The sequence below is a fragment of the Telopea speciosissima genome, chromosome 1, assembly GCF_018873765.1.
Source record: "Telopea speciosissima isolate NSW1024214 ecotype Mountain lineage chromosome 1, Tspe_v1, whole genome shotgun sequence".
NCBI classification, from domain to species: Eukaryota; Viridiplantae; Streptophyta; class Magnoliopsida; order Proteales; family Proteaceae; genus Telopea; species Telopea speciosissima.
The window spans coordinates 82,444,304-82,577,211 of NC_057916.1; the positions used below are offsets into that span (position 1 = coordinate 82,444,304).

Here is a 132,908-nt window from a genome sequence, read left to right on the forward strand (position 1 = left end):
CCCCAAGTGCAAGCGGATTAACCTCACTCATCTGGCCTTTGTAGATGACCTGATGATCTTCTCTAAGGCCACCCCTTCCTTTATCTCTGCCATCATGGACTCTCTCCACCTCTATGAATCCCTCTCGGTCTCCGTATCAATCTCCTTAAATCCAAAATTTTCCTCACTAGCATCCCCGACTCCCTAAAGACTCTCTTTATGCGTCGACAGGGTTCTCCTTGCTCCCCTCCTGTTATCTACCTAGGTCTTCCCCTCATCCTCGCCAGGCTGTCCATCATCATTGTGCTCCCATGCTTGACAATATTCGTAAGAGGCTCCGACTTTGGAAAGGCAAACTCCTTTCCTATGCGGGCAGATTGGAATGTGTCAAGTCTGTTCTCCAAGAATCTTACATCTATTGGACTAGCATTTTCGGTATCCCCAAAGCCATAATCAAGGCTATGGAGCACCTCTTCTGCGCTTTTCTTTGGAAAGGGTCTGATTCCTCCAAATTCTATTTTACCCCCCATCCCCCTTCAACCTTGCAAATCCCCGTTTTACCCCCGTTACTGCCCAATCCTACCAACTATCCTTCTCAACCTCCACTAGTTAGAACCAGGCCCAACCTCTCGGGCCAGCCCTCTTCTCTCAGCCCACACCAGCCTTCCTCTATGACCTGGCCCACCACCCAGGCCCGTTCCTTTGGCCCTTCTCAATCTCTAAACCCCCCCTCCCTTTAACACATCTCTTGGCCCATCCCATACCCAACTCCTTAACCAGGTCCAATCTTTCTTTACTTACAACCTTCCCATCATCACCCCCCCGGCCCACCTTTATCATAAGCATTTTCCCAACCCTCCTTCCCCCTCCCTGACCCGATCCATTTCTTCCTCCTCTCTTATGGCCTCTCCACTTGTTACCCCCAGATCCCCTTCCCCTCCTCCTTGCAGCCTTCCTTTAGCCCCTCTCCCCACTTTAATCCTCCCCCCTCGACGCCCGTTTGCTCGCAGCCCGGCTATTTTCTATTACCACCGTCGGTATAGAAGCACCCCACCCCCCAGGTCCCTGCCTCTCTCCCTCTAGTTGCCATGTCCTCGGGCTTCTTTTGGAATGTTAAGGGTCTCAACTCTCTGGCCAAACACCAGGATATCAGATCCCTCATTAAATCCACCCATTCTTCCTTTTGTGCTCTTCTTGAAACCCGTGTTCTCCAGGAGAACGCCTCCCACATTACTGCCTCCATTGCTCCATCTTGGTCCCTGCTCTCCAATTACAACCACTCCCCAAATGGTCGTATCTAATTCCTTTGGGACCCTTCCAAACTCCATATCAATCTTGCCCATCCCTTTTCCCAACTCCTCCATCTCCATTTCTCCATTCCCAACTCCCCCACCTCCTTCTTCCTTTCGGTGGTCTACGCTTGTAACCAGGCTATCGATCGCTTGCAGCTGTGGTCTGATCTTTCTCTCCTTAAGGCCGGCTTGGACTCCACCCCTTGGGGAATTGGGGGCGATTTCTATGTGGTCTGATCCCAATCTAAGAAATTGGGTGGTAGACCTATTGACCCTATTTCGGTCAATGCTTTTAATGATTGTATAGAGGACCTTGGTATTAACGACCTCAGATGGTCCGGCACCCCCCTTACTTGGCACAACCGTTGTGTGGGGCCTGAGCGTATTGCTTGTAAACTAGACCGATTCCTCTCTAATGAGGTCTGGCTTACTTCCTTCCCCCACTCCACTGCCAATTTTCTTCTCTCTGGCATCTCGTACCATAGCCCTTGTCACATTCTTATCCAGCCCTATACCTCCTTCAGTCCCAAGCCTTTCAAATTCTTTGATATGTGGACCTCTCATCCTCTTTATCAAGCCACCGTCTTGAAAGCTTAGCGCATCCCTGTCTCCTCCCCCTCCCTTCCCCTCATTGCCCTAGCTAGGAAACTCCGCCACACCAAGTCTGCCCTCAAAAGCTGGAACACCTCCACCTTTGAAAACATCACTTCCTAACTCTCCTCCTGCCAGTCCAACCTCTCCCTTGCTCAAACTAGACTCCAGTAGGACCCCCTCAACCCCTCGCTCACTCCTGAGGAGAAGAAGCTCTCTGAAGAACTCGTTTCTCTCTCTTCTCGAGAGGAAAGCTTTCTTTGCCAAAAGTCCCGCATTAAGTGGCTGGACCTTGGAGATTCCAATTCTACCTACTTCCATAGATCCTTGAAAGCCAGGTTGAATTCTAATTCCATCACTCTTCCGCTCTCTATCCCCCTTTAATCCTTCCCCCTCCCCCCGGCCTTATTGATAAGTTTATCCCCCCATCTCTCTCGACTCCTTCTTGCCATCCCCTCTAATGATGAGATCTCCAAAGCCATCCTCTCCCACAAATCCAATAAAGCCCTGCCTGATGGCTTCACATGGGCTTCTTCCTCACTGGGATGCGATCAAGGGTGATCTTTTCAAAGCTATCCGTAGCTTCTTCTTCAAGCCCGATCACTTGCACTCAATCGGACTTTTATCGCCTCATCCCTAAAAAAGATGGAGCCACCTCTTTATCGATTTTAGACCTATCTCCCTCTGCAGCCTCATCTACAAGTTCGTTGCAAAGATCCTTGCTAACAGGATTAAGGCTGTCATTCCCTCCCTTATTAGAGGTTTTGAAAGCAAATCTCACAGCCCGGTCGCCCTCATGAAAATTGACCTTCACAAGGCGTTTGACTCCATTCGCTGGGACTTCATCTGTGATGTGCTTGCCCAAATGGGCTTCCCCCCTGCCTTTATCCGTTGGATCTATGCCTGCATCTCCTCCCCTTCCTTTTCTGTCCTTGTCAACGGCTCCCCAACTGGCTTCTTCCACTCCAAAGTGGGTATTCGGCAAGGTTGCCCCTTATCCCCCTTCCTTTTCTCCCATGCCTTAGAAGTCCTCTCTAGAAGCCTTCAGTCCAAAACCAATCTCCATCTCATCTCCCCTATCCCCAAGTGCAAGCGGATTAACCTCACTCATCTGGCCTTTGTAGATGACCTGATGATCTTCTCTAAGGCCACCCCTTCCTTTATCTCTGCCATCATGGACTCTCTCCACCTCTATGAATCCCTCTCAGGTCTCCGTATCAATCTCCTTAAATCCAAAATTTTCCTCACTAGCATCCCTGACTCAGCTAAAGACTCTCTTTTGCGTCTGACAGGGTTCTCCTTTGGCTCCCTCCCTGTTATCTACCTAGGTCTTCCCCTCATCCCTGCCAGGCTGTCCAGTCATCACTGTGCTCCCATGCTTGACAATATTCGTAAGAGGCTCCAGCTTTGGAAAGGCAAACTCCTTTCCTATGCGGGCAGATTGGAATGTGTCAAGTCTGTTCTCCAAGAATCTTACATCTATTGGACTAGCATTTTCGGTATCCCCAAAGCCATAATCAAGGCTATGGAGCACCTCTTCTGCGCTTTTCTTTGGAAAGGGTCTGATTCCTCCAAATTCCTTCATCCCTCTAGCTGGAAGTCTATTTGCCTCCCCAAGTCGGAAGGAGGTCTGGGTATCCGCCGCATCTGTGATTCCAACACAGCAGGTATCCTCAAGCTGATTTGGAAAATCTCTTCCCGCCAGGAATCCATATGGGTCAATTGGGTCTACTCCCATCTTCTCAAAACTGACTCTATTTGGACTGTCAAGATCCCTTCGGATTGCTCTTGGATCTGGCGCAAAATCTTCCTGCTCAGGCCTCTTGCCCTCTGTGGCACCTCTGCCTCCATTGCTGATGGCTCCTCCATTTCTCTCTGGCTTGATCCTTGGCATCCGCTTGGAGTTCTTTATAACCATCTTGGCCCCAGGGCGATCTATTCTTCAGGTCTCCCTAAAGATTCTCCCCTCTCCAGCCTCATCGTCTTTGGGTCCTGGGTTCCCCCTCCTTCCCTTAACCCCGCTACCATCTCTTTGTTCTGGCAGTCCCTCCCCCCCCCCTTCCCCCACCCGAGTTGATAAGATCATTTGGCTCCCCTCCCCCATTGGCTCCTTCTCTGCCTCCTCAGCCTGGAACTCTGTTCGTGATCCCAGCCCCACCGTCCCCTGGCACAATCTAACCTGGTTCAAGGGCCACATCCCTCGCCATAGCTTTATTGCCTAGAGATCCCTTAGACTTTGCCTTCCTACCCAAGCTTTCCTTTTGCACCGCAACATCCCTGTTTCCCCTTCTTGCGCCCTTTGTTGGAATGGTCATGAGGATATAGCCCATCTTTTCTTTGCCTGCCCCTTCTCCTCCACCATCTGGAAAAAGGCCCTTTCCTCCATTTGGCACCAAAGTAGAGGATCTATGGACTTTGATCGAGAATGGCGCTGGCTGAACAAAACTTTCTCAGGTACCTCAGTCTGTGACACTTTAGGTAAGCTGGTCTTCTGTGCTGCTATCTTTCACATCTGGATGGAGCGGAACCTTAGGAGATGGACTTCCAACTCCCGATCCTTTGATCAGATTTGGAAGGCCATCTCCTTTGATGTCTCTTCTAAAATCACCTGCGGCCACATCCGTCGTATTTTGGATTCCCCAAGGAACAGGCATATTGTGGTCTCCTGGGGTCTTGATTTGTCTATTTTGAGGCCTCCCTCCTCTGTGTAGGCTGGCTGCACCCCCCCCCTTTCTTTTCCCTTTGTATATCCCCCCCTCTCTTTCTTTCCTGCCCCCTCCTGGGGTATGGTAATATATTTATTCATCCAAAAAAAAAAAAGCACCACTTATCCCACTAGGAGTGGATCTAGCAGTACAGAAAAAGGATAGCATGTATACCCCTCTAAAGACTAAAGAGAAAAAAGGCAACAAATAAAATGACAGATGAAACAATGACCGCGCCAGAAGACAATTGAGATCTGTACACTCACCCCATCCTTTACGGGCGGAGGAAAAGCAACTGCCGTAGTTTGCAAATCTTCCAATTCTAGCAGAGTATTCAATATTTCATAATACAAGATATCTGACATCTGTTGAAAAATAATTTCAGTTGAGGATTGAGCCATTCAGAGGTTACCAAAAATGGAAGGAAATGAAAACCCCAAAACAGAATCAGGTTCCAGGTTGAGGACCTATTTCACCGCTGCAGCCCAGCATGTCTGCTAAACTATTCCCATCCCAGTACACAACTGGTCGGGAATATGGCTGTTGAGTCGAACAATCATGGGATGTGAGCTTAATTCTGGATGGATATACCGAACCAAGTTTGGCAGCAACTCTTTCGACAATATAACCATGTGTGTCAAATTTTGACCTAACAATTTCACAAGGAGAAAAAGGAATGAATGAGAGAGTTTTATACTGAAACAAGTTCTCGAACAGTTCAAAACAATAGTAAAATCAAAAGAAATATTCACTGATACTTACAGCACGAGAGTAAACTCATCATTCTCTGGTTTCTCTATACATCGGAAATGAACCTCCTTTAAATCATCAAAGTATGCAAAGTCACAACTTTAGATATTCAGAATGAAATAATAAAAGAAAACAAGAAATACGTAATAAGATAGAAAAAACAAAGTCGTTAAAGAGTGAACATTTGACTATTCTACCACTTGAAAGCAACAAGCTTCATGACATCAGTGCCATAAATTGTTCCTGACATTAAGCTAACAAGAAAGCCTAAACCAGAATAACCTATCAAGCACAATTGATAAAATAACTTGAAGTGGGCCAGGATTGCCACCTATAATATTCCTGGGGATCTCAAAGTCCTTTACACTTCAACAAATAGTTAAAGATTTTGATATTTTCTAAAGACCGGCGTACTTTCAGGCCACTTTTTTTTTTCTTCCAATGAATAACAGATTTTACAGATATGCAAGAGGAAAGCTGCACAACCATAAAGTAAAACAATAAGATAAAGGACAACAGGCGACAGACACCCATCCTCAAGAAGAGATTACAGTAATGGGAACTCTCCAAAACACCATACAGTTTTCCTGGGTTGTACACATCTGCTGGAAGACATTCAAATGAGATGCATGGATCTCCAAGGACCACCTCACATGCAGTTCAGCCATTTATGAGTAGGGGGAACCACCATCAGGCATCAAGAATAGTATCCACACAGAAGTCTCTGAACCATCATTGCCACCTCCAGCTCTGCAGTAATAGTAAAATATTCTCATTTTGGTTCCTAAAGACCACATCTTATTCCTGTTGGCTCAGTGTAGCCAAAGACCTGACATCAAAGTTTATGTGAAAAGCATTGGGAGGGGGAGAAACCCAACATCTGGATAAGAGCATGAGCCCCGATAGAGGTTAAGCCATATACTTATTAACAAAAGAAGCAATTGATGGGAATCCCATGAAAGTCCTCCAGGAAACACAAAATCTAGCTGTTCTCATGACAGTAATAAGTTGCATCCCAACAGGATCTGTTCCATCCTCTAAACATCCTTTCTAAATAATCCAAATGCCAACAAGAGACAAAGAGCCAAAGCAGCTTTCCTCTCATCCTAGAGGGAACCAATAGCCAAAATCCCACATTTTACCGCAAAGAATTCTGTCACACCCTAGATTCTTTAGTTGATCCCAAATTCACACAGAGATGACACAAAAGCGTAAGAGGTGCTGCAGACATCAGAAACTCAAATTCCACTAGTTATTTTTCAACACAATGATGTAATCTTGGCTACACTACGATGCTTTTGAAGAACCACACAATAGTTCAAATTTGGCAACTACAGGATGTGATAATCAAATAAAACCTTCTTCCACATAACACTGAACAACTTTTACTGTTTAACCTCAAGAAATGTAGAATGTTATTTTATGATATAATATACCACTGAATTAGCAATTACTTTTTAAACTAACCTCACCGAAGAATGCCATCTATGATATAAATGTTATCTTGGCTACATTACGATGCTTTCAAAGAACCACCCAGTAGTTCAAATTTGGCAACTACAGCCAACAGGATGTCATAATCATATAAAGCATGCTTGCGCATGACACTGAAGAACTTTTACTCTTCAACCTCACAAACTGTAGAATGTTGATTTATGATATAAATACCACTGAATTAGCTAGTACTGTTTAACCTAACCTCACTGTAGAAAGCCATTTATAATACAATTTACAATCAGAGTTCACCAATGCCTTCTTCCTCTAACAACAATAACTGCTAATGCCACTATTAACTCAACTAATATTACCAGTAGTACATAATTTTCTGCCAAATGTTGTTTTTAACAAATATGACAAGTGAATGCTTCTAAATAGTTAATATAGACTCAACACTTATTCAGATGGCAGAAAAGGCATACCTGGCAACTATGTACATATCTCAAAAATGATTCAATGTCAGGGTATAGGTGTTGTCCATAACCCATAAAAGCAGAAAACTTCTGAAAACAAATAATGTCCCCATCTTTAATCTGTAAACAAAGGAAACAAATTACCTTAATCAGCAAAGAAAATGCAAGCAACAAAAAATAATACAATAGTAAATACCTGGCTATATCGAAAAGTGCCTTCCTTGCCAATCTGTTTACACTGGACAATAGGCTCAAACTTAATTTCCTGGTCAGCACAAAAGCATGGGCATGAAACTTATATAAATAACGAATTCCTGATGTATGGTATAACCAAAGAGGAGTTCTCCAAAAAAGTCACCAAAAAAAAAAAAAAACCATAATTTCGATGGGATATGGAAAAAAGAAAATTACAATAGAAGACAAGAGATGAACCTCAAAAAGTACAATTTCTTCCTCAGGGTTAAAGCCAACCATATTATTTAGTTTTTGGTAGGAAATCCACAGGTTTATCAGTATCCTTAACTAAAAGCCATCCAACATACCTGACAAAATTAAATAAATTAAAATCAATCAGCTATGATCTACCCAAAAAGATGTCTTGAGAAGAAACAGTGGGAGGGCAAGAAACAGTAGGCACCGGATCTGTTTTTTCTCTGGCTCATATAACTTAAAGAAAACGAGAATATCATCTTTTGTCTTGGGACGCAGAACCTATATGACATTAGAGAAAAGCATTGAGATTGCAAAAATACACGACTCAAGCAAGTTTGACAATGTATTAAAAGAGGTTACTGGCCCATGCTCCTCTTCCAAGAATAATTTAAGTTCTTCATTATGCTCTTTATTCGAAATCTCCCTCAACTGTCCAACCTACAAGGAAGGTTGCAAAAATTATACCATACATGTCTTCCATGTTCTACGCAGCAATAACTTTAGAGAACCAACCACCCTGTTTATATAAACGCCTAAACAAGAACCCAGATCTTAAATTATAAAACAACTAATGGGGTTCCAAAAATACTTTTGACGGGAAAATTGTGGTTCTGACAATAATTTCAACCCTCCAATAAAATTTATGGGAACGTGCTCTGTTCGGGAGCACGCCCTTGCGTCCAGACACAGAGGGGAGTGAAAATGACTACGGCGCCCTTCATTGTCAATGCTCACATTTTTTGAATGATATGAGACATAATTGGCAAGAAAAACAAGTAAATTATGCACATAGAATTGAATAATTATTTAAGAAATAGTCAAAGACAAAAAGTTTCTACTACAAACCACAAGATACAATAAAGTGTTCACAATGCATATTACATAGACACCCAACCTAAGTACAATGAATAATACACAAGTCATAGACACCTTACTAGTTACCACCCTAGTCTTCCACGTCTTAACTCCCAAGTCCTAACAATACAATACTATGACTCTATGAATACTTGAGATTCTCGAAATATTCGAAATTTCACCGAGATTTCCCTTTGATTCTCAAAATATTCGAAATCTCGGCCCCATCAACAAAAACCAAGATGACAATTACTGTGTAATATCACTTTGAATCTAAAGTGGAGCAAGAGGTCACCCACCACCTTTTTCTTCAATAGAGAGCACCAAAAAGTAAAGCAATGCATCTATGGCTGGTTCATGATAATTTATTATAGGAGGGAAAAGCAGCAAGAAATAAAACAATACACTTACTGCTAGATTCATGATAACTTCAGGATATAGATGCTGAAAACTAAGAAAACAACAGTTGAAGTACATACAGATAGTTCTTTTTCCTGACAAGTCAATGGCCTGCTTGGACGATACGTATTGTTTTCACGCTTAGCCCACAGCCAAAAGCGCTGTTTCTCCACCGGAATGCCAAACATTATAGCAACTTCTTCCTGTAAACCACTGCAATAGTTAGACAAACAGAACTCAAGGAAAAATAAGAACTTGATAATGGCAAGTTCTCTGCATGTATGAAACAGACCCCGGTACCACACATCACAAAGGCTGTCTATGATTGGATTTCTATTTCAATTCAGATTGGTTTATTAAAATAAGTCAACAAATAGATTTTGGTCAAGAAATTTAAATTGTGAGGTTGCATCAATTGAAAATAATTAAAGAATAAGAATTCAACCAAAGAGAGCCTTGTTAAAATGAACATTTTTTCATGCACCGATTAAGTTAACAAAAAATAAGGGCAAACAGAAAAAAGCAAAGAGGATCAACATAAGAAGATAAATAAATAAATGAAACCAATAACTCCCCAACAGCACCAAAATAATGATTCATATGAAAAGTGGGCCCCTTTGCTAAAGTGTACAAGTAATACCAATTGCAAAGATTGACAGCGAAATTGCACCGCATGAAAACCAGTTCCCCACCCACATAAGCTAGGAACTCTAAAAGATAAACCTTGGGGAAAATTTTCTATCCTTAGGGATTTTGAGGAAAAAATTCCACCTCGGGAATTCTCTCTTTATCACTTTAAAAATGTAAACCTTGAGATTTTAAGGAATACGTTAATCCTTCAATCTAAAAGTAGATAGCCATTACGGAAGCATTCAACACTAATAGCTCAATCGATAAAAAATTATATATCATCATCTATATAGGAAGAGGGAAAGTTCCTAACTACACCTTTGGAGGGAGGACGTTATTTTCAATAAAAGATAGCGAGGATGATAATCAAAGATGCCAAATGGCATCCTAGACAGCACCCGAAAAGGGTAAAGTTAGTGCCACCACCCTTGAAATGAACTATATTCCAGTAAGTAGATTCCCATCAGATAATACCACTTCATTCTTTCCAGACCCAGAAAATCAAAATGCGGCCAATAAAGAAAATTTAAAAAAAAAAGGGCTTACCCAATGCACGAGGCACCCGCCACTGCGGGGTCTGGGGAGGGTCATAATGTACGCAGCCTTACCCCTCCTTTCACAGAGAGGCTGTTTCCAGACTCGAATCTGTGACCACTTGGTCACGATGAAGCAACCTTACAGTAAAGAAGATTACCATATAACAGTATTTTATAAACAATTTACTCTGTGAAATTTGAAAGCGAAAGTCCCTCTACATCAGCCCCGTTTTGGAAGTGCCTCCTAAATGTTCCACCATTTTTCAAAGCTCTATTTTGACACTTTGCAAGATCCAATTGGGCCGAAACATGACATATGAAATGAGCCCCAGGGGTCTACCTCCCTCCACAATATTTGAGCCCCTTCTAATCTGCCACATGGCAGATTTCAAGGGCCATTTTGCTGAGGCTTCCTAAGTGAACCATCCGGGACACCTTTACCCTATTAATATTTACAAGTCCTAAGATCACCAAAGCTGGAGTTTTTTGTAATAAATACCACTTTTGATGGAAATACGTTACCCTCTATGGAGTTTTTTGGAATAAATACCACTTTTAAAGGCTTTTCAGTTTCCAAACGAGAAACTGTTTGCGAATGAATTTTTATTGTATCAAATATACAGCACTTCAGGTGTAACGACAAGAGAAAATGCCGCTAGCCTGAATCCTAAGGTGAACAGCTACCCCAAACACTATTTGAGACAGGAAGGCAGCGGCACAAGGGCAAAGCCACCTGAGATCAGGTGGTGGAAACAGAAGGGCAATGATTACCAAATTGGAAAGTGTACCTATCCAAAGCAAGTAGACTAACCTCGGATAAGAATACAACAACAACAACAAACTCAGCCTTATCCCAACTTAATGGGGTCGGCTACATGGATCCAAACGCAATAAAAGAAAACTAAGTTCTAGCAGGGGATGCAATATGAAAGAAGAAATAGAAACTGAGGAAAGATACAATATGACACTAGCTACAAAATGGAAAGTGAAAAATGACAAGTGAAAGATGAAAGATAGTAAGAGGAAAGAAGCCCAACCCAGCATTACAAGAGAATTTCAGCTAAATGGGGTCTGCTATCTAGATTCTTGCCCTCCAATAGGTCCTATCCAAAGTCATACTAGGTACAAGACTTAGGCTATGCATGTCCTTCCTCACTACTTCTCCTATGGTCTTTTTAGACTTGCCCCTAGCTCTTTTAGCTCCTTCAATCGGGATCATATCACTCCTCCTTACTGGGGCATCCCTAGGCCTCCGTTGAATATGGCCAAACCACCTTAAGTGACTCTCTCGGAGCTTGACATTGATCGGGGCAACTCCCACATCCGCTCTAATACGATCGTTATGTACTTTATCCTTCCTTGTTTTACCACACATCCATCTTAACATCCTCATCTCTACTACACAAAGCTTATCAATATCGCACTTCTTAACTGCCCAGCATTCTGCCCCATACATCATAGCCAGTCGTACCACAATTCTATAGAACTTCCCTTTAAGCTTTTAAAGGAATAAGTCGGTCACACAGCACTCCAGACGTACCTCTCCACTTCATCCATCCCACTTTAATTCTCTGGGAAACATCATCCTCTAATCTCTATGCCACCTTCTTTACTTATGATTGATCCCAGATATCTAAAATAGTCACTTTGTGGTATATCTCTATCCTCAATTTGAACCATATCAGTATCCATCACAGTGTTACTAAAATTACACATCATATGCTCCGTCTTTGTTCTACTAATCTTAAAGCCTCTTGTTTCCAATGTTGACCTCCAAAGCTCTAATTTAGAGTTAATCCCTTCATTTTGTCTCATCCACCAAAACGATATCATTAGCGAAGAGCATACACCACAGGATCTCATCTTGAATGTCCTTCATTAAATCGTCCATGATGAACGCAAAAATATAAGGGCTTAAGGCTGATCCCTAGTGTAACCCAATCGTAATTGGGAATTCCTTTCCCTGACCTCCCACAGATCTCTCACTAGTCACCACGCCCGCATACATATCTTTTATAACATCCACATATTTGATAGAAACTCCTCTCTCACTAGGACACGCTGGATTAAATCTCTAGGAACTCGGTCATAAGCTTTCTCCATGTCCATAAAGACCATATGGAGATCCTTCTTGCTTTCTCTATATCTTTCCATGAGCCTCCTTAATAAGTAGATGGCTTCTGTCGTGGATCTACCTGACATAAAGCCGAACTGGTTTACCGAGATATGAGTCTCTCTTCTTAAACGGGCTTCAATAATCTTCTCCCATAGTTTCATAGTGTGACTCATAAGCTTAATGCTTCTATAGTTGTTGCAACTTTGGATATCACCTTTGTTTTTGCAGATTGGGACAACAGTGCTTCTCCGCCATTCATCTGGCATCTTCCTTGTATTCAAAATTCTGTTAAATAGTTTAGTTAACCAAGAAACCCCACAATCTCCAAGGGTTTTCCACACTTCTATTGGAATCTCATCTGGGCCTGGGGTCTTGCCTGCTTTCATCTTTCTTAAGGCTTCTTTAATTTCCGCCACACTAAACTTTCTTATGTGTCTATGACTTGTGGCGTCTTGCTAAAAACTCTAATCATCTAGATCATTTCTACTCGACCTATCTCCATTTAGTAGGTCACAGATATACTCATCCCATCTCTTCACAATGTCCTCATCTCTCACCAACACTCTTCCATCAGCACTCTTGATGCACCTCACCTAATCAAAATCTCTACTCTTCCTTTCTCTCATCTTAGCTATGTTATAAATAGCTTTTTCTCCTTCTTTAGTGCTTAGGTTAGTATAAAGATCCTCATAATTCTTCGCCTTAGCCAACCTCACAATCTTCCTAGCTTCGTTTCTTGCATCATTATATTTCTTTTTATCGTCTGTTTCTTTAGTCCTTTACCAAGTCTTAAAACACTCTTTCTTGGTCTTAATGGCTGCTTGGACCTCATCATTCCACCACCAAGTCTCCCTAAGGGCCTGACGACAACCCTTCGCTTCCCCTAGCACATCTTTGGCCGCCCTCTTAATACATATCATCTCATTCCACATCACATTGGTGTCTCCCTCAAAGTTCCAGTTTCCTTGTTTGACTACTATATCAATAAAAGTCCTTAGAGACTCCCCCTTTAATCTCCACCACCTTATCTTAGGGTACTTAGGTTCCTTCCTCCTACTCTTCTGTGCACCGAGGTACATATCCAAGACCACCAGTCTATGTTGGGTGGTTAAGCTCTCCCCAGGGATGACCTTACAGTCCTTATACAACGTTCTATCTATCCTTCTTGTAAGGAAGAAGTCTATTTGACTGGCATGGTTCCCACTTTTATAGGTAACTAAGTATTCCTCTCTTTTTTCAAAGAAGGTGTTCAAAATGGAAAGATCATAAGCTACCGCAAAGTCTAGGATTAAGGTCCCTTCCTCGTTCCTCTCCCCAACACCAAAACCTCCATGGACTCCTTCATAACCTCTACGATCACTCCCAACATGTCCGTTCAAGTCCCCTCCAATGATAATTGATTCATCCTGGCCAAAACTAAGGGTGTCAATTTGGGACCGGAACCGGGAACCGTCCCAATACCGTCCCGCTAAAACCCGGTACCGTACCGTCCCATTAGTAAATGGGACGGTACTGGTATCTGATTTTGGTACCGAATGATAAATGGGACGGGACGGTTCTGGGACGGGATTCCCAACGGTACCAGTACCGAAATACATAGTACTATATCTCGCGATATATCGGTATCTCGGGCCTACCGAGATATCCGAAATATCCGAGATATCGCGAAATATGCCCGAAATATAGCATTTTTTCTGCAATATTTCAGGGGTCCATCTCGGGGGGTATTTGGCCATATCTAGGCCTGAAACTTCATGGACAGCCTTATTCAAGCTTAATAAACACATTTAAACCATAAAATTGTAAAAATGTGAATTCAAATTGGTGTTTTGGGCTTACACCCTTGATTGACATACGGTCGCCGACCCTAATGGATAAATAGTTAAATATACATAGATTAATGAAATCACAACTTAAGTTACAAATTACAAGTGCTAAACTGCTAATAGTAGTTGCTGTGCCTCCCTGGATCAATCCCACTCATGCCTCGCTGGAGTTGACGTCCATTGCTCTCTGTTTGAAGGACATATGTGGACCACGGTATAGAATCAGAGAAGAAACGAGTGTAGTCATCTACAAGTGTCACGTAAATGGAATCATCAACATACTGTAGGTAACCTATCCTAAGATAGAAACTAGGGTTACCAATCGATCCAGTCCGTGAAGAAGATGATCCACTGTGATATGATGTTGGCGCCGGCGCAAGAGGCGGGCATTGGCTGCATGTATGGCTGGTGAGGTTGGTAGCTAGGTCCGCTAGGGTATGCAAAGATGTTATCTACAAAAGATGGTCCAGTATGTCCCTGGGACTGGGACTGGTAGTCATAGTCCCCTACCCCACTAAACTGCCCATATGATGATGATCCATATCCATATCCACCGTCAGGTTGTGATGCACCATAATCCGATGCCAATGGAGTGGCATGTGCGTCAAAAGATGGGGCACGCCAATGTCCAGTCGGTCCTCCCCCTCTATCACCCATACTCAAACCACCAACAGAGCTAGATAGGTTATCAATGTCCATGTGATCAGGTTGCAATTGTGTTTGTCGACCCCTACGCTTCCTGTTGTATGTATGTAGGGGGCCTCTCGAGGGTGGGGGTGCGGGTACGTGCTCCGTGGTCCGATATCTTGTGTGGCATGATCAAACCGTGTCTCTCCAGGTGAATCGGAGTGGCTCTACAGTGTCGTATCCTGGGCCTCCTGGCCTACCACATAACGCTCTCGCATGCCGTCAAATTCTTCACCAAGATCACCACCACCAACATCACCAGATACCACCACCAAGATACCATACCACCACCAGATCACCATCATCACCATCATCATCATTCGAGGACTTGACCAGTCTTCATCATCAAGCAACATTGCCACCGTGGGCGGAATGGTATGGGTGAGGCTTCCTCGCATGTATCCGACCTCGTCGCCCATATACTCGCCCACATCGCACCAATCTCGGTTATCATGGGGTCGGGCCTACCTCCCTCCTCATCCAACACTCGGCTCACTCTATCCTCACCCATCCACAATGGGGTCCTCATCGTCTGAGTCAACTTGAAAGATGTCAGCTAGATCAATGGTGCCCCTCTGTCCCTCATGTCCCATGAGTATGTGTTGCAGTTTCAGCCTCAAGTTGTAGTGCACATACACCATGTCAGATAAACGTTGAGACCCCAATCTGTTGCGCCTCTTGGAGTGGATGAGTGCAAAGGTACTCCAGTTCCTCTCATAACCAGATGTAGAACATGTTTGGGCAAGGACTTTAATTGCTATTCTTCTTAAGTTTTCAGCCGATTCCCCATATAATACCCACCATTCAGCTGCATTACAAGTTTACAACAAAAAAGACGTGTCAAATGTTGTTTCAACTTTCAACTTTCAAATTTCAATACATATGTAATTTAAAACTTAAAAGAATTACCAGATCACCACGTGCTCGCCTCAGTATCGCACCTCGGTTCCAAAACTTCCTAATGCATCCCTAAATACCTTGATCTACACCCACTGTGGAAAATTAGTAAGTACTTCTTCACTACTTATTTGAAAGCATCAATAAGTTGAGTTTCCAAATGAACTCACTTCATTGTTGCAAATTGCTTGTAGTGCACCATCTGGCTCCAACTTCTTCACTACTTGTTTCACAGCATCAATAAGTTGAGTTTCCAACCCAAGCCTATTGTTATATTGATACTTAGGGTTCAAGTAGTATGCTGAAATATGACATATAGAATAGAGGTATTGTCAAATGCATAGGTAATTAGAAAATAATAATACTATGAATTAGTAAACATAAAACAAATTTACTCACCTGACCTTATGCGGTGGATGCATAAGTTGATTCTCCCAATGAGCATTTATGATATCTAAGAAGTGTTTGCTACTGCGAGGAACCACACTATAGACACTATCTTTCATCAAGTCTATTGCAGCATATAGGACTGGCATGGTTGGGCCCTTCAGAGCGGAGTCAGCAACATGTAGAACTTTAACTACTGGCTCTAAAACTTTCACCACTTTGCTTAGTTTGGTCCAGAAGTCCTCAGATGACATCGTTGTTTGTGTTTCCCTCCCATTTGCAGTCTTGGAACCCTTCCATTCAAACCACTCCTCGAAGCAAACATGCTTCTCACCGCCTTCTTTGTCTCAATGCTTTTGAGAGCAATGTAGTTGGTGGCAAATCTTGTGATGCCAGCCCTAACCAAGTCACCCCCACATTTTTCCCTCAATAGATTGAGTGCATAGGAGTGGTTGTATACAAAGTTGGTGACTTGTCTTGCACTTTCAACCACAGTCTTCACCAACTTTAACTTTCCCATATCTTTTAGCATTAAGTCAATGCAATGGGCTGCACAAGGAGTCCGGAAGAGCCGGTACTTACTATTGTTCATCATCTTCTCACCGCCACTTGAAGTTACTTCCATCGTCTTACAATCCGGACAACATTCTCAATACCCACATCTTTTTCCACTACTTCCTTTAACAATCAGAATATATTTTGCATCCATTATCTCTTTGGATGCATCCACGATTGAGGAACACTGTCCTCCCATCACAATAAACCATGAAATTGATGATGGACTTTCTTGTAGGCCCAATCCATCCATCTGCCATTATACTCACCCCATATATCTCCCACATATTCCTCATCTCACTAATGTACTCATCAATCTCACTCTTTTGTTGAGGTAGATAAACATTCATTACCTCATATGGGGTGGGGCCCTTGAATCCTGGGCCAGCCTCTGCAATGGTATCTATCATGGTATCATAATGGGGGCCTTGTGCAGTGTTTGTTGGGATGGTATGGTATAGCATCCACTTAGCTATTGATTCTTTAACCAATCCCTTCATCCCCTTCCATGCTCCTTTGATTCTGGGTTGACTGCTTCCTTTCTTCTTATGCAATTTAGGATCAGATGTTGATGGTGGTACTGGTACTGATAGAGGTGTTGGGGTTACCCTCACACTTTGTGATCTTTTAAAAGGATTCAAGTTCTAGGACCTCCGGCGCCAGCTCCTCCACTACCCCCTACTCTTTGTCTCTGCGATCATCTTGAAAACTTCCTCTACTCCTTGAAACAGTCCGCCTAAAATCCCTAGCCTCCTCTGCTGTTTGTATGTCATCAGGTACTGCAATGTCATCATCAGAGGAGGAGGAGGAGGAGTCATCATCATTGTATCGTCTTCCTCCTCCCATCGAACTCCTCACTGTATCCTCAAGTTGTTCTCTTATCCTTTGCTTGTCAGCCTTCCTCTTCTTTCTTCCCCTCAAACTATCACCAATCTCCCTGGCTACTTCAGTAGGGACCATATGACAACCTACAACATCTTTAGATCCTCCAGTCAGATGTTGTTTAAGTCTACTGGACCCACCTCCCATAAATTGCATGTGACAATAGTTACATATAGATTTTCTCTTATCCCCATCAATGGGAGTACCATGTAACCATACAATGTCACCCCTATGGTGGCTGGCTGGTCTCTCTTGTTCCCTCTGTTCTCTTTGTTCCCTTCGCCCCCTTTGTTGACTACTTTTCCCCACCTTTTGCTTACCCTTCGCACGTTGTCTATCACGATCCGCCATAATGATACTTGTTTACTGCAATGTAAGTAACACAAATAATTAAAAAACTTAATGTAGATGCACTTCAATTGACACTTTTAGATTACTAATACACTTGTATAGTTATTTAATATTTTTCCCCTAACCCTTATATTTTTCACATAATTAAAACAAATTTTTTATATATAATGTTAATATAAGTATTGACCTAACACAACAAAACCAAAAATTAGTAAACATTATATACATGTAATGCATCTCAAAACATATAGAAATAACTTTCATATTTTTTCATTATTTTTTAAACTTAAAACTCATATTTTTCCTTATTTATTTCTGTTTTTTTAATTTTTTATATATTTTTCTTAATTTTCAAAAATTAAAAGAATTATTTAAGAGCAGAAAAATAAATCCGACACTGTGAAGCCGTAGATCGGCCATTGGTGTCTAACATATATTTAATTCATTACCATCTAAGTCATATTACCCCTAATTATTTCCTATTTTAGTTGTAGGAAAATGAATTTTTAAAACTAGAACAAAAATAAAAAAAATACACATGGGAAAAAAATTTCGACACCGTGAGGCTGTAGATCGGCCTCCGGTGTCTAACATATATTAATATCATCAACATCCAACAACATTTGTACAAAGTTTTTTTTAAAAAAATAGTTTTAGAGAAATATAATTTACCTTAAATAATGAAAATAGGTTTGGATGATGAGCTTAGATGACCCTCCGACGTCTTCCGCGACGAGGAGCTTCAACAATGCTTGGATGAGGCTTGGAAGGGAGGAAGAAAAGCAAAAATGAGGAAGAAGAGAGAAAATTTGATTTTACAGCTCTCGGTCGAAATATCGACCAAGAGTGCGAAATATGGAATTATAATGCCCTTAGTGTGACACTATTTGTCACTTTTACAATATCTCGCGATATATCGTGAGATCTCGCGATATATCGTGAGATCCACGATATATCGTGAGATCCACGATATATCGTCGAAATATCACGATATATCGACGAGATATGGTATTTTTATGTTTCGGAAGTGTTTCGTATCTCGGACATATCGAGATTCACGAAATATGGCGATATATCACCGATATTTCGCGAGATTTTATACCATGCCGAAATACCAATAAGGTACCAGAATGGTACCAGACATACTAGTACCGTTTAAAAAAGAAAAAATATATAAGATCTTTTTTTTTTGGGGAGAAAAAATAGGGTATAAGAATTATATTTATGATGCATTAGGGACGGGACAGCCACAGCTCTTGAAGTCTCGCCTCTCAAAATCCTGGTTCGGTGCTACTCTCTCTTCCTGCAAGCAACTTCATGTACCAAGTTTTTCTTTTTTCCACTCAGTAGTACCATGTGACAGTAACATGTGTGATAATAAGGTTTTGTTTGGGAAATCAAAGAGGAAAACACAATCGGATTTTCCCATTAGGAACAATTAAACTTCTTCCTTTTTCTACAGTCCCTAGAACCGTTTAGGAACCGGTACCGTCCCGTCCCGCTAGTAATCGGGACTGGGATCTAGGTTTGGTCCCGTTAAGTAAATGGGACGGTATTGGGATTGACACTTTTGGTACTGGTACCGGTACCGTCCCGTCCCAAGTACCGGGAACCGTCCCAATTGACACCCTTAGCCAAAACCCTGCATTAGATCATCCATGAGTTCCCAAAAAAGGCGCTTACAACTTTCATCCAGTCCTACTTGGGGTGCATAAGCGCAAAAAATATTGACAATCTCTTTCTCCAATACTAGTTTGATGGCCATAATCCTGTCTCCCAGTCTTTTGACCTCTAATACATCGTTCTTTAGATCTTTGTCTACTATTATGCCCACACCACTTCTATTACTGTGGTTTCCTGAATACCAAAGTTTGAAGTCATCCAACATCTTAGCTTTGTTTCCCTTCCATCTAGTCTCTTGGATGCAAGCGATATTAATCCTTCGTCTCTTCATGACATCCACCAATTCCAGACTCTTACCTGTTAAGGATCCAATGTTCCAAGACGCTAGTCTAATCCTACATTTTGGGCTGCAGAACTTTCTCACTTGCCCTTGACTACTTATCACCGCACTCGGGCGTCGATATGGCACGTCGCTTACGGGGGACGCCCTAGTAAAAAGAGGATGTAGAGACATGAGATAAAGAGAAAAAGAAATCAAAAAGTAAAAGGATCCATGCAAAAGGTGATTGGCGGAATATATTAAAGTGTCGGCTGCCGACCTGACGCACCACAATAAAAAATATACAATATATATAAAAATTAGAAAATTAGATACGAAGTGAAGCGAGGGAAGGACACACTCAATGCATTAAAAGGAAACACAATAAGAATGCTTTACCAAAAGGCCATAGAAGTAATCAAGTTCAATATGACAAATACAACAGATAACACCATTGACCTGTTGCCGGGGGGGGGGGGGGAGGGGAAGATGGCATTAGAAAGAATCATTTGAGAGAGAAAGAGAGAGAGATGTGAATGATAATGACATTGAGGTTGAGGAGGTAAAATATATGACTGTAAGAGGTGACGAAGACTTTAAACAAAATTTGGAGGGAGGAGGAATGGGAGAAGAGGTCAACAATGAAGAAGTCATCTCATTAAGTCCTGGAGTTGTCTTCTTGTTATTAGGTGTTTTCACTTTTCCCTCTACATATTTTTGTCCCTTTGCTAATGCCAAGGGTAATTCAAAGAGCTTGAAAAAAAAAGTTCAGCTTCACCCTTAAATAGGAACATGGGACCACTTTATAGTATAGATCCAACAGTAAGCAAAAAATAAAAAATAAAAATAAAGCAAGATTTCTTGTGGAATGGGGAGGAGGATGTTTGAAGAATACAAGTTGATAGACTGAGCTGGTTATTTATTGGGGGGGGCAATGTAAGGTTTGGGCCTTTTGGCATCATACATGATGCAAGGGGAAGCCCCTCTTAAATCACGATATCCCGAGTTATTCTCACCAAATTAGTAGGGACATGGACCGGTAGTTTAGTTGTATTACCCTAGGTTAATCTAAGTTTCCCATTACAAGGAGACATGGATGGGAATTTTATGTATGGAAGAAAGAGGTGTGCTTACTTTCTATTTTCATAATTAGTAGGTGACTAGAATTAGTAGTCACATACGTTTAGAAGCTGATTGTGTTTTGTAATCCAATTCAAGGATCAAAATTGGAAGTCTCTAATTTTGTTCCCTTGCTTTTTCTCTCTTTATGACAGTCAATAAATACAACCCAAGAGGCCATACAGGCCACGATTTCTCTTCTCCAAATACTACTGCTTGCATTTGCTCCAATGAAGCTATTTCCATGGTGTTCAATCCTTGGTGATGGAGTTGGTGTGTGATCCAAGCTGACTCCTTGCAGTGAGAAGCCCAGGAGATTACTCTTCAATCCATGTCCTCATTCTTTCAAGCAATCCAACCATTAGAAGACATCCCCACTCCAGTCGAGAACCCCTACTGCTGTGAATTGTTTTAACCTATATTTCAACACTTTCTAATTCCATTCCCCCTCTTTCCTGCCCTATCCAGCCATTAGTTTTCTTCAAGTTTTTCAGCAAACCTTCCCTCATCTAAGATCTCCACTCGATCCTTGTTTCATCCCATTCTACCCAGCAGATCCTGCTCTACAAGAAATCTCCCTAAAAGCCCTAAAAACCCAACTTCTCAACCTGCTACTCAACTCGGCAGAGAAGAAACTTTGCTGTTGATTTGTTTTGCTTAATTCTTGTGACCTCTCTACTGTCCCAAACCTATTCCTTCACACTAAACCTAATCCTTGACCTAAACCTAACCTATCAAACCATCCCAGCCTTAACCCATCGAACTAAACCAATTTCCCCTGAATCCAGAACCTGTTTGGGACTAGTTGAACCTTCAACCCTGTCCTACATTAAGTGGTATCAGAGACCATGTCAGGGAACAATACTTATGTTCCTTCTGGGCCTGATCCCATGACAGCTATGATGGAGATGTTTACCAAACTGAGTAACCAGATCACTGAGAGCCAGAAGCTTATGGATGAGAGACTCTCAACAATGGAGGCTAGAGTTGCTGCCCCTAATCATACCATACACCTCTCACTTGATGATGAAGTTCAGCCGGCCCATTCTGCATCCAATTTTCCTAATAGGAGGGGTGTAGGAAGAGGCCCACAAAGGGGTCCAACAGTACAGCTGACCTTTGAAGAGCATCTACAGAGTTATTTTACTGGTGATCAGGCCACACTTTATAGGCACACTGGTGATTCTAAAAAAGTTAAGCTTGAACTCAAGGAATACTCGGGAAAACATAATCCCCAATTGTTCTATGACTGGTTGGAAGTGTTGGACGACTACTTTGATTGGTATGAGCTGTCGGAGGCGCGAAAGATGAAGCTAGCACGTACAAAGTTAGCTAGAGCTGCACATGAGTGGTGGAGAACTCATGAGAGTGAGTTAGAGGATCATGGTAGAGCACTTGTTATGTGGGAGGAGATGAAAGAAGAGTTGAGAGACAAGTACTTGCCACCCACTTTTAGGCGACTCCAAGATAAATTAAATCCTCTTCGTCAAGGGAATTTATCGGTTTCGGAATATATGGAGCAGTTTGATTCTCTTTCATCTCGTACAGGGATTAGGCAAAAAGATATTCAAGTCTTGTCACTATTCAGATTGGGTCTACGGCCTGAAATTAATAGGGCCATTGACATTGCGAACGTGGTGAATGTTAGAGACTACTTTGAGAAGGCCCTACGTGCTGAAGAGTTATTGGCTTCCAATAACAAGAGGTTTGGTTATCAAGCTGGGGAGAATAGGAAGAATTTCTAGTACCTAAACCTGCTACAACAACCCCTAATCGACCTACAACCTTTACCCTACAAGACAAAGGCAAGGCTCCTTTGACTAGCACCAACAAGGCACAATGTTTCTATTGTCAAGAGATTGGACATTTTGCGAAGTATTGTCCACTCCGTCAAAATTAATGCTGTTGCTGAAGTTGAAAATGCACCGGAAGAGGAAGATTCTGATCTACTCCTGTACCCATTCGATGATGCTGATTATGGTGGGGCTGAATTTGACGAGGAAGATGCTACGGATGAAGGTACTTATGGCATTCATGTAGTCAGCTGTATATTGGTGGCTGAAACCAAAGGAGAGGATTGGCGGCGCACTTGTATCTTTTACAGCCGCATGAAGTCAGGCGACAAAAATGCATTGGTGATGGTTGACAGAGGCAACCGACGTAATCTCTCGGTCACACACACACTCTCTCTCTCTCTCTCTACCTCGCCCGCCTTGCCTCAAGCCATTCTTCCCAACCAAAACCGTAGCGAAGGCATCGAGGGGGTAGAACGAAGCTCTATCATCGCTACACCTTGCTTCTGTGAGATCCTTCGGCGCACTCAGGTAAACCCTTGTCTTTTTCTTCTTCCTCCTTTGCTCAGTTTCTTCTACTTCGACCATTATCTTCTTCTTCTTCTTTTTCTTCCTCTGGCTCAGCTTCTTCTTCTTCGTCTTATCTTCTTCTTCTTCCTCTGTTTATTATTTTGCTTGTAGTGATTTAAACATTATACTCTGATATTTGCAGAAATCATTGAAAAGCAACGATCCTTAAGTGGGTATTTTGCAATGGGACTTCGCTTTCAGGGCTTCAATTGGTACCCTTATGCTTTGATTTGTGATTGGTAAAAGGGTTTAAAGCTGAAGTATTCCTTTTTTTTTCATCTCTCTGAAATCTTAGGTGACGTTTATTTTCTGTATAATTAGATATTGGGTTATCGAAACTGAAATGGAGGATTTAGGGGATTTTTTTGGGTGGGATTTTAGTTGATTTTGTTTCTGACGAAGTTGGCCCAAAGTCCATTTTTCGATTTCGTGGAAGCCTCAGGAGTTGTTGGTAGTTTAACATACTGTTCGGAGAAATTGATGACACAATTTAAGGATTTAGGTTGTTCTTGTGATGGTTTTTTGTCTCAGGTTTGATAGAGAAGGAACGACGGGAAGATTCAAATTTGATCATTGAAAAACGTCGATTTGCAGAGCTACTTCTGTGAGGAACTGGTGGTGAAAATAGAGAATCGTGATGTACCAAGTGATGATTTGTCCGCTGCTTTTATTGGGATAGTGAAAATAAATGAGGAGGAAGAATTCAAGAGCTGTTGTGCGGAGGAGGAATTTAGGGACATGGAGGAAACTAAAAATGAAGGGCAATAGGATGATTTTGACGAATTCACTTTGAAGATGTTCTTCGAAGGCATATCCATTTCTGGTGCTAGAGAATCGAGTTCAGGTTTTTCTGTAATTGGGGTGGTTATCGAAAAATCACCTGGGGAAAACAAAACAGGTTTATCAAACACCATTTTGCAACTCAGAAACGTTATTCTGCAAACAAAAACACCAAAATATGTTTTTGGTGAGAAACGGAACAGAAACACACGTATCGTTATCGGCACCTTACTTTCTGATTTTTCTGATGTGGTTCCTGATGAGCTACCGCCTATGAGGCATATCAAACATGCCATTGATTTGGTACTCGGCTCAGTGCTACCAAATTTACCAGCTTATCGCCTCAGTCCTACGGAGCATAATGAGCTCAAACAGTAGATTAATGAGCTTCTTCAAAAGGGTTTTATTGTCAAGAGCTTAAGCCCATGTGATGTACCAGCTTTGCTTACTTCCAAGAAGGATGGTTCAGGGCGGATGTGTGTGGACAGCAGGGCGATAAATAAAATATTTGTCAAGTACCCATTCCACGGCTTGATGACATGTTAGACATGCTTTCCAAAGCGAAGGTCTTCTCTAAATTGGACCTTAGGAGCGGTTACCATCAGATTCGTATCCACCCAGGAGACGAATGGAAGACTGCCTTCAAAACCAAGGATGGACTATATGAGTGGAGAGTCATGCCGTTTGGTTTGATGAATGCATCTAGCACTTTTATTCGAATCATGAATCAGGTATTTCGTCCTTTTAATGGTCAATTTTTAGTTGTTTATTTTGACGATATTTTGCCATACAATAAGGACCAAAATGACCATATTGACCATCTTAAACAAGTCTAGCTGTACTTGAACCTCAAGAAGTGTTCTTTCATGCTGCCCAAGGTTGTCTTTCTTAGCTTTATTGTCTCCGCCAAGGGGGTGGAAGCTGATCTGGAGAAGGTTAGAAGCATCAAGGACTGGTGGGTACCAACGACACTCGCTGAAGTTCGAAGTTTCCATGGGTTGGCTTCATTCTACAAGAGATTTATTCATAATTTCAGTGTTGTTATGGCCCCGATTACAGAATGTATGAAGTCTAGTAAGGGAAAATATGAATGGACAGCAGCGGCAACAAAGGCCTTCCACCTTATCAAGAAGAAGATGACCGAAGCACCAGTCTTACGCCTACCATACTTTGACCGAGTATTTGAGGTTGCTACGGATCCTCACATGTCGGCTCAGGCGGTGTATTAATGCAAGGAGGGCACCCAATCGCTTTTTGTAGCGAAAAATTAAATAATGCCAAGAATCGCTACTCGACTTATGATTTGGAGTTGTATGCAGTTGTTCAAGTGTTATGTCATTGGCGCCACTATCTTATTGGTAAAGAATTTATACTTTACACTGACCACGAAGCGCTCAAACATCTAAACTCTCAAAAGTCGATTAGCAACAGAAATGCCAAGTGGGTAGCCTATCACAAGAAGGGCCTACACTTCTCTTTCCTAGTCGATTAGGCACACTGAGCCTTCGATGATGATCCCTTAGGACAGAGGCTCATAGAGTAGGTGTAGTAGGATTCAGGGTAGGGTGTACAGAATTACAAAGAGGAGTTCCGAGAGAGCTAGGCTGCCACTTCATATTTTTTTGGTGAATAAAAAATTCGATACCAATACCCCGAAGGGAGGGGTAAAGGGGGGGGAATTGATGCAGGACAATCCCAGTGGATGTGGATACAGGAGCAATTCTTTGGGCCGGTTTCAAACCCGTTGGAGGATCCATATGGCAATGAATCGGGTCCAACTGGGTTTCTAGATTTATTAGGATATTTTAGAATATATTTCATTTGGGAAAAAGATAATGTAATCTTTTATTTTGTTGAGTCAAAGGCTGTTAGAGTTCTAAGTACTTTGTGCTCCAATGTTTCTAGACAACAGCCCAGTTATTGTGCTGTTTTCCTTATGTGTTGTTTGGTCCTCCCAAGGGGAGATCAACAGTATTTGTTTTGGTCTTCCCAAGGGGAGGTCAACAGTTTTATGGTCTTTATTTTGACATTATAAGAGCTGTACAGGCCATTCGGCCAAGGGATGACGTTGAAGATGAAAGAAAGAAACGAGTTTTAAGCCTGCGTGGCTGCCTCTCCCCCCCCCCCCCTCCTTCTTCTTGGTTTCTCTTCTCATTTCTGTTCTCTCTCTTCCTCCCCCTGCAACTCTGATTTCTGCCTGGCTGCCTCTCTTCTCCTTTCCCCTCCTCCTCTGATTTCTTCTCAGATTTCCCTTCTCCTAATCTGTCCCCCATTATCTGGTATCAGAGCCAAACCTGGCCGAAGTATTCCTCTCTTTCTTTTCCCGGCGGTCTGTCTTCCTTGCATCCCTCCGATTCCCGTACCACCCAACCCATCAGCTGAACATAACAACTTCCCTTTCCCTTGCGAGGATTCAGCCACAACGACCAGAATCCAAAAAAAAAAAGAGAGAGAGAGCGAGACAAGGCAATCATACCTGATTTCTGCAACTGTGGCTCAAACTCCAGCCTGTTCACAACTCGCAGCGCTTCTCCCACCTTCTTCCTCGCTGATCCTCTGGTTTGGCTATAAAGCAGAATCCAGTTCAAAGTGGGCATCCTTCTTCTGTTGTCATAACCCACGGTTTCACTTTTTGTCCATTTTCTTTCTTTATTTCTTTTATTCCAACTGCCCCCTCTAGTTTATCCTTATTTTGTTATTAACCCCTTCATTTAAACCCACTATTCCATAATACACCCACTTTCTACTTCTCATCTGTTTAGGTCCTTTTTTTTCCTTTTTCCATAATTACCCTTAACTTTATTTTTTTATACTTTGTGCTTTTTTTAGATCCCATTCTTTGAAGTTTGCCCCTCCCCATACGTAGTCCTAAATACTCTTTCTATTTCTATTAGAATTCCAATATTACAACTCTGCCATTGTCTCATGAGCTTCAACCTAATTATAGAATTACCATCCTTTTTGTCTTCATTGGTTTATTTTCTGTTTTGCCACTTGATTTTTGGACTTGAGTGTTTCCTTATTTGAGTGGGCCATGACAAAATTTGCCCACATCGAATTGCCCGATAGTAGGACTCAACGACAATGCAACCGAATTCTCTTAGTTACAATCCGACACATGTTGTATCCTATAACAGTGGAAGAGCTGCATCAAATATTTTCTCTTCATGGGTTTGTGGAAAAGATCATGATACTTCAGAAATCTGCTGGTTCTCAAGCCCTTATCCAGTATCAATCACCTCTGAGTGCCGTTTTAGCAAGAATTGCTCTCCAAGGTCATAACATTTATGATGTGTTAGATACTTAAACGATACGCCAAAAGCTCCGAAGCTGATGGAACGCGCTAAATCAAGCCCTTTAACCTATCCCATACTAGGCTGGCCCAATCTAGCGCCCATACACTACAATGGGCCCCATTAGGCACATAACAGACCACCACGCTTCCGCAGCCGTCGTCCTCGGCGGTTCTCACTCTAGGTAGCTTCCACTCTGGTGGTAGGTAGCCCTTTTCAAGCGACTCCACTATGCTCCAGGGTTTTTTCATGGCGTCAGGTAGCCCTTTCTTAATGGCTTTCACTCTACTCTAGGTAGCCCTCTCCTAGGCAGCCCTTTCTGTGACTCAAACCCGTGACGTAGTGCCCAGCTCTGATACCAAATGTTAGGTACTTGACCGATACACCAAAAGCTCTGAAGCTGATGGAACACGTTAAATCAAGCCCTTTAACATATCTCATACTAGGCTGGCCCAATCTAGCGCCCATACACTACAATGGGCCCCATTAGGCACATAACATGATGATTGTTGTTCAATGGGTATTCAATTTTCAAACCTAAGTGGGTTACAAGTGCACTACAATACTGAATGGTCAAGGGACTTCACAAACAAGTCAACACAGGATGAAGAACTCTCGAGACTTGCACGGTTAGATCGTTTGATTCAACGGAATGGAAAGGTCTTGAAAATCCTTCAAGCTATCCATGAAATGCAAATGGCTGCCCCAACTGCAAATAGGACAGTCCCTGAAGTGCTTGACGTTGAAGCACCGCCGATTGAGAATGAAGAAGATTCTGTCTTCAAGGAAGATCCAGCCCGCGAAGTTCCTGCTACTGAGACTCATGTGGAAGACGTTGAAAGCAATATGGTCGCAATAGTGGACAATGAGGTTGAGACCAAGGAACTTGACCCTTTAACAATTGTGATGATCGTGACCAGCCAAGAGGATCCTACGGAGCTTGAGATTGAAACTATGGAGGTCAAGAACACAATGGAAGGCAATACATATGGCCATATGAATACATCCGACGGCATTAAGGTTGGGCACGTAGAATTCGTCATCCCCTTGAAGTACTTTGAGGAGTGCCGTCCTTGTCTTTACAACTACATCCGTACGTTCACCCCATCCAAGTTGTTGCCCATGGATGCTGATCGAGTGGTGTTGATCCTCCCATTTTTTAAAACTCGTGGTTGAGTTTTTCTCAACATCGGGAGAGTTGATGCAGGACAATCCTAGTGGATGCGGATACAAGAACAATTCTTTGGGCCGGTTTTAAACCCGTTGGAGGATCCCTATGGCAATGAACCGGGTCCAACTGGATTTCTAGATTTATTAGGATATTTTAGAATTTATTTCATTTGGGAAAAAAGATAATGTAATCTTTTATTTTGTTGAGTCAAAGGCTGTTGGAGTTCTTAGTACTTTGTGCTCCAACGTTTCTAGACAACAGCCCAGTTATTGTGGTGTTTTTCCTATGTGTTGTTTGGTCTTCCCAAGGGGAGATCAACAGTTTTACGGTCTTTATTTTCTCTTTATAGGAGCTGTACAGGCCATTCGGCCAAAGGATGATGTTGAAGATGAAAGAAAGAATTGAGTTTTAAGCCTGCGTGGCTGCCTCCCCCCCCCCCCCCTCCTTCTTGGTTTCTCTTCTCGTTTCTGTTCTCTCTCTTCCTCCCCCTGCAACTCTAATTTCTGACCGGCTACCTCTCTTTTCCTTCCCCCTCCCCCTCTGATTTCTTCTCAGATTTCCCTTCTCCTAATCTGTCCCCCATTAGGGATACACAGGGAGGAAGAGAGGGGGGAACTATACAAGCCACAAGGCCTAGGGGGCCTGGCAAGGAGAACGAAAAAGAGAAGAATCTAAGCCCCATGTAACAACAATGTCCATGTTCCTTGGGGAGTCTAAAAGAGAGCAGGTGGCACTAAGGGCTTAGAGACAAAGCAGAAGGATTTTACGCCAGACCAAGGAGCTGTCCGCAGGCTGGGGGACAGTCCAGATGGAATCATCTTTGAGGAGGTAGGAGTATACTCAATTAACCCAAATTGAGTCCTGTTTAGTGGAGATTTTATAGATTAGCTTGAGAAGGCCTGCAATATTGTAATTGCGGATTTAGTAGATGCCAAGACCTCCTTCAGATTGCTGCCCAGCTAATCGGGTGGAGGAATTTGGAGGACTCTTGGCCTTTCCAAAGGAAAGCACATAAGAGAGATTCCATAGCTTTGATTGTGGAATTTGGAAGCCCATAGATATCGCACCAGTAGATGTAAGAGGATTAGAGGAAGGATTTGATCAGAACAATCCTACCCACATAGGAAAGGAATTTGCCCTTCCAAAGTTTAAGCCTCTTATGGATAAGATCTAACATAGGGGTGCATTGATGACCAGTCAGCCTGGCAGGAATAAGGGGGAGGCCAAGGTAGTTCACGGGAAGGGAACCAAGCGAAAACCCAGTCAAGCGGAGAAGGGTGGCTTTGTCATGCTCAGAGACCCCCGAAAGAAAGATTTACGATTTCAAGAGGTTGATACGAAGACCTGAGAGAGATTGAAAGAGCTGAAGGGAGGACATGATGGATGAGATAGAGGAGGAGGAAGCTTGGAGAAGATCATGAGATCATCTGCAAGGGCAAGGTGGGTGAGATTAGGCTTTTGCACTTGGGGATGGGGGAGATGAGATGTTGGTCAGTTTTACCTAGAAAAGCTAATTTTGGGGTCCGACTGATCTAACACTGGGATACAAACACAACCCAAACCATTCATCATTGGCATTAAATCATAAAAAATATAATAGCAAATACTGTATATGGCTTAAGCATGCATGAAAAAATGGATTTTTAAAACAGCACCCATTGCTGGAAGGGTGCCATGGTCGCCTAGGCTATGCCTTGTCGACTGATGGTGACGCCTTCATTTTTTTTCCCTTCCAAAATTATTTCAACAAGAATCAGTGTATCAACTCGACTCGACTCAACAAAGCCTTGTCCCTAGAGGCCAAACTTCATGAGAAGCTATGCAAACACTTACTATATACCTTGAAATGGATAAAAGGATTTCCTTTTGAAATATTGAAGCTCGGGACTTTATCATGATCCACAAGATCAAAATAAAAATCCTTCCCAATCTGCGCAATGAGATCCTCATTTCGCGCAACCTAATGGGACGAAACAACTACTTTAGTAAGAAAAGCAAGTGGTTCACCAATTCTACCTCTGGGTAGACAATCAATGATTCAAAAAACCATGCTGCATATAATTACCTTTATTGTACAAGACTGACTGACTGCCTTTTGCCTTTTCTCTTGCTCCTTTATTTCCTGTTCTTGCTTCCACAATGAGTATACCCTAAGGTGTTCAGGTATGGCCTTCTCATCCACGTCACACATTATTCTCTCCTTGTCACTTTCACGTATATAGACAAGCATGAAGGCATTGGCGCATTTCATTTTCATTGAATCAAATGGAGTGTAGTTGAAGTCAGGATTCGTCTACGGCAATTATTTAGAGAAAAGGTGAAAAGAATGAACACATGTTAAAATGAAATTCCAACTGAAGGATCCTTGGGGAAAGTACATTTATAAGCATATAAGTTGCAAGAATATCACCTTTTTCACACCACCATACTGCTCTTCCAAGGCCCTCTCCATGTCTTCTTTTGTTACCCGCTCATCATAAAACTTGAACCTGAATATAACTACTCAACTGTTACAATTGAGAATTAATGAATGATATACTCACAACACTGTTGGACCATACAAAAATAGCTTGACACAGTCGAGCATTAAGATGTCACAAAAACATGAATCAGAGTACACAAGCCAAAGCTTCAACCCACAAAGAAACCCCATGTGAAAATCCAATACCAAGAAAAACCACCAATAAGACAGTGTAACCAACATAAAGTTCATGAACTAGTGAACCAGCTTATGAGTTTACGAGAGCTGAATGGGTGATGAAAAGCTTTTCACACCTTGTACACTATATATATCATAGTCATGGTTTTGACGTTCATTACCGGCTTGTCCAGTCCGAACTGGTATATGGCCAGACTGATCCTATATATTTAAACCATGAATCCCTTAAACCACTATGTATATCAGGCCTTTGCTCCTCGGATTGGTCGACACCTTTGATTAGATTGATCCAAACTGATCTGGATCAATACCACCCATAACAATATAGTTTTTTCATTCAAGTGCCCTAAACATGGCAGAATAAGATATGTTCAGTACCACCCATGATCATCGAAGAAGAACTCGGTCGAAACCACTGGTTTGGGACCGAGATATCTTGGTTTCCCAACTTTCTGAGACGAAACCTACATGTACTACTGTTTCGATCACGTTTCAACATATTTCGACAATATTTCGGAAATTTTGATAGTTTTGAGTTTTGACCAGTTTCGACCAAAGTTAACCAATTTCAACCAACCCAGTTTCAGTAGTTTCGACCAGTTTTGACCAGACCATCACATGTCAAGTTTTGCCCAACAATACCAAGTTTCGACCTGGTTTCGATCAGTTCGACCAAATTTCGGTTTCTGGCTGGTCAAAACCTAGGTCGGCACCGAGTTCTTTAACCTTGCCCACGATCAAGCACAATTCTTTCATAGAAGCCTCCTAATCATGGCAAAACACTTGCAATTTAACAAACAGCAGTAAATTATAAAAGCCTCTATACGAGTCCCAGCAATACTATTACATTTCAAAACAGTTCAATGCTTACAAAAATTTCAAGGATACACACCATTGGTCAGAGAGGGCTGGCCTGATAAAAGCATAATAAGGTTCTTCATCCCAGCGGGCACTGTGAACCAAAACACTGCAAACAAACATGGATGAGAAAGGGGCGGGATGAAGGGAAAAAAGAATGTAATTCCTTAAATTAAAGCAACATAACTTTTGTTGATAAAATCGAAGTATAAGAACTAAATCCTACTTTTAAGTATAATACATAAATATTGTAGTTAGACTGGGTAAATCCAAAACTATTCACCAAACAACAATCAAGCAAGGAATTTGTTTACTGAGGAATTTCTACAACCCAATAACATCACCCAGACGATGATCAATATTTTAATGGTCAAATCCAGACACTGTAAATCCTGATATGATTGATACCTGTGAAGTGTATAAATGTTACCAACTCCCTGATTTTCTTTTTGCTGCAAATATTTCCCCAGGTCCAATTGCTGAGGATACTCATAACGATCAATTGTCTAAAACAATAAAAGCCAATAAATTAAATGACTTATAGAAGAGAATATCAAATAAGTATCGGGGGTGAAATTACTCTCCCAGCAAAAGAAATTCAGTTCATAGAGCCAAAAATAAAATAATATAATGGTTCAACCAACCAAATGACCAAAAGAAGAGACCCAGCTGCTTACTGAAAATGCAGTATTTAAAAAGAACCATTAACCAGTACATAAAACAACAATCAGAAATTTGACTTGAATCATAGTTTTTTTCAATTAACCCCAATAGAGCTCCACAAAAAAAGCACTTAAAGATGTCAAGCGAGGAGGAAGCACAAGGTGGCAGTGCCATGATAGGATCTCTGCAACCATAACCAGGAAGCAACATCCTCCTAACCCCAACCCCCTCGGTGCCCAAAAAAAACTCGACTACAAAGCTTTCTACCAAAAGACAGCACAGCCCCAACACTACTATATACAGCAGTGACAAACGGAGCAGGCTCTGATCTTGGAGCTTGTTCATCTTCACAATGAGAAGAGGAAGGAGAAACCAACATACAGCCACTGTACAAGAAGTTGTATTACGAGATGAAGTGAATCAACTGCAGCAAGCAAATGAAAACCTCTAACAAATTATGCAAGAAATTTTACAACAGCTTCCAATGATGGCTTCAACAATTGGTACAGAACCAATTTTCCACATCCCCAAAGAATGTCGGGATGATGATCGTGACGATTCTTCAAGTTCTACTTCATTTCAATCTCAACAAGCACATCCACAAGCTCTTTGCGTGGTTGAACGGCTGGCACGGACTTTGGAAAAATCCAATAAAAGCATTCGGGTGGATGTAAGCAACTTCGACGGTAAATTCGACCCCGAACTCCATTTTGATTGGGTTGCTTCTATTGAAACTTTTTTTAAATGGAAAGATTTATCGGAGGAAAGAAAAGTTGACTTCGTGGCTACAAAACTAAAGGGTCATGCCTTGGTTTGGTGGCAACTATTTCAACAAAACTGAGAGAGAATGGGTCTTTGTCAAATTAATACTTGGACGGATATGAAAGAAAGATTAGATGAGAAGATTCTTCCTCTTGATTTTTCTTAAACATTATATAAGAAATTTCATCATCTTCGGCCTAAAAGTGACCAAAGTGTGAAAGATTATAACGATCAATTTTTTTCATACTTATGTCGGCTTGGTTTACATGAAGATGATTACCAATTGGCAGCTAGATATGTTAGTGGATTAAACTTTTCTATTCAAGATGAACTTGCTTTACACCACTTGAACACCCTTGATGAAGTACACCAATTGGCTATCAAGGCCGAAGAATAATTGAAAAGAAATTCTTTTAGGCGGTTTGACAAGGTTTCTAGTGGGACTCCAAAAGATAAACGAATTTGTACCAAACCCATGGGAGGTTCAAACCCACAAGATCGAGAAAAACCTAAGACTATTTCCCAAGACAAAAATAAGAGTAACGAAAAAATTCCAATGTATATTATCGATGTAGAGAGATTGGTCATTTATCTTTTTCTTGTCCTACCAAGAAGAAAGACAACTGGATAAATTTGATTGAGAATAATGGTAATGTGGTTGTCCATGAAAGGAGTTATGTACCGGTCAAACTTAATTTGGTGTGCGTGAATATTGTTTAAAATCGCTTTGAATGAAAAAAAAAATTAATTCAAAACAAATGAATATTTTACTGCACTTTTGGTTTTTAGCAATGTTTAACAATATTAAGATTAATGGAATTTTTAGATTTGAGAAAAACCCCTGCATTTAAAAGTTGAAAATTACACCTACTGCCGAAAATCCAATTTTTGTTCTAGAACTTGGGGTTGACTTTTTATCCTTTTGGAATTTGATATTTTAACTATTTTTATTGGATTCACATAGAAGGGTATTTACTTATTTATAAATAATATCTAATGATATTTGGCATAAATAACTGCATGTCTAGACAACTATGATTCTTAGTAACACTATGCGTACCCTAGTAAACTTGGGTCAATAACCACAAGCACCATATTAGGAGTTGCTCCAATCAATGACAAGCTCCGAGACAGTCGTTTAAGGTGGTTTGGTCATTTTCAACGGAGGCCTAGGGATGCCCCACTACGGAGAAGTAATATGATCCCGATTGATGGAGCTATTAGAGCGAGGGGCAGGCCTAAAATGGCTATAGGAAAAGTTGTGAGAAAGGACATGCATAGTCTAGGTCTTGGGTCGTGTATGACCTCGAATAGAGCCTATTGGAGGACAAGGATCCATGTAGCAGATCCTATTTAGCTGAGATTCTCCTGACTTGCTGGGTTGTGCCTCTTTCCTCTTTCACTTTTCTTGTATTTTCCTTTGTCCATTTGCCATTTTTCATTTTGTTTACTTCACATCTCATTTTCCCATTCTTCTCTTTCACTTCGCAATTTTTTCCTACTTTGTATGATTGGATCCATGTAGCCAACCCCATTAAGTTAGTATAAGGCCGAGTTTTTTGTTGTTGTTGTTGTATTTCTTCTCAAGGTGTCAAGGCGGATGAGGTAAAGGATTTAGTTATACCTTGCATGGGGGTCTTATTAGACTAGGAAGTTTCTATTTTAAGGGTTGTTTTATGTAACAGGTAGTTTCTATTCTTAGGATTCTTTATTTGTTAGTTAATTAGATTTCTATTAGGATTTTATTTTATCTCTAGAAGACTTTCATGTAATCGATTTGAAGTTTATAAATAAAGAAAAAAAGGCTGAAACAGCCAAGTCGAGTTTGAGGAAAAAAGAATCAGCTTGGTTAAAGCCATTAATGGCTGTGAGAGACAGCTCCTGTGAAGCAAGTACGGTGAGATGTCGTGGGTGAGAGACCCATCCCTATCCCCTTTCTTCTATATATCCATCTTCTTTGTTGCTATTCTGGTCTTTATTTCAATTCCCTGCAAATCTGAGATCAACCGAGGTTCCATACTGCTGAGATTCATTAATTTGATAGAAGATTTCATGCGACCATAGTCATTGATGGAAGAAAGTCTCAAAATACTCAGTGGATGCTGTTCTTCATTGAAGAGTTTAAGATCCTCCAGTAGAATTAGTAGCAACCTAGCTATTCTACATTATTCAGATAATTTTTTTCCCTTCTCATTTCACTTAACTAGTTAACTGATGATTGAACAAGACAATACACATCAAGCAAAGGCATAAACAGGGGAAAATATGTAGCAATCATACAAAACAAATCACAATACAGAATAAGAGGTAGGACCATAGGATACTTCTAACCTTAAACGTAGTGATCCCTTGTTTATTATACTTAAACCGTTTTAGCTGAAGCTGAAGGATAGGAGGGAAGTCAATGAACTGGACAGGCTTCCTAGCATCCTGGAAAAATCAAATTAACAACATTTCCTCTAAGAATCATCTTCAAGCAAATCATCAGACATATGATAAAGTTTAGATAAAATTACACGGCCACCCCCTGAGGTTTGTATTAGATACAGATCGACCCCCTGTGTTTCTAAATTATACAGCCGCACCCCTTGAGTTTAGGGTGCTTGTTACACCCAGCCCCCATCCGTTAGAGCATTTCCGTTAGTTGCTGATGTGTTGGCCATTGATGCTTTAAAATGACAAATATACCCCTAATGGGGTGTGAGCTTACCATTTTGCCCATAGGGAAGCCCAAACTTCACACCCCCCCCCCTTTCCCTTCCCCTGCTACTCACTACTGAGAGGCCGCAGCAGGAAGGCACAACGACTAAGGGGGTTGCATTTGGGCGCAGCGGCTATAGGAGGCAGTGACCAGGGGTTTGCGACCTGGTGCCTCTGGTGTAGGGGAAGAGCTGGTTCTATGGCAGCTCCTACTAACCGTTGGGGTCTCATGGGACCCAGGTCGATGGAGGCGGCTGATAGCTACCAAATCAAACCTCCTTAGAATCGAGTCACCACCCCAAAATAAAAATCGAGATTGAAGAGGTGGGTGTTACCAACGGTAGGGTAAAAATCGAGAATAAAGAAGTGGGTTGTGGGTTTGGCGAACAGAGAACCTAGTGAAGTGATTGGGGATTTGGGGAAGAGAGAGTCGATAGTGGAGAGATGGTGGTGATCGTGGGTCGTGGGTTGGGTTGGTAAAGAATCTAAGATGAGGTAGTGGGGGAGACCGTAGGTTTAGGAAAGAGGGAATTGATGGTTGGAGTGGTGGGGGTAAGAAAGAGGCTTCGTAGATCTGTAATGGGGAGGGGTGTTACATACCTGTACTAGGGATTTCTTCAAGGATCTTCACAGAACCAGGCTTCATAGACCTGGAAAGAACCGTAGCGACGAATTGTAAATTGTTCAACACCTAACAATTCATGGAAGAAGCCAGGAGCTACTAGGTTGGCCAGAATGGCGGTGGCGGCAATGAAAGCAACGCAGCGAAGGAGGAGAAGAAGCTAGAGAATAGGGTTTGAATTGAATAGGATTTTGGTTTATAATTTGAGGGCAAAGTTGGCATTTCCCATTGAGTATTATTTAACATGATATTAGAAGAGGGCAAAGTTGGCATTTTACATTGTATTATTTAACACCATCCACTCAGGGGGTGTGGCTGTATAATTTAGAAACACAGGGGGTCGCTCTGTATTTAGTACAAATCTCAGGGGGTGGCACTGTAATTTTCCCTAAAGTTTACATCAACATGTAATGCAATTAAATATAAAACAAATTGTTGACTAAATCCAAAGAAAGTTGAAGAGCCCAATAATAAACAGGAAGACATTAGAAATGATAAAACTTCAAAATGTCTCTTCTACTTGTCATTAGTGTTGGCAACTTCTGAAGGCCACAACAGACCAACAGAGAAAGGGACTGATTAAAAGAGGTCATTTTTTAATTTCAAAACAAATCTAGAGCTTGATTTCTTACTCGAAATGGCTCATCATATATGCCTCACACATCATACAGTGTGATGCAGGACAGGCATGGAAGCCTCTGTAAGATTGTAACCCATCAGTTTGAAGCCTAAGATGCTCCCACATTACTATACTGCACACCATTAACCATGAACAAATAGCATGTTACCTGTAGTCCATGTTGCTCATCAAAATACTTGTCACATCCTCAAGGTATTCACCTCTCACATACTTATCCAAAGAAGCATAGACATCTTGACAGCCTATGACATCAAGCAGAAGACCTGTTGCACAAATATATAGAGTAGACTACCATGTAAGGATATTGATTAAGACCATACGGTTCTAACCTGGACAACTCAATGCCGAAACTAAAATACATACCGTAAAATGATTCCTGTTTCATACACATGTCCATATAGTGCCCTTCAAACAACTTCCATACTCTACCCTCCACAACTGTTCCCTGAACAAGTAGATAAAATACTAAGTTCAGATTGCCTCCCTAAATCTTATAAAATGGGGGAAGAAACAGCAACAAGTACCTTCATTTTATCTTCCAGCTTTCGAAAAAGAGCACTATTAAATTTCAGTACATCATGTTGCTTGAATACAAAATATTTTCTTAGCTCTTTCATTGGAACACTGTTGTCACTGTTCCGAATTCTATAGAATAAGCACTGAAGGGCCAGGGGGGTGCACTCTGGTTGCATATCATTCTTGGTTGTTGGAATCTGGTACACAACCTGAAATACACAATATAAAATACAGTACTTTGTTATTAGGGAGGGGGTAGCCGCAAGGGAGGATATTAGCAACTAGATAACGTGAAAATCAATTCAAGGCTTGACCTTTCTAAAGCAGGGGATATGATACAAAATCTGGAGGAGGGAATTCATGTAATGGGTTCCTCTTTTCTCCTTAAGTCCAACATAACCTGTTTCCTTTTTCAAGTTATAAACAGGCTTGACAGCAACCTTGGCTTCCACTAATACTGCATCACGCACAATATATACGCCATCCTTGCGTAGATTACTGAAAGGCATGAACCGCAGAAAACCATGGTGACTTGCTCGAGCATAGAATTTATGATCTGTCTCTGACTCTGAGCAAGGAAAAGACTGGAGTTATCGCCAAATTTAGAGGTGTAGCCAATATTCAATCTCCCTATCTCTTTTTCTAACAAGAAACATAAATGCCAAACACATGCTAGAAGAACATCGTTCCAACCTGTATGCAATTATTTAATTTGACATCTGTGAACAAATCATACTGAACAGACCAGATTTCCAGTACAATGATGAACGCAAATTAACCCTATGCAGTGGAATGCATCTGGTGTAAAACGGGAAATACACATTGTTTTTCTCCTATAAAGCTCAAGAACAACTACAACTTGAGCCCATAACATTAAGGCCAAAGGAACTCTTTTGGCCCAGTTCCTGCAAGCAAGGCAATAGGGAGTCGAATCATACAAACCCAGTATTCAGAAAAGCGATAAAAATATTATGATGTATGGCGATCACAATAGTAGTTTCACTATGAATGTGCCTAGTCTGACCCAAAAGTCCAAGGGAACTTTCAGCAAAGTTCTTGTCAGTGAGGCAATAGGAGAGAAAATGGGAGAGTAGCCGGTATTCTGAATCATTCTGCATCGATGGTCCTAAGCCGGTGACAAAGATATACGAGAAAAACTCTATAGGTGAACACAGAACAAAATTAAGGCTGGTTTTACAATTATTCATTAATTAACATCTGAAACACAAATTTGGTCCAGAACAAGCATCTACCCCTACGTAAGCAAAACTGCAGCATTTTACAAAGAAATTTATATAAAATACAGAGATAATGATGAAAGAGGATACCATATATAAATGATTTTTTTTTATCGTCTTCACAAATCACAGCCAAGCTGAATTGAGCGAAAACACACCCTTTGTAAGGCAAAACAGCCCAATCTGCAAGTTCTAGATACATGGACAAATAGCCCGGAAATTCTAAGGAAATGACCACCCGCCTGTCCAAAGCAATGCAAGGGTCGGAGATTAATTGGAAGAAACACAAGTAAACATCAATTTGCATAAGAAATTAAACATGAGGATACCATTTATAGCCCTTGACATGGAAAATATTTGAGTAGTGCTCCTCGTCGGCCTTCAAACTAGAATAATTTTCAATCCTCCATTTGAGAATCTCCTCGACTGGCTGGCTATCAACAGTACTGGCAGTCTCCGCTTGCGCAACTACTAATAAATAGCACGAATCGAGCACCAAATCAGAGAGACCTATAAACACTACGTCACAGATTCACAACTCATGCTCAAAAACAACTAAAACTATTACCTTCCGTTGGCTGGGGACCGTTGGCGGAAGACGAATTAGGGACCAACATAGTGTCGTCCTCCTGCTGCAAAACGAAGCACGAATCAGGGCTTGTATGCAGTAAAATCAAACCCCGTCAATTGAGTGAAAAAATAAATAGATATCGAATAAAACTGAAAATGGTATGAGCGAAATTACGACTGAGGTCGATTCAGAACCTCTTGGTCGGAAGCAAAACCCGAGGACGGTAAATGGATGAAACTCAACTACAGAGAGAACTAACGAGAGGTTGATCGAAAGAGTATTATTTGGCGATGTGCACCCATCCAACGGCTATGTTTGAAATACATTTTTTTAACCGCTCAAATCCCTAAAATCTTACCCAAGGGGTTTGCTCAGTTGGCAAAAGACCAACACTTCAAAAGTAAAAGGTCAACTCTCCTTGGGCCTATTCCCCCCCCCCCCCCAAAGTAAAATATACATATATAAGCTTCCAATTCCAAAAAAAAAAATCCCTGAAATCCTTAATCGAAAAAACCCCCTTCCTCTCTCACAAAGAATCCCCAAACCAGAGTGCGACGGCAGCTCTTGGCTTTTGATCGGCCTGGTTTATATGCTGAGATCGTCTGATGATCGATTAAGATAAGGATCCCCTCGATCCGCCTCACAGATCCCCCGTAGCTCTTTTTTATTATTTCTCTTGGGTGAGCAAGTGGCTTGTTGCCCTTGCCAATATGTTTTAGGACTGAGTCTCCTTGTTTAGCTTCAGTTTTCTTTGCCTTTAGTCTGTCCTTAGGTTTGCTTCCTATTTAATTTTCAACAAATTTTTTATTTAAAAAAAAAGAGCATTAAAGAATAACAAATAAAACTTTAAATTACAGAGAAGAACAACCACCCCAAGTTCCTCTGATGGGATACATTTGTTTGAGCATGTTCCTCGCAAGGGGTAATGCAGTGGTTCCACGCAAGTATGTTCAAGCTATGCAACTCTTTACCTCTTGAAGGTGCACTATACTGATGAGTGTGAAACCTAGGGTCTTGCAGTTTAATGACATACATGCATGAGAGAGAATGTTAAAGCAGCTCAATGATTACTTCTACACATCTAATTAAACTTACAAGGGTCATCCTCATCCAAGGAGCAAACCCAAGGATTTGGATATATGCCATTCAAATTAAGAACGAGAACCATTTTCAGTAGTTCTCAAGCTAAATTTTGAAATCAAAAGAACTTCTATAAAATTATCAATTCCACATAAGCAGGCAAGCAACGGATAATCGGACTAAATACAATCTCAAAATTGAATAGAGGAAAGGAGGAGGGGCGGGGGGGAAGAAAATTCTCTACCGTTGTTCATTAAGTACACAAATTTAGATTGGCACACTGCTTTGAAGCCATGCACATGACCAGGAATTTGTGTTACGAACAACATAGAGAAGGTCTTTCCGAGTACTATCCAATCATGTGGAGATTAGACACAAATTCTATTAGGAATATAGTAAAAAATGCACTCGAAGTAGGATACCCGCAAAATTGTAATTCACATAAAATAATAACCAAACAGCTTCGTCTTCATACCGAAAGGCTAAATTCAGACTTAAAATAACAAACCACACCTACACTAAAAGTTTGGGCTCGTTCTGGAAAGGTTGGGGCACCCAAGTCATACCACTCCCTGACTCTACTGACCCAAAGTTTGCTGAATGGGAAGTTAATGATAATCTGGTTATGAGTTTGCTCTTCAACTCTGTGGAATCTCAAGTTTATGAAATTTTTGCGTACTCTGAGACATCTAAAATACTATGGGATTCCTTGAAGGATATGTATGGTCATGCCGAGAATGCTTCTCGGCTCTTTGAGTTACTACAAGAAATCTCCAAAAATGGAGCAAACCCCTGGACAGTCGTTTACAGATCTTGGTAATCTGAAATGCAAGTGGGACTAATTGAGGCAATATTGCCCTCTTGCTGCTACTATTGATGTGTATACCAAATGGGAGGAACAAGATCATATTTTTCAACTTCAAGCAAGTCTCCGACCTAAGTATGAAGATTTAAAAAGATAAATCCTTATGAGCAGCACTCTACCTTCACTTCCTTCCATTTGTTCTATCATTCAGCGTGAAGAAACACGCCACCGTATGATGAATTCCAGCCCTAAAACTAGAACCGAACTTTCTAAAAATTCTGCTCACCTTGGATTCTCTTCACAAGGCAAGAAAAGAGAGCATGGTGGTGGAAAGAAGGCAGGATCTCGTTATCAGTGTGAGCACTGTGCTCGTGATGGTCATACCAAGGACCAATGTTGGGTCCTTAATCCACATCTACGCCCCACTAAAGAAAAACCTGTTGAAGCAAAAGGGGTGGCTGAAGCCAACATGACATCTCATGTTGTCTCACCGAAATTACTTGGGCAACTAGGTATGCAATTACAAACCATTTTAAACACTAATTAACAATGGATTGGATGCAGCAAATATTGGTGCCACATCTACAGTTTCCAATTCTGGTAATATTCTAGCCCTCACTGCTTTATCAAAAGATTTCTTTATAGTTGATTCAAGCGCCACTCATCATATGTGTTGTATTTCTGATGCTTTATCTCATACAAGCAGTAATCCTGGTTACTCTCCCATTACTGTGGCCAATGGAACTCTCGTTCCAGTTTAGGAATTGGGTAAAATTGATTTGTTATCTAACTCTTCAGAAGGTTTACTTGTGCCTGCACTCTCTTCTAATCTTTTCTCTGTGAGTAAGCTAGCCAAGATTTGAACTGGGATGTCATATTTTCATCCAAGAAGGTGATTTTTCAGGACAGAATATCAAAAAAGAAGATTGGTGAAGGTCACTGCCAAAATGGATTGTACATTCTTGATCTTCCAAGAAAGGCTTTTGTGGCAAGACAAAATAAAGAATCCATGGCAAAGATTTGGCATTGAAGATTGGGACATCCATCAGATCATGTTTTACATTCCTTGAACCCATCTCTTTCTCTTAATTCTCATGCTTGCGATATATGTCATTATTCCAAACAAACTCGAGAACCTTTTTCTGTTAGTTCTACTATTTCTAATAAGTTATTTGATTTAGTACAATAGAATGTTTGGAGCAAGGCTCCAGTGGATTCTCGTGATGGGTTTAAATATTTTGTCATATTTATTGAGGATAAATCCCGGACGACATGATTATATTTGCTTTTATCTAAGAATGAGGTTTTTAATGTTTTCAAAGAATTTTATAACATGGTGCACACACAATATAATACTCACATTCAAGTGCTCCGCACTGATAATGGAACACAGTATACTAATCGCCATCTGCTTGAGGTTACCCGAGCTCTCTTGTTTCATGCCAATGCCCCAAAGGTTTACTAGTTTGATGCAATACTTACCAGTTGTTATTTGATTAACAGGCTTCCGAGAAAGTTCTTAATTTTAAATCTCCTATTGAAGTTCTTCTAGGTCACCCTGTTAACATCTCTCATCTTCGAATTTTTTGTAGCATTTGTTATGTTCATTCTCATGATGGTGGAAAATTGGATTATCGTGCTCGTAAATGCTTTTTTTTTTGGGAGACTCTTCCCTCAAAAAGGGATATAAATATTTTGATCCCACCAATCGAAAGGTGCTTATCTCTCGTGATGTTCAATTTGATGAGACTACTATGTTTTTCCCTCACAAGGATCAAATTCAGGGGGAGAATGGTGATTATAACTATAGTCAATTACATGTGGAATTTGCTCCTCCTATCCCTATGGCAATAGAGCAAACCAATATTCATGAAATTGGTGATCAAGTCAACATTAAACCCAAGGAAACTGAGGTAATTGCTCCAGCTCCGATTTCAATAAATGATGATATTGTACCTGTTTCGGTTCCTATGTCACCGGTTCCCATAGCTCCGGTTCGAAGATCCACTCAGGTGTCAAAGCCATCGGTCAGACTGCAAGATTTTGCTAAGTACCTATCATGTCTCAAATTACCCAATACAGGCATCTCTTTGCTATGACAATATAGCACCTGAATTTAGAGCATTTCTAGCTAAAGTTGATGCTCACGAGGAACCTAGTAGCTTTATGGAAGCTAAAATCTCTCCTGTCTGGGTCACGGCTATGAATGAAGAGCTCAAAGTTCTTGATAAAAATCATACCTAGAACATTGTTCATCTCCCTGAAGGAAAGCGCCCTGTAGGGTGTCGTTGGGTGTATAAAATCAAACATAAAAGTAACGGGTCAGTAGAGAGACACAAGGCAAGATTGGACGCCGTGAAGAGGTTACCGGTGAATGGTTTGCCACGTGTTTCTTAACCAGCGTATCAGGACAACAGTTGTTGTCCTTGTACAAGTACATGATCCGGACTCTCTTCAAAGCACCCCACTTCTTCTCTCTCTTCCTCTTTTTATTCAATTTACCTTTCAGTGTTTTTTATTGTTTACTAACCTACAACGCGATTTTGGAGTCGTCACTCTTCTTCTCCCTCTTCATATTCGTAGAAGCAAAAGGCAACTCTCTCTATCCATTACAATTGATCTCTACACGACCATCTTCATCTCTCCTCAACCTTGTAGCCATGGGATAGAACGGCACAAGATCAATCATCGGATTGTCTCTACCTTCTTGGCGATTTTGGTTGAGAATCCATGAAGGATGGATTTGTTTCAGAGAAGGGAATGCACCTGTAATGGAAGGAGAAGAACTAGATCACGGCGTCCATCGTTGGGTTGCATCCTACAAAAGAAGGACAAGAACTGAAACAGGTTGATCTGTTCGAAGAAGAATGATGAGGATGAAATGTTGAATAAAAAATTAATTAAATCGAAAAATTGAAGAAAAAAAAAAAACGAATGGAGTAAAAAATGGGAGAGAGAAGAAGCGGGTGGGTGCTTGGATTTTTTACTTCATTAAAATAGTAAAAAATAGAAGAAGAATGGAAGGTTAAATAGATTAGCAGGTTATTAGGTGAAAAGGAAGGGCAATCTGGGTATTTAAAAACATGAGGATAGAAGGAGATGTAAAAGTTTACAAGCAGGGGACTATCAGAAAAGAAGTTTAAGGTAGGGTAGTTTTAGGAGACATAGGCTAAGTGTTGGGGTGTCATCTCTTTTTTGGCTGGCTGATACCCTACTTTCCTTTTCTCCCATGGAAGGAATCCAAACATTGGAAAAGAAGGGCGAAGTGGAGTGGGGGAGGGAAGAGAAGCCAGAAAAAAGAAGTTTTTCCTTCCTCATCACAGCTAAGTTCATCTCTTTCAGATGGTACTAATGTAAGTTTCCCCATACACTCTTCCAACTTTATTCCCATTGTCCAGTCTCTCTCTCTCTCTCTCTCTCTCTCTCCTCATAAGAGAGGGAAAGCCCATCTCCTTCTCCTCCTCGTTCACACCTATCCCTTCAGATTAGAGCTCCAAATCTGCAAGAATGGCAAGAGCTGCAGGTGCTTTCATTTGTCTTTTGATCCTTGTCATGGGATTGAGGGTGAGATAATAAAAGAAATACAAAATATACAAAGCTGTAAATACTGCAAGGCAAGGATGGTGAAACCATGAAAATAGAAAGAAAGTCCAGGGTCACGGTATGGGAACGGGTATAGGTCAACTCGAAAATTGATACGGTGTCGGAATGGCTATCGATCAACTCAAAAACCGATACAGTATCAGATAGGTATCCGCACGGATCAGCCATTTTGGACAGATTTACCCTTGATTCTCTTTTAAAAATGGACTTTTTGATCATTTTAACCCTTGTCTATACCATGTCACCGATACAGTATCGACACAGTAACTTGCAAAACCAGTACATATCGCCCATATCAAGCTATACCGATATCTCAAACCATGGTTGCTTGGTTGGTATTATTTATATCTCTCTACAGTTATTTTCCTTTTCAGTGGCTCACGTGTTGGGTTTCGTTTATAATTCATTTGTTTAATTTGAGTTCAAGTTATTATTGTATCTTTTTGTGACATCCTTGTTAATTTAATTTTTTCTCCACTCTTCAATTGTCAGTTCACTCAGTTCCCAGTTTGCAACATGGAAAGCTCGACTTGGGGTTTTCACATTTTTATTTTATTTTTTATTTTTTTGGTAAAAAGATTTTCATTTAGACAAAGTACATGGGTTACACAAGGTTTCAATACACCGTATTAGAAACCGAGGAATGGAATATGGTCTAGCTGTTTTACATGTCATTGACAGACCTTCTGAGCTAGGAAATGGTTAAAACCAATAAATTTCCTAGAAATACAGCTGTTCAAACAGCCAAAATGAGAAACCCCCAACATAGTAGGCAACACGGAGTGGACACGTGCTGAAAATCAGTCCGGTCCCCACAAAACTCTTTGGCCATTTGCCACCTATACTGCACTAACAACCCGTACTGTAGGTGGGTTCGATCAAGAGTCTCTCTCTCGACAACACTTCCAACTCCGGCACCAGCAAAGGCAACAACTCTTCCAACTTCGACATTGACAATGGCAGCACAGATCTTCAAGAAAGATAGCTTTCGGCATAATACAATGGATGTCATGACCGAACTAACGTGAATGGAGGGACAAATGATGAGTTCCATCGAACATCCCAAGCAGATTGATGCATTAACGCTAACTTGTAAATATATTTAGTTACTAAAATTGCTTCTGTTCATTATATTGTGCATATTTTTAGTTCCTAAAATAAAATTGTTTTGTGTATAGCTGTGCTAGCATTATATATCTTGTACATATTTAGTTACTAAAATTGCTGCTGCGCATTATATTTAATTCCTAGAAGCCTTACTTGCACAACGGGGTATTATAGGCAATTTTATTATGTCTTTAGGAGCGTTTTCAATAAACCACGTCTAATAAAGAATTATATAGGTGGTTTAGATAAACTATCTCAAAAAGTCTACTTGAGAATAGAGATAGAGATTTAATGGATCAAATACAAATCGAATGTGATCGATCCGAATATTTCATGATCGAATACAGATATGAATCAAATTTGGATTTTCAACTATCAGTTTACATTCTAGATTTGTGTAACCCAGACCTTCCTCCCTTGGCAAATACGATTTCACTCTCAATCTAAGTCTCTCAACTGTCATAGTCTCATGATTTTCATTTCGTCATTCCTTAAAACTTGTTAAATCTTCAAAAACCCTCAAGATCATTAGCTATTTAATTTTTTATTATTAATTGGATATATATTAGGATCGGATATTTTTTCCCCTCCAAATATCCCTAAACGAATACGGATGTGAATCAAATTCAGACTTTCAAATATGCATTTACATCCCTAACTAGAAACCAACCTTGCACTACAGTAGCTAATGATACATGTTTAGAGAATGATTTATCCAATGCATCTAAAACCCATTACCACTTGGCCAATTGAGTCTATTTATTTTCCCACAAAATAAATCCATCTCCCCCACCCACCCCACCAAAGACTGAAGAAACCCCTAACTATTTTGAGTCTGTTATTCAGGCTATGTTTGGTTGCAAGGGGACTTAAAGGGAAGCGAAGTGAAAATTTTCAAACCTTAGAAAGAAACTTTTATAATAATTACCCCAATTGATTGTATAAACTACTTACATTGCATACCATATTTAGTAATGATACATTTTACATGTAATTTTTAGTTGACTTTTTAAACCAAAGGGAATTTGATACAAAGTAAAATGAAATTTAATACAGAATGATTTGGAGTTGGTGATATAGTCACATGAGAATATGGGATAATGATTACAAAAGTTTCTTTTTTTAAATTAAAATTTCACTTCCCTTCCCTTTATTTCCCCATGCAACCAAACAGAGTCTAAACGAGAAAAGAAAGATCTCAGTAGAGGCTATTTTCAGTTATGGAGAACCTCTTAGATCTCCAGTATGCTAAGACTATATTTAGAAAGATTTTCCCACTGACTCGTATGTATTCCCTTTTTCTTTTCCAAATGAAACCTTACACTGTAGTAATGACTAGAGTAGTGAAATCATTAAGGGAATTTAGAAGAAGCGAGATGTGGGGAAGTATTGAATTTCAAAGGCCTTTTACAGTAAGAATGTTGTAAAACAAAATAACCTAAGTTCCTCTTAATAGTGAATCCATTTGCAAAACAGCTGCGTTAACCAGAAGACTAGTATGATTCCTTTTATATGAGCACCTGTTTGAATCATTTGGTTTACTTTCAGATATAAAAGAAAAAGGCAAAAGGTTTTGTGCAGGGTCGTAGATCCAACCATTGGATGGGCATGACTGTATATGGTATGCAACCCCTCATCCCATCCAATGGTTTGGTGCATGACAGTGCACCATCCATAGCCGTGCACAAAACCTCTCCCTGAAAGAAAAAATGAAAATAGCCAAAATTCTCTCAGCAGACACCCCTAATTGTGTTGGGTGGAAGATTGATTCAGCCATTCTGACCAAAGGAGGATATGTAGCAAATGATCTGGATTGGCCACATGTAAGCTCTTATTGAACCTGTGAGCAGAGAACCTTGGGGTTTACCTAATTACAAAATTTCAGCCCCATCCAATCTACCACATGACAAAAAATAGGTGTTCATCCACCTATTTATGTAGTAGATATGCCCGCCAAGAGAAACTAGACTCAAAACAATATGTAGTTTGAAATAAAATCATGGAATTGTTCATCAAACTGTAGTTTTAGGGTATCATTCCTATCAGTGTGTACAATATCAAAAGAAACCCTTACTATCTCAGAAATAGTAGCCAAGTAGATCTATTTACTCTTTGTCCAAAAAAAAAAAAAGGATCTGTGTACTCTGCACATCACATCTTCTCATTGATCAACTCACTTTGAACTGTCAAGGAATAGATAACTCCAGAAATAAGAAAACAAAAGTTATGGTTCAAATGAAACATTAAAAATTATCACTACATACATATAGCAGGCTCATTGTTACAGTAGCCAAGTATAAAAAGACCCATATTTCATTATATTTCTGCATGATTTTGATCTATAAACACATGCAAATATTTGTCCTAATTCAAAATACATGAAAAATGGATAGGTAGGCAGTTGGCTGGTCCAATTTCAGGTTAATAATTAATCATTGTATGGTCTATAGGGAGGGAAAGAAATCAAGAAACACTTGAAGGCTTTAATAAACTATATAGTGGTGTACACAGTATGTTATACTGATTTAAACGTTATAACCAGTACCAAAACAGAATCGAAAACAGAGAGACAAATATCCAATTTTAGGAGAAGAGTCATACATCAAAATCTAACCAATAGATGGGTCAGATATCCGGGTCAGTTTTTTATATAGGTAGGGCAATCTTTGCTGAAAGTTTCAATAAAATCCAGTGGTTAGATCAGAAGATAACAAGGAGTCTTATTGGGGCTAGGAGAAGGGCAAATCTGTCAATTCAGATCTCAGATTAATGAACAGATTGCACACTTTAATAGCCCCAGCAGAATATGATTCATTACTGTTAGTTTCAGAACCAACAGATTAGATGTTAACAGAACTTGATTTCAGTAATCAAGACTATGGGGGTATTCAAATCTGGAAGCTGAAGGGCAGAATTGGGAGATCTTAATATCTCCAGATCAGCAACAGGTCTTGGTTGAAGGTCTCCCGTAGGATGATGAAGAACACCTCAAAAGATGAGAGTGATCTGATGGTCACCTTGGTCGGATCCCCTTATCGGTCAATATCAAAGTTAATGAAACAAATAACACTTGCATGTAAAATCTTTGGACAGAGTAAAAAGTTGCAGAACACAGAGGTTTACTTACTTGATAAATGGAAGGGAAGAAGAAGGAAGAAGAACAAGAGTAAGAGTAAGAGTAGGACACCCGGCCTTCCCACTGCAAGTTGTTTGTATGGATCAAATACCAGCCGACCTTGGTCGGACATAAGGGAAGAGCATACCTCGATACAAAGCTTTCATGAATTAAAATTCGTGTACAATGCTGGACCCACTCACAAACTTATACAGAAGACTCAAAAAACAGACTTAAACACTAAATAGGGAAGGCTTAACCCAATCCTTAACTAATAGGTATCCTAAATTGATTAGGAAACGAAAATAATGAAGGAAACTGACTCAAAACAAGACTGCATTTATAGAATCTTAATCCAGCCTAATTAAAATTAAAAAATATTTTAGGCAAGGTTCGAAGTCTCGGTTTCGAGTCTGGTTTTGATCTCAGCCAAGTTGATGTATTTTTTTCGGCCCCTGGTGTCAGTGGCCACATGACCTATTCAGGTCCTGAAAATGGCAGGATAGCCTATTTTAGAACATAATGGAACCCTTATTTTGCAGAAAAAATTAAAAAATATTTTAAAACAGAAAAAATTCTAATTCCATGAAGTCATAGATCAGGCAAACATGTTCAACATATAAAATATTGAACAACAACAATGAAGTATGCATCGAATTTTTTGCAAAAAACGCTTTAGGGGAATAGTGTTTTACCTTCAACTTGAAATCTCCTCCAAATGGTGTTAATGTGCAATAGATATCCTCAAATGTTGTTGTTTAGTGACAAGATTACTTGTTACAGACGAGACTGAGTGAGACTAGGGCAAAAAATGGAGCCATCGAAATCTGTCGAGATTTCAAACAGATCTCGACGAGATGGGGTACTTTTATATAGTGGAATGTAGCAGGTATTGGCCGAGACGAGACATCATGCCGAGATTTTGGTGAGTAGAAACTATATATTGTTCTTTCGCAGATGGTTTCGACTCGGTGAGGCTCGAAACTGAGAAAAGCGAGATCTCGCAAGACCTCATACCATGATTATAGGCCCATTTCAATGAAAACACATTGAATCAAAGGCCCAACACATACATAACCCAACCGAAAGCTTATTTCCAATAAAATAAGCCCCTCTATATATGATTTATCTATATGGTTTTCTGACTGGAAAGAATTCCAAGGGCAGGGTTTTTGGACGTTACTGAGGTATTGTTGCCTCACTCTTCAAATGATTCTATAGTTTGCAGCTTATCTAGTATAGTAAGCTACTGGCTTCTCTTTCTCCCCCCTTTTTATCAGAGTGTGATTGTATCTTTTTGTTTAGTTAAAATTTGACAAATCATTAATGTACCTCCTCAATAAAGCATGTTGATTGGTACATGTTAATACTTAAAATGTTTTCACCGTCTCTTTTATCATTGTGTGCTATGGTTTTATCATTAAAATATATAGCATGGTATAAAAGGTGACGTAACAATGAATATTGAGTGTTTCTACCCCCCCAAAAAAAAAAAAAAAAAAAAAAAAAATGTATATTGAATGTAGGTACTAGGGATTTTTGGTTGGGGATTTCTCCCCGCACTACTTGCTCTTTCGAGGGAGAGCAGATTACCGTTGGGCGTTGGGTTTCCTACGAAGAAGAGAAGGGAAAATGACTCGCCACTTAGATCAGGGTCTAGGACCTATAAATTTCACTCTCCTTTTCACGAAAGAGATTGACTCTAAAAAGACATGGTCTGATCAGAGATCTTGGGGAAGTGTCAGGCTATGGACACTGGAAGGTGTTAGGCACCTGGCCCGTCTGATGAATTCCCGTCTTTCTTTGCAAATACTCTTAACAAATAAACGATTATTTTAAGCAAGAACCTTACTAACTAGCATGCTCAAACAAGAATTGACCTATTCCTAACTAACTAACCTAAGCTAATTAACTAATAAACAGTTAAATTGAACTAATTTAAACTATCATGTTATAAGAATTTTAGTTTAGCTAATTTTATTTAACTAACAATTTAAACTATTTTAAATTAGCATGCTTTACCTAACATAGTTGTCAAGGCATCAAGGTGACCTAAGACGGTGGAAGGGTGCCTAAGCTAACTAACTAATTAAACTAATTTAAATTAGGGAAAATTACGTACCCCTCCCCTGTACTTTCCCTAATTACACGTTCCTCCCCTTGGTTTTCCCACCTTACATACGATTCCCCTGTAGTTTTCAAAAAATTACTAATTCCTCCCCCTGCTATTAGCATCTGTCTGTTAAGTGCTGACGTGGGTAGTTAGATTTTTTATAATGCCCAAACTAACTCTTGGTCATTGTGAGATAACCATTAGACCCTTTGATTCTGCAGGTGATATTCTGATTTCTTGTATTCTAAGGACTTCATGAGATGCCAGCTGTCCTCCAAAAACTGAAAACGAATTGGAAATGGAAGTCGCAGATTAACTTCACTCTCTCTCTCTCTCTCTGCCCTACATTATCTAGACACTCTCCTGCAGTTTTTGAATTTCTTTATTACAGGTTTCTTGGCTGTAGACATGGAACATATATAGATGCAGGGAATGCAAGCAGTGGAAAGAACATTGGTATTGGAACCACCTTGAATCTACTTGAATCCGTTTCTGCAGGATTCTCACTTCCGGATTAGGTCATGGATTGGTATAATCATCATTCTTTAGTTCTTTTCATCTTCATTAATAATTTGTTTTTCCTGTAATTTCTTCCTCGACTGTTTCTTATTGAAAGAAAATCAGTTCTAGCTACATGATCTTTTCTAGCTATGTAGTTCTACATTCTTCTTTCTAGCTGAAACTGAAATGGGTTTCTTATTACTTTTAGGTTGTTCCAAGAAAGATCGTTTCTAAGTTTATAGAACAACTTGTAAACACTGCAACTCTAAAGGACCTGAGTGGTAAAGCATGGACCATTGGACTAGAAAAAAGGGGTGAAGACTCGGTTTTTTCAAAAGGGCTGGGGAGATTTTGTTATTTTCCACTCTCTGAAGAGAGGGGACATACTTACTTTTCAATATGGAGGGGATTCCACTTTCACCGTTTCTAGTTTTGATGGTGAGAGTGGTTATGATAAGAGAGGTTTCCCACATAACTTGCAAACAAGGGAGACGGATGTTCATATGAACAACTCCAACACTGAAGGTTCTTCCTAAGATGATTTTTCTTCAGATGCTAATTTGTAGAATAGATGAAGCTACTAAGGATATAATAATCAGAAGCACCTCTCCCACCCCAAAAAAAAATAATTAAACTGATGTTAAAGGAATGAAATCACTTGCATTCTCTATTACTTCCACCACCCCAACCAAAAAATTATTAATCAAATGAGAGAGAGGACAAATGTTTCATTTTTTCCTTATTTTATTGCAAAATTCGAATTACACTACTAAGCAAAACTTTGGTGTCTCAATGAAATAGTAATGGATTACACTGGTAGGGGCAGTAGACAGAGTGACAGACACAAAGACAACATTAAGACATTAACAATTATAATAACAATGAGAATAATAATAAACAAATAAACAAGAACAGATATTCCTTTTTCACCCTTTTACCATTCACACACCTACCAGAGCTACAACCCCAAAACTAAAATAACCCCAAAATGAAAGGTAGAGATTTCGAAGAAGAATCTGAAAAAGAGAGATCAAAGATGGCATCCAAATTTTTTTACCTCTTGAAAACGCCTTAAGGTAAAGGCCCGATTTCCTCATAAAAATTAGCAATAAGGGCATGCATCCTCGAATGAAACCTTTCGTCGATCGATTGAAGCTGCAAAAGAAATATATAAAATATATGGAATACATATAATTATTATTATTAAATATATTAAATATACTAATTAATTTAAATTTTAAAATTAACTAAAAATTTATACCAATGACCGAAATGGTGATGAAGATTTCTGGTAAATCTAAGCAAATCCCTCGGGTTATCAATGTAATGCTGAACACCTTGGTTGGTCAATGGATCAGCCAAACAATAAAACAAATTAGTGTGTGAGTGTTTTTTGATATATTTCTGTGACTGTAGAAGGAAGGAGGTATACTACTTACAGTTTAAAACTCTAGTGTAAGAAAAACAATTAGGAGGAATGAAGCCTCTCCAATTGGCGTAACCATTGACTGCAACATGTTGGTTTATAATATTGTCCACTTAAAAACACTCACAGTCCCATACTTGTAAAACAGGGCAATTAAATATTGCTTCCTTCTGGTAGAGTCCCAAAATATTGGGGCCTCATAGACATCCCAACGAGGAAATAACCTTTTATTTAAAAAAATCAGGAAGAGAAATAGATAATACAAAAATACAAAAAAAAAAAAAAAAACTACAAATAATACTTACAGATAGTTTCGTAGACTTGTGAAATCATGAAGATGGTTTAAATTCAAAATATGATGGACCAACGAATCTAAGTGATTTGCAATAGTCTTGTCCAAGTTATATAACCGGATGAATCTATAATCTCTCTCGATGAAGATTCGTCGAGACTAACAACTCCAAGAGAATGAACATGTAGGTATCTGAGACTTTCTATAACCTGTTTTATGAGAGACTGCAAGGGTGGGGCAGCGAAACAGTTTCCTACAGTGAGAAATCCTTTTGGGCCTCCGTAGTGAAGGATGTAATCAGGTAAAGTTTTGGTGACCTCTCCAAATGCGAAGGTGTATACGAGTTCACCTTGAGTTAAGGTTGTTACAAAATTTCTCGGTATCCACACTATATTAGCATCCAAGTTATGAAACATTTTAAAATAAAAAAGGGCTGAAGGCCCAGTCGTCGCATAAGCCTGTCGAAGCAGCTGGAAAGAGTGGAACAAGGACCCATGATTGACTAAGTCCCTAACCGATCTTACTCCATGGGCTATATAATTATGTTTGTTGTTGACTCCATAGTATGCCCAAGCAAAACCTTCCCCGTTCAGAAGGGAGATGTTTTCAGAAACGGCCAAATTAGGGTTCGTTGAGAGACGAACAAATAATTTATTGGGAAAATTATTAGCTACTTTTGGGTTTTCATTTACAAAACTGTCCCCTTCAGGTGTTTTCTGCACATCTTCTCATTGATCAACTCACTTTGAACTGTCAAGGAATAGATAACTCCAGAAATAAGAAAACAAAAGTTATGATTCAAATGAAACATTAAAACTTATCACTACATATATATATATATATATATATATATATATATATATATATATAGCAGGCTCATTGTTACAGTAGCCAAGTACAAAAAGAACCATATTTCAATATATTTCTGCATGATTTTGATCTATAAACACATGCAAATATTTGTCCTAATTCAAAATACATGAAAAATGGATAGGTGGGTAGTTGACTGGTCCGATTTCAGGTTAATAATTAATCATTGTATTGTCTATAGGGAGGGAAAGAAATCAAGAAACACTTGAAGACTTTAATAAACTATATAGTGGTGTACGAAGTATGTAATACTGATTCAAACGTGAAAGCCAAGAGAAACTAGACTCAAAAAAATATGTAGTTTGAAATAAAATCATGGAATTGTTCATCAAACTGTAGTTTTAGGGTATCATTCCTATCAGTGTGTACAAATCAAAAGAAACCTTACTATCTCAAAAATAGTAGCCAAGTAGATCTGTTTACTCAAAACTCAAAACCTATAGAAGCTGTCTTTTATTCCTCTTCCAAAAAAATTACAGCCAGCTATGTTTCAGGTGGCTTCTACACATCTTCTCATTGATCAACTCACTTTGAACTATCAAGGAATAGATAACTCCAGAAATAAGAAAACAAAAGTTATGGTTCAAATGAAACATTAAAAATTATCAGTACATATATATATATATATATATATATATATATAGCAGGCTCATTGTTAAAGTAGCCAAGTACAAAAAGAACCATATTTCAATATATTTCTGCATGATTTTGATCTATAAACACATGCAAATATTTGTCCTAATTCAAAATACATGAAAAATGGATAGGGGGGTAGTTGCCTGGTCCAATTTCAGGTTAATAATTAATCATTGTATGGTCTATAGGGAGGGAAAGAAATCAAGAAACACTTGAAGCCTTTAATAAACTATATAGTGGTGTACAGAGTATGTAATACTGATTTAAACGTTAAAACCAATACCAAAACAGAATCGAAAACAGAGAGACAAATATCCAGTTTTAGGAGAAGAGTCATACATCAAAATCTAACCAATAGATGGGTCAGATATCCGGGTCAGTTTTCTATATAGGTAGGGCAATCTTTGCTGAAAGTTTCAATAAAATCCAGTGGTTAGATCAGAAGATAACAAGGAGTCTTATTGGGGCTAGGAGAAGGCCAAATCCGTTAACTCAGATCTCAGATTAAAGAACAGATTGCACACTTTAATAGCCCCAGCAGAATATCATTCATTACTGTTAGTTTCAGAACCAACAGATTAGATGTTAACAGATCTCGATTTCAGTAATCAAGACTATGGGTATTCAAATCTGGAGCAGAAGGGCAGAATTGGGAGATCTTAATATCTCCAGATCAGCAACAATCTTGGTTGAAGGTCTCCCCTAGGATGAAATTGATAGCTGAAAACAGTCAATAACTCCCTATTGTGGCTGAAATTGATAGCTGAGCTGTTCATAGGAAGAAAACCAGCCACATCGACTAGGGTTTTCTCCCTCCAAACTATCGCAACTTGGTGACTGTATCTCTTTAACCACTCAACCAATTAGAGTGATATTTGGAGCATCAACAAAGACTCCACACAGACCTCTATTGAATCCAGTTTTGAGCCCACCTATGGCCAGATTGGAAGTTCTCCATTAAGCTTCTAAATCAGTTATTAGTTACTAATTTCAAGGTCATTCAAGATCTCAGCATCCGACCATAGGAACTGGCCCAAATTTTGAGGCTTCATTCAGCATCATATAAGGGGTACTCGACTAGTCTTGGAGGGCATTCCACCCACTGGTTTGTGAGTTATTGGATTTCTCCATATTCTGCCTAATTAGGTAAACCAGGTATTCTGAATTATAATCAGTAGTCCTATCAGTCTAGAATTTTATTTAGTCCATAACTAACCACTTTTAGTAGAGGTTTGGACCCAAGATTCTGCCTCGACATTAGTATTACTTGCTGACCCTAAATCCCCTATTCTGCCAAGCCGATTGGCTAGTACTCTATCATAAAAAGTGGTTACAACTATTAAATGTAAACATAATGGTTACAAAAAAAATTCTAACAAAATAGATAAGTCTTGATTTATATTTGCTATTTCTAAGAATTTTGAAACCAACCCAATCAAATATAGAAATTGAAATGATAAAATCATTTTCAAAAAAGAGTGTATTGGAGATCATACCCCAATGCTCATTGTCCGACCATTTCACCGTTTCCCGACGCCACCCAAGCCCACATTTGGCTATGATTCCACACATAATGCAGCACTTCAATCTCCCCAACACAGTTCTCCTTTTCTTAGTTGTAGCTTCTAAATCTGGGCAAACCAGGCAAAAAGGAAAAGAAAAAAACTCCTCAGCAGGAAACTTATGGAAAAATTTGACATCTGTAACTTGATTAGAATCCAACAATACTACTTACTAATCACATAGAAAAGAAACCAAAATCATATAGAATATAGAGAACATATGAAAAGTAATAAATTTATCAGCGACATCCCCTAACGTTTGCCTATAATCTAAAGCACACCCACTAAGTACCATAATTTCAACCGTTACCCATTTTTGAACAGTTAAAACCCCTTAAATTCCTTTGACCAAAATACACTTTACACTAAAACATAAAAAATCTAGCCTAACCATTGGACTTCAGCACCAACACACAATCTGATGTAGTCCTAGGTAGGAGTAATCCCACTAGTAGCCAGGGTAATGGGTTCACCTAACAAGGCTGGCTGATTGGGACAGCTTAGGCTAAATAGAACAAAAATTAGGGTTAGGGTTAGGGTTTCGAGCTAGGGTTTTATTTGGTAATGATGTGCAGGTTTTTAGGAGTCTATTGGTGTAGGTTTGGATTGATTTGGAGGAAGTTGGTAATCTAGGGTTTCGGGTTAGAGGCCTTGTAAAAATGGAGTATTTTCAGGATCTAGGGTTTAGGGGTGGATTTTAGGAAAGGGGTTTATAGGGTATTAATGGGCAGGTCTAGGGGGTTATTTTGGTATAAGGAAGTTAGGGTTCGGATGAGTTACAAAATTCTGCAATTTAGGGCAGAATTATTTTGCAGGCTTCGGGTTTTAATGGAGGTTAGGGTTTGATGGATGGATGAGGAGAGTAGTAATGATTGAGTACTGGCAATGGGGATTGATGGGGCTGGGTTTAGAGGATTAGGAGAAGAAGGGTGATTACTGAAACTGTAAAGTACTTACTTGAACACTGATCTTCAATGGCAGCAGCTTTAAAGATGAACAATGGGGTCTCCCGATCTACAAGATGCAAGGAGATAAGTAGCAGCCCTCCCGATCTTCACGATGCAAGGAATCGATTGGAGATCCACCAATCCCTTCCACTTTGAGATCCACAAGGATATACACTCATAAAGAGCAGCAGCAATGGCAGCAAGCATAAAGCTAATTTTTATTAATCAAATTCGTATGTAATGCTGGCCTCCCTTACAAACTTATATAGAAGACTCAAAATTAGACTTAGACACTAAAAAGGAATGGCCTAACCCTATCCCTAAGCTATTAGGTAACTTAAACTGACTAGGAAACTAGAATACTAAAGGAAATAGACACAAAACATGGCAGGACTTACAGAGTCCTAATCCAACCCAACTTACATCCCATGACCACTTAAGTTGCCACATGATCACTTAACCAAGTCACATGATCACTTAAATTAAACCAATTGGATGCAACCAATTTGAACCGGTTCAATTAAAAAACATAAAAATAAACTAAGTATTGGGTTAATCCCGTATGCAACATATATACCCCTAATTTAGGCTCATTAAAGTGGCCTATTACATAGAAAACCCTTGGGATCAAAGGCCCAACATATATATATCCCAACCCTAGACTTATTCCTAATAAAAGAAGCCTAGTTTGGTGATAATTCTGCAGCACAATCCTTGGGATTTGCACCTGAGCTTCTCTCCAAGTCTTTCCGGCCACTGTAAGTCATTCTCTATTCTCCATTTTATCTCTCTTCTCTCTCTCTCTCTCTCTCTCTCTCTCTCTCTCACACACACACACACACACACACACACACACTATACTCCCCTTCCCTTGCACTTAGAGTATACACACCGTACTCCCCTTCCTCTGCACTCTAGGCGCACAACACACTCACCCCACCCCTTCCCCTACTACCTTGGCGCACACAAACTCTACAGCTGTGCACACACAACACTACACACTCCCCTTTCCCTTGCTGTAACCGTGAGCACACACTCACTCCAACCCTTGTTGCTCCTACACTTGAGCACACACTCACCTCCCACCCCCTTGCTGCCCTACACCTGAGCACACACACTCACACACTCTGCCCCACCCCCTGCTTCCCCTACACCTGAGCACAACACTCAAACTAAGTCTGTCATATATCTAAGATGGCTATATGAGCAAATTAACATCCCTAAAATCATACTACCAAATTAGCAACATAATGCAGCCATAATCATGAACTAACTTGCAGCCATAACCAAAGAAATCATGAAATTCTACAGAAATCACACAACCAGATTGGCAAACACACACACAACCATTCGGGATTATCTAACAGAAATGCACTCATAACCAAAAGGAATGCAGTCATTATTCCCTTTCATGATTTATTAACCCTAAAAGGAAGGGATTCCAACTTAATCCAACCTAAACAAAGAAATTTGTTTACAAATTGCAATAAAGAGAACTAAGACTAAGATGTTCATGCATTCAATATGGAAACAATTAGAACCCTAAAAAAACCCCAGGATTCTCCACCCTCACAGCTCCACAAACTCTATATAGAAAAACTCATTGGAAGCTGTCCAGTGAAGAGCGGGAAAAAAAAACTACCATGATTTATCACACTTATCAGTTTTACTTATTTATCGTTTGATTTGTTTAATGTATATTTCCTCACTGACTCAGACTACAATAGCATATCAAGCTGCTCGGAGAAAAAATGAGCAGAAAAGTTTACCTGCCCGAAGCCCCAAATCGAGGTCTTACCTTAGAGCTTAGAGGTTGCTTTCTCGGCCATGGAAGGATACAACTCTGAAACAAACAACAACAGAAGGAAAGCTGAAATGCGAGTCTTCACTTCTCAGACAAAGAAAGAAAGTGAGAGAGTGGTCGTCTATGTGTGAAGAAACCAGAGTCTGAGAGAAATAGATAGAGGAGAAGAGGTGAATGGTGCATTATTGGATTTTTATCTCCTCCATTACTGACATCCTCCATTTTGCTGCATTTACCCCTTACATTGTTGACACATGGCACCTTTAAAACTAAAGGTCATATTTGAGTTATGGGTACGGGTGTCAATGGGTCGGGTTGGGCCGGGCCTGCCCTAGACCCTAGCCCAACCCTGAGGGCCTTAACCTAAACCAAAGCCCAACCCAACCCTGCCAGGGTCTAAGATACCCTCAACCCAATCCGACCCTGTCAGGGTTTTGCCTATCCGGACCCAGCCCTGATTGGGTTGGGCATGGTCAAGTTGGCCCTGATTGACCCTATCCCTGACCCTGATCGACCCTGACCCTAACTTTAATTTATTTTTAGTTTTTTGGAAATGGTTTTTCTTATGCCTGTAATGTTTACTATGTCAAAGTTGATCAGGTTGTCAGTTTCTAGGATTGTCAGCATTGTGATTATCATATTCCGCCTCTTGCAAGTAAAACATTTTAACTGAATTTGAAGCAGTAAAAATGAACAGCTTATAAACAGTACACTCAATGAATCTCGTTAGCTTGAGATCTGAAATTTCTCCCCATTATGCTCTCCTTTCTAAGCTTTATTATGTATGAATAGCAATAGGAAAAGAAAAAACTTGAAAGTCAAAAGATAGAAGATAGATCGCAAGAAGAAAAATACCTGCAGTATTACAAGTCCTCAGTAATGAAATCAAACATGTACATACCATCACACCAACCCGAAGGCCGGGTTACTAAAAGCCACAAAAAAAATATATATTCAATAATCCAAGATAAATTTAAGAAAAATAATTATCTAAGAAAAAACATATGGATTTGGGTATCTATCAGTTTCCATCCATTAATTCAAAAGTTCAAGAGATCTCTGTTTTACATTCTACACCCAGTTTTGTCGTCCATGCCTTTGCCCTCTGCCACCGAGAGCTGTAAAAAAATCATCTACAGCAGCCTCATCTCCCCAACCCCCCCCTCTCGACTCCAACATGAACAACCTATTCTCCTTTCATTACTCCCTGCTATAAGCCTGTAACAGCGAACAAACAAAAACCCTCGACGTTCACAGCAAAACACTCCTCCCTCCGACTCTCATTCCCACCCAATTCCTTGACCCCAAACCAGATAACTTCTTCAATTTTCACTGAAAATCACCCCACCAATTTGACTTAAAAAAAAACCCACTGTCGATTCCCAGCGAAAACGCCGACCACCCCTTTTTTTTTCCCTCTGAAACTTCGATCAACCCCATCTAGGGTTCGACCCAGTGAAAGGAAAAAAACAAGGAGAAAAGCAACCTCACCTTGCAGTTCTCCTCGTCAACGTTCTCCTCCAAAGTCCAAACGAGAAAGATAGATGAGGCTAATCCAGACACTTGGGTGGGAGAGGAAATGAAATGTTAGGACTTAGGAGATTAGGGTTTTGCATTTTCTAAACCAATTTAAATCCTACGGGTTCTAACAAAAACGAAAAACTTAATTCCTACGGTACAAAATAGACCCCCAAAAGCCCTACCTATATAGCATCGGGTCGGGCTGAGCTAAGCCGGGGGCCTAAACCCGAGCCCGACCCGACCGACAGGACAAGGGTGATGCTAAATCCAATCCCGCCCTTTGGGTTGAAAAATCAAGATCGAGTCCGGGCGGGCTCAGGACGGGTTCGGGTTTTTGACAGGCCTGGGTAATTGGACGGACATGTCTTTTCAAGTCTCCGAGTCTCTGATTCTCTGCTACCAAAATAACGACAAGACCAGAGATTTCCCTATGTTAAAGGTAATGATAAGACGAATCGTTATCCTCTCCTATTACAGCACGATGCAGTAACGCATCATGCGGCGGCTGCAAAGGCCATGTGCACCATGTGGGGCCCGCTGTGCCATATGATCTCTACAGCACCGCAGGATACGCTATTGCACCGTACTGTAACAGGAGAAGATAAAAATTCACGATAAGACCAGGGATTTCCCTATGTTTTCTTCAACTACGGATAGTACTTTTAACTTAGTAATATGATACTACTACACAGCTTCACCCAAGCTGGAGCTGGACTAACATGCAAATCGATGATGTTATCTTTGTTTAGAATCGAATGGTTGACAGGAAATCTCAATTACTTAACTGTTGACACCGGTTAAATCGCTATTCATGTGTTGTTCTACAATATCATGATTGAAAACAATAGAATTATAGAATACCAATGTGGTAATATATGAGAGAAATTGGATGAATAAGTGAGTAGGTCCCATGGAAAATGGGAAATGAAATCTTCTCCGAATGATTATTACATGTGGAGACTATGGTAATCGGGAATTTCATCATCCAGTGTACTACACTTATGAATCCAACCGTAAAAAATGGGTAGTGGAGTCTTTTTATCCTCTCAAGTATTGGATGGACAGTTGGATTCTTAAATGTGGTGCACTATCAGTGGACTGGGCAGTGCCTTCCCGCACTTGAGACGATAAATTTCCGTCATCGTCGTCCTATGTAGGGAGGTAGGGAGGGAGAGAGAGAGAGTTGCATGGTTTTAGTGCACGGTATTGAAACGGATATCAGTGACCCGCAAAATCGATACGATACTGATATCGTATCGGCCTGGATCAGCTGTATCGGACAAAATTCCCTTTATTTTCTTAACAAATGAGTATTTTGACCATTTTATCCTTTGTGTTCTTTGTACTTTTGATTTTACCTTGTATTTATTGTAATAGATATGTGATTCCATGTACCCTGGTGCATAAAACAATATATATAAACTAATAGAAAATATAGATAAAGAATCACATTATCTTGACTTATAAAATTATAAAAACAAGAAAACAAAATCCAACAAGGTAACTTAATCGGATAGACAGACATAATAATATATTTAAGACATTTAATTACCTTTGGCTTGCTAAACGAATTGAATAATAATCGATCGGGATAGGGGGATTATCATATTCGTAGGTATCTATTAAGAAGTTAAGATTTTATAAAGCTGCAAAAGTAAAACATGGAAAGTATATCCCAACTGAAATAGTAAGAATTAAATTAAAACGAAGCATATGAACTGAGAATTTGAGCTAAATTAAGAGAGAAAACTGACCTTCATTTCTGGCTTTGAGTGTCAAATATTCTGAAAGGAAAACAAATAAGCAACTACCGATCAAAAGCGGAAACAGAGACGATCAGAAAGAAGGAGATAGAGAGAGAGAGAAGGAGAACTGTCCACTTAGCTATGCCTCTCTGAAGAGCAAAGAGACGATCTGACGCTGAACGTATAACACAAGGTCATAGAGAAAAGGACACGCCATGGAAACGCATTTCTCTCTCTCTCTCGTTCTCCCTCTTTTTATAAGGGAAAACGAGTTTCCGTTTCTCTCTCTTTTAAAACGACACCTTGGCCTCTACATTACAAGTCAAGCCACATTCCATAGACCTTGTTGACTCAATAGTAAATATTAATAGGGGTAACGTAGTCTGTACCCAAGCACATGGGGGTGTGTGCAATAATCATTCTACCTCTTGCATAGGCTGTGCTACGGTACATAGAATATTCTTCCATATTAATTTCTGTCAGGATTGTATATCCTTCTTCGTTCATCTGTTTAATTCTTTTTTTTTCTTTTTCTTTTAGTAGATTCATCCGTTTAATTCTGATCGAAGTAGATTGTCTACTCCATTCGGTGTAGGACTGTTTGGCCAAACTCCATTCTCTGGTTCTCCCAGTTCTGTTTGACTGAGGCCAAGGCTAAACTTACTCTTTACCAAAAAAAAAATGCCGCAAAGTTTTGGTTTCAGGAAGTATTCGATCAATTAAATGACTAGTGAACAATGTATCAAACACATACTTTTGGAATTGGGACCCACTGTTCGCACGTGCTATACATCCAAAATGTATTCTAATGGTATTAAATAGGGTGTCAAACCTAACCGTCAATTTCTTGTTGGGCCAGCTTTGGTTTGGGGTATTATGAAACCGAATAAAAATCAAACCAAAATCGAGAAAACGTCGATGTAAAACCGTTACCAAGTGAAATATTCTTGTTGTTAGAAATGATGCCAATATTTCCATTGATAACAGCCAAATCCTAGGTTTTAATTCACGGTATCGGTATTAGTGTTAGTTGCTATTGATATCAATGTTGATATAAATCTCTTACCAAAAAAAAATGTTGATATAAATCGATCGTATCCTGCTGATTTCAATACGAAAAATCATTTTTAATTGAAAAGATCCACTTTTAGATCATATAGACTACTAATACGTATGTATTCATACTATACAAAAGGAGGGTGGACCCTATCCGGGCAGTGTGTTTGGTCAAGGGGTAGAATGATCATTTCAACCCCCCCTCTGAGAGGAATTGCATAACCATGTCAATCAACGAACCTCAGGGGATAAATGTCCACATATTTGTATCTTATCAGTTTTTAGGATAATGAATACGTGATCTAGTACCATACACTAAATCCATGGTCACCCTTAGAGCTAAAGCTTTTAAGCTGAATACTATATCAAAACAGTTCACTTATTTTCATAGGTTTTAAGTACGATATTGGATTGGGTATTGATCATCTGCAAAACTGATATGATATCTGCATGGATTGGCCTTGGACAAATTTGCCCCTGATTTTTCCTTAAAAAAATGAAGGATTTGTTTTACTGTTTTACCTGTACCATTTCACCGATATTATTTTGGACAATGATGAATCCGTACTACAAAATTTTACTTATTCTCTCCGTACATCGCACACCCTTAACAGAGAACAGTGAAGAGCAATCAACCAATCTCAGTGAAAGAAAAAAAATCAAAATCAACCAACACACCATCACCACCACTAGTATCCCAAGTGTACAAAGAAGAAGTTTCAGTTTGTTCTCGAATCCCTAACACACCATGGCCCCCACACCCCCTACTGTCCCAAAAAAATGAAGGGGTTGTTGCTGTTGGGGAGATAGTATAGTGTCCTATAGGGATTATAATAAGCCTCATATGCCATAGGATCCATGCTTTTGTCTTCTGCTTTCTTGGCTTCTTCCGTCTTCTCGGACTCCTTTGGTGGCCCAACAGAAACCATCTCCGTGTGCCAAAACTTCCGCAATTTGCACACCACGTCTACAGGATCCACTTCTCCGATTACTGTCATTTTTTTCTCTTTCATATCCATGGCGATGGAATCGATTCCTACCCAAAATTTAAAAAAAAAAAACAGAACTTGTTAAATTCACCCGCTTTTCTTGCTTAAGGTCAGAAAAGTTAAGTTTCGGAAAACCTAATTCATACCTGAAAGAGTAGAGACTGCTTTCATGGCCTTTTGCTTGGCTCTGTCGTCATGTAACTCAACCTTCACCACAACTTTCTGTAACAAATACCAACAGAGATCAAAAGATCCTATCAGATTCATACAAATAATAAAATCAGAAAAAACCTAGAATGACTAGGGGAAAAGGAACAAGAAAAGGAAAACAAATCCACCAAAGATGTGATATAAAGTAGGTATCTATTAAGAAGTTGAGATTCTGTAAAGCTCTAAAAGTAAAACATGGAAAGTATATCAAAAGCGGAAACAAAGACGATAAGGAAGTAAGAATTAAATTAAAATGAAGCATCTGAACTGAGAATTTGAGCCAAATTAAGAGAGAAAACGTACTGACCTTCATTTCTGGCTTGAATTTCAAATATTCTGATAAGCAACTACAGATCAAAAGTGGAAATTAACAGAGACGATGAAACACCAGAAGGAAGGAGAGAGAGAGAGAGAGAGAACTGTCTTCCTTAGCTATGAGTCTCTGCACAAGAAAGAAAGAGACGGTCTAATGCGGTATTTATAAACACAAGGCCCTAGAGAAGAACTCATCATACAAAAGGAAACCCGTTGGAAACGCGTTTCTCTCTCTCTCTCTCTTAAAGCGACGCGTTGGCCTTTACTTTACAAGTCAAGCAACATTTCGAAGACCTTGTTGACTCAATAGTAAATATTAATATTTGTCGCGGTCGCATATCCTTCTCCATTCATCCGTTCAGTTCTGATCGAGCGGTATACAATGCATCAAACATACGGTCCCATACTTTTGGAATGGGGACTCATTGTTGGCACGGCGATGTATATCCAAAGGGCGCTTTTTAATGCCGGCCTTTATGTGGGACCCAGTATTCTAATGTTGTTAAATAGGGTGTCAAACTCAACCGACGATTTCTTGTTGGGCCAACTTTGGTTTGGGATATTATTAAACCGAATAAAAATCAGACCTCATCGGACCAAAATCGAAAAAAAATAGAGGTAAAACCGTTACCAATTGATATTGTTTTCTTGTTGCTTGTGACTTGTGTATATCCGCCATTCCATAGTCTCAAAAGTCGGTTAACCTTTTGGCATTGGTGTGTGATTTGTTTAATTACATTTTGTTTCATCAAAAAAAAAAATAACTCATAATTTTAAATCACGGTATCAGTATTAGTGTTAATCGCTACTAATGTCGATGTTGATATGGATTGATCATATCGGGCTGATTTCAATATTAAAAACATTTTTAATTGTAAAGATCCACTTTTAATCGAACATATAGACTAATACATATGTATCCATACTATATCGATAATGATACATAGTAACCGATACATGACTGATACCGATAACAAAACCTAAATCCATGCCCAACCCTTCCAAAATTTTTGGATTAAAACGCATGCAACCCATAAGTTGTCCAAAAATTTTCCCTCCATGTTTTAGTCCGTGCCGTTAATATTAGATGTTAGATGTTAAATTTTTTTTATTGGTCTAACTACCATTTCCTATTTGTACTTTGAAAAGACGTTTTTACTCTTTCCTATTTGTTATTAAGAAATTAACCCTACCCAACCTATGTTACCATTGCATGTCCACTTAGGAATTTTTAAGTTCTATTATGACCATTATACCCTTATGGGGTAAATGACACTAATGCCCTCTTCTTCTTCTTCTTTTACAAATGTAGATATCCACCACACCATCCTCCAAAATCTGTGAAAATCTTTGCCTTCTCCTTCCTCTCAAATCCATTGTTCTAGGGTTTTGACTAATTCAAATCAGAAAAACCCCAATTCCATTGTCTAGGGTTTCTAATAAAAAACCCCAAATCCGCGTCTGTTAAACAAATGTTTTAGTAAAATAGGTAGCCTGTTTGTACATTTACATGGGACTGGTGCTGGAATTGATGGATCGGCAGAAATCCACTCGTCATTGGACTCTCCACTTCCCCAAAGGGGTCAGAAATTGAGGTTTGGAAAAGGAATGACAGCTTCGACATCCATAGAGGAAGGAGAGGGGACCACCATGTTTTAATTTCATGCCTTCTCCATGAAGCTATCATGCAATCCTTACAAATATCAATAGAACGAGTTAATCGCCGGCCGATCGGTCAACACAATACTAAACACCAGCAGGGGATAGGAAGATTGCCGCTGTAGTTGATTGGACAAAGAGACGAAGAAGAGGAAGGGATGAGCCCAAGAGGATAAATCGCCGGCGCCGCTAAGCTCCAAGTCTCCAACTAGGGTTGCGGAGGGAGTGTTCGAGGAAGGGAAAGGGCAAAGTTGTTTTGGGTTGCATTTTTTCCCCTTCAATTTTTATCTTTTTTTTTTAATTCAGGGTATTATGGTAATTATGCTTTAGAGGGTATAATTGTACATTGTAATCTTAAATTTCAGATCAGGGGAATGCCTGTAGAATTATCAAAGGGAAAATTTTTCTCCTCTGAGATTCCTTGTCCGATCAGGTGTGCAGGTTCCTCTCATAGGAAGACGTAAATAACGACCTCACCCCTCCCGGACAATGGTTGATTACCCTTACAAGAGAGCCTGAGAGGAGAACGATCCATCAAACGGATGCGTGTGGAATTGCCAGGAATTTTTGAACGAATTAGGGGATTCATGCTTATTTAACCCAAAACTTTTTAAATTCAAATACATGGAAGAGAAAGTGCAAGCAATTCACAACCTTTGACATGATGATATGAAACACCATATTCTCTCCTTCTCTCGGATCTCGCTTTTTGTCCTCCTCGCTTGATCCCTCCTGAGAAGGCGTTACTGTTCCTCCTCCCCCCCCCTCCCCCCCCCCTCTATCTCTTTTTGCAATTCTCATTTTTTTTCTTGCTTCTTTACCAACATAAAATAATAATAATAATAAAAATAACGATAATTCTATAAATAAATATAAGAGGAGAAACCCATATATCTTCCTCTATTATTTTTCTCCTTTTGTAATTTTCTAGAAAATAGAGAAGCCAAAGAAGACGAAGATGCATGGAATGAATCCAAAATCCTAATGCTACTTAACATCATCGGTGTTTAAATCATTTCCGGTTTCTATTTGTGGCTAATTTGCAAATTTGGGGAGTCTCGTTTTCCTACAATTGATTGACAATGATGAATTAGAGGAGAGCGATTCATTAATATGGTGTCAATGTCGATCTCCCTCCAAAAGAATTCTAGCCATAACTTTCTTTTTATATATTCAAAGGTATAAGCGATACTTAGGCTGTATTTGGTTGGATAGAGATGGATAGAAAAGAGAAAAAAAATAGTAAAACACTGTAACAATTTCTCAACTCTATGACATTTGGTATGTCTGATAGCGAGAGAAGATTTTTTATTCAGTTTTCAAATTATGCCTTGGAAGCTATAAAATTTTCTCCCATTCTCACTAAAAAATGTCTATGTCTCACCATGAAGTCGAGAAATGACAAGAAAACGACAACTATTTGCTAGGCTATGCCTCTATCCCTTTTTTTTTTTTTTATTATTATTATCCATTTTTCATTTTCCATCCCTCTTGTTTTCCTATATCTTCATTCCCTCCTCTGTACCCAACATTTTTTTCTATTTAGACCTCAGTTTTTTTTTACTTTGTTTTATTTGAAATCCATGTACTTGTAGGCTAAGTTTGTTATTGCTAGATCTACATAAAAATCTACTCTTAATTCCACGGTGGAGAAGAGATTTATCTACTCCACATCTCCACAGGTGAAGGAAAAGTTTTTTTTGTTTTTTTTTTTTTTTTTTTTGAGGTAAACGAAGGAAAAGTTAGTCTTACATAAAATCTACTTTTAATTCCACGTTTGAAATTTGATTTTCTACCTTTGTTTTTTCTTTGGGGGTTGTGGCCTATCGGGGTGGGTGGGGGATACCTAGTTTAAAAAGGTTATGCCAATGATTTCACCATATTAATGCCTATATTATTACATCTTTTTGGTTTTTGTAGTAAACCCCATTGTGGGGTCAGACAAAGACCCAAAAGAGACGGGCCATACTTATTAGTACAATTAGTATACCACTACTATTACTACTATTTCAAAAATAGGTGACGACAAGGAGATCCAATTTACGATTAGGGGTATAAATGAATAGCAAAAATCCTTGTCTTTATCCAGTTAGTATTATTCAAATCCATTCCAAAGTTAAACAAATGTGGATACAAATAGGGTATAGCTATTCAAAATGCTATATATTCATGTAAATGGATAAAATATCTGATTCGTATCTGTTTAACACTATCCGAATCCATCCAGAAACTAATCGAATGCTAATGTGGATATAACATTATCTAAGTTGAATCCGATCCATTTGCATCCCTACTTACGACCTTCCCTAGATTTACACTAAACCCAATTATCTAGAAGCTCATCTTTTTTTCTTTTTTTTTTTTTTAAATACCAAGCTCATCCTCTATGCTTATATTATATCATAGAATAGGAATTATGCCAAAGAATAGCATTAATATTGCATCTAAGCCTGTAAACTATTTTTTTCACAGATAATGTCGATAAATTGTACTAATTACTTATTGTAATTTGCAAATTGCCTTTCAAATCAAAGCTCCATGACATGTAGTTCTAACTGAGTTTGTTCTTATTATATATCAATATAAGATTCCATTTTGAGTCTTGACCTTCATAAAATGGCTAAGAAATAATCATAATTTACTAAACTAATTTTAGTTAATGTTTTCAGCCCTATTTGCGAATCTATTTCATTCGAAAATGCGGCAAAGGAAAGAAGACTAGGATAAGTTGAAAACTGAAAGCAAATATAAACAAATGAGACCTCAACCACCCTTGTCCTATAATATAGAACTCTCATTGACCAAGTAATTTTGGATGGCTGGTACTTTGAGCCAATAGAAGACTAGTAGCTTAAGTAATCATATATCATGACCCTTCAAACCCAAGTCCCCAAAATTATATTTCTCAGTCAAAAGGTCATTTATACATAAAATAAGGAGGGAGAGGGTTACAGGTCATTTTATTACTTAAATATAACGTGATAAAAATTATGATGATATAATAATTGATTTATGTGTTTATCACTTTTTTTAAAATCATTTTTTTTTTTAATGTTTTCTTTTCTTGATATCCAAGCATAGCCCAAAGGGTCAACACACATGGACATTTCTATAGTGGTTGAGGGTATAAAAACTCTCTCAGTCTATGATTTTAGGTCTGATTCTTGTGTTTCGGTCATATATATATATATGAAAAATGTTTTGACTCATTCTATTTTGAAATGGGTGGTTGAATACTCTTACAAGGGTCTTTGGATATCATCATTGCATGAGGACTGAGCTGTTGCTAAATATTACAAGGCAGTTGCGGTCCCCTGGGCTTAGTCAATTGCCCCTTGGGGGGACCCTTGCACAAAAATAGGAAAAAAATAGACACATGGACATGGACAAGGGCATATAAATTAGGACTAGACTGGGCTTAGTCAATTGCCCCTTAGGGGGACCTTTACACAAAAATAGGAAAAAAAAATAGACACATGGACATACACATGGTCATATAAATTAGGCCTAGATAAAACAAAAAACAAAATAGACAATCCAAAATGAAATTGAACAACAAAAACTTAAGAGGAACATTCCATTATTGAGAATATTCCCATATTGGGATCTTAACATGGCTTTAGTTTTTTTTTTTTTGGTAAAACATGGCTTTAGTTTACGCCTCATGGTATTGGATTGGAGATGGATTGGAGATTGACCAGTACCGATCCAAATTGGCTGATGCGATTGATAATAGCATCGGCCAATCTAGTATCGATTCCTAAAATCATGGATCTTAAATAACTTTATGGTTTAATGTTTCTCACAATACTCCCTTAAAACCGAAATTACACACCCCCACCCGATACACTAGAAACTCCTAGTAAATGTCCTAAATACCCCCTCTCCCTCCCATTTGACTGATTTTCCCTAAATACCCCCTCCTTTGCCCAAAATTGCACACGGGTGTTGGAGGGATCCCTCTCCCTAAATTTATATTGTTTGAATTAAATAGGTTTTTTGAAGTCAGTTTTAAAAATAGAATTCAAAATATTTCCCCTTATTGTTTTGGTAATGTTAATTGAAGTCTTGACTAAATACCAAAAAAAATTGAAGTCACTCACCCTTGATGCTTTATAAGAAAGCAAAAAAAGGTGAAGAAACACTTTTAGTCCCACGTACATTGTTCACATATAGGACTTGCTTACAAGTATTTATGAGACTTTAAAAAGATGTGCTATCAAAAGGAAAGTATCTCTCCTTGGGGATGTCCAAGTTGGGTCGGGAGCAATTTGGATTCTCTACTACCGAGCTGTTCGGTAGGATGTTGCTGCCGAAACACAGAGAGACGATGAATGACCGTCTTACCCCTACTCAGGCAAGGCAATCGGGCAGGGGTAAGGTGGTCATTCTCCACCTTACTGTGTCTCGACAGTACCGTCCTGCCGGGCAGCTCAGCAGTAGAGGATCTGGATCCGGATCGGGGGTGCTTTTCACACTTGTGAATAAGAGTCAAAATTATTTGTAATTGCCCTAAGTAAAGCCCATTGGCTTTTGGACTTAAGGATTCAAGCACTAACATATACATCTACATATAGATATGTCTCTTTTTTTTTTTTTAGTATACGATAGACACATTCATCGTACTTTGACTGTTGAAGAAGACATACCATCCATTTTATATACTTTACTCTGGATTATGTTATAAATGTTTACTTTTTTAAGTATCTATTTTCTATTTTGCATACTTTGTATTATATTATCAATGTTTCCATGCATTTAACACACTACTGAGCATTACCATTCGTATTTCTGTATTAATCACAAATTACGTATAACAATTCTATAATTCTAGAAGAGTGTTTCTCTCTCTGATACGACTCTGTCCTTATTGTACTTTGGTTTTACTGTAACATTCAAGTGATTCAACTCTACATCAAGGAGACTGAGAGGAATACTTCATTCAATACTTCATTCAATTTTAGAAATAGTGATGATATCAAGGCTGCTTACAAACTTTGGACAAAAATGAACTATGATTCAAAAGAGAAAGATAACGCTACCTGGTTGTATGTGATGTGGTGCACAGTCTTTACGCTTAAACATAAGATAATACCAAATGACCACCATACCCCCATGGAAAGACAGAAATTCCTGGTGGTGTGGTGATCATTTTGCATAACCTTTATGTCCATACGCTATAGGGGCACACCACATGCGACCAGGTAGCATTCTTTCTCTCATTTCAAAATCTATTATTCACTCTATGCATCACAAACCCTTATAAAGAGAGAACTGTGTAGATCAATCAACAAACCCACCATCCCCATGAACCAAACTGTACAGATCGAGGAGGGCTTCAAGGTACTTAATTAGGCATAACCTTCTTAAGCAATAATAGATAAAAATTTCAATTTTGTCACCCTAAACACTCCCAATTAACAGATAACACAACCGTTGGGGTTCTCCTCTGCACTGTAGACAACCGGGGCATAGTATTGTGTCCTATACGGAGTAGTATAATAAGCGTCATATGCCTTAACGAGGTCGGCGATGTTCTTCTCTTCTGGCTTCTTCTCAGGCTCTTTCGGTGGTCCAACAGATACCATCTCCGTACGCCAAAGCTTCCGCAATTTGCCAACTACATCTACAGGATCCACTTCTCCGATTACTGTCATTTTCTGCTCCTTCATATCCATGGCGATGGAATCGATTCCTACAAGAAAAAAAGTAAAATTTGTTAAATTCACTCGCTTTTTTCTTGCTTCAGGTCAATAAAAGCTCGATTTTGGAAAACCTAATCGATACCTGAAAGAGTAGAGACTGCTTTCATGGCCTTTCGCTTTTCTCTATCGTCATGTACGTCAACCTTCACCACCACCACTACCTGTAACAAAATAGCAGTAGAAATAAAAAATCGAATCAGATACAAATCGAATAATAGAATCAGAATAAAAAAAAATCCAGAAAAGGAGAAAAGGAAACAAATACACCCAAAAGTGAAACAGGGAAAGTAAAATCTGCACTGCTTTGAATCAAAACTCATCAAAAAAGTAGTTGAAATCTAGTTTAAAGTACATATGAACTGAAATAGTACGAATTAATTAATTAAAACGAAACATCTAAACTGAATTTAGGCCTAATTAAGAGAGAAAACTGACCTTCATTTCTCACTTGAGTTTCAAAAATCTGACCGGGAAAACTAGTATACAAACACAGATCTCAAAAGCGGAAACAGAGAAGAGGAGACGATGAAACACCAAAAGGAAGAAGACAGAAAGAGGGACCAAAAGAAAGAGAACTGTGTACTAAGCAATGGCTCTCTGCACAAGAAAGACAGTATCTATGCCGAATTTATAAAAGAAACACAGAGAAACAATCAACACACGTAGAGAGAAAGACAAAGTGAACTCAGCCGTAAAAATGGAAACGCGTAGAAATCTCAATCTCTCGTGTCTCTCTCTCTCTCTCTCTCTGTATCATGTCTCGTTGACGCCTTGGCCGTCGCTTGAAGTCAAGCCTCTAGTTGGTCTTTTACGCCCGAAGCTTCGTGTCGAAGACCATGACTCAACTTTATCAAAAAAGATTTAAAAAAAAAGACCTTGACTCAAGAGTCAATGATATTATTCATCGATTCTCGTGGCATTTATTATAATTCCATTGGAATTGGAGGTCTTTCTTACCAATTGTTAAGGACTAACAGAGATTTAAATCACGGTATCGAACCATTTAAATCAAAATCGGAAAATCGTTTAATAAATGATTCGATTTTGGTATTAAATTTGAGATTGTTCTAGTTAAATGATTTAAATCGAATCAAACCGTTTATGTAAATCATTTAAAATCGATTTATATATAGTATGTTAGATCACTCATGGTTAAAATAAACAATTACAGTAAGAAAACATAAATCCCACTAAAAATTTAAGTGACATTCAAACATCTAAATAACAAATTAAAATTAATAAAAAATTATAACCTTATAATTGTTATAAGAAAACATAGAACAATAATGTATTGTTATATCGACTCAGCAGACCCCAACCCTAGCCTGATCTGACCCTGACTCAAGGTCAGAAATTTTCAATCCTGACCTACCCTCAGATCTAGGTATCTCATCCCAAGCGTTGTTTGGGCTCAAGGCAAGCCAAGGTGGGTTTGGGCCGACAGGGCCAAACTTGCACCCCTAGTACAAATCTGTTGTAGTGTGCATGCCTTAGCACAATGGTTAAATTGTGCTATTTACGAACTATTGATTGCAGGTTTGAAACTAACTACAAACTGCAATCCGACAAGGAAGAGACCACTATACTCACTTCAAAAGGTTGATGAGAAGTAAGTTCAATAACCTTGTTGTTAAGCAGCTGATGAGAGAGCGTAATGAGCCCTTGAGCAACACAAAAAACACCTCCAATACCTAAAGCACTTGGGTAGCCAATTGAGGAACCATGTACCATAAAATCCAAAGATAGCACAGCTACAGTTGAAGGAGGGTGATAATAATCGCACACGATTCCCACGTTTAGTAGGGTTTGGGAATGATCAAATGTACGCAACCTTACCTCTATTTCCAAAGAGACGATTTCCAGGACTTGAACCTGTGACCAAGCATTCAACAAGTGAGCACTTGACCAACACGCCAAGCACGACCTTCAGGTAAGGGATTAGGGAGTCATATCAAAACTTTTGGAAATTGAAATAGGGATTGAGAGGATTTTATAAGCAATATCAGGAGGCCACCATTCATGAACTCGTCGAACATTCCATTGTGAAGTACTTGGTCAATAAAATCAACAATATAGGTTGGAGCTCCATATGGAAGAAGAAATGGAGCTGCGGATGTTTGAAAATTCGGAATCCAAAGATCAAACCAAAGGATTAACTATACGTATACTCTATAGTCACTTGAAAGTACTGTTGAAACAAAGGAGGTATGGGATATGAGCATGGGACTCACGGGATCCTATAGCTCCCCCATGATTTATTCCGAAAGTACTTGAAAATGAGGGAGAAGAAACAGACTCCAATTGGAGGATAGGTACGTATGTAAAATAGACATTGTTAAACTTAAGTAAATACTTAGAAAGAGAAGCTTATGGTTGTGTTTGGTATGTATTTTTGAAATGACTTATGGGCCTAGAACGCATTTTGAATTCCTATCCTTCTCTATTTTTTTTCCACTTCAGAATGCATTTTAGACCCACAATCTATTTCAAGAATGAATATCAGATGCAACCTAAGTAAATAATAACTTAAATATAGAAAAATATTCTTCTGGTCGTTGATAGTTTTGACAATTGGAATAAGTAACAAAATTCTAAATAAATCATATGTCAAGTTTAGTGATTTATTTCAAGGGAGAGTGTTGGTCATGCTGCTAGCTTTCAATAAGCTAGCATCATACATCAATCATAAGGTTGGACACAAGAAGGCAAGTGAGTCTTATCCAAAGGGGGAGGAGAGAGGATAAAACATGCTAGACACCTTGGTGACATGCCCAACCTTTTCCCATATTTCAATTATATCATCCATTATGTATAAGAATTCCAAAAAAAAAATAAAAATTTACAGGCATTGTTTTTTAGATAAATACTTCCTAATTATGAGAATTTTCTTACAATCTAGGGATATGGAGAGGGAGGGGCAGGGGAAAGGGGAGGGATAAGGAAATAGAATTGTCATTACATGTAGAACTTTGTTACCAAACAAAAGCAATGGTCAACTTGAAGTACATCCCAAAGGAAAAAGGGGGCATACTCCCCCCCCCCAATTTACAAAGAGAAGAAACATTAGGAAGGATTGCAAATGATGCTAAAAGATGAGCAGAAGAGTGTAGACCTGCTCAAAACATGCAAAAAAATAACAAAATTAAAATTAAAGATTAAGCTCCAAATGTCCTGGATGAAAGGAGAAACTTTCCCTATGAGGGATTATTAAAAAAAATGTCAACACACGTGATTAAATCAGCACATTTTGATTCCACCTTGATATTCTGAATTTCCAACTCCAAAGAAAATTATAAGACCTAACCACATGGCTGCACATTCAGGAAAAAAAAATGCAGATCTAGAGCTGTTTTTTAGAGCAACACCCGTCAAAAAGTATACCGGAGGCAAACACCATAACCAATAGCTAATCCTTTGATAGAGGCACCATCATAATTAGCTTAGCATACCCCTATAAAGGAGTATTCCAAAAGGAGATTCCCTATGACGGTTGTTGGTGGAAGAAGAGAACTCAACAGAGGGATTAAAATCCTCTGCAGTGTGGGCTTGAGAGCTCGACACGTGGAAGAAGCTTCATCCAACGGTGCGTGCTTGATGCAAGTTTTTTTTTTTTTTTTCTCAAGTTCGACACTGTTGGATGTCGCAACTTCCACGTGTCGAGTTCTCAGGCGCACACTGCAATGCACCGCAAGATTTGGGCACTGTAGAGGATTTTTTTTTCCTCAACGGAGGCAGCCGCCAAGTCCTACACCAATAAACATGACAAAACAGAAGTTGTGCTGCTAGAATGATTCCAATATTTCTATTGACTACCAGTTTTCTGCAAAATCATGGTTTCAGAGCTCCTAGGATGGTAAGAGTTTAGGTCATGCTCTTAAACATTTTTCTTTTCAGTTCTTCCCTTCTAATCTTGGGTTTGGCTCACATACTTGGTCAATGTACTCCTAAAAAACTTGAAAAATATGATCCAACAGACAGCCCACTTTCTCTAATATCAGTCAACTACTCACAATGGGATATTTATGTGAAATATTGATTCTGCGAGTCAACTTATCAATCTGACTCGTAAAGTTATCTAATCAACAGAATAGACAATGCTGAGCTACAGATGCCATGTTATACCCGCACCCCGGATCATAATTAATTATTGTTTCTTTCCTACGACGTGTAGTTATCACTGCCACGTATGCTGGTGAGCTGTTCTCACTGGTGGTCAAACCCAGCTATAAATTTTTTTACCACAGTACGGGTTTGCCTGTGAGGAAACTGTTCGAGGTCATAGGGGACAAACCATGACAAAGAAAAAGTAAGTTCTAGCCCTTGACTTATTTATTTATCCTTTCCCTTGATACCCTCGAAGTGCGGGTCAAGGTTTGGACCGCCCGGACTATTTTAGTTGAGTTGGGAATAATTCACTTATGGGCCCCACTTACCTTGGGGAAACATGTAAAGAGCAATTATACCCATATCATGTGAGCTCATCTTTTAATTAGGTTCTGTCCTAATTATAACTAGTGGGCAGACCCATTAGCTTAAGAGGCCCATTGGGCTCAAGTGGCAATTTAACCTAAGGGTCCATCTAACTCTATTTGACCCAAGGTTGGGTATTCCTTTCTCTTACCCAAATAAAACTAATGGGTGATCCATTTAACTTAAAGTACTCATTTGGCTTAATGACCCATTTAACTTGGATCAACCCATTTAGTTATTGACCCATTTAACTTAAAGGACCCAAGACCCATTTTCTATAAATAAGACAAAAGGGGGGGAAAAGCATTCTTTCTCTTTACTTCTCCCATCTAACCTAAATCGTGGAGGAGAGACAGGAGAAAGAAGAAATAAGAAAGAAGGAAAGAAGGAAATAAGAAAGAAGGAAGGAGAAAAAGAGGAAGAAGAATGGAAAAGCTTGACTGAAGGCTTGGAACCTCACCTTGTGGAGCCCTCTACGTGGAGCTTTTCTATATTGGGGGTAGGTAAGCCATTAAATCTCACATCTTTTCTTCTATTTTGGGTTTTGGGGTTTGGGAAATGGGATTCGACCTAGGATTCTCTTGGAACCCAAGGAATTGATGGAACCTCTAAACCTAGACTATGGTAGAGTTATTTCACTCCATTACAAGCTCTAAGCCTAAGCAATCTCTTTTCATTTGAGAAATTTAAGGTTTCTACCCTATTATGTTCTAAATTAGGTTCTCTTTGCTTTTCCTCTTAAATCCTTGGGATTTCATGGACCTAATGAGGTCTTAGAACCCTAATGGACCTAGGAGGAAGCTTCCTTGAAGCCTCCTTACCTTTAAACCCCTTAGGAAAGGAACCCCTGGTGAGAAACCTTTCAAATTTTGATTCTGCATGTATGTGGTTTTACATGCGGTTTTAAGACCTACGAGAAACCACCCTTGCAACCACCCCCTGAATAAGCCCCTGTTAAAGTCAATTTTAGGTGCAGTTTCATGTTCTGAGATAAACCACCTGTAAAACCACCCTTGGCAGAGACCTTCCTAAGCCCCTGGTTAGCTAGGATTTACATGTGGTTGCAGGAATTGGGCATGAGACCACCCATAAAACCACCCTGCCTCTGAAACCTTATACTTAAATGATTTGTGGGAGACCTTTTGGGGATCCGTCCCTTTACTTAATTAACCCTATTTTCACTCTTTATTTAGGTTTAAAGTTTTTGTCTTGCGACGTGTTACTTAATTGCGGCGACAACTCATAATATCGGAACATAACTTATATGTGAGTAGGTTTGGTTGTTTGGGCTTGATATTATTATTGTATTGTATATTATGCCATCATTATAAATTATTAAGCATGCTTGCACATATTGCATACTTTTATATATGATTGTTATGATGTTGATTGGAGATGCTTTACTTTGATGGGTCTCGGTGCCAGTGCCGGAACCCCGGATACTATATACATTATGAAGTAATTATGTTGAATATCATGGTGAACTGTATGCGCCGTGACGTGCTGGTAACCGGGCACTAAACCAGATGAAAAGTTGATGCGCCCGGATTACCTCTCGGGACGATAGGACTTGTATGTAGTATATCTGCGGCTAGGATTTAACACCCTTATGCTACGACCTTTACCAACAGGGGTTTAGGTGTTGGGTAATCAGTACACCGGATTCTGTGGAGGTGGGAGAGGCCAGTCATGGTTGTTATACCCGCATCCCGGATCATAATTAATTATTATTTCTTCCCCGTGACGTGTGGTTATCACTGCCACGTGCTGGTGAGCTATTCTCACTGGTGGTCAAACCCAGTTACAAATTATTGACCATGATACGGGCTTACCATTGACACCATGGCAATGGAGAAGTAAGTTCTAGCCCTTGGCTTATTTATTTATCCTTTTCCTCGATGCCCTTGAAGTGCGGGTCAAGATTTAGACCGCCCGGGCTATTTTAGTTGAGTTGGGAATATTCTATTTGTGGGTCCCACTTATTTAAGGGAGCGTGTGATGGGCTTATAATCCCATGGTGGATGGACCCATCCCCAAGTGGGTTCTTTTCTATTTGAAACCTGTGGGCAGACCCATTTAGTTAAGAGGCCCATTCAACTTGAGGGCCCATTTGACTCTATTTGACCCAAAGATGGGTTAACCCATTCCTGTACCCTAAATAAGACCATGGGTCAACCCATTAAGCCCTCTTGACCCATTTATCTTGGATCCACCCATTTAGCTATTTGACCCATTTAACTTAAAGTACCCATTTAGCTATTTGACCCATTTAACTTAAAGGACCCAAGCCCATTTTCTATAAATAAGACAAAGGGGGGGGGAGAAGCATTCATTTTCATTTCTTCTCCCATCTAACCTAAATCGTGGAGGAGAGAAAGAGGAGAGAAAGGAGAAAGAAGAAAGAAGAAAGAAGGAAAGAAGAAAGAAGGAAGGAGAAAAGGAGAAGGAGGAATGGAAAAACTTGGTTGAAGGCTTGGAACCTCACCTTGTGGAGCCCTCTACGTGGAGCTTTTCTACATTGGGGAAGGTAAGCCATTGAAACTCACATCTCTTCATCTATTTTGAGTTTTGAGGTTTGGGAAATGGGAGAAATTCGACCTAGGGTTCTCTTGGAACCCAAGGAATCGATGGAACCTCTAAACCTACACTATAGTGGAGTTATTTCACTCCATTACAACCTCTAAGCCTAAGCAATCTCTTTCCATTTGAGAAATTTAAGGTTTCTACCCTATTATGTCATAAATTAGATTATCTTTGTTTTTCCTCTTAAATCCATGGGATTACATGGACCTAATGAGGTCTTAGAACCCTAATGGACCTAGGAGGAAGCTTTCTTGAAGCCTCCCTACCTTTAAACCCCTTGAAAAATGAATCCCTAGCAAGAAACCCTTCAATTTTCGATTCTGCAGGTATGTGGTTTTACATGTGGTTTCAGACCTGAGAAACCACACCTGCAACCACCCTTGGCAGAGACCTTCCTAAGCCCCTGGTTAGCTAGGATTTACATGTGGTTTTAGACCTGCAAGAAACCATCCTGAAATTACCTTCCCGAGAAGGCCCCTGTGAAGCTCGGATTTACACTCGGTTTCAGTTTTCTAAAACCACATCCGCAAACCTTGACTAAACTGTTGAACCCGGTTTCCTAGGATTTACACTCGGTTCGTTTCTAAACCACACGCAAACCTTGACTAAACGTCCAACCCCTGGTTTCCTCGGATTTACATGTGGTTGCGAATTTGGGCATGAAACCACTCCTGCAACCACTTTGTTTCTGAAACCTTATACTTAAGTGATTATGGGAGACCTTTTGGGGATCCTTTCCCTTCGCTCGTTTAACCTTATTTCACTCTTTGTTTAGGTTAATATATTCATCTTGTGACGTGTTACTTGATTTCGGCGACAACTCATAACATCGGGACATAACACATATTGTGAGTGGGTTTGGTTGTTTGGGCTTGATATTATTATTGCATTGTATATTATGTCATCATTATAAATTATTAAGCATGCTTGCGCATATTGCATACTTTTATATATGAATGTTATGATGTTAATTGGAGATGCTTTACTTTGATGGGTCTCGGTGCCGGTGGGTGCCGGTGCTAACCCCGGATACTATATATATTTATGAAAAATTATGTTGAATGTCATGTTGAATCAGTATGCGCTGTGTCTGTCTGTGTAACCGGGCACTAAACCGGATGAAAAGTTGATGCGCCGGATTACTTCTCGGACGATAGGACTTGTATGTAGTGGTGGCTAGGATTTTACACCCTTATGCTATGACCCTTACCAACAGGGGTTTAGGTGTTGGGTAATCAGTACATCGGATTCTGTGGAGGTGGGAGAGGCCAGTCATGGTAGTATTGGTTATCAGGGGTCTGCCACTGAGTGGTCTTGGAGGCTTCGATCGGCGTAGGTCCCAGGTGACAATTGAGGTTTCATTGTGGCGATAAGTTAAGTGACCCACAGTGTCTCCCGAGTTGTCACAGTAGCATATGCCATTGACTTAGTTGTGATGTTAGGTGAAAAATTTACTTAACATATGCATGCATCATTGGACTATGTGAATTGTGTGTTTGTGCATCCCCATCCCCTCACTGGCTCAGTGGAGAGCTAACCGCCTCGTGTACACAATTTTTAGATTATGATGCAGGTACGGAGGAGCCGGAAGCTGTGTTAGAGGAACATGGCAACGGGTGTCCTTGTGACGATTGTGCCTACGGGCCGTGAGAATTCTTGGGACTTGTTCCCCTTTTGTTTATTTTAGAGCGTAGGCCCATGTAAAAACATTTACTGTTATACCCTTGTTAATAATTATTAGATGGTAATGAAAAATGGATTAACTACAGTATTTATCATCTAGGCTTTGATCATCTTATAACTATTGATTTTATACGCTTCCGCAAAACTACTGATCATTTGGAATGTAATATTTCCCTTTCCGCACTCTGATATTATATTATTTTAATATTAGTTATGACTATGCGTTGGGACACTGTGTCAGTGATCCTGGCAGCTTAGTAGGATGACAAGCGTTGTCCTAGTCACCCCTTATAATGTATTTTATCCCTTGTTGGGATGGGGACGTGACAATGGTAGTATTGGTTATCAGGGGTCTGCCACTGAGTGGTCTTGGAGGCTTCGATCGGCGTAGGTCCCAGGTGACAATTGAGGTTTCACTGTAGCGATAAGTTAAGTGACCCATAGTGTCTCCTGAGTTGTCACAGTAACATATACCTCTGACTTAGTTGTGATGTTAGGTGAAAAATTTATTTAACATATGCATACATCATTGGACTATGTGAATTGTGTGTTTGTGCATCCCCATCCCCTCACTGGCTCTGTGGAGCTAAACCCCTCGTGTACACATTTTTTTTAGATTATGATGCAGGTATGGAGGAGCCGGAAGCTGTGTTAGAGGAACATGACAACGGGTGTCTTTGTGACGATTGTGCCTACGGGCCGTGAGAATTCTAGGGACTTGTTCCCCTTTTGTTTATTTTAGGACGTAAGCCCATGTATAAACCTTTACTATTATACCCTTGTTGATAGTTATTAGATGGTAATGAAAAATGGATTAATTACAGTATTTATCATTTAGGTTTTGATCATCTTGTAACTATTTGATTTTATACGCTTTCGCAAAAACTATTGATCTTTTGAAATGTAATATTCCCCTTTCCGCACTCTGATATTATATTATTTTAATATTGGTTATGACTGTGCGTTGGGAGACTGTGTCAGTGATCCTGGCAGATTAGTAGGATGACACGCGTCGTCCTAGTCACCCCTTGTATTGTATTTTATTCCTTGTTGGGATGGGGGCGTGACATGCCGAGTTTTAAAAATAGGAATTTTGCACTCCACAAGGACCATTTTTCCTCCTTTGAATGGACAATACTATATTACCCCAACCACCCCAAACGTACAGTTCTCAGATGAATGCGTGCAGCTCCTTTTTCTTCCCTCTCCCCCCACTCCCATGCGCAGGGGAAAGAAGAGTGAATATGCATTCTTTGGATAACTAGTATTGAAGACAAAGCCCCAAATAGGCTACTTGATCAAATAGTTGAGGGAATCCAAATTCCACCCAATCCAATACGAATTTCAGTAAGCACTGGATTACATTGTCAATATCTTTTGAGTTTTTAACAATTTTCTTTTCACTACTATGGCTCTGTGATATTATTATAAGCAAGCTAAACAAGGACAGCATGTTGAGGTGTCGGTAACAAATCCTACAATTTAAATTTAAAATCTCAGCCTGGCAACAAATCCTCATAAGTAATCTCTACCATCAACTGCAGTACAACAGTTTGACAAAAGACAAAAATGCAGTACTATAGAAGAGTTTTATTCACCACTCACTTAACCATATTCTGCATAGTTGAGGCCGGATAGGGGAGAGGTATACCTCATTCAATTTTAGAAATAGTGATGATATCAAGGCTGCTTACAAACTTTGGATAAAAATGAACTATAATTCAAAAGAGAAAGATAACGGTACCTGGTTGTATGTGGTGCACGGTCTTTATGTTTAAACATAGGACTATACCAAATGACCGCCATACCCCCATGGAAAGACACAAATTCCTGAGGATGTGGTGATCATTTTGCATAACCTTTGTGTCCATACACTATAGGGGCACACCACATGCGACCAGGTATCATTCTTTCTCTCATTTCAAAATCTATTATTCACTCTATGCATCACAAACCCTTATAAAGAGAGAACTGTGTTGATCAATCAGCAAACCCACCATCCCCATGAACCAAACTGTACAGAGGAGCGCTTCAGGGTACTTAATTAGGCATAACCTTCTTAAGCAATAATTGACGAAGTTTCAATTTTGTCACCCTAAACACTCCCAATTAACAGATAACACAACCGTTGGGGTTCTCCTCTGCACTGTAGACAACCGGGGCATAGTATTGTGTCCTGTACGGAGTAGTATAATAAGCCTCATATGCCTTAGCGAGGTCGGCGATGGTCTTCTCTTCTGGTTTCTTGGGTTCGTCTTTCTTCCCAGGCTCTTTCGGTGGTCCAACAGATACCATCTCCGTGCGCCAAAGCTTCCGCAATTTGCCAACTACATCTACAGGATCCACTTCTCCGATTACTGTCATTTTCTGCTCCTTCATATCCATGGCGATGGAATCGATTCCTACAAGAAAAAGAGCAAAATTTGTTAAATTCACTCGCTTTTTTCTTGCTTCAGGTCAATAAAAGCTCAATTTTGGAAAACCTAATCGATACCTGAAAGAGTAGAGACTGCTTTCATGGCCTTTCGCTTTTCTCTGTCGTCATGTACGTCAACCTTCACCACCACTACCTGTAACAAAATAGCAGCAGAGATCAAAAATCGAATCAGATTCAAATCGAATAATAGAATCAGAATAAAAAAAATCCAGAAAAGGAGAAAAGGAAACAAATACACCCAAAAGTGAAACAGGGAAAGTAAAATCTCCACTGCTTTGAATCAAAACTCATCAAAAAAGTAGTTGAAATCTAGTTTAAAGTACATATGAACTGAGATAGTACGAATTAATTAATTAAAACGAAACATCTAAACTGAATTAGGGCCAAATTAAGAGAGAAAACTGACCTTCATTTCTCACTTGAGTTTAAAAAATCTGACCGGAAAAACAAGTAAACAAGCACAGATCTCAAAAGCGGAAACAGAGAGGAGGAGACGATGAAACACCAAAAGGAAGAAGACAGAAAGAGAGACCAAAAGAAAGAGACCTGTGTACTAAGCAATGGCTCTCTGAACAAGAAAGACAGGATCTATGCCGAATTTATAAAAGAAACACACAGAAACAATCAACACACGTAGAGAGAAAGACAAAGTGAACTCAGTCGTAAAAATGGAAACGCGTAGAAATCTCAATCTCTCGTCTCCCTCTCTCTCTCTCTCTCTCTCTCTCTCTCTATCATGTCTCGTTGACGCCTTGGCCGTCCCTTGAAGTCAAGCGTCCAGTTTTTTTGCGCCCGAAGCTTCGTGTCGAAGACCATGTCTCAACTTTATCAAAAAAAAGACCTTGACTCAATAGTCAATGATATTATTCATGGATTTTCGTGGCATTTATTATAATTCCATTGGATTTGGAGGTCTTTCTTCTCAATTGATAAGGACTAAAAGAGATTTAAATCACGGTATCGAACCATTTAAATAAAAACCGTGAAATCGTTAATAAATGATTCGATTTTGATTTTAAATTTGAGATTGTTCTAGTTAAACGGTTTAAATTGAATCAAACCATTTATGTAAACTATTTAAATTCGATTTATATACAGTATGTTAGATCATTCATGGTTAAAATAAACAATTATGGTAAGAAAACATAAATCCCACTAAAAATTTAAGTGACATTCAAACATTCTAAATAACAGATTAAAATTAATAAAGAATTATAATCTTATAATTATTATAAGAAAACGTAGAACAATAATATATTGTTATATCGACTCAGCAAACATCAACCTTAGCGTAATCCGACCTGGCTCATGGTCAAAAATTTCCAATCCTGACCTACCCTTAGGGCTAGGTATCTCATCCCAAGCGTTGTTTGGGCTTAGGGCAGGTCAGGTGGGTTTGGGCCGACAGGACCAAACTTGCACCCCTAGTACAAATCCGTTGTAGTGTGCATGCCTTAGCACAACGGTTAAATTGCGCTATTTACGAACTATTGGTTGCAGGTTTGAAACTAACTACAAGCTACTATCCGGCAAGGAAGAGACCACGATACTCAATTCTAAAGGTTGATGACAAGTAAGTTCAATAACCTTGTTATTAAGTAGTTGATGAGAGAGCGTAACAAGCCCTTAAACATACAAAAAAACACCTCCAATACCTCAAGCACCTGGGCAGCCAAATGAGGAACCATGTACATTAAAATCCGAAGATATCATAGCTACAATTGAAGGAGGGTGATAATAATCGCACACGGCTCCCGCGTTTAGCAGGGTTTGGGGAGGATCAAACGTACGCAGCCTTACCTCTATTTCCAGAGAGACTGTTTCCAGGACTTAAACCTGTGACCAAGCGTTCAACAAGTGAGCATTTGACCATCGCGCCAAGCACGACCTTCAGGTAAGGGATTAGGGAGTCATATCAAAACTTTTGGAAATTGAAATAGGGATTGAGAGGATTTTATAAGCAATATCAGGAGGCCACCATTCATGAACTCATAAGACATTCCATTGTGAAGTACTTGGTCAATAAAATCAACAATATAGGTTGGTGCTCCATATGGAAGAAGAAATGAAGCTGCGGATGTTTGAAGATTAGGAATCCAAAGATCAAACCAAAGGATTAACCATACGTATACTCTATAGTCACTTGAAAGTACTATTGAAACAAAGGAGGTATGGGATATGAGCATGGGACTCACGGGTAGGGCTGTAAATGGATAACCTAAAATCCGAATTCGATCCGCATCCGTATCCGTTTAGGGGCATCCGTATTCGATTAGAGATATCCGGAAAAAAAATTCGAATAATCCGATAAAAATCCGAATCCGAATACTTAATTATAAAAAATTAAGTAAATAACGATCTTGAGGGTTTTTTGAAGATTCAACAGGTTTTAGAATATGAGGAGAAGAGAATCATGATCTAAAACTATGGATTGAGAGTGAATTGTATCCACTAGGGGGAGGAAGGTTCGGGTTACACAAGGCAGAGGTGTAAACGGATGGTGGAAAATCCAAATTCAATCCGCATCCGAATCCGTTTAGAGGTATCCGTATTCGATCAGGAAATATCCGAATCCGATTACATCCGATCCGTATCCGAGCCGAATCCGATCCGTTTACAGGCCTACTCACAGGATCCTATAACTCTCCCATGATTTATTCCGAAAGCACTTGAAAATGAGGGAGAAGAAACAGACTCCAATTAGAGGATGGGTACGTATGTAAAATAGACATTGTTAAACTTAAGTAAATACTTAGCAAGAGAAGCTTAAGGTTGTGTTTGGTATGTATTTTTGAAATGACTTATGGGCCTAGAACGCATTTTGAATTCCTATCCTTCTCTATTTTTTTTTCCATTTCAGAATGCATTTTAGACCCACAATCTATTTCGAGAATGAATATCAGATGCAACCTAAGTAAATAATAACCTAAATATAGAAAAATATTCTTCTGTTCGTTGATAGTTTTGACAATTGGAATAAGTAACAAAATTCTAAATAAATCATATGTCAAGTTTAGTGATATATTTCAAGGGAGAGTGTTGGTCATGCTACCAGCTTTCAGTAAGCTAGCATCATACATCAATCATAAGGTTGGACACATGAAGGCAAGTGAGTCTTATCCAAAGGGGGAGGAGAGAGGATAAAACATGCTAGACACCTTGGTGGCATGCCCAACCTTTTCCCATATTTCAATTATATCATCCTTTATGTATTAGAATTCCCAAAAAAATAAAAATTTATAGACATTGTTTTTAAGATAAATACTTCTTAATTATGAGAATTTTCTTACGATCTAGGGATATGGAGAGGGAGGGGCAGGAGAAAGGGGAGGGATAAGGAAATAGAATTGTCATTACATGTAGAATTTTGTTACCAAACAAAAAAAAAATTGTTGAAAAGAAAATTATGCATTAGAGCTAAAGCAATGGTCAACTTCAAATACATCCCAAAGGAAAAAGACCCCCCCCCCCAATTTACAAAGAGAAGAAACATTAGAGAGGATTGCAAATGATGCTAAAAGATGAACAGAAGAGTGTAGACCTGCTCAAAACATGCAGAAAAATAACAGAATTAAAATTAAAGATTAAGCTCCGAATGTCCTGGATGAAAGGAGAAAATTTCCCTATGGGGGGATTATTAAAAAAAATGTTAGACATTCTTGATTAAATCAGCACATTCTGATTCCACCTTGATATTCTGAATTTCCGACTCCAAAGCAAATTATAAGACCTAACCTCATGGCTGCACATTCAGGAAAAAAAAAATGCAGATCTAGAGCTGTTTTTTAGAGCAACACCCAACAAAAAATATACCGGAGGCAAACACCATAACCAATAGCTAATCCTTTGATAGAGGCACCATCATAATTAGCTTAGCATACCCTTATAAAGGAGTATTCCAAAAGGAGATTCCCCATGAGGGATTGTTGGTGGAAGAAGAGAACTTAACAGAGGGATTAAAATCCTCTGCAGTGTGGGCTTGAGAGCTCGACACGTGGAAGAAGCTTCATCCAACTGTGCGAGTTTGATGCAAGTTTTTTTTCTCAAGCTCGACACCGTTGGATGTCGCAACTTCCACGCGTCGAGTTCTCAGGCGCACACCACAAGATTTGGGCACTGCATAGGATTTTTTTTTCCTCAACGGAGGCATCCGCCAAATCCTGCACCAATAAACATGACAAAAATGAAGTTGTGTTGCTAGAATGATTCCAATATTGCTATTGATAACAACCAACTCCCTCGAATTTTTTTTCGTAAATTCATCCTCAACTGAAGATAAAGTGCAAGAAATTCATAATCTTCACTCAAAATGTTAAATTTCTTAGGATATCTCCCCTCGAACCACTCTCTTTTTTCCTCTTTCAAGTTGTCATTGTTCATATTATACTATGGGAGAGGGATAGGCACACCGCCCACATGCAGTAAGCTAGCAGGCGGCAACAATGGGACAACGGGATAGGGCATCATCCGGAGGGGCATGGGGTCACTTCAAAGGGGGGGGGGGGAGAGGAAGAGAGAGATAGACACAACAGGCGTTAGCTTTTGGAATGCACAGGTGGTTTGCCTTGCCTTTTCCTTATATTGGTATCCTTTTTCTGTTTAGGCTTTTCCTCCCAGCAATTGTGGGTTAAAATATTTAAACCAAATGAAATTACTAAACAAAATTGTCTATAATTAGTTAGGATTAAGTTTTCCTTCACCCGTAATGAAGAAAAAATAGTTTTCACCATCAGTGACATCCTTTCTGGTAAAATGTTAGATCCTATGATTTAAAAGATTCTCTCATCGTCATAGGTGAAGAGAAATTGAGTCCTGTCAACTATATAATTCTAAAAAAAAAGTGCGTTTTTAAATTTAATCTCAACTCAACATTGATTTTGTTGGCCATGGGATTTGTGGGTAGAAATGGAGACATGAACTAAAAAGATTTAAAAAAAAAGGAATCTATGACACAAGATCATTATCGGCTCCAATTTCCCAAGTTCCTCAAATAGGGGGTGTAAATGACCACCCTACCCCTACTCGACCACGCTCCTCTATTAGAGGGATCTTTATTCTCTCAGGTTCTCTGTACAGTTTGTACGGTTCATCTCAGGGGGTGGAAATGACCACCTTATCCCCTACTCGAGTACACTACCCGGGTGGGGTCCACCCCCCTCTTATTAGAGGCACTAGGGAACTGTACCAGATAGGGAATTGAGAGGATAATTTTTCCTGTTAGAGGCGCACTTGCGCACTTGGGGAAATGGAGCGGGCAAGAAATAGAGCAAATAATTTTCCCTATAACACAATGGATCTTTATTATCTATGGTTCCTTATTTGGTACAAAATGACTATTCACCCTTGACCAAACACTCTATCTGAGTGGAATCCACCCCTACTTATTAGAGGCACTAGGAGACCTCTACCGGTCAAGAAATCGTTGGAGATATTTTTCCTGAATCCTGACACAATACATGCAAGCAGGGAAAGGTGAAGGATCCAACCTATGCCACCATGAGATGAAAGAATTATTATTCTTGGAACGCCTTTATGATTTCCAGGAGGAGATACTAAAGTCCAAGATTTGCCCGCTTAACATCATAAGTAGGAAACTCATCTGTCTAGTTGATTGATATTTGTGGAGAAGGTAAAAATCGTGGACTTGGTAGGGAAAGTGGAGAGGATACACATGACGAGACCAAAGAGTTTTTCCTGTTTTTCGTAAGAACCTTCTCAAAAGATTCACGTGATTAGCATGGAGTGGTAAGGAAAATGACGGAAGTCACCTTTAAACGATTTTGTTTTAGGGTAAAGTACACGTACCCCCTATAATGCATCCAATATTCCTCATACCCCCTAAGTGGTTCAATATTCCACGTATTACCTTTCAATATTTCACATACTACCCTTGCTGTACACCCCAAATGCCAGATAGGTCCAATCCGTTAAATACCACCGCTAGATGCCAAAATTTTGACCATTTTACCCTTTGCTCCATTTTCTTAAATCTGAAAAGACTTAATTACCCTCACTTATTTGTTGTCCTAAATTAATTGAAAATGACCATTTTATCTTTTGTTTTATTTTTATAAATGAAAGGACCTAATTGCCCTCATTTATGTATTACCGTAACCTAATTTGAAAAGACTATTTTATCCCTAAATACTTATTCCTAAAAACCCCAAAATGCCCTCATCTTCCCCAAATCGTCATCTTCTTTTACATACCCACCACCACCACCACCACTGCCACCCAACTCGACAATCGATAATCGTTGTCGCCTACGCCGCCGCTGCCATTGCCGCCGTGAACTGAAGGGGAACCCTTTTTTGAATAAAATCTGGAACCCTGCAAGCCTGCTTCTCCTCGATCCGACACTTGCAACAACTGATCACTGAGACGAAGAACACCTTTGTTGAGAAGATGAATGGAGACCCACGTTCGATTGCAGATATTTCAAGTAACAGCGACTGAGGATTATTACAGACATATTAATACTTAAAATAAAAAAGGGGTGAAGAATATGAGAGAAGGGAGAAGGTGGCATGATGGAGTTCTGGTTATGGGATTGGGGTAATCAAAGAGAAAATAAAAAAGGTTTCCGGTGTTGGATTTGGGTTTGGTTGTAAAAACTAGAAAATAGGAATTGAAGATAAAGAAGTGGGTTCAGTGGAGATTAGAAGAGGGATTTCATCTCTCGGAGATGGGTTTTTAGATGGAGAAGGGAGAATAGGGTATTGGAGATTGGGGTTTAAAGATGGGAAAACAAAAAACAAATGGATTTGGTAGGTCTCAGAAATGCGATGGAGATGGTAAGAAAAGAAATCAAAATAAAAGAAGGAGAAGTGGAGAAGAAGAAGACAATGTCGGACGAGAGTCTTCTACCCCGGCTCAGGGAAGCTTCGAGCTTTCTCGTCTCAGTGCTCTTTTTTTCTTTTACTCCCTCACTCTGCTGCTCTCTGTTCTCTCATCTGTCTTAGAACCCAAAGCCAATGGTGGGTGGCAGTGGTGGTGGTGGCGGTGGCCGTGGTGGTGGGTAAGTAAAAGAAGATGATGAATTGGGAAAGATGAGGGCATTTGGGGTTTCTGGGAACAAGTATTTAGAGGTAAAATAGTATTTTCAAATTAGGTTAGGTTAATACATAAATGAGGGCAATTAGGTCTTTTCATTTATAAAAATAAAACAAAGGGTAAAATGGTCATTTTCAATTAGTTTAGGGCAACAAATAAGTGAGGGTAATTAAGTCTTTTCAGATTTAAGAAAATGGAGCAAAGGGTAAAATGGTCAAAATTTTGGCATCTAACGGTGGTATTTAACGGATTGGACCTATCTGGCATTTGGGGTGTAAAGCAAGGGTGGTACGTGGAATATTGAAGGGTGGTATCTGGAATATTGAGCCGCTTAGGGGGGTACGAGGAATATTGGGCGCATTATAAGGGGGTACGTGTACTTTACCCTTTATTTTAAGGGGAGAAGTTTCCCTCCACATCGGTGTGGGAAACTGCACCAATGAGAGCGTAACAGCATAAAAAATTATCCTCTCCAATTCCCCAAAGCTTGATAGTGCGGCAATGCGGTAGTGTGGCAGTGCTAGGTGGAGATGCCGACCGTGGCAGCTCGGACATCTAACGGTTCGAGCTCATTGACTATGTTGAACTCGGTCTGTTGGATTCCGAGTTGTCACGTGTTAGCATCTCCACCTAACACTGCAGCACTGCCAAGTTTTAGGAATTGGAGAGGATAATAATTCGTAAGACCATGGCTTGAGGTATCGCTATCGAATTGCCGGATACGACTAATACTGTATGATTTTGAAGGTGACGGATATCGGTACCTGGCCGATATTATATCGGTGGAAAGGTACGAATAAGGGGTAAAATAGTAAAGAAAAATCATTTTTAAGGAAACCTAGAGGCAAACTTGTTCGATACAGCTGATCCATGCTGAGACCATATCAGTATCGTATCAATTTTGAAGATGCGATACCCAATCCAATCCTGTGCACTAAAACCATGCGTAAGAGGCAAATTTGTTTAGGATTTTATATTTTGAGACGAGAGAGAAAGAGAGAGAGAGAGAGAGGGCATGCATGATAAAATTGATGTTTTTGGGTCATTTTCTATTTGAAAAATGACTTTTTGTATATGGCCAAATTTTTAGAAAATGAAAATATGCATTTGGTAACGTATAATAATTTTTATTTTAGGTCATAAAAAACAAAAACACGTTTGTTATGCACAACAATTTTATTTCTGAAACTTCTATAAAATTTAAAATGTCATTGAATACCCCAAAAATTGGTGGCGCTGGTGGTGGTGGTGGTGGCGGTAGTGAAAGTAGAGGTGGAAGTGGTGGTGCTGGTGAAGAAGGTGGTGGTGACTACGGTGGTGGTGGTTGAAGTTGTATTGGAGGTGATCAGGTGATGTTATATTTTGAACATGAAATTATCGTTTTGCCCATCAAATCAACCTTGTATTCGTTAAAAAGCAACTCCTCCCAGTATTTCTTCCTTTTATTTCTAGCACAGAGAAGATTCAAGCTTCTTTTTCTCTATATTTTAGCAACTTTTTTGTCCCGGTTCATTTCCAGGAATAGAAAAATGAATCGATGTTAATAAACGGATTTCTATTATTTTTATGTTCTCATGATTTAAAAAAAAAAAGTGATAAATAAATAAATAGAAATGTTACCATGCAAGCAATGAAAGTCCCATGGCTTATTATGTGAGAAGGCATCCCCCTTCTTGGTAATCTTTTTCCCATTATTTTAATTTGCTGTGCTCTCGTCTAGTCTATTATTTGAGAACATCTACTAAAATTATAGTGAAATACATTAATGTTAAGAAGAGTAGCTGAGGCAAAAGATTTCACAGTCTAACATCATAGTTCGAGAACTCGGTTTCGGACCTTATTTTGGTCATGCAAAATCCGAGTTGGACTGGGATCTCGGCAAGTTGGTGTACCTTTTTTTAAACTCGTTTGATGGTTTTAGTGGTTTTTGACCTAGTTTGGTCATGAAACTTAGTATAAAGCATATTTTGGGTTATTTAAACACAATGACACTATTAGATTTTCCAAAATCAAAGTCCAAGTAAGAGTTTGACTTAGTGAGAAGCCAGGTGAGACACTTATTTATGCCTAATATTATTTAAGTACTGTTTTATATTTTTTTATTTTATTTACTTAAGATATTATTAATAAATAAGCAAATATCCCTATTTGAATCCAACAAAAATAGTTGAAAAAAAAAATTCCAAAAGGATAAAAAGTCAACCCTGAGTTCAAGCAAAAAAAATTGGATTTTCGGCAGTTGGTGCAATTTTCAACTTTAAATGTTGGGGTTTTTCTTAAATCTAAAAAATGCACGAATCTTAATATAGTAAAACATTGCTAAAAAATCAAAAGTGCAATAAAATATTCATTTGCTTTGATATTTAAAAAAGTATTTTCATTCAGAGCGATTTTGACAGCAAATAAGGTTTGATTGAAATATAATTCTTTCAATATAAATTAAATTTAAGTACTCTTGGATTTGTTGAAAAGGAAAAACACTTTAGGTATTTAAAAATACAAGAGGAGAAGGAGATATAAAAACTTAAAACTAGGGTAATATCAGAAAAGAAGTTTAAGATAGGGGAGTTATAGTAAACATAGGCTAAATATTGGATAGTGATAGTAATTGCTCCTTTTTTAAATCTTAGTCCAACCTTAGGTTTCTTTAACTCAGTCCAGGCCCAGCTCTGTCGGGCTCACCCCAGCCAAGCCCATCCCTAATTGATCATGATTGGGTCGGGCTGAATCGGATTGGCACTAATTGACCGTGGCACTCCTAAACCAATCTCCTCAGTTTAAGGATGAAGACAAATCAAAAAGAAAATGTCGATGAAATAAACAAGGATTGGGAACTATCACAGCGAAGGAAATGAATTCATAAGCCATAAAGAGACAAAATGATTCCACAATCCAGTAAAACTAATCACAATAACATTTCAATATCCCTGAATCTTCTAAAATAAATATTCTCTTACCAAAAAAAAATATTCTTGATAAATAATAGTTTAGTAAAGTTGTTTTTTTTATTTAATTTCGTATTTTTATTCGTGTACGTGAATGACAATGAAGAAGGTAGAGTAAGAATAAGAGGAGAGAATGGGAAACAAATAATCGTAGTTGATTTTGTATAATTACATATTTGGTGAATTTTTATTGTGATAATGGCCTATTATTTTTCCATGCATTATAAAAACATATTTTCTGCCACGTGAATAGATATGTGTCTATTCCAATTGTTGGATAGAGATGATATTTGTTCCAGTATTCTAGACAACATTGTGCACTCCCCCAATTCTAAGCAATTGAAGTGTAAAACATCTTAAATCTGAATGATTTAAATTTATCTAGTGATTTTCAAAAACTTCACATTCCTGTATTACTTGGATAACTATTCTAGACCCGTTTTACAAACTGAAAGGCTCAGCCCAGACCTTGTTCGAGCTTAATATGAATTTAGGTTCTTCGGACCAAACTTGCATCATAATTAAGTTTTATTTTCATCACGGTCAAGGGAAACCTCAATCCAAAACATAAATCTTTGAATATTTTTTTGTTTGGTAAAAGATAATCTTATCGAATTGAGGTCAAATTAATTTGACCTATCATTATTTATACTCAATGGTTGACATTTAGAACTGGGGTTAATTAAATGTAATCACCCACTAACTCTAGCAGTCTAGTCGATAAGCATGTTATAAATAGTATTGTTTCTTAAGGAAAAAGATTGCTACGATGCCAGCATGTAGATTATTATATACATCCTCTTACATTCCACGGTTTCCACAAACCCACATTCTCGCCCCCTTATTCAAACCTACCTACTACGGAATGTTTCATTTCCCACAATCTTATTGGTGCAAAATTATATTCTAGCGTATTAGCAGTCCCTCTCCCTAATTTTTTATTAGATGATCAATTTTAATCCAAAAATAAAAAATAAATAAGAGGTGTTGTTCTCTGCTTGGAACGCATCTGGACGCAACTTATGGGGCAGGACAGAGACGGGATTAGTGTCATTCATGGGGACAGACTAATCATTTCGCTGACCCTCAATGTGCCTGGGCGCACGATCTTGTGCCCTTGTACAGAGAACTTTGAGTTGAACTCACATTTACGTACAAGAATGGCTCACAGCCGTTCAGATGGTATCCACTCCATGTTGATCCTACAGAATAGATTCCATCTGACCAACTGTGAACTGTTCTCATACGTTCACGTACGTGAACGTGAGCTGGACTCGAGAACTTTATCCTATAAAAAAATTTCCCCAGTAGAGGCCAACCGAGGCATCAGTGTACATATGCATGCAACTAGCAGTAGTACGACTGAACAGAAGAGCTAATGACTCGTAGATGACGACCGAGGCCAAACGCTGCCTAACTCCGTTAACGGCGTTAATCAATTATTTAATATTTTTAGAATTAAAATAATTAATTTAAATTAGTGATTCGTTTTTTTGTTTTATAGCAATTTCTATTTTTTCTGTAATTGAGGTCAAGTGACTCAAGTCTGGACACTCGTAACGACAGGAAGGTATGAGTCGCCATGTCCTCTCCTTCTCCCTCGGATCTCGCCTTTCGTCTTCTTCGCTCGATCTCTCTTGACTACGCCCACTCCTTCATCTTTCTTCGTAATTTTCATTTTTTCTTTCTTCTTTTCCATCAAAATTATCCAACGGCAGTTCTATAAACCCTATATATCTTCTTCCTCCGTCGCTTCTCTCTCTGCCCGGAATTTTCCAGAAGCCAAAGAAGACGTAGATGCATGGAATGAATCCAATATCCTAACGCTGATTCACTTCATCTGTGTACGATTCCGGTTTACGTTTGCAGCTAATCTGCCAATTTGGGGAGTCCCTTTTTTCCTGCGATCGGTTGACGATGACGGATTTCCAGGAGGAGAGCGATTCGTCAATGTTGATCTCCTTGCCTAAGAATTCTAACCATAATTCTCCTCACTTCTATCGCCTCATGAATGGCCCTGCTTCATCCCCAGCCTCTTGGTTCGAGATTCGGCTCTTCTATGTTCGAATTGCTCCATGCGTTGTCGGCAGCGTCCCCACCCATCTCACTCTCCGCCACCTCCGACGCGAAATTGGGGTTTCTCTGGAGATCAATGGCTCTCGCATCCCTGCCTCCGAGACGACGTCTATCACCCTCCGTCGCGACCGTCTCGATAAGGAATCGTCAGAGGTTACCTATGTAAGCACCGATAGCGTTCGAGTGGCAGGCCCACTTGAATTCGAGGTGTATGAGAGGGAAGATTTAATCTTGTGTGGTTCTCTGGAACGGATGGAATCCCCTTGGAGCAATGGCAGTGTTGGGTTCGATCACAATCAGCTAAGGACAGAGAACGATTCCAAGACGGGTTGGAGTATGGATTGCTGTACCGCGGCCTCGATTGCTACGGGTTCGTCTGCGTTTTTCCAGCCAAAGTTAGGGGTTTCATCGCCTTCCATCGAGGTTTATGTTGCCGGGTGCTCCTCTGGCTTCCCTCTCATACTTACGAAGACAATTCACCTCAGCCCCAGACGGAAGCCTCCGCGACATGCTACACTTGATGCTATTCCCGAAGACGAAGAAACCGGAAAGGATCCGAAGAGCATGAACGGTATCGTTCGCCACAGGAAGTTGCAAGTAAGTATATTTAGTGACCAGCACCAACTTTTGAGTTTCGATCACTTATCTTTCGTTCTCATTAGATTGAATTTTCTTGATATTTGCAAAATTGGCTTTCTCTAGTTTTCCCTTCATTGTTCGATAATTTTTTACGGGCATTTATTCTTTTTGAGAAACCTTCCCCTTTAGCTAGCTAGCATAGGACCCCTTTTGCTGGAGTCTTGTGGTGGTTCTTCAGGGAAGAAAGAGGTTTTGAAGAGATAGGGCGTGGTTGAAAGAGAAAGACAATCTTTTATTTACATGCGATGTCAGGAGATTGAGAAAGGAGAAATGGCCTTTCTGGAGTTGGGTGAATTGCATTTTCATGGATTAAATGCCCTTTTTATCAACCCATTGATTAGTCCCAGGACAGTGGCATTGCCATTCTGCTTATCAGAAATTAGGCTAGCATTGTTTTGCAGACTAAAGTTTCTTCAGGTAGCTAGTTATGAAACTCATGCTGTAAATGCCGAATTGTTTCAACTTTTAAGGAGTAGCCAGGAAAGGAATGCATCATTTCAAAATTCTTTTTTGCTACTCAGGTGTAGTGTTAATCATATTTGTAATGCTAAATTATTGTTATTATCCTATGTACATCACTGATAAAATAGGAACTGTAAAAGTTATGGTGTCAGTGGTGCTTGGGTTTGCGAGAGTGTGGGATTTAAGGGGGGGTGGGGGTGGGGGTGGGGATTGCGTACACACACACACAGGTTTTCCTCTTCCCAAGTAATATTGGGTCTGTAGGAAGTTTGGCCTGTTAAGGTACTTGGGCTTCATACTACTCCATTGCCTAATCTGGCTAGTTAAGATACTAGCATAGGCTTTTTTTATGACATTTGAGTAAGATGTTGTAGAAATGGGATCCTGTTGGACTTTGACCTGCTTTGGAGCAGGATTCACTGCATTTGGCAGGTTCACAGGTAGTAAGATCTACATAAACCTAAAATTTTACTTGATTATAGAATGTAAGGAATACTTTAAATCCTGCATCCTCTATAGTGTAGATGTACTCAGCATAGTAATTCTCAGTAATCGAAAGCTCATTGTGTTCTTATTCATTTTGACTTTATTCCAGTAGCAGCTGTCAATTTGATATACGGGATCGTAGCATTACCATAGTGTGTGGAATGATCTTAATTCAGAGTCATGATGTTCAAATGTGTTCACCAACTTCAAATTCTAATCTCAAGAACAAGTATTAAGGTCCTGTGATTTATGGTTTGAATAATCATAATGGCAAAAAGCTTTTAACCGGTCCTGTGCTACGTTGATAGATGATATGACAATTCTGACCGTTGGATGGAGAGGACAGAGTCTAAATTAGCCATGTGTCAAATTTCATACTCAAATACCATCTTGTGTCTTCACATGCATCCCATTGTATATCCATGCATGCCTACAATACTCAATCCACCATTGTCCACTCTCCCACAGTCCTAAAATTTTCAAACTTTATTTTGCCACTTGACAAACACTGTTTGGACTAAAATTTGTCATGTGAGCAGGGGACCTTGGGCTCTACCTGCCCACAAAAATTGGTTCCCATCTGACTGGCCACAGGGCAGATATTTTCCCCGTGCAGAAATTGCTTCCTAGGTTGGGTCGTACAGGAACCAAGAGCTCCTATTGTTTTTTTTTTTTTTTTTCAACTTTAGTTTGATCATTGGTCTTAACTTGGATATTTTTTTTGTTTGCATCCTAGATTGTATATTCCTCTTGACTAGAATGCTGCAACCTCTATGTGAATCATGGATTACATGGAAATATACTATTCTAGCTAGAAACTGGTTTGAGAGTTGGATGTATTGTTTCATACCCACATACTATTTTCTTCAAAAGTTACTCAAGAATCATTGCCTTCTTTTCTATAATAATCTCTCTGATCAGGTTGATAGTGGGTTAGAATCTTCATGTTCAGTCTTCTCCTAAATCTTCAGATACATCTGCTAGTTAGACTCTGCCCTTTATCCTTCTCCTTCCTGTTTCTCCTTTCTGATCCTGTGGTGCTGCATCCTTCATTATTAAAAAAAAAAAAAAGGGAAAATTATGCGTACACCCCCTATACTTTGCCTTAAGTGCAAATCGACTAGAGGTTTCAAAAAATCAATGTATACACCCCCTGAACTTTTAAAACCATGCTAAACTAACAGTCCATTACGAATTGGCTGTTAAGTTATGACGTGGATATAACTTGGACTTGGAATGACTCTTATACCCTCGTCTTCCCCAAACCTATTCTCTGTTCTACCCTCACCTGCAACAGTAGCGGAGGTAGTGCTGGTGGAGGCACCGCCTTTGCCGCCAGGGGTGATGGTGAAGGTGGAGGGGCCATCTTTGCTAACAGCGGAGAAGGTGGGTTAGCCAGACAAATCGAGATTGGTTCGTTCTGTTGTGATTTTTTAATTTGAGCGCTTCTGGGTGTCCTTCGTATCTGTTTTTGCTGTAATTTTAATCGAACCCCCTGCAATCGTATCTATTTTATAAACCCACCAACTCTAACAGTTGGTAATATTTACCTGATTTAATGCGCCCATGATGTAAACTGGCTGTCTAAAACCAGCCGCAGGTGTAGGGATTCTTCCCTACACTAGCCTAAGTAACCATCGGGTAGGTGTAGGGATGAATCCCTACACTAGCAACAATCGTGGGGATTTTTAGTATTTGTTTTATTTTTATTGAGTTGTAATCTAATTAGGATTCCTAGTGCAAATCTGAATCCTAATTAGAAGTCCTATGTTTTATTTTTATTGAGTTGTAATCTAATTAGGATTCCTAGTGCAAATCTGAATCCTAATTAGAAGTCCTAAGTCCTAGTTAGCATTCCTATTTTGAGTCCTAGTCCTAGTTGGCATTCCTATTTCTATTTTGAGTCCTAGTCATAGTTAGGATTTATTTTATGTCCAGCCTTGAAGGCTATATAATGTAAAGAGCTCCATTGAGCCCCCCACGATTTAATGAAGAAGATTATTGCTTTAATGCATTCCACTGTCCTGAGATAGGCTGTGAAGGTGAGGCTGAGATAGCCTTCACTAGTTCACTGTTTTCTCTCCTTCGAGTGCATTCAAGTTTGTCAAGTTTGTTGCTGCCGATTGTGTGAAGGTTCAAAGATTAGTTACTCAGATCTGTTCTCAGTCCAAGGATCCATCCAACACAAGTAAGCTTTCATCCCAATCCCCTAACCCTTCTTCTCCTATCCGTACCATCAAACCCTAACTCCATTAACCCTAACCCTCAGTTCATCTAATCCTCCATTCTGCCCTAACCAATTGCATTATACCCAAGCAGATTCTGGTTCTGGTTTTAGTTGGATTGACATCCATCTGGAATTACATTAGCCCATTACCAATTCTGGGGGAGAAAAAGGTTCCTCTTGGTATAATGGCTTGGGCGCTAGATCCAAATTGTGGCTATCCTGATCTTTGGCTTCATTTTCCATGCCATTTGATCGTGGAAACACCTCATACATTTTTAACATCCTACCTGATTCCTGACCAGTGAATACTGATTTATGAGAGATTCACAGGTAGACAGACTACTAGTTCAACACGCAATTGGGAGAAGAAAATAAGAAATCCACAAATTTGTGATTTCTGGTAATGGTTATAGGTTTTAGGGTTTTTGGAATTTGGGAGTGTATGGTTACGTTGGAGGTTTGGAGTGCATGGTGGCAGTGATGGGGTTTTACAATGGAGTGTATCATATGGTGATGAAGGCAGTGGGTACTGTGATGAAGTTTTGGAGTTGTGCAGTAATGGCCTAATGTTTAATGGGTGTTGCGGGTTGCAGCGGTGCTGAATAGAACAGAATAGGGATGACACAAGTAGTTGTAGCAACAGGGGTGGAGATTGGAGAAGAGCTTGAGGGGGTTGAGGAAGAACGTAGGAGAAATCTGGGTTTGGGTTACAAATAGGGTTAGAGTAGAACAAAGAATAGGTTTGGGGAAGACGAGGGTATAAGAGTCATTTAAAGTCCAAGTTATATCCACGTCATCACTTAACAGCCAGTTCCTAATGGACTGTTAGTTTAGCATGGTTTTAAAAGTTCAGGGGGTGTACATGTTCAGTTTTTGAAACCTCGGGTCGATTTGCACTTAAGGCTAAGTACAGGGGGTGTAAGCATAATGTTCCCAAAAAAAAAAAATGCATTACTTCCTCTCTTTCTTGTGCATACTGGGCAATGAACATTCTCTCGCCTTGAAGCGATTTTGGAATATATTTCTTTGTGTTTCTGAACTTGAAAAAGATTGGCTTACTTTATTTTTCTAACTTGTCCCTTTAGGTAGTAATTATGTGCAACATAAACACCTAATATGCTAATTTGTTTTGAAGTTAATAATTTGATTGGAACACGTAAACAATATTAATAAGAGCATACATTAATTATTCCTACATGCAAGGATATATATGTATGATAAATAAGGCAAAAGGAACTTGTTGCTACCTGCTAAGGATGGGGTTCCTGTGCTGCCTACTGTCATTGTGCCATGTGGACAAGTGAAGTGGCTAGAGAGGACATGGCCTGATATGGCATGTTAAATTTCAGAGCCTAATTTAATCGAATGCCATCCAATGTATTGGCATGCATCCCCTTCTATGTCCATGCATGCCTACGTTACTCTGACCACTACTATGCAGTCTCCTATAGCCCAGATTTTTCAATGCTTTACATTGCCACTTGGCAAACTCCGCCGTTTAAGCTGAATCAATATGTAGTGGGGGACCTTGTGGTTTACCTACCTGTCCATAAAATTCTAGCTCCAATTGAGCTGCCACGTGACAGATATTTGGCCAGTACTGGAAATCAGAGCTCAATAGATAATATGTGGTACATTTACATGCCCTATGCATGTACTCTCTAGTGAAGATATTAAGGAAAAAAAATACAGATGCTGTGTGCATACATTGACTTGGTGGTAGTGTACTTCTGATGTTTTGAAGTAGCAACTGCTATGGCATTCATATAGTTGGCCGCTGTTTCATTTCATCATTAATTTTTACTCTGTTGCATCATGAGATTGTGGAAAGAATTTTGATGACCATTCCTTATGAACCTGGCAAAAAGTAGTAATACTTATAAGAAACTTTAATATACTTTGTCATAGTTGTCAAGGCAACAAGGCCTTTTTTCAGGACCTAGGTGACCAGATGCCTAGTTGTCTAGGCGTCTAGGTCCCAAAATCTGTCAGAAAAGGAGGGAGGGGGAGGGGGAGAAAAGAGAAGTTGTTTCAGCAGCAGCCACTGTGCTACTAGAGTTGCAGCGGCTGCTAGATTTGCTGAAGAGGAAGAGGAGGAAGAAGTGGTGGCAGCTACGGAGTTGCAGGAAAAAAAGAGTTGCAGAAGGAAACAAAAAAAGAAGAAGAAATGGCAGCCACTATCCTGCCGAATTTGCAGAAAGAAGAAGCAACATGTGTCTCACTGCAATTGCTGCTGTTGGTCCCACCGAACGGCCATGGCTGCCTCTCTCGTCTGGTGTCAAAGACGAAGTTGAAGAGCGGTAAACTGTAAACATAGTGAAGGGTTAAAAAGGTAAAAGATATATATATTTTTTAGTAAATAAATAGTTATAAGTTTTACATATAATGCCCCCTTAAAAATTACATCTTGAAAGATCAAAATCCCATATTTTACATTTAATTCCCACCCCTAAAAATACATCTTGGCGCTTGGACACTGCCTTGTCGCAATGACAACTATGCACTTCATACAGTTGAAATGACTTGTGTGAAGAATGAAGATATTTATTGTATGAAGAAACTACAGATATGTGGTCTAGTATATTTTGTCTGAGCATAGTGCATACTCATGCAGCCATTAAGGACAATCATAACAGCTGGTTTCTAATCCACTAACTTCAGCTTGCCCTTCAGATCAATTGTTATCAACTATAAAATTTCCAACAAGTGTTCTACCACAATTGGAAAGATAAAACAACCAAGTATGTGGTTCTAAAGCCTAATAGCTTCTTAATGATAATACATGACACTAATATCCTGTAGATATGCTTCTTATATTAGACATCTTTCTGGGTATATGATGTATTCGTCCATGCTAGGAATAATATTAAAATCTACCTCACTAAATGCTTTAACACAACTTTCTCCCCCTTCCCCCACACCCAACAAAAAAAAAAAAAAAAAAACAATGAATGACCTTGATTGTGGGCTTTCTGCAGATTGCCGACACGGAAGCTGATGATTATGATTCTGAAGGGAAAACCGGGACCAGATTCTACTCGGAAGAGATGTACATTGATGATGATGGTCAGCTCTCATGGTTCAATGCTGGTGTTCGAGTTGGAGTGGGAATCGGTCTAGGTATGTGCCTTGGGATTGGAATTGGTGTTGGACTGCTCATGCGCTCATACCAAGCAACAACCAGAACTTTCAGGAGGAGGTTTTTCTGAGCTTCAGTTCTGCAATGGGAAACCCGTGATTCTAGTTCAGAAAAAATGGTGTTCTTTGTCAGAACACTCCCAAGTCGCAGCTGTGGGGGTTAAGAAGCCCAGGCGTTTGTCCCCTTCATGTAACGTAAGAATTTTGGTTCATGTGGTGGTAGTTCATAGTTGTACAGTTTGAGTTTGTAGATTGGAGGTTTTTCTTGATAAAATGCTCTAAGGAGAGGAGCTGCCACTCTGGTCCATCTTATCGCTGTGACTGATGGCTTATCACGAGGTATGTATTTCAACTCGGATGGGGAGATGGATGTAATAAAAGATCAATTCAATCCTCGAAATAGTATGGTCCACGATGGAGGATGTGAAATAGAACCAGATCCTAGGTGGTTCAGTTTTGCGTCGTTGAGCCCAGGCAGAGGTGTAGAAACTGTTGTTGAGGAGATAGTGTGTACTTGTGAGTGTGGGGTCTTCACTTGCAGAGTATGTATGTGTTGCAGAGATTGTGGATTTTTTATTTTTTTTTTTGGGTGGAGATTATGCATCTTTTATAATATTAATTAAATTCATATGAGGTATCTATTTTCAGTGAATCCTTGTTATCATGAACTTCGTTGTTTCTCAATCAACTGTAGTTATTCAATAATTTTTTTTCTTTAATTTCTTTTCCATCTCCCCCACATGAAAGCATTTTCTTCACATAGTTGATTGAGGGTTATAAATACATGATTGACTTATACCACCTTTTTGTTACAGACTTGAGTTTTTTTGTGAGTTGCATTTCAGTAAACTGATTTTGCTCTCTTGCTGCTTTTAGACAATTCTGGATTCCATTAACATTCTTTCATGGAAGATGGAATCATGTAACTCTGGTGCGAATATTCTTTGTTTTTTTTTTTAATGAAAAAGGAGAAAAAAAAAAACATATTTTGACCATTTTATATTTGGGATACGAATATCTCCTATTCTTCTTTTTATGGTAGAAATCTCTTATTCTTTTTTGGGTAAAACGAATATCTCCTATTCGTTATCTTTTCTAGATGACTCACATGATTCATTCTTCCCCGTGTGTAAAGATAATCTAATCCATTGGTTGGGGTGCCGTTATTTTCCCTCTGCTATCAATTGTACAAAGTCTGAAATGCCCTTGGCTCTATTCCAAGAAATCCCTTGCAACCACTAGAAGCCGTGGATTAAGAGATTCTGATTCTCTCTTCAGCGTGGGTGAAGGAAAACTTGGTCTTATATTATCAATCGAAAAGGGCACCAGACCCTAAGGCTGTGTGTCATATGTGTGATCTTAGCATAGATTCTGAATTCAAAGATATAAACCACACATTCCTTCAGTGATTACTAGGAAGTAGTAACTAGTAAGTAAGCAATGAAGGACGGTATCTGAAGAAGCCTCAAACATTGGATAGAATGCTTCCCTATAATCTGCCGGCTGCCGGTCTTTTAACTGTTGCTTTACTACAATTGCCCTTGAACAACTCTTCCTTGTCCACAAGTAAGACTTCATCTTCGGAGGAGCTTTATATTCTATGTAAATGTTGTGGAGTTACTTGAAGATGGATTATTAGAATTTCAAAGCAGAAACTTAAATGACCTTTGATATGCAGATTTAACTATAAAAGCACTTTTCTTGAAGAATTTTCAAATGGTTTTTTCCTTTCTAGGGTGTGATTGGCAATGGAATTTGCTTAATCAGCCAAATTTGTTCTCTTGAAATAAAACATTCAACAAATTGGAAGCCAAGTATCTAGTATCTATCATGTGATAGTTCCATTGAAATTCGAATTTTGTGGACATGTTGTCTCCATTATCATTTACCAATATAAAATGTTTTTACCTTTATCACTTATTTCAGTTGGATATATGAAAATGTTTAAATCAATTATTTCAAACATGACGGTTTTGGAGAGTAACTTCATTCTGATAGTTGAAAATACAAAAATAGAAGTCATAACATTGATGAAACATACATGGATATGGAATCCGAAACTTGACATAGAACTAATTTAAGGGGTGGATATTCCCATCAATAGTAGTTTAACCAAAGATGCCCTCCAAATGACTCAATAACATGGACCATGGTAAAAATTTTTGCCCTCTTGAATCATTCAATTCAAATTTTCAATGGTAAGATTAGAAAAAGCTCCTTAGCTAACCTAGTCTTAGCCATTTGATCGTAGCATGTTGGCCGTCTCCATGGGCAGTTCACGTCGGAGGGCAACAAACATCTGTCTCTCGTCTATGTTCTCATTCAATTTGTTATCATTCAGCCCGAGCTATGGATGAGCTCGATGTTGAAGTTTTGACAACTTGTTCCCTTCGCTAGTACACTAGGAGAGATAACTCTTTGAGCTCCCATATGTAAATGCCTCTCCTCTCAATGATACGGGATATATAGCGCAAAGCCCAATGGTTAGGTAAACAAGAATGGCAAAAAGGAAAAATAAATATCGGGGGATGGTAGTCTACGATCACAATCGAGAAATCGGGAGTTCTTTCACAGATCACTTCTTCCCCATGGTTGTCCTCATATAGCAATGTCTAACCACTACTTCCTTTCTCTAGGATACTTAGCCACCTAGCTTGTTTTCCTAATTGGCTTCTCCTATTAGAGCCAAACGTCACAGCTTTCTCTAGGTTCCTCTTCCATTCTTCTTGTTGTTCTGTTTTCTCGTTTAGGTGATTGCTTCATTTAGCGATTTTTCAATTAGTTGGAATCTTAGTTTTGATCCGCCGTTTTGGTATAGTGTTTGTTCAATTCCCATGTCAGTGATTTTGGTTATCTTTGAACTTTGAGGCAATTGTGCTCGTCTCTTTGTCGAAGAAGTCCTTCGTTTATTTCTATTGATTGATTTCGTAGTCGATCTACGACTCGAGAACAACCAAATAGAACACTTCTTATTACAGCAAGTTCATGAAGGAACAGCTGAACAATGTTACGATCTCATATCAATCATATGGGGACTGATCCTACATCGGTTACAAATGGGATTTGATGTGGGTTGATATAATCTTGGGTTCCCTCACTTTTATAAACTAGTTTACAAGGACAAGTTCTTAAGAGGTTCGTATCAGTGATCTCAGAACAGCCAATCCTTCATCCTAACCCTCACATGAAAGAGACGACTTGGTGCCAGAGTGAAATGTTAGAACTAGAACATAAGGACGAGTTCTCCTCCTATCAAACAAGAGGAGTATTGTATTAGAGTTAGAACACTTGGGAGTCATATCAAGAGAAGTAGAAGTTGTAATTTTTTCAATTATATTTGCACAAACAGATACAATTGTTTGGGAATATATGAACTACGATTTTACAAGATGTTTACGAGAAACACAAGCGTGAAGTCTCTTGTAAGGGCTGCAAGGAGCTTTGGAACAAGGATTCAAAAGATCTATACGTAAGGACCGATATTGATGCTTTCAGTAGGTGGCTTGATTTTAGAGATCTAGTGCACTGGTTGTGGAATCGTTATCACCTCCAATTCTTGCCTGTTCCAATTCCCTCCAATCCCTCACATAGAAGCGGAAATGACCACCTTACCCACTGTCCAAGGTGGGGTAAAGTGGTCATTTTTGTTCCTATGTGAGGGATTGAAGGAAATTGGAACGGGCAATGAATTGGACGTGATAAAAATTCACTGGCTGTGGGAGGGGTTTTCTTATTTTTGTGGCAGATCTTTTGTTGTTTAAGATCCTTTGTAACTATGACAAATCAAGAATATCGTTTTATGTATATAGTATATAGGTTATCTCTGAGAGCTTTGGGATCTCAAATTGGAGAATTGTATATGATCATAAAGTATTAAAGTTCGGGGGTGGGTGGAATGAATTGATGGGATCTGTGTGACAAATGTTGGTGGCAACCGTTGGATCTCATTATTGACTTTAGCCAAAGTAACTTTAAATGTTTCAATCATTTTGCCTATTTATTAATCCCTTTATTCGATTTATTTTTTTTTGCTACATGACTGCTTCTATTCTAAGCAAACATTTTAATTCACTCAAGCCAATCAAGTTTTGCATCCGCTGGATGGGAATATAATGCTCAACTCTAGGCCCCACATACAGATTGGATCTGACTTATAAGAAGATTGAATAAACACAATGGGCTAAATCTAGCTTTCCAATAACTAAAAGGTCCATGGCCCATCTAAAATTTTAAACGGTCCTCATACATCAGATTTTGTATTCTCAACCACAAGATCAGGAGCCCAAAAATGTCTCCAACCAATCTAAACGAAAAAGATTCCAATCCAATGGTCTTTGATACTCTGTCAATGTCTGTAGTTCCATCTTAAGATCTGAATCGGATGCATCCAGGGTCATTTATGTCAATAACTAATGACAATGCTATCAGGTTCGGACCGAACTCGAGAGTCGAAAGACGAGAATTCCACTCCCCAAGCATGGGAAGAAGAGAAAGCAAAATCTCTTCAGCAAAAAGTGCAAAAATCTGTGAAAAGGAAAAGAGAGAGAGAGATGGAGAGTAGAAGCTCCGAAGCGGCATCAGTAGTAGAATCATCACCAGCAACATCGTCAGAGGAGGAGAAGCAGAGGGGGAATTAGTGAAGAAGAAGAAGGTGTAAGAGTTGCCGGCAGCAACAATGCCGCCCCGTAACGGTAGCATAAAACCACCCTCTTCTCTTCCCCTAGTGGTATCCCTCAACTGCCTGGAAGATTGCAGCTTCGAACAAGAATACCTTGCGGGCATCGCCGCTGTCGAGCACGTGGGCCTCAACCGCCTAGCCGACGGGCTGATCGAGTCCGCCGCCGCTGTCATCCTCCACTCGCTGGCCTTCCTGCCACGTGCCGCTCAGCGCCGCCTCCAGCCATGGCAACTCATCCTCTGCCTCGGTTCATCCGACCGCTTCGTCGATTCCACCCTCGCCGCCGACCTCGGCCTCCGCCTCGTCCATGTTGACGCCTCACGTGCCGAAGAGATCGCCGACACCGTCATGGCTCTCTTCCTCGGCTTGCTTCGCCGTACTCACTTGCTCTCTCGCCACGCAGTCTCCTCTTCTGGCTGGCTCGGTTCAGTGCAGCCTCTATGTCGCGGGATGCGAAGGTGTCGAGCTCTCGTCTTGGGGATTGTTGGTAGATCTGCTTCCGCTAGGTCCTTGGCGACTAGGAGCTTGGCGTTTAAGATGAGTGTGCTTTATTTCGATGTTCAGGAGGTATTCACTGAAGTAAATGCTTGGCATTACTATGTTCTGTTTTTTTTTTTTTAAGTTGATCACTGGGTTTCTAGGAATCTGATGTTTCAAGGTCTTGCGTTGGAACTCCATTAATTCTTTTAGTCGGGGACTGATTCATAGTGTCAATGCTTTCGAGTCCAAATTTGCTTCATAGTGTCAATGCTTTCGAGTCCAAATCTGCTTCATAGTGTCAATGCTTTCGAGTTCAAATCGCTCTGGGGGAACCATAGGGTGGTAGTAAGTGAACCTGCTTGAATTTTTGCTGTTTTCCCTTGTCTGAGCGGAAAGGACACAAAATTTCAGCTGATGGTAAATCTGAAACGTAATTCACCTTCGGCTGCTAGTGGACATTTTATAAATTTAAATGCTTTGCACCCAAAGTAATGTTACGATAATCAATTGGTAGGTAGGATATAGCTTTCCTTCCCTTGCTCCGTGGTTTTCATTTCCTTTTTGAGGCAGCTTGTTAATCCTTGTACGGTCCGTGCGTAACTTCCTTTCTTCCTTAAGCTTAACTACCTAACATTCAGTTGTTAAACAAACCAAATTGTGTGACTGCTTACCATTTGACCAAATGAAAACCGAGCTCAGGAGTCTGACTAAACTCTTTTTCTTTGAGGGGATAGCAGAAGGTCGATTTTGAGGAAAGTGAATGCGGAACCTCAACACTGATGTCCTTGGTGTTATCTTTGAGAAAAAGATTTGATCTCAACGGGGTTTCTTAAATTTCTCCAATTTATGCACGAGGCTCCCGCCACTGCAGGGTCTAAAGAGGGTCAGAATGTACGAAGTCTTATGAGAAAAAGGAGAGAAAAAATAATCTTTTTGAATGAAGTTTATTGTCAAGTCCAGAATTTGTAGTTTGGTAGAATGAATAGTCAAACTTGTGTGCATAGTCCCAAGTCCCAACTCCCAAGTTGAACTTTTGACAATGGTGCCACCTTTTCATGGATGTTGTACTAGGTTAAACTTGTCCTTGTTAATCACACAGTTACATTATATCTCTAATTCACTCTTCAGACTCTAATTGATTTTGATTTTTCTCTCCTAATTCTCCTGTACAGGGTGAAGGAAAATCAGGCAGGCCTTCTATAACATTTCCTCCAGCTGCTCGAAGAATGGATACGCTTACTGATTTACTTGCGGCAAGTGACCTTATTTCACTCCATTGTGCTCTATCAAATGAGACTGTTCAGATTATCAATGCAGAATGTTTGCAGCACATAAAACCTGGTAATTATCATATTAAAATAATAATTGTTGGAACCCCCCCCCCTCTTCTACACACATAAAAGGGTGAGCATTCTTTTCTGCAGGAGCATTCCTTGTGAACATGGGGAGCAGTCAGCTGTTAGACGATTGTGCTTTGAAACAGCTTTTGATTGATGGCACTATTGCTGGTTGTGCGCTAGATGGTGCTGAAGGGCCACAGTGGATGGAAGCATGGGTATGAGCATTAGCCTTAGGGTATGAATTGTTATCTTGTATGCATGGGATTATTAAGGCATGAATATATTATTTGTAGTAATGATTGTTCCTTACGATACATGCTTTCTTGGTAGATATTTTTTGTTTTGGTACCTTATTCCTTTTGCCTTTCTAACCAAAGTCCTGCCATGCTAAGATTACATCATTCCTTAGAATTTATTGTTGGATTTTCACCTGCCCTTACTGTTATACATAGCCAATGTGCAGCGCTAGATCTTGCTGTGCATAAAATCATTGGTGGATGTGGGTCCCAGTTTGAAAAAGTGCTTACAGGACAGTATGAACAATAAGCAATAAACTCAATGCCTTGTTCTGTGGATATGCCTTAACTTGATCTATTTCTTCTAACGGATGTGATTTTATTCAAACATTTAAAAGATAAATATATGACGTTTGGGGCATGAGGCTTACGGTTGATGATGTTTTCTTAAATTAAACTATGAATGAGAAATAATTGCAGAAATATCCACATGATAATATATATTCAAAGAATAACTAAGTGATTTGGCCATTGCAGTTCTTTTTTCTATTCCCTTTTTATTTGAGAATCAAATTGCAATCCAATTCAATTTCTATTGGAAAAATTCTCAAAGTAAAATGGAACGTTAAAAGGATTTAAATCACTCTTTACCCATTGATTGGAAGTAAATTGAAGTGAATTAATGAAGTAAAATTAAAACAAACAAAATGGAATTTTTTCTAATGATCACCAAGAATAATTGTGTAACTAACTCAAATACATTCTAAAATAGTGACAAAGTTTATTTCACTTTCAATAAAAAATGACAACAAGAATATTTTCACGGTTTCACCCGCTACCTTCTCTTTGCTGTGTGCCCGCATATTTTCTTTTTATTTTCAGTTACTTCACTTTACCATAGAATTTTTAGTTTGCTTCATTTCTAACCAGCAGTTCATCAATCTAGGTGTAGCATTCAATTTGGTCACAAACGAATGTGAAACAAATGATTGTATGGATCCAGAATCAAACAGTGTGTAAGCAGGCTGTCCAGAAATATCAAGTATACCTGCCAAGTATTCTAATTCTTTTTAAGTATGGAATTTTAGGAATAGAAATACATGGAATAAAGAGTAACTTATGGAAATTGAAATTTAGACAACACATGTGCAGATTAAATCAAAAGTAAAATGATTAAATGTACCTGCAACCACAGATAGGGATGCCTCTGCATCCTGACTAGTCAAGGAGAATACTTGTCTTGAAGCTGTGGGCCTTTGGTCATTATGTGCAACCCTATTGCCCTGATGGGTTTGACTGCCCTGAGCCCCCTGAAAGTCCCGTCTAAGCTGAAGAGTACCACCTGGTTTCTAACCCTACAGGGCCTAAATATTTTCAACTTATTTTTTTTTGGTATAATACATTACAAAATATAAATTTATTGTTGGATTTTTGAAAAAAAATAAAAAATTAAAACAAGAATGTTATATAGCCTCCATCCTCTAAAAAATTGAAACAAAATGTTATTAGCCTCCATCCTCTGGCATTTAATGAGGTCCATGATACTTAGTATAGGGTCTGTGCAAATTTTGATGATGGAGGCTCTACCTGCCATCCTCAAGATGGCTGTGGTACTTATTGATGGTCGATGTGGATATCCCCCCCCCCCCCCTTTTCCAAAAAAAAAGAAAAAGAAAAATGAAATTATATGTATGCTGCGAGGTGTTCTGAAGCATTTAACACATGTTGAGCACAGCACTGGTTTCAAACAGTACCCGAATACTAGCACATCTGTTGCAACTCAGAATGGTATCCAGCACCTGCCTCCCTCATATCAGATGAATGGTTGTCCACAATTAGATGCTTGCCAGCATTCTGGATAGATAAAACTCTGCATTGATGCAGATAACCATAGTTCTTATATTCCTATGGGTTTATATCTTGTAGTAGAAAAATCTTTTTCCTGTAACAATGGTGAACCACCATAGAGGAGGTTGTTAGGGACCTAGGGCAAAGGAAGAGATGACTATTGTGGTTTGTATCTTTGTAAAGAATTTTCTGCTTCTTTCACTATTAAATTAGGAGAGACTAGAGCTCTATTTCGTAGTTCCCTGTGTGTTTTTGATACAGCCTTACTCTTTGAGCCTCCGTAAAATACGGTTTGGAATTCTATTGAATAAGATACCTTGACTTGCAAAAACAACTTTTTAATGCTTTACCTACTGATGGAAAATGTTTGATTAAGCTCTTTTATTTGGATATAGCATGTAAGGAAATAGTGATGCTTCCTCTTTAGTAGCAATTTTTGAGTGTTGGCAATCCGTTGTTGCACATGATGCTGATTGACAACCCAGGGCCTGTTTCCTGTTTTCTTATTTGAATTGATAAATTAAAGACCAAAACTTATAAAGGCATGTTATAATGGTAAAAGCATAGTACTAAATCTTGCGAAATCTCGGTTGAGATCTCGAATATTTCGAGTATCTCGACCTGACCGAAACAAAACAGCTGGTCGAATAAAAAAAATGCAAAAACTTGGTCGAAATTTCGACCATCTTGCGATATCTCGAGACAAAATCAGAATCTCGCGAGATATCGAGATTCCTTTTTCAAAAGTAGCTTTATAAATACCAAAACTCGTTAGTCTTTTCGACTGAGACTTTACAAGCTCTGGTTTTTTTCTCCTTGTTCTTCATCCTTTCACTTCTCCTTGCTGATTCTTGCATCGGCCTTCAAATCTTCGCCGCATCTACGAAGGAGAACACACCATTAGCACATTTGTGAAGTGTTTCCACTATTTCAGTTAAAACCAATTTCTCCAAAAATGTTTTTTTGAAAGGAGCATGATCAATACTTGTTTGTCTGTGATGAAATTAATATATGTTAGACACCGGAGGCCGATCTACAACCTCACGGTGTTGAATTTTTTTATTTTTCTGCATTAAAATTTTGATTTTCTTACAACAAAAATGTAAAAAATAGGGGTTATGTACATTGTATGGTGATCAATTAAATATCTTCTCCATCCATTCCCAGTTTTGAGTACGACTCCCACTCACAGGGGCGTAGTGGATCATCTTTTGTAGATGACATCTTTTTTTACCCAATCCACCAGTCGTACCCGTATATGCTTCCAGAGACGTCATATCATAGTGGATCAGTGGGTAGTACTTCTTCACAGTTTGGTGACCCATATCCTAGGATAGGTTACCTTCAGCATGTTGATGATGCAATTTACATGGCCACTGTGGATGACTACACTCGTTTCTTCTCCCATATTATGATGTGACATTCATTTGTCCTACAGTCGGAGAACAATGCACGTCGGCTCCATCAGACTATGAGTAGGGTCGATCTTGGACGTCGAAGTAATTATTATTAGAATATTTGTAAACATTTGAGTCACTAGATGACTACTTGACTTGTATTGGACTATTGAGGATATTGTTATATTGATATCATCTTCTTAACTTGTTATTTATTTACTATGCTTAATATTATGACTTAAGTTATGACTTATGAGTCATTCACTTTATGTTTCCAACTTCCAAGTCATTTTACTTGTTTAAATTGCTTATTAATCATTAATTTATTATGTCCTCTAGTACTTAAAATCTTAAACGATGTGTATGTGTAGTTAACTAAGTTATACATTAGGATTCAACCGTACATTACCAATCAATGGTGCAAATCCAAAACACCACTTTGAGTGACTATTTTTGCAATTTGAACATTTAAATGTATTTATATAGCCTAAAATAGGGTTTCCATGAAGTTTCAGGCCTTAACTTGGCCTAAAACCCACCGAAATGACCTACCGAAACATAACAGAAAAATAAAATTTTGACCGAAATATCCGAAGCCCGAAACACCGAAACGAACGAGTTTTCGAACTATGGGTACAAGAGCTTGCTGCCCCACAATACAAGGTCTCTTCTCCATTTAGATGTTATATTAGTTCTGGCCCTCATTCTGTGTAACTTTGTTACTAGGGATGGGCATTATGTTGCTCCAGTTAATTTCATATATTACCTAATGCATGGACCCATGGCCATGATTACTATAATTTATGTTACACATTATTTCTTATTATAGGTTTTAGTTCTCTTTTCTTCTAGTAGCTTATAGACCCTATACAATGAGGTGCCCTTCTTTTTTCTATTTTTATGACAAGGTCCCATTCTATAACCACTTTAATTTCCTAAATAATCCGAAATCATTTTCTATGTTGGCTGTCCTGATGGTTAATTCTTCGTGTGCTTATCATCAATATGTGATAATATGTGATAATAACCCAAATGATATCATTACTAAAAAGTGGTATATAAAAGCTTTAGAGACCAATGTTGACCAAAGTTTAGATTTTTTTTTTCTTTTTGGGATGGGGGATATAATAGCTTGAAAATCCAAAAGTGGTCCCTTTTGCTTCCCACAAATAAGCACTTTTTATCTTTCTTTTGCTATTGTATCCATTATGTGTTTCTTAAACCTCTTCTTAAGACAGTTTCACAACCACCTTAAAGTGCCATAGTTTTGTTTCCAAGTACTTTCACATTTGTTCTTGAGAGAGAAATTTCATGTGTAGCAACTAGCAACATCATTCCTGTACAAGAGAAGTTAATCATTGGCCCATAAAGACTGGTTCACATCGAGGGAAAAAAGCATCAATAGGGCAACAGTTGTTTTCTCTGTTCATGTAATCATCCTTTTCGATGCACATGCATTCTCTTATGTAGGGGCTATTTATTTATTTGTTTATTTTGGAGTGGTGCTGAACCTTCAAATCCTGGGCTTGCTTCAGGTAAGGGAGATGCCCAATGTATTGATCCTTCCCTGCAGTGCAGATTATAGTGAAGAAGTATGGAGCGAGATAAGGGAGAAAGCTATTTCTTTGTTGCAAATGTTTTTCATTGATGGGGTTATTCCAAGTAATGCTATCTCTGATGAGGATGATGCAGTAAGTGAAACAGGCTATGAAGATGAACAATCTGAGAAACTAGACCGAGATAGCGGCTCAAGGAGTCATATTGTTGAGCAGTTGGCTGATGACATTCAATTAAGTCCAGAAAACTATCAGAAAAAGGGTATTTTTCAATCAACGGAGTCCCACAGCCTACCTCAAGCTTCAGGTGTGTCCAAAAACCAAGCTGAGGGAAGGCGTAGCAGGTCAGGGAAGAAGAGTAAGAAGAGACATACCCGCCGTAAATCCCAGCAGAAGTCGGATGACTTGGAAAGAGATAGCAACTGCACCTCACAGCGAGAAGATGATACTGCTTTGAGTGGCACTGATCAAGTATTAAGTTCTAGTTCCCGTTTTGCTTCCCCAGAAGATTCTAGAAGTAGGAAAATTCCTGTTGAATTGATAACAGTGTCAACTTCTGAGCGGCAAACAAAATCAAACTTGGGGATTAGTAGAAGTTCAGGTGAACTGCTAAAAGACGGTTATGTTATTGCTTTGCATGCAAGAGATTGTCCTGCTTTACATGTGTCCAGGCAAAGAGTTCCTGGTGGTGGCTGGTTCTTGGACACAATGTCTGATGTCACTAGAAGGGATCCTGCGGCACAATTTTTAGTCGTTTTCAGGAGCAAGGTGTGTATTGAATCTTTTTTACCTTTTGGTTTTGTGTATAATGAATTCAATGGAAGTGCTATTTGTCTTGCTAATCAATCTGATATACTTATCTGAATGCAATTTCTTCAGGACACAATTGGATTGCGATCTTTTGCTGCAGGTGGAAAATTATTGCAGGTAGTTACTATTTGTCATAATTTTGTTTTAATTGTTGAGAAACAATTCGGTGGGGACATGGAATATTGGACTCCAGATTCTAATGCATTAGTTTAATATTCAATATTTATCTTTATTCCAGCAAAAGTGGGTTAATATTACTGAGCACCCACCTCCCTGCCCCTCAAGCCCCTAAACAGAAAGAGGAAGTGATAGACTTATAATTTTGTTGGTAACTAGAGGGTTGATAAAACAGGATTCCATCTGTCAAAATATCTGTTCACAATTTTGATTAACTCTGGTCTATCAGGCACTCTGTCAATATGATACAATGGTTCTGTGTGAAATGGCTGAAATATGTTTATTGAAGTGAAGCTACCATCTCATGTACTGTATTGAACTCAACTGAATGAAGCCTTATCACAGCTAAATGGGTTTGGCGACATGACACATGTTTCTCCCTTCAACTCTATTAGTTTATTTAACCCATTCATTACCGTACATGGATATAAATCTGTGTAACCCAACGTCCATCTTGCTAATTGCATAAGATTCTTCTCCCCATGAAAGAATAATTGTATGGTATTCTTGGTGAGATCTGGATCCTAGCATGAGTATAGGGAGTGGGACGTAACTCGTAAGAGTGGTAGGATGCAGATTCAGATCACATAGCTATAATTATACTCAAAGTGTCTATAAGGACAACAGATATGTTTCTATGATCATTACATTTGATTACGTTGCGATGATTATGGATTAATGACCTGGACCAGGTTGTGGCTAAAATGCTTAATTCTATATTGATGATCCCCCCCCCCCCCTACATTATCTGTATGACTAGCATCAGACCTAAAGAATAATGCAATGCTTAATTCTATATTGATGATCCCCCCCCCCCCCCTCCAAACATGATCTATATGACTAGTATGAGATCTAAAGAATAATGCAGTTGCTTGCAGCTCCAAACACTTTGTGAGGCATGATTTTGAAAGCTCAATAGTTTGACAATTCAGACATGCATTTATACATTTTTCCTGTGCATTGATGTTGACCCCATTCAAGATTTTTCCTTCTCTTTCGAACAGTGTTTATTCTGTGAATAGATCTGTAGAAGAAAATATTGTTTGGGAATCTTTTTCCGTTCTTAATCGGGTTAGATCAACCCATCAAGGCATCAATTTAGTTATGACACTTAATGAAGCAAATATTCTTACTTTTGAAATTAAAAAGCAGTTGATGGTCACTAGAAATTAGTGATGGTAATGTGTCCTTTAGGGATCCATCTTGACCAATCCTTTCTCCTTTTCACTTTTTTTTTGAGAGGCCAGGGGGGGGGGGAGATGATATGTATGTGGCATAACCCTTTTTTTTTAATTAATGATTTTTTCCTGGGATCTATTTTTGTGGCTTGTTGAGTGATCAAATTGGTGATAATTTTACTTCTATTTGTCCTTCTAATAAATCTAACACACCAGAAAGTGTATGGGGCAGCTAGGATTGGGCTCCCAACCCAGCCTACCCCATGTAAAACATGGGCTGGTGCAAGGACAAGTTCTGTATTTTGTATGGTAACCAAGTGTTGCTATTCATTTTGCTAAAATTTGGTAGATTTATGTGGGCTTGGGTCTGTAGGTGTTTCTATGATGGGGAGTGTGGAAAACCTAGGACCTGTAACCAGTAACTTGAGAGAGAAGAGAAGATGGAAGAAAAATTGATTGTAATGCTTGAATTATTTAATTGATAGGCAAAGTGAGACCCTAAGATTGATTCTCTCCAAGATTTGCAGTTTTGAGAGTCGTTTCAAGGTTCTCCGATTTATGGAGAAACCCTAGTTCATAGAAAGAAAAGAAGAACTAGGGTTTCCTGCTTGTTTCATCCTTTTAACTTCATTTATTTGGAAATCGTGTGGTTATACATTGAAGGCTTGCGGTTTCCAGTTCTGGAAAATTTTCTGCAGTTATGTTTCTATTTTTTTTCATTCAATGACGGTTGGAGATAGATAGTTGCTGCCTTAAGGATTTCTCTGATTTGATGTCGCTAGTAGAATGGGTTCCACCTGATTTCCACCTGCATATTGAAGTATTTCCGCTGTACGACTGCCGGAGGAAGAAGACTATATACTGCTTCACCGTGCCTTTTTTGTCTTCCCGCCTCTCGATTATGAGAAGAGGGTTTCTGCTGGCTCTGCTGGTTTTCTTCCACTGAATCGAAGGTCTCACTTAATTGAATGGGGATTATGTGTGCTATCTAGTTGTCGAGAGGGAGTCGATGGCCATTGCCGAAAACTTCCTTCCCTCCTGCAACTTTGTGTGGTTGTTCTCTCCCAAAGGGCGACTGAAACTCTAGAATCTTGGCTCCTGTTGATGCTCCTACAGTGAGAATCGAAACCAAATCAGGTCTGGTTCTCAGATTATCGCCCCAACTTGTTTCAGCCACACTTTGTCGGCATAATACCTAAAATCAGGGACTGTCTTTGGGTGATCTTGAGAGGCCTATGTGTTACAAAGCCTTGCCTGAAATTTAGGATCGAACAGATCAAAGGTGAGGAAATTTTCTTCTTCGAAGTCAAGTTTGGTTTCGTTTCTGGTTTCGGATGTGGCCAAAGGTTGAAGGTGATTATGCTTCCTTCTCTCACAGTAGAAGAGGCCTGAAGATTACGAAGTATTACCCAATATTTCAGGTTGAAAAAGCCCTATTTGTTGCGAAATTCCCTTCGAACCAGGTCTGGTTCCGTGACTTTCTCCACCTTTGTTTGTGTCGTGAGGTTGAAGAAGACCTTCTGCCCACGATATCTCTTCATCTTAGTTAGCTTTATTTTGGATTTCCATTCATACCCCTTTGTTTCACTTGAAGACAACTACTCCAATAGTACCCTATGTCATCATTACTTATCTAGTTTCATATATTACCTCTCCTTTCTCTGTTTATTCCACTTAAGCCATTCTCCAAATTTTCATGTCATCATGTGCCATCATTACCTTATTTGAGTTTCCAGCTTTGCCCTTACTTTGTGAACTTATTTGCTCCTTGACCCTATGGCCTTCTTTGTTTCTTTCAAAGGAATCCTATACTGTTCCCCATATTTACCAGAATGCCATCCCTTTTTCAACTTTGTGTTATTTACAGTTCTACCATCCCCTTATTTGACTACCCAATTGACCCTTGAAAATTCTGGTTTATGACCAGTTTGTCCTTTGGCTTGGGTTGTATTTAAAAGTAGATTTCCACCAAATTACAGCCATGCCATCCTTTTTTACCAACACTGTTCCTTTTCAATAATTCTAATTCCCTTCATATCTCATACCTTTGGCATATACCCATAACCCCTTTGGAAGTTAATGGTATTCTCTAATTTGCCATTTCTTTTTTTTTTTTTTTTCCATTACCCTTAGCACCTCTTGGAAAAATCTGGAATATTATGTTTTTGCCCCATCTCTTACATCATCTCTGTTATGTCCACGTGTACTACACGTGAGGGGGGGATTATGTACAGTACACCTGCAGACATTGCAGAATGCAGAACTTGCAGAAACATTGGTGCAAAACATAGAACATCAGTTTTCTCCACCATTGCCATTGGGTATCCTTCGTTATTGGGTTGAGTTTGCCGTGAGGGGGAGATTGAAGTATTGAAGAGTATTGAAGATATTTGGTTGTTGCCTATTTGAGGACTTTCAGTTGGGTTGATACAGTTTTTTTTCCGCTGCCTGATTCAGTTTGTTTCCACTGTTTGTTGCTCTAGTTATTTCACTTCAAGATTCTGTGTCAGTATGACAATCTGAGATTCATCACTGGATAGTTATTGAAGATCGTTGAAATCTGTCTTTTTTGGAAGACATTTCAGTCCCGGTTTGCTGATCAAGCCTGTCCAAGTTTTGAAGATCTATTTGTTCAAGTTCTTAAAGGTTTATTTGGGAGCTGCATTCATATGTCAAGCTAGATTCTGCTGCACCTTCGTTTTTTCCCATTTTATTTAAGTTGGGCATTAGTACCTTGTATGCACCAACTTGAGGGGGAGTGTTAGCTTTATTAGGAGTTCTTTTTTTCTTTAGTTCAAGCTGCATCTTCTTTCTTTACTTATTTGTATAATCCAGCTTGAGGGGGAGTGTTGGAATATGCAATCCAGAATACCGTGGGGGTATTCTGGTCCTTTTGGGGTTAGTTTATTTATTATGTTATTAGGTACAGTCGGCTATGTGGGTTTTAGTCCCACATCGCCTAGTTTAGTCTCTTTGTAATTTCCCCAATAGTGGGGCTTGCCTATCAATTAAATAATTCAAGCATTACAATCAATTCTTCTTCCATCTTCTCTTCTCTCTCAAGTTATTGGTTACAAGTCCTAGGTTTTCTACAGGGAGCTTGGATAGCTGAACCTAAGCAGCTCATTGAAGTTTCTTCTGGAACTGTGGAGTAGATGATGGGAAACTGCAGAATGACCCTTGTTTGTAGGAGTTGATGTGGTTATAATGATAGGTTCGAAATTGACATTTGACTAGGTAAAATGAGAATACGAGGCTAGCTGTTCTTCTTCTGTCCTTTTTATTCCATTATTAAATGGAAATGTTGACCTCCCCATCAGTTTATGAAGGGGCATGTTGCAAGAGAATAATATTCTGCAATGACAGATGTTCAATTTGCTGATAAATTTCATAAAGATATTGGCAGAACCATAACTGCATGCATTAGACTTACAAGAAACTTCGTGCATGGAGCATTATCATAGGTTTATTCTAATTTTTCTTGTATTGTAAGGACTTGTCGTGTCTTATATAATGACTTGTTCTATTTGCCTTCCATTTGAAATTAATGGCCCTCATTCACTGACCTATTTTTTTATCATGTTATTGTAATATGTGATTTATATAACATTTCCTTGCGAGCCATCTTATGAGGCAGATCTCTTGGGACTTGCTCATGATCTATTTCTTTCTGAAGATGCTTAATGCTGTGGCTGAAATCAGCTGCATGAATGCCAATGGATCCACCTAGCGTCTTCTGTTTGTAGGTTTGAAGCTTAATTTTATTTTTGAATTCCAGATAAACAGAAGAATGGAGTTTGTATTTGCTAGCCACAGTTTTGATGTTTGGGAGAGTTGGACATTGGAAGGCTCTTTGCTAGAGGACTGTAGGCTTGTCAACTGTAGAAATCCTTTGGTATGTTTCTTTGTTCATCGAAGATGTCTGTTTTTATTTTGTGGTAGAATTCTTCAATCAACTAAGTTTTAGTTATATGATCCTCAGAAGGTGTGCTATTATCAGTAAATTTTCTATAATTCGATAATTTTCATGAATGTTATTTTGATTATTTTGTGAACATCATAGCTTCCAAGCATTTTTGTTGGGAATATTTCTCACCCTATTCTAGTTGATTGAGTGCCTTAAATTTCCATATTCAAAAAAATAAATAAAAATTCATTTTATTGTTTTGCCTTCTTTCTGTTGATGCTTTGTTGTTTTGTATGGCTGAAGTTGATTTGCGCAGTACAACAACCCCTTGCTTATGTAGATCGAAGGAGGAGGAATAGAATATGGCAAGCAAGCCTAGCCCATCGAGCAGGCTAGTTTGGGATCTTGTGGTTGAGCTTGGTCCACTTAATAGGCCATCAAGTAGTCTTTTAAAGTAGTCCATGTATGGGGGCCTATTTGCTAATCCTATTTTTCTATTAGTAGTTGCGACAAATAATTAGTTTCTATTTCGGATATTTGGTAGCCATAGGCTAGTTTCTATTTAGGTAATTGATAATTTTATTTTCCTTGATGTACAAGGCACTACTATCACATGTGTGGGCATTCTCTTAAGTATCCTTTTGGAGGGAGTAGACTGTTCTATATATTTTTTTGGATGAATAAAAAATTCATTAACCAAAGGAAGGAAGGAAGGGGGGAGGGAAATACAAGCACGAGGCTAGAACAAGCCTTGCCTAAACAGTGCTAGGACAAATAAAAAAGGGGAAGATCCACAACAAAATTTGTGCACTAAAGAAAGGGCATTAACTAAAAACACCGAAAGCCAACTAAAGTGAAGCGAACTATCCAAGATCCATTGGCTCACGATAGAGGGCATGACCTCTGATATCCGGGCTTAGGGGCAAAATCCTCTCCGAGCAGGGCAAGGAATAGGCAATGTAGGGATGATTCTTAGGAAAAGGAAGGGAGCTTGGGTTGTGGCGGTGAAAAACTCGAAGGGAAGGGGGGGCAATAGACTGGGGTGCAGAGTACGGAAGCCCGGTGTTTGAGTTTAGGCCCAAATGTGAGTGAGCCGAGACAGAAGGGTTTGAGCAGGAGGATGGATGGCTAGAAAATAAGACCAGCTGGATCAACCAAAGAAAAGGTGGTGGGCTGGGCCAGAGAAGGAGTGGCCAAAGAAAGAGAAGGGACCACAGGGGGTCGAGGGACAAGAAAAGCTTTGACTTACCTTTTGAGGAAGGGGGTAATCCCCGGGCTCAAAGGGTCAGGTCTAGGCAAAAGCGACGGAGGAAGGGAGCTGGGAGGAGAGGGTCCCGAGACTGCATAGTGGTTTCAAACCAATGGGGCAGAGGAAGATCAACCACTTGAGAAGGCGATCTTATTGCAGAGGTCCATTATCGAGATCGACAGCACGGATCTCACACAGGTCGCGATCGGTCGGGGTACTTCGATCAGATGGGGAAATGAGAGAGACTGATGGATCAGCATCATCGACAAAGCATGAGGCCAAAGCTGCAAAACGATTTCGTCCTAGGGGCAAAACAGAGGTTTGGTTTTGCCTTGCGGACAAACCGATAGGACAAGTCAAAGAATGGGGAACTCTTGACCGATGGTTTTTTTGGCGGGGTCTGGTTCTGGTTCTTCCACGGGAGGGCAAACTAAGCGCCGGAGAGATGCTTTGGGTCTTTGGCAGTGCCTGGTTGGGCCGACAAATTACTGCCAGAAACAGGGATGATGGTCACGACAGTGTTTACTTCAGGGATCACAATGGAGTGAGTACTCCCTCTGGAAAGCAGCCAATTCTGAGCAAGAGAGATTTCCACTACAGAGGTACCTGTTGATGCAGATCCTAGCCTCTGCGAATTGAGGAAGCCACCCTAAACCTAGGGTTTTAGTGGGAGCCTTAGTTAAGTAGTTTATTTCCATACTTAGTTTTTATTTTGTGTTTTAATTGAACTGGGTTAAATTGGTTGCATCCAATTGGTTCAATTGGTTTAATTTAAGTGACGTAATCCTATTGGCTAAGAGGCCCTTATATCCTATTGGCCACTAGGGAATCTTCCTTTATTTTAAGTGAAGTGATCCTATTGGCTAAGGGGTTCTTATATCCTATTGGCTACTAGGGAATCTTCTTTATTTTAAGTAGTTTAAGTTGTGTTTAAGTCATTAGGGGTAGGAGAGTCTTTTCTTTTAAGACTTTAAGTTGTTTTTAAATTGGTCCTCTCTCCACGATTTAAGTGGGAGAATTCAAATTGTAATAGGCGTAGGAATTAGGCCTTTGGCCTCTTTATTTAATAGAATCGTGGGAGAGGCTCCCCCCACCTATTATGTTTTAAAATTTTCGTTTCTCGATACTGCTGCTATGACTGCCGGCTGTTGCTCTTTGAGAGTATTCCTTGTGGGTAATATCAAGGATCCCCTTGTGAGTAATATCAAGGGCTAGGGCTGGAGGAATCCGGCGACTCTTTGCATCTCGTAGATCGGGAGGTCCATCTCCTCCTTCAATCAAGCTCTTCAAGGTTGCTGCCATTGAAGTTCTGCAATTCCAGTAAGTTTACAAATTTCTGCGATTGTATTCTTCCTTTCTTCTTCCTCCACCTAACCTAATCGATTTCCCCAAACCCTACTTTCTCTAATTACATTCCAGCATTCATCCCTCATCCGTGTTCATCACAAATTAGATCATAGCCTCCCCATATCAGTTCCTCCACTCGATCCAACCAGCAGCCACAACTGTCCATTAAAAACCCTAATTCCCTCCCTCACCATTAAGACCTAAAACCCTAAAACCTATCTAGACCTAACCAGCCAGCCAAACCTCACCAAACTCCAACCGAATCACCTTCCCCACATCTGTGACACTCGGCCAGAAGCCCTTGACCTGTTTCCCCCTAGAAACCCTAAATCCCTTCATTCATGTCATTCCCAAAACCCGAAACCCTAACCCTAGAATTCCAGAATTTTAATTTCTTATTCAATCCTAATTAAACCTTTACCATTAGCTTCCTAAAAACCTGTATGTCATTACTACATAAAGCCCTAACTCAAACCCCTAGTTTTGACCCTAATTCTGCCCTAACTTAGCCTATGCTGTCCCAATCGGCCAGCCCTGGCTCCTGGTGGGACTATTCCTACCTAGGACTACATAACCTGTAGTGGTGGATTCATCCCCAACAGCAGTGGTCATTTGTTGGCAAAGAGAGGAGGCGTGGCCGAAGGTTTTGCAGATCAGACAGTGGGGCGGTGACCAATCGTAAGCTACACTTTGCAGAAAAGAGTGTCCATCTTCTTCAACAACGGTGATGGTTGAGGGGAGAGCTTCATTTGCAGAAACTTTAATGCAAATACGAGTGAATGAGTCTATCCTTCCTACTGGTTCTGGCATATGAATGCAGGGGGGTGCCAAGTACAAAATCGACCAGACTTGGGCCTTCGGAGCACCAATAATGGAAGGGAAACCCAGGGAAGGAGATCCAAAGTGGGATAGAGGATAGGTCGACACTTTGGAGGTGGATATGGCGAGTCCATTGCCTCAAAAAAATTGGTTTTCTACCTACCAGCCATGGCCCTGCTTGTAGGGCACAATTCTTATCATTGAAGTCAGAGAACTTGAAGATGAACAATCCATTCCCCAACAGGTAAGTCTCAAAAGACCCTAGAGGTCTCCATTGTTTGGAAAGAAAGAGCTTAACAATGTGGAATGGTGGGCGATTATCAATGAAGTGTTCAATGAGAGTATTTTCCCACAAGGAGGTTTCATCATCAAGGAGACAAAGTGCAGAGGGAGGCTGTCAGAGGAAGAGGAGAGGGCTGGACCGAAGAGGGACTTCCAAGCAGGTCGAAGAGGGGAGGTAAAAGGGACATGGGGTGGCTGCGGAGAGAGGGAAGGGGAGGGAGTAGGAGAAGAGGTCAAGGAGATCTGACCAGAGGGGCCGGTCATGGTGGTCGGAGAAAACAGGGGTTACATGACGGAAAGAGGGAGAGGAAGGAAAAAACAAATCCGCTCTGCAATTTCACCGACTGTTCTATATATTGGAAGGGCCTTAGCAAGGATTTAAAACTCGGATTTCAGAACCAACTCGGTTCTGGAAAAACCGACTTGAGTTGAGATCTCGGCGAGTAGGTGCATTTTTTTTTTTCCGACTCAAAGCCTCATCTCGATGGGTCTTAGACCTAGTTTGGGTTTGGAACTTGGTATTGAGCCTATTTTAGGCCTTTGAAACACAATGGCACTATCAGATTTTGCAAAAACAAAGTTTAAATATGAGTTTCACTTCGGACCATAAGTTGGTAGGCGATGATGTACTAAAATACCCTACTCTACACATAATTTAGTAATATAAAGCAAGCAAAACATTCAATTAATAGCTAAACAACTTAAATAAGAATCAGAAATGTTAAAGTGATATATCAAACTGTTTAATAGTGTTACTACTAACATCACATAAAATGACTTTGAATCAAGTATTCATTCCCCACTAGTGTCACATAGTCTTCCCATGACATAGTGTTGCTGTAATGTTGCATATAGTGCTCCACAACAAGCATATAAGAGTTTTGTCGAGTTAGGTAAGTAAATGCATAGTAGATGGGTCATTTCCATGGGTCAACCCGAGATCTCGTCTCGGCGAGATATGGACAAGATGCCTCATAAAAATGGTTCAAAACGAGATCTCGGCGAGATCTCACACTTTTGGGACTTGCCTAATTTCTCGTCTCGTTTTTACCAAAAACCGAGAAACTCGGCAAGATCTCGCTGAGTTCTCAAACTATGGGCCTTAGAGCCCAACCTCACGATTTTGAAGTTTATGAAGCTTGGCTTTGACCCTTTGTTTGCTGTGAGCAAGGTTTTAAGTATCCTTCGATACTGACCGATACGTGTCCTATTTTTAAGGTACCGATACGATATTTTTTAATTAAAAAAAAAATGTATCGCCTAGTATCATACTGACCGATACTTATCCTATTTTTAAGGTACCGATACTATACTTTTTAATTAAAAAAAAATGTATCGCCTAGTATCGATCGATACGAACTGATACAAGTCGATATGACTCTATACTAATCGATACACTCGATACTTGCATTATGGATACATTGCTTATATTTTTTGTAATGCACGTATGTTCGGTCTGTGCACAACATCATGTTGGTTGCATGTTTACCTGAGTTTGAACCAGTCCACAACTCTATGGTATTAGACTATTAGTACATGTAAAAAACCTCATCATTTATACATAATCAATTGAATATGATCGGCTCGTCATACTTTGTTCTCCTTTTTATATATGATATATTCTAGATATTGCTTATTTATAGTGTTTGATGCTTCAAAACTGTATTTTGCATGCATAATATGCATTTCTATGCGTTTCTTGACCATTTCTTTGTGTATCTATAGTGTATCTTGCGTCTCTCCGATACGATATGAATATACAATATATCTCTTAAAATCACCCTTCCGATGCTATACCCAATACCGATACTTAAATCCTTGGCTGTGAGAGACTGTGGTATGGGTGAGATGCCCTATTAGATGGTGAGAGACTAACCAAAGCCATTGGTGAGAGAGGCCTTGGTCATATCCCTTTCTTCTTCCCCTTGTTTCTATTTTATTTTCCTGCAACCCTAGGCCCTATTGAAGCTGTCCACACTTATCTTTGGGACTGTGTCACTGCCCGACTGTGATATGGTGGTGGAGTTGCTGTTGGTGGAAAACAAATGCTGTTATGTCATCCCTACTGCATTCACATACCCTGTTTTGAAGTTCTGTTGCAGAAGCATTCAATCCCTTTTCTCTTTCAATCTACCCCACAGATCCTTGTGAGGTTTTGAATAGTTCTTCCCATTATTGGAGACCTTCCATTGACCAGAAGTTAGGGCCCATCTAATGGTTAGTTCTGCTATAAGTTAGTTACTAAATCTGTTCTTATGTACTAATTTCTTGTCTTGTGCCCATCTTTCAATCTAACCATCAGTTTGGAGACATGCTTGGAGAGGTATCCAGCTATTAATCTCTATCTTTGATTCTAGTAGACCATCAGTTTTGTACTATCATAGCAACCTATCTAACCCTTCGATACCATCAAATTTGGAGTATTGTTCCATTACCCTAACTCCTCCATTCGACCAGAGTTTTTGGTCGATCCCAGCCCTGGTTCTATGGTTATATCGAACCACATATACTGCTGAAACACTTGGCCAATGGTCCTACTTGTGGGTGGGTTTAGCTACTTGCTGTTTTGGTGAGTCTATCGCAATCACTCGCATTATAAATCAGTTACACTTGTTGTGACATACATTTATAGCTGCTCTCATGTAGAAATCAGCTGACCAAATGCTGGTTATTAATAGTGAACTGAGCATACATTTATAGGATCAGCCACAGAAAAACATCTTGGTTTTGCAAGAAACTGAGACGAGATGGCCTTAGATTTTATAAATTCCCCTGTTTCAACCCAACTCGACAGGTTTCGACCTGTTTCGACTGAAACAGTCCATATTTCCCAAGTTTTGACCTGAACACCTATATAAATTCACTTATCCCCATCGAAACTCAATGAAACCTAGCTTGAAACCAGGATAGGCACTTATGTAAGTAAATGTTTTTATATTTGTTATTTCATTTACTTAAGATATTATTCATAAATAAGCAAATACCCCCCTATTTGAATCCAATAAAAATAGTTACAAAATCAAATTCTAAAAGGATAAAAAATCAACCCCCCAGTTCAAGAACAAAAACTGGATTTTCGGTGGTAGGTGCAATTTTTAACTTTTAAATGCTGGGGCTTTTGCTCAAATCTAAAAATTCCATAAGAACTTAATATGGTAAAACATTGCTAAAAACCAAAAGTACAGTAATTTGTTTTGAATTTTTTCCCATCGAGTTGGCTGGGAAAAAATCTTTGGTTTCGACCATATCTTGGTTTTTGGCTGGTCGAAACTGAGTTTTAGAACCTTGGGATCAGCTGATAGTACAATATATTCAGGGTTAATATTTCCATGGGAAAAAGCTGGGCACATCGTTGGTGTATAGTAAGCTAGTGCCCACTGTGTCTATCTCTCTCTTCTCTCCTTTGAAATGACCACATGCCCCTCCTGCATGATACCCCATCCGCTCCCCCATTGTTATCGCCCACTAGTTTATCGCACAGGGTAGTGTGCCTATCCCTCTCCCCGTTCCGACATAAGAAATGCAAATTCTCAGTCAAACTCAGCCATGTAACTTTGTAGTTGTAAGAAGAGTGTTTTCTCTTTTTAGTTTAAACCTCTATGGTGTAAAAGGAGTTTTGAGAAGCTATGTGTAGTAGAGATGGATGAAGTGGAGAGGTGCATCTGGAGTATTGTGTGATCGACGTATTCCTTTAAAGCTTAAATGAAAGTTCTATAGGACTATTGTATGACCGGCTGTGACGCATGGGGTAGAATGTTGGGCAGTTAAGAAGTGTTATATTGAAAAGCTATGTGTAGTAGAGATGAGGATATTCAGATGTATGTGTGGAAAAAATAGGAAGGATAAAGTGAGGAATGAATGTTTTAGAGCTGACTTGAGAGTTGCCCTGATCAATGACAAGCTATGAGAGAGTCGTTTGAGGTGGTTTGATCATGTTTAATGGAGGCTTAGGGATACCCCAGTAAGGAGTGATATTATCCCGATTGAAGGAGCTAAAAGAGCTAGGGGCAGGCCTAAAATGACCACAGAAGAAGTTGTAAGGAAGGGCATGCATTGTCTAGGTCTTGTTCAAAATATGACCTTGGATAGAGCCTATTGGAGGGCAAGGATCCATATAGCAGACCCCATTTAGCTGAAATTTTTCTGACTTGTTGGGCTGTGCCTCTTTCCTCTTACGAAAATCTTACATCATTCATTTTTCTTTTTTACTTTCCATCTTTCATTTGTCATTTGTCATATCTCATCTCTCTTTTCCCATCTCTTCATTCCCCTTTTTTGTATATTGTTTTGTTTGGATCCATGCAGCCGACCCCATTAAGTTGGGATAAGGCTGAGTTTGTTGTTGTTTTGGTGTAAAAGTAGTTTAGTCAAATATCTCGCTCTTGATGCTTCATATATGCATTTTCGTTTATCCGAGATAGAAATTTTCTCTAATTGAATCCAAAATATATGGTTTCAATGCATATATTCTGCCTAATTGTTTTTGACCTTTCTTGTTGGACGTGGGTCAACTAATCCTTTGTTAGCTTCCCTCATCTTCAACTTGATTGTCGTTTGTCCAATGCATTGGGTTGCCCTTGCCAACACTTTCTCCAAGAAACTTTTGATTAGTGATTTTGTGGATTAACTATCATTTTCTCAACCACTACAGGCTATTTTGGATGTGCGTATTGACATTCTTGCAACCGTAGGAGATGATGGGGTTGCTCGCTGGCTTGATTAAGCTGGCTCTGTGGGAGGACGAAGCTAACCTATTTCACGTTTCGTAGATTGTCATGTTTGTATCCTCTTCAACTTGTAAAGCATTCAATTTTGATCATCTTAAAATCGAACTTACAGTGTTGGTTTTGTTTACTTTGTGTTCTAGCTTCTCTCTTTGCACAGGGTGCTTTGCTGCATCTGTTTCTAGAATGAAGAAAATTGTTGATTTCTTTTTATGGAAGAAAATTATTGTTGGGAATTTGTATTGTGGTGAATTTTAGTGCAAGTTTTGGCTGGTTTCTTGTACAAGGTAAATCGGTAGCTTTGACTGATCACACAATATCTGTGTCCAAGTCTTTGGAGCCCTAATAGCATAATGAGTGGAAGTTGTCAGACTCAAGTTGTAGCAAATTGGTGCTGGAGGCTAAACCAAGTGATCTATCTGAGGTTGGGTACTGGCTCAAGTTTTCCCTCTGGTAATGCCTCCTGGGAAAAAGCTAGTTGCACTCGGGGCTCAGGCACTCGGAATAATTTGAGAGGGGGAATCAGATCGGTTGAATTGACCGATTCGGATTGGAGCCGTATGTGACTAATCCTGATTCCAGCTGATTCGGGTCGGAACCTGACGTGACTGATCCTGATTCTGGCTGATTCGACATGACCAATTCTTGATCCAAAACCCTTGAATTGCTGAGGTTTCAAGAGAGTCTATTCTAGGGTTTTTTTAGATTGATTCTGATACGGGGATGGATCATTATCCTCTTAGGTTTCTTGTCCGGTACAGTTATCTGGTTGCTCTCATAGGGAGATTGGAAATGACGACCTAACCCCCTGTCCGAACACCACTCAGGTGGAGCTCACCTCCTTCTTATTAGAGGCACCAGACAATCGTATCGGGAAGGGAACCTGAGAGGAAAAAAATTCTATGGGGACCGATTTGATCCTCAATTCTATGTTCTCAATCCTTGGATGTTAGGGGTGGTCAATATAAACAAGTTGACTTTTATGGTTTGGACTATTTTGTATGCAGTTTAATCAAATACTGTTAGGCTAAAGCATCCATTGTTTTGAGGCACGTGGATAGATGATGTGGTATTTCTGATCATGAGCATTATCCGGATAAGTCTCGTGTCAAATTTTAAAGCTAAATTCAATCAGTACTCTTCTGGTATTAGTATGTATCTCAATGTATGTCTATGCACACTTACGGTGCTCCAATCACAACTATGTATTATCTAATATTCTTAGATTTAAAAAATTGTATTTTGTTACTTGGTAAACTCGGATTGAGCTGAAAATTGACACTTAAAACTGTGAACCTATGCATCTATTTGTTTACAAAATTCTGGTTCCATTTGATCTATTACAAGACATTTTTTTAGGGCCATTTAGGAAAAGTTTTCCTAAATGGCCCATGTTTGGAAGTTATGAAAAAAAAGGATAAAACATAATGAGACAAAATTTATGATAACACAATGATTGATTTATGTCTTATCTCTGTCCTTAAAATCAAGGTTTTTTTCTTTTCTTGACTTCCAAACATAGCCTTAGAAATTGTAGAGAGAGGTGTCTTCGGCTTAAAAAGAGATTTAGCAAAATCATGGAATGAAATTTCACTTTTCAAAATTGAAACCTAGACACATGGAATGAAATTTCACTTTTAAAAATCAATACCTAACCGAACTTCTTTTTTATTTAATTTTAAACGACTGGATTAGGGTTCTAAATTGACACCTTTAGGGCATGTTTGGTTGAAGGATTCTGAGGAGTCCGATTCGATGGAATTCGGATTCCATAATTTTTTGCGTGTCAAGGTAATAGTAATTAGTAAAAGGGAGAAAGAACTACCTGAGCAGGTGCGGTGTGCTGCGCCTACACCTAGACACAGGGATGGGCGAAATGACTATCACATCCCCAATAAATTGTCTTTTTATGGGGGCGTGGCGATCATTTCACCCACCCCTGCATCTGGTAGGGGTAGCATGCCACACGCACCCAGGTAGTATTCTTTCTTGTAAAATTATGATATCAGTTGTGGGTCCCACCATCCACTGAGGACTGAGGAACCCGGCCGCGTCCGTAGTCCGTACTCCATAGTCCGTGGTTCACACTTCAAACGGATCCACTGGTAAAGCGTATGGCAGCGAGTATCATTAACCATGCTGCATTCATGCATGCCACATTTAAATGAATAAAGAATAAACATTGAACAAAAGGTGTTTTCTGAATAAGATTGTTTAAATGACACGTCAGGTGTAGTTGCATTTTTTGGGTAAGAGGTGTAGTTGCAATTTGTAACCTTCTATTGACCTTGTTTCATTCCTAAAAAGTTATTTAAGTTACGGGTAACAAGAGCATTTTAAATAAGTGACGAGTCACAAAATGACGACCAACTAGAGACTGACATGTGGCATGACCAAGGTCAAGCCGAACCCATTGGCCCTGGGAAAAAGTGACCATAAGACACTCGAGTCCTCCACGATCAATGACGAGGCCGAGTACTGCCACCTCGATGGCATAGTTGAGCTCACCGAGGCCGACAACATGGCCGAGTCCTCCAGGGTCGGCAACGCAGTTGAGTCCGTCGTGACCGATATCGAGGCCGAGCTCTCCCAGGTCGGCAGCAGAATCGAGCCCCTCATGGTCGGACAATGAGGTCCACGTCCCCATCTACTACAACAGACCATGCACAAGTCGACTCCCGAGGGGGAGCCCCGAGCCAAGCTCTGGTTAAATGGATCACGAAGCCACGTTAGACATCCCAACATTAACGGATACGTCTGCTCAACTAGATCAGATCACCCTCCAAAAACGGAACCGTATCACGTTCGGATAAGGACTCTTGCCAAGTAAAGAGTCCGCGTCCCAAATACGACTCCGCCAGTCAGACTCCTACCAAAAATAAAACTCTTGCCATACAAGGACTCTTCTTGATCGCCTTATTCTCACCATATAAATACTCACGTATGAAGCTCAAAAGCTCAGCTCATTTTTCACTAAGTTGAACCGCTGTTGTTTTGGAGACCTGACTTGAGCGTCGAAGAGCCCTTGGCCGGAGTCACACCGGTTCTCTTGCGCTAACTCGATTTTTGTAGGCTCATCCGTGGGCGAATCGGATGGCGGAGGTTTTCACACCCAACAACAAGGAAAAAAGTTTTATACAACACCAGCTCAAAAATGAAATTGCATATTCCCATACATATCATTGTTCATGTGAGGGGTGATATGCCATAAATGTCCCTTCTCTTTTTGTTAAATTCCAGAAGGGGTTCCCTTATTTATCCAGAATTGAACTCGGCCAATGTAGGGAATCCTTTCCCTTAAAATAATTTGAAAGTGACTTATCATTATGTCATTATTAAAAATAGAGAAAGTTTTTCTCCACTGTACGATGAAGATTCAACCACCATCCTAAGGTTCACAAACCCCCCATAGGATTTTAATATGTTCCCAAAATACTCCTGATACTCATCGCACACATCTGAAGCCCTTAAGGTGAATGGATTCCCTATGGTGGAGGGAAACTCGATTCATTAAAAACTGTCATTGTCTTTGCACATTTTCGAGTACATATGTGAAAAAGATAGGATTGAGGGTCCAAACGGTTCAATTTCGTTTTTTTATTCGGTTTAGGATACAATATTTATAGGAGAAAGTTTCCTCCATCATATTGGAAGGTTCACCATACTATCGGCTATCCTATGGTTCACAAACCCATATAGGTTTTAGTATGTTCCCCAAAATACCATTCTGATACCTCCTGCACACATATGAGGCTCTACGATCAAGGGATTCCCCTTGACCGTGGCTGAAGGAAAACTCAATCCATATCTACAAATCAAAATTAAATAATTTTCATAACCTCAAAACTGAATTGAATTGGTTCGGTTTTATTCAGCCCATAATTGTTTTTTTGTATATTTGGTTTGTTATTCAACTCGACTTTATTCAGTCTCTATTCGCTTT

General features: G+C 39.5%; 3 protein-coding genes, 1 non-coding gene and 1 pseudogene across 4 annotated transcripts; 2 read left to right on the forward strand and 3 right to left on the reverse strand.

Moving 5' to 3' along the window:
• Nucleotides 1–4,036: 4,036 nt before the first annotated feature.
• LOC122655661 lies at nt 4,037–65,372 on the reverse strand (annotated as a pseudogene).
• A 7,063-nt stretch (nt 65,373–72,435) lies between these two features.
• On the reverse strand, nt 72,436–73,289 carry LOC122648534 (heavy metal-associated isoprenylated plant protein 39-like). Its single transcript, XM_043841744.1, has 3 exons — nt 73,174–73,289; nt 72,821–72,899; nt 72,436–72,728 (listed from the first exon to the last, which is right to left on the reverse strand). Exons 1-3 carry the CDS (start codon nt 73,177–73,179, stop codon nt 72,451–72,453), a joined length of 363 nt encoding a protein of 120 aa, XP_043697679.1. The 5' UTR covers nt 73,180–73,289; the 3' UTR covers nt 72,436–72,450.
• Nucleotides 73,290–83,561: 10,272 nt separating this feature from the next.
• On the reverse strand, nt 83,562–84,374 carry LOC122648532 (heavy metal-associated isoprenylated plant protein 39-like). The gene is made up of 3 exons (XM_043841743.1): nt 84,318–84,374; nt 83,969–84,044; nt 83,562–83,876 (listed from the first exon to the last, which is right to left on the reverse strand). Exons 1-3 carry the CDS (start codon nt 84,321–84,323, stop codon nt 83,584–83,586), a joined length of 375 nt encoding a protein of 124 aa, XP_043697678.1. The 5' UTR covers nt 84,324–84,374; the 3' UTR covers nt 83,562–83,583.
• Nucleotides 84,375–95,433: 11,059 nt separating this feature from the next.
• Nucleotides 95,434–129,236, forward strand: LOC122663424 (C-terminal binding protein AN-like). Its single transcript, XM_043859138.1, has 10 exons — nt 95,434–96,582; nt 102,778–102,998; nt 105,008–105,021; nt 107,596–108,182; nt 109,268–109,436; nt 109,520–109,650; nt 114,452–115,240; nt 115,352–115,399; nt 120,416–120,532; nt 128,893–129,236. The coding sequence occupies exons 1-10, from the start codon at nt 95,827–95,829 to the stop codon at nt 128,962–128,964; spliced, it is 2,904 nt and encodes a 967-aa protein (XP_043715073.1). The 5' UTR covers nt 95,434–95,826; the 3' UTR covers nt 128,965–129,236.
• On the forward strand, nt 99,948–100,074 carry LOC122649256. The gene has a single exon (XR_006331226.1). It is a non-coding gene; the product is annotated as a small nucleolar RNA snoR80 (small nucleolar RNA).
• Nucleotides 129,237–132,908: the final 3,672 nt, after the last annotated feature.

Coding starts and splice junctions, on each gene's coding strand:
- LOC122648532 (XM_043841743.1), bottom strand. Junction 83,877..83,968: donor AGCAGTCTCTACTCTTTCAG/GTATCGATTAGG, acceptor TTTTTCTTGTAG/GAATCGATTCCATCGCCATG.
- LOC122663424 (XM_043859138.1), top strand. CDS start 95,827: ATGACGGATTTCCAGGAGGAGAGCGATTCGTCAATGTTGATCTCCTTG. Junction 108,183..109,267: donor TTTATTTCGATGTTCAGGAG/GTATTCACTGAA, acceptor TCTCCTGTACAG/GGTGAAGGAAAATCAGGCAG. Junction 120,533..128,892: donor TCAACTGTAGAAATCCTTTG/GTATGTTTCTTT, acceptor CAACCACTACAG/GCTATTTTGGATGTGCGTAT.
- LOC122648534 (XM_043841744.1), bottom strand. Junction 72,729..72,820: donor AGCAGTCTCTACTCTTTCAG/GTATCGATTAGG, acceptor TTTTTCTTGTAG/GAATCGATTCCATCGCCATG.